The sequence below is a fragment of the Mesoplodon bidens genome (genome assembly GCF_964165515.1).
Source record: "Mesoplodon bidens genome assembly, chromosome: 7".
Lineage (NCBI taxonomy): Eukaryota > Metazoa > Chordata > Mammalia > Artiodactyla > Ziphiidae > Mesoplodon > Mesoplodon bidens.
Window position 1 is genome coordinate 101,698,600 of NC_138164.1, and position 144,179 is coordinate 101,842,778.

General features: G+C 48.1%; 1 protein-coding gene across 1 annotated transcript; it reads right to left on the minus strand.

Annotated features, from left to right (window-relative positions):
- Positions 1 to 139,391: 139,391 nt before the first annotated feature.
- On the minus strand, positions 139,392 to 143,624 carry CHST1 (carbohydrate sulfotransferase 1). Its single transcript, XM_081240430.1, has 3 exons — positions 143,419 to 143,624; positions 142,644 to 142,740; positions 139,392 to 141,465 (listed from the first exon to the last, which is right to left on the minus strand). The coding sequence occupies exon 3, from the start codon at positions 141,421 to 141,423 to the stop codon at positions 140,188 to 140,190; it is 1,236 nt and encodes a 411-aa protein (XP_081096556.1). The 5' UTR covers positions 141,424 to 141,465; positions 142,644 to 142,740; positions 143,419 to 143,624; the 3' UTR covers positions 139,392 to 140,187.
- Between the last annotated feature and the right edge of the window lie 555 nt (positions 143,625 to 144,179).

Consider the following 144,179-nt stretch of genomic DNA (forward strand, 5'->3'; position numbering starts at 1 on the left):
CTCTGGCCCTACCTTGCCCTGACCTTAGGAAGAAAAACAGGGTTGATGACACCTGTACAGTTAGGGATGCCCAGGAAGTTTCAGGGACTCTGAGAGAGAAGATGCTTGAGTGACAGGACATGGAAGAAGAACACCAGGACTGCAAGACTGGCAATGTATTCAGCAACACTCCTGGACTGTGGTTTGCTAGGACATGTCTCTAAAGGTGGGGTGGGGGAAGCCATCAATAAGAAAAGAAAAAGAGATTAAAAGAAAAAATATAAATATGGTAACAAAACCCCTTTCCATCCGGGACTTGTGGAGGTTTTTTTTTTCTCCTAAACAAGTGGCAATGAAATCTTTATTGCACCCAGTCTCCCGGACTCTCTTTTTCTATGCTACATAATGTGTTTGCAAGTTTCTGTCCAAAGCTGAGTTTCCCTGTGCTTTGTCCTATGTGAAACCACTGGTTTCCATGGCAACAGACTGCCAGCTTAGGGAGTCAGATAGGCAGAGGCTCCCTCCGCAGTGCACATCTGGGGACTAGCAGAGGCCTGGGCCACAGGAAGGAAAGGGATATGGGGGTAATGATACAACAGTCTCTCCACTAGCCGCAGATCCTCATTCAGCTTTGCACCCTGGGGAGCTGCCTTATGCATCCACAGGCTGGCGCTCCTGGGAGGACCTTGCCCACTACTGAGCCCCTTCAGTGGTTGACATTTATAAGGCAGTCTCTGGGCCAGGTGCCAGGTCCCAGACCCCAAGGAGCAAGCAGTCCTCAAGAGAGAGAAACCATGGTAAAGTGTGCCTGGGAGGAACATTTATTAAGTGCCAACTATATACCAGGCATTGTTATGGAAATTACATACCTTAAATTTTAATCCTCACAAAAACCCAGTGATTTAGTTCTGTGCAAGGCAACTAGAAAAGGTAAAGCCAAGATTCACACATGGGGGCTTCCCTGGTGGTGCAGTGGTTGGGAGTCCGCCTGCCAATGCAGGGGACACAGGTTAGAGCCCTGGTCCGGGAAGATCCCACATGCCACGGAGCAACTAGGCCCATGCGCCACAACTACTGAGCCTGTGCTCTAGAGCCCACGAGCCACAACTACTGAGCCCATGTGCCACAACTACTGAAGCCCACAAGCCTAGAGCCCGTGCTCCACAACAAGAGAAGCCACCGCAATGAGAAGCCTGCACACCGCAAGGAAGAGTAGCCCCTGCTCACCGCAACTAGAGAAAGCCCACACGTAGCAACGAAGACCCAGCGCAGCCATAAATAAATAAATAAATAAATAAATAAATAAATGAAATTATTCACACCTGGTTGTGGATCCGCCTCAGCCTCCCCTGACCTGCCCAATCTCACAGGTATCAGTCTCTCTGTCTCTCTTCTCAAGTCTCTTGTCCAGGTGCCTCAGAGTTTAGAGAACTCTCAGAAAGCCTCTCTGTCTCTGTCTCTGTGTGTGTGTCTCTCTTTCTCTCTCTCTCTCCCTCTCCCCCCACCCCTGCCGCTCTCGGGCCTTGTGGATATCTCTGCCTCAAGTCTCTTCCCTCGTTCTGGAGATGAATGTGTCATTGAACTCAAACCGCTGGAACATGAATTAAACATAGGAACAAATCCCAGTGCAGCCTCTGAGCCCTGTGCTGTGCAGCAATCGCATTAATGAAGGGTCACACCATCACATCTCCTCTTAATTCTCTGAAATCCCACCTGCTTTGTCCAGACAGCAGGAGGAAAGAGCTGACATCCGAAAACTGAAAGACCCTCAGGGAGAGAGAAGCTCTTTCAAAATAGCTACCATGGCGGGAAGTCTCCCCGAGGCTGAGCGTTCCCTGGACCGATGGGAGCCAACGCCTCCACCTGGATGGCCTCAGACGCTGAGCCCACAGGGGCTCAGCCAAGGAAAACTCAAGCTTATAAAGTCAAATCCTGCGTTGTCACCAAGGTCAGGGCGGGCTAACAAAGCCAGGCTCAGTTAGTCAGCACGCGCTGCCTCGCCTGAGACTTGCCCACCAGATGGGCTGTAGGCTCTGACTTTCCCTCCCTGTTTCCCTTCTCCTGTACTGACCATGCTTGGTACCCACACAGCATCAGATGCTGCAGGGGCCTTCCTTCATACTGTCTGACTCCTTGTTTTATAAATGAGAATCCAAGGCTGAGAGAGGGGGAGTGAAGACCAATGAATGGATCACATAGCAACTCAGAAATGGGGCCAGGACTCGAACCCAGGTCTGAGCATGGGGTCCATGGCCTATGGGGCTGTCATTATGCCAGGTCAAGACACTGGCCATCCTGTGAAAGGAAAAGACCCAGGTCCTAGGTTCCCTGGAGACTCTAGGAGAACAGCCTTTATACAACAGATCTAGGATGGAAATGCCTCCCGTAGGCCTGGGAAAAGCCGTGTGAGATCTGACAGGTGTGGCCCCATGCAGATTGAAGGCCAAGGGGTGGGAGGCCTTCTGGGCACTAGGAGACAAAGGATCATCTAGGGCCCTGGCTCTTGCCATGGGCATGATGGGCTGGCAGTATAGCTACTGAGCCTGGCCAAGTCTCTTGACCCTCACCTCCCCTGTGATATGGGGGAGAAGTGTACCCACTTCTTCGGTTGGCTGCAAGTACAGACCTTGATGAGTTATTAAAGGCGGCTTGCTGGGTCCAGGCACATGTACAACCTCTATAATAGTGTAAATACACACCCTCCCCTCACAAGGATTGCATCCCCACAGGGGCCAGCACTCATATGGAAACTCCGCGGCTCACAGAGAGTTCTGCAGCCGTTTCCTTTCCAAGTGGTTCCTAGGTCTCTCCTAACCCCAGCAGCTTTGGGTCCTGGGTTGCTGCCATCACCCATGGCACCCTGTTGCCACTGCTACAAAGCTGACCAACCTGGATGCTTTCCATTTGTACAAGACTGAGCAGGGATCTGAATCCCTTGGACAGGTCACTGGACACTGAACCTCTCTGTGCCACAGTTTCCACATCTGAAAATGATGTTGACAACAGTACCTACTATACACACACATCACACACACACAAACACACACACACATATATTAGAATCTTCATTCAACTTTATTGAGGTATGATTTGTATACAGTGGAATTCACTCATTTTTTCCTCTTCTTTTTTTCAGCTTTGTTAACGTATAATTGACAAATAACATTAAGATGTTTAAAGTGCACATCATGGTGTCTTGATATATGTATCCATTGTGAAAAGATTCTCCTCACCTAGTTAATTATCACAGACATCGCCTCATATTTTTGTCTTTTTTTCTTTTTGGTGAGAACATAGAACATTAAGTTCTACTCTCTTAACAAATTTTAATTATATAATACAGGGTTATCAACCATATTCACCATGGTATACATTAGCACCTCAGACCTTATTCATCTTATAACTAAAAGTGTGTACCCTTTTACCAACCCCTCCCTATTTCCCCCCGCCCAGCCCCTGACAACCACCATTCTGCTCTGTTTCTGTGAGTTTGACTTTGTTTTTTGGATTCCACATATAAGTGATACCATAAAGTATTTATCTTTGTCTGGCTGAATTCACTTAGCATAATGCCTTCAAAATGCATTCATATTGTTGCAAATCGCAGGGTTTCCTTCCTTCTCATGGCTGAATAATATTCCATTGTATATATATATATCACACTTTCTTTATCCATTCATCTGTCAACAGACAGTTTATTTCCAAGTCATAGCTATTGTGAATAATGCTGCAATCAACACAGGAGTACAGATATCTCTTCGATATCCTATTTTAATTTCCTTTGGATATATACCTGGAAGTGGGATTGCTGGATCGTATGGTAATTCTATTTTTAATTTTTTGATGAACCTCCATACTGTTTTCCACAATGGCTATAGCAATTTCTATTCTCACCAACAGTGCACAAAATTTCCCTTTCCTCCACATCTTCAGCAGCACTTGCTATCTCTTGTCTTTTTGGTGATAGCCATTCTAATAGGTGTGAGGTGATATTGTGGTTTTGATTTGCATTTCCTTGATAGTTAGTGGAAGCAGTCTACAGATTAAATGCAATCCTTATCAAAATTCAAATGACATTTTTCACAGAAACAGAAAAAACAATTATAAAATTTGTGTGGAATCACAAAAGACCCCAAATAACCAAAGTAAATTTGAAAAAGAAGAACAAAGCTGGATGCATCACACCTGTTGATTTCAAACTATATTATGAAGCTATAGTAATCAAAACAGTATGGTATTGGCATAAAAACAAGCACATAAATCAACGGAACAGAATAGAGAGACCAGAAATAAACCCATGCATATGTGGTCAACAATTTATGACAGAGGAGCCAAGAGTATATCATGGTGCTGGGAAAACTGGATGTCCACATGTAAAAGAATGAAACTGAAATCCTCTCTTACACCACACCAAAAATTAACTCAAAATGGATTAAAGACTTATATCTAAAAGCTGACACCATAAAACTCCCAGAAGAAAACATAGGTGATAAGTTCCTTGACATCAGTATTGGCAATAATTTTTTTGGATTTGACACCAAATGCAAAGGCAACAAAAGCAAAAATAAATGAAGTGGGACTATACCAAGCCAAAAAGCTTCTGCATAGCAACAGAAACCATCAACAAACTAAAAAGGCAATCTATGGAATGGGAGAAAATATTTGCAGATGTTGATAAGGGCTTAATATCCAATATATATAAGGAACACATACAAATCAATAGCAAAAAAATAACAATCCAATTTAAAAATGGACAGAGGAACTGATCATGTTTTTTCAAAGAAGACATACAAATAGCCAACAGGTACATGAAATGGTGTTCAACATCACCAATCAGCAGAGAAAATGCACTCATTTTTAAACAGCTTTAATGAGATATAATTTACATACACTATACAATTCACCCATTTAAAATGCACAATTCAATGTTTTTTAGTGTATTCACATAGTTGTGCAACCATCACCACAATCAACTTTAGAACATTTCATCACCTCCTTCCCCCCCAAAACCCATCTGTATTAGCAGTCACTCCCCATTTCTTCCAACCCCCTCCCCTCACACAACCACTAACTTACTTTTGCCTCCATAGGTTTGCCTATTCTGAATATTTCATAAACGTGGAATCATATAATATGTGACCTTTTGTGTCTGTCTTCTTTCACCTGGCATAATATTTTTTTAAGATCCATCTGTGTTGTGGTGTATATTGGTACTTCATTCCTTTTTACTGACAAATAGTATTCCATTGTATAGATGTACCACATTTCATTTATCCATTCATTCTTTGAGTTGTTTCCACGTTTTGGTTATTATGAATAATGCCGTTAAAAACTTCGTATAGGGCTTCCCTCGTGGCGCAGTGGTTGAGAGTCCGCCTGCCGATGCAGGGGACACGGGTTCGTGCCCCGGTCCAGGAAGATCCCACATGCCGCGGAGCGGCTGGGCCCGTGAGCCATGGCCGCTGAGCCTGCACGTCCGGAGCCTTGTGCTCCGCAACGGGAGAGGCCACAACAGTGAGAGGCCCATGTACCGCAAAAAAAAAGCTTCGTGTACATATTTTTGTATGGACATATGTTTTAATTTCTCTTGGGTGTGTACCTAGAGGTAGAACTGCTGAGTCACATGTTAACCCCGTATTGTTTAACCTTTTGAGGAACTGCCAGGCTATTTTCCAAAACAGCTGAACCACTTCACAGTCCCAACAGAAATGGATGAAGGTTCCAATTTCTCCACATCCTCACCAACATTTATTATTATAAGTCTTTTAAATTATACTCATCCTAGAGAATATGAAGTGGCATCTGATTGTGGTTTTGATTTTCATTTCCCTAATCCCATGGTTAATGATGTTAGGCATCTTTTCATGTGCTTATTGGCCATTTGTCTACCTTAGGAAAAATGTCCATTGAGATCCTTTGCCCATTTTTAATTGGATTATTTGTCTTTTCATTATTAATTTGTAGTAGTTCTTTACATAGTCGAGGTACAAGTCCCTTATCAGATATATGGTTTGCAAACACTTTCTCCCATTCTGTTGATTGTCCTTTCACCTTCTTGATAGCATTCTTCTGAGTTTTTAATTTTGAAAAAGTCCTATTTCCTATTTTTTCTTTTGTCATTTGTGCTGCAGTTTTCACACCTAATAAGGCTTTGCCCACCCCAAGGTCACAAAGATGCACTCCTCTATTTTCTTCCATGAGGTTTACAGTTTTAGCTATTATATTTAGGCTTACGATTCATTTTGAGCTAATTTTTGTGTATAACGTGAGGGAAAGATCCAGCTTTATTCTTTTGCATGTGGATATCCAGTTGTCCCAGGACCAATTACACCCATTAATGATACAATTCAATGAGTTTTAACAAATCTATATACTCACATCTCATTCCATCATCCCCCAGATTTGCCTGTGCCCATTTGCAGTCCATTTTCCCAACCCCAACCCTGGGCTATCACAGATCTACTTTCAGTCATTATAGATTAGATTTGCCTTTTCTATAATTTTATATAAAAAGAATCACAGTAGACACTCTTCTGTATCTGGCATCAGCCATTATATTTTCATCATTTAATCCTGTATTAGGGTTCTTCAGAGAAACAGAACCAATAGAATGTGTGTGGCGTGGAGGAGGGGGAGATAATCAATTTTAAGGAATTGGCTCACATGATTGTGGAGGCTGGTGAGCCCAAAATCTGAAGCATAGAATGGTGAGCTAGAGACCCAGGGATCTAGGGAAGAGTTGGTGTTGCAGCTCAAGTCCAAAAGCAGTCTGCTGACAGAATTCCCTCTTCCTTGGGGGAGGTCGGCCTTTTTCTATTAAGGCTTTCAACTGATTTGATGAGGCCCACCCACATTATGGAGGGAAACTGCTTTACTCAAAGTCCGCTGATTTAAATGCTAATCTCATCTTTAAAAAATACCTTCACAGCAATGTCTAGACTGGTGTTTGACCAAATATCGATACCACAACCTAACCAAATTGACACATAAAATCAACCATCATGCCTCCCAGCAGCCCTGTGAGGTGGACATTACCATCCCTGTTTTGCAATTGAGAAAACTGAGACCCAGAGATGCTAATTGATAAGTCCTGTGCTCATAAGAAGCAGAACTGAGACTCAAGCTAGTGCTATTTCTATATTCTCATGCTCACCTGTTCCCAGTTCTGATCCATTTGTGGATCAAGAAAGATTTGCCATGTTTATCTATGACTGTATTTGTCAGACCTGAAAACCTTTCTCTGGGGTTTGTATCTGCAGAGCTGACCTCCGATGCTCCTTCTTCTCCCTCTGTGGAGCATGAAGCAGGGGAGGAGGGTTACACGGCCCTGCATCCTCCACCCCCGCAGGCCCCACGGCAAGACCCCCTGGTTTTCGTACCCAGATACCCTCTTTCATCCTCTTGCCACCAGACCTCCTTGCTGCCTGCTCCTTGCACTGTCTGCCTCATCTCGTGGGCTGCGGTCCCCCAGCTACAAAGAGAAACCAGGGGTCTCCTGCCCACCACAGGTCACCTGTGCTCCTCCCCTGACTCTGATGTGCTCTCCCTCTTTATTTCCTTCTCAGTGGGTAGTATCTTCTCCCCTCATCCCTCTTGGCCTCCTATCTGGCTGCCATCCCACAGTCCATTTTATAATTCTGCTGAAAAGCAAAATCTCTAGATTGTTATTTCCTCAAGCTCAGAGACCTGGGAAGGAACGAGTGAAGTGAGTTGCTCACTAATTTTTTTTTTTTTTTAATTTTCAGATTAAGCCAGAAAAGGAAGTGTTGGGAAAGTTCCAAAGGATTCCAGAAGCAATTGAAAATTGACAGGCCCTCTAGAGACTCTCTTAGTGACCCCTTCCCCATTTAGGAAATAAAACCTCCTGGCAAGTTCAGCCCTCAGATCCTCTGATCTGACCCCTCTGCCTTAGTTCAAATACCAGACCGTTTGAGATTCAGATCTCACATAATCTGGATAAATGAAAAGTCTTATCCATCCATTCAAAGACCTGCTGTCCAAGTTTAGAAAAGACTTGGGTATCTTAGCCTGAGTTCCCCCAAAGCAGAGCCCAAGACAAAGGCATGTGCTGGTCACCTCCTGGGCCCTCTGCAGAGCTGGGGCTTGGGGAGAGGACAGTGAGGTCCCTGGCAGGGGCCAGGAGATAATGAAAACCTCGTTCTCCAGCCCTAAGCCCCAGGGGGTAGGCCCTGAACCTTCAAGGCCTCCTCCTGTTGAGACCCAGCAGATATTAAAAATGAAGAAGATGGCCAAGCAGAGTTACAGAACTCGTGGCTTATTTTATTTTATTATTTTATTCATTTATTTTTGCGGTACACAGGCCTCTCACTGTTGTGGCCTCTCCCGTTGCGGAGCACGGGCTCTGGACACGCAGGCTCAGCGGCCATGGCTCACGGGCCCCATCGCTCCGTGGCATGTGGGATCTTCCCAGACCGGGGCACGAACCCGTGTGCCCTGCATCGGCAGGTGGACTCTCAACCACTGCGCCACCAGGGAAGCCCTCGTGGCTTATTTTAAATGCTTGCATTTAACTAATTAATGCTCTTGCCACCTACCCACAGCCCATGACTGATGTATAACCTCATTGGGAAATAACTCTAAAAGTCTAGACATGATGCCTTTCACATGTGTGAGACCACCTCTGACGGGGGGGAGTGAAGAGGCAGGAAAGGGACCTCGGTGTTGAGACTTCTTGGAAAGTTCCCCCTGTGAGCTCCAGCCTCGTCTTGCAGGAAGCTGGCTGTGGCTTCAATCTCGTGGTTATGGGGTCAGTTCAGCCCTTGAGGTAACACTATTTCATGTTTAAAGGCTGGGACTGTTCAGTCTGGGCAGGGCACACAGCTGGGACTGAAGCGGCCCTGAAATCTCCCAACGAGTCTCTCACCAGGCCTGCAATTTCCTCCATTAGCAAGTCCATCACTCCTTTGGGACAAGGCTCTGGCTTCTGGGGGAGGGAGGTAATGGAGAGGGAGAGGGCGAGACCTGCAATGGGCCCTGAAAGTCCCTGACACTTCAGCTAGAATTAGCTCAGTGTAACAGCTTCTGGCCACCCTGGAGGGTCCAGGGCCAGGCGTGGAGGGGGCCTCACAGTGACCCAGACTCAGTCTCTGCGGGCTCATCTTGTTCTTTCATCTTCTCCCCTTCTCTGCCAACCCTACCTGCCCCCTCTCCCCAGGCTCTCACTGGTTCCTGACCTTGCTCCAAGCTGGTCCACCCCAGCCATGCACAGAAATACCCTTCTTTCATTCATTCATTCACTAATTTATTTAAATTCACTCAAAAGTTATCGAACATTTATTGAGTGCTGACTGTAACCCTGGCACTGTGCTGGGCCCTGGAGCCTCATCTATCACCTTGATCAGAGCAGACATGCCCCCCACCCTCATAGACCTTCAACCCGCATGATAGGGAAAGACCTTAAAATCACAACTACAACAACCCAATTTAAAAAATAATAACGGGTAAAACTTTTGAACAGACGCTTCACCAAAGATATATGCATGGCATACAGGCAAATGAAAAGATGCTCAACATCAGTAATCATTAGGGAAACGCAAATTAAAACCACAGTGAGATACCGCCACACACCTGTTTGAATGGCTACAACCAAAAAGAGTGCCCATCCCGACTCCTGGTGAAGAAGTGGCTGAATTAGGACTCTCATTTGCACTGGCAGGAGTGTAAAATGGTACAGCCACTTCGGCAAACTGTTTGGCAGTTAGTTAAAAAGTGAAACCTGCACCTATTATGTAAGCCAGCCATCCCACTCCTAGATATTTACTCAAGAGGAATGAAGACATATGTTCGTACAAAGACCTGTACATGAATTTTAATTGAAATTTTATTTGTAACAGCCAAAACCTGGAATCACCCAGGTAACCATCAAATGGCCACCACATACCAATGGTGATATGTCCAAAAATGAAATACTACACTGCAATAAAATGGAATCACAGATAGACACGACAGTGTGGATGCATCTCAAAATCATTACGCTGAGGGAAAGTGTATATACTATAGCATAAAATGTGTCTGTACTCTAGGATCGTCCAGTTATTCTAGAAAATTCTAGAAAATACAAACCAGAAAGCAGATCGATTGTTGATGAGATGGGGGAAGGGTTGGGAGGGAGGAATCACAGAGGGTCGTGTGCTAACATTTTAGGGAAGACAGGTAAGTTCATTATCTTAATTTCAGTGATGGTTTAACAAGCGGAAATATATGTCAAAATGTAACAAGTTTTACACTTTAAACATGTGCAGGCCAATAAGGCGGTTTTAAAAATTACAGCTGCACAATGAATCACTTAATTACAGGTGAAATAAAGAGCTACAAGAGAGGCAACCCGAATGCTCAGAATTTATGACACAAAGAGCCACCTCCGTCTGGGGGTTGAGAAGCACTCAGGGCAGAGCGAGGTTTAGGTTGAGATGGGAATGATGTGGCGGAAATAGTCCAGGGAGCGGAGGGTTGAGGTGTAGAGGTACTGGAGGAGAAAGACCAATCCTGGTGGAGGAAACCAAGTGCGTCAGGGCCCTGGGCGTATGGGAGGCAGCGTGGTGAGAGGAGCTCGGGGCCTCAAGCCTGTTTGCTCTTGTCCAGATGTCCAGTTGTTTTGGGCAGCAGACGCCTCGCATGAGGACCTTTACCCTCTTCATTGCTCTGGCTGGTCCCAGAATCATAACATGATGGGATCCCCCATTCTAGCCTGGGAAGCGATGTCTACACAGGGTCTATGCTGAGCCCTGAACCTACCCCGCGCCTGGTGAGGGCTTCCAAGGCAGAGCTGTCCTCCCTCTGGCGGGCAGGGTTGGCAGCCTGACCATCCATTCCTTCAGTGCTTGGAGCGGCCGGCCACCCTTTTTTCTGGAACCTCAGTTAGAATCCCAGCTTAGTCACTCACCAGCTCTGCAATCTCCCCGGGCCTCAGTTTCCTCATCTGTAAAACGAGGATGAAAATAACAGGGGTTCACTGGATTGTTATGAGAATTAAATGAGCTGACATTTATAAAGCACTTAGAAGAGTGTCTTATTTCTTTTGCTATATATAAAATGAAATTCTGTTCTGCCCAATAAATACCAGGAACTGCTCCGAGGAGGGTGGTGATGTGTCAGGGAGGAGGTGATGTGTCGGTAGCAGTGGGGGCAGCTCGCCTGGCCTCTCTAAGTTTGAGGGCAGGGGTGTCTCTTCCAGCTCAGATAGACCGGGACACTTCAGTTCTATGACTCCAGGCAATTTTGGCATCGGAAGTCTTCATTGTTCCTCCTATCTGGCCATGAGGTCCCCACTGAGATCTCTCTGCCTGGAGCAAACTTCTTGATCCCCCAGAATTTCCCAGCCTTTGTCGTGTGTGTGTGTGTGTGTGTGTGTGCGCGCGCGCGCGTGCACGTGCACGCGCACCTTTGCTTGTGGATGCTGGGACCACAAAAGGATGGATTCTTTCTCTGTCTCGCTTTCTGTTTTATTCTTTGTTCTTCACCAGCTCAAAAAAGGAGGAGCAAAATGCCTCTGCTTGGGGCTAGCTTTTCCATCCAAGCTGAAGCAGATTACGTTCCAGTCATTTGTAAATGGAAAACAGCCTATTCTTCCATCAGCGGGCTCACAACCATATAACGTCCCATTTGATCCTCAACCCCTTGTGCAGCTGGCAGAGCTACAGATGAGGAAACTGAGGCTCGGAGAGCTAAGGGCACTTGTGCTTGGTGAGATACCTGCTATAAAGAATCCTCGTCAACCCCATGACTTGCTACGCATGCGTGGGCTGTATAATTTACAAAAGACCTCCACATCCAGTCCCATGTAGAAGCATCACCAAACCCTCCCAGGGCAGAATAGGGCAGCTATTATTATTCCTGATTTACAGATGGGAAAACAAAGGCTTGGAAGATTAGTGCTATTTCCCACATTCCATGGCTAGTGGGTTCAGTTAAATTCAACAAACATTTATTGAGCACCTACAATGTGTCAGCCCCTGTTATAGGTCTTTGGGAATAAAAAAGAACCAAACGAGGCTCCCCACCCTTGAGGAACTAATTTTGGGTTAAGGTGGTAGGTGCCATGAGGGTGGTTGCTCTGCGGACTCTGGGGCAGCGCACGGAGGAGGGCGTTCTGGAAGAGGTGACATCTGAGCTGAGTCTTGAAGGATGAGACCAGGTCAGTAAAGGTGGGAAGAACATTTGAACATCTGGAACTGAAAGATAAGCTTGAGGTAAGCACAGGTATGTGGTGTGTGGTGTATATGTGTGTATGTGGTGTGGTGTGGTGTGTGTGTGATGTAGTGTATGTGGTATGTGGTGTGGTGTGTGTGTGAGGGTACATGTGTGGTATGGTGTGTGGGGTGTGTGTATACGTGTGGTATGTGTATGTGTATGGGGCGGTGGCTGTGTGGTGTGTGTACACATGCACACACGTGCAGACCCGCATGACGGCCGTGGCAAATGTTTAGCAGATCTCAGCGGTCGGAGTGTGGTCTATGAAATCAGACAACCTAGGTTCAAATCCTGCCTCCATTACTTACAGTTATTTGACCTTGGGGACATTACAAAATATCCCTGTGCCTCAGTTTTTCCTGGTAAGTAGGGATAATGAGAGTGCCTATTTCAAGGCATTAGTATGGTTATTAGGCAATACTTGAAAAGCTCCTCTTAATAGCAACTGGCATATAATGAGCACTCAATAAACATTAACTGTTATTTCACTAGTGCTGACAGAACTTTCCAGACCCATTCCTCAAAGGACTTCTGAAAACTCACACTGGAAAAGAATCACAAGGCCATTGGGCTCAGGTGCTGTCCATCATATTTGCCCTAGAAACAGACCAGAGCAAGGAATGACCTCAGACTGGGAAGTAACCTCAGAAGGGAGAGGACCTAGAGAGAGAAAAAGAGCAAAGGTCAGGCGGGAGGAAAGTGCATTCAGAGTGTGTTCAGGAAGCAGCAAGTCTAGAGGTCTTTATTTAGGAAAGGACTATTATATAAAAGGAGATAACCTTAACCTTATTCCATTTGACTCCTGCTCCAGAGGCCAGACAAGGGCAAAACGGACTAATGAAGAAAAGTTTCAGCATTAGTCAGAGCAGTGGAATGGGTTGCCTTAAAGGTAGTGAGCTCTCTGTTACTTGTGCTTTCTGTTTTGGGGTATTTCAAGCAGAAGCTGGAAGACCATCTGTCTTACTCTGCACTGGATAGCTGGGATCATCTCTGAAGTCCCAGTGAGCCACTGAGCTAGCTCGTGTGGTGGAACCAGAAATGCACAAGATGGGGAGAAAGAGAGTAGCCAAAAAATGAGTACCAGGAGATGAGGCTGAAAAGGAGTACTGAACTGCCTGTCATTGGCCATTAAGTCTCATCCCTTTGGATCAGGGATTGTCTGTTATAGAAATGTAAAGAATGATAGATAGTCCTATCGGTCATTTTCACTTTAGTATAAATTAGATACACTGATCATTTTCTCCATGGCAGCTGACTAATGATAGAAGAGGATAGAAGATACCAAATGAGGAGAAAGAAGGGCATGAGAATAAAATGGGCAGGGCTCTAAGACAAACGTCATTAATCTCAATTTTGCCAAAGAATAGCCTTGACAGCAGCCAAAAAGGAAAGAAAAATAAATACTCAGTGGTGAACTCTTACCATCATTTATTCATTTCAGCAACCAACTCCGGAGTACCGACTACATACTACGCTGTGTGCAGGGCAGTGGGGACACTGGATGAATCAGGCACGGCTCCAACCCCCAGGCTACTAGCAAATAGACATGGAAATCACAGTCATAAGCCAGCATGGCCAATGCGAGGGTGGAAAGGTGTGCTCAGCAGGGGATGATCTTTCCCATCAACCCCACCCCAGGCCTTCTCCTCCACCCAGAACAAAGGCTCAAGTCCTAACCATGGCCTCTGACCGACCTCTGTCACCTCCCTGGCCTCTCTCCCCCCACCCCTGTCCTGGCAAGTCTCCTGCCCCAGGGCCTTTGCTCTGGTTCTTCCCTCTGCCTGGAACACTCTGTCTCCAGGTATTAGCATGGCTCCTCCTTCAAGCATCTACTCCAGTGTCATCTTCTCTGTGAGGTCTGTCCCGACACCCTCTTCAAAACTGTCACCACCACCCCCTTCTCTGAAGCATTCTTTGCCAGCAAACACTCCAAAAGACGGTTTGCTTATTTTGTTAGTTATTACCACGTCTGTTTCTGAAAACAGTTCATCAAGGCCGGGATGTTCGTTTGTCCTGCTCTCTGCTGTGTCTTCAGCCTGGAGCATTTCCTGACACAAAGTGGGACCCTGGGAAATATGAGCTGAATGAACGAATGAACGAACGAATTACTACATGCATCTGTCCCTACACTTGAAAGCCAGGAGTCTAACACCAAGGAGACCAAGTCCCAAGGGCCAGAGGCGGGCCTGGAGGGGAGCAGGGCCAGGAGGTCAGGGCGAGGCAAGGACACACACACCACATCACAGCTCCTCTGCTGTAACCTGAACCCCACACCCAACTCCCAGCACATGGTGGACACCTGTGAAATGCTTGTTGGAAGAGTGGCAGGCAAGGAGGGGGGAAGGGCACTTACCAAACACGTACCAGGTGCTAAAAAAAATCAACCAAGATATTCATTCATCCACAGACAAGACACTGAACACAGTCCTGTGCGAGGCACTTTTCTAGGTCTGCAGGAGCCTACACTCTGGATAGGGACAGAAAATTGTGTAGTTCATGACCCCTGCCCTCTCCAACTTCACAATCTTGTGACAAGAAAGACACTAACCAGCTCTATATGTTGTATATTAACACCAGACCCATTTCACAGATGAGGGAGTGGAGGTTCAGGACATTTAGGCGTCTTGGCTGCTGGGTAGCAGCGTCAGGTCTAGAATCAGCTGGGTCTGCCTGGCTCCAAACTCCCTTCCTCCTCCCAATTGAGTGTGGCTGGTGTCCAGTGCTCAGGGGAGGGGGAGTGTGGTCATCGGGACCAGGGCAGCGGGAAGGCAGGAGGAATGGCCCAGGCAAAGGAGCAGAGAGGTAACACAGGGAGCCAGTTCCAGGCCAGGAAGAAAGTCATTTGAAGGTGCAGCAGAAGAAGTGAAATCAGAGAGTGGGAGGAAACCAAGTGCAGACTGATGGCTTCGGATGTCTGCTTCAGGCACTAGGGAGCCAGTGAAGGTCTGTGAGCCCAGGGCTCTTGAAAAGCAGCCTGGCGGCTTGCATCAGACTAATGAAAACCCTGTGGCAAGAGGGAGGCCTGGCCCGAGGCTGTCACAGTGGCAAGGAAGGAGGTAGGGAGAGACAGGGCTAAGGACATCAAAGGGGAAGGACTGAGGGGCCTGGAGGCCAACAGAGCCTGGAGGGGTGAGGCCGAGTGTCCTTAAGGTAATGGCTTGGATGGAAACCAGAAATCACAAGGTGTTTTGCCCCAGTCATTGAAAATGTCCTGAGCCAACCATAGCTTTAAAGAAAGAAAAATGCAGAATTGACATTCACGAAGCCCCTGGGATGGGCCGAGGACTGCCTGGACACCCCTTGTGCTTTATCGCATGTGAGTTTCACCCCCACTGTATGCAGAAGGTGATTTTTCACAACTTTATGGAGGAATATTTTACATATTCTAAAATCTACCCAATTCAAGTTTACAATGCTATGATTTTTAGTAAACTTACCAAAGTTTTAGAACATTTTCTTCACCCCCAAAAATCCCTCGAACCCATTTTATGTTAATCCCTGTTCTAACCCCTCCCTGCCCGAGGCCTACTTTCTGCCTCTATAGATTGGCTTTTTCTAGACATTCTTTATAAATAGAATCACACAACATGTGGTCTCTCATGTTTGGTTTCTTTCAAATAGCATAATGGTTTTGAGGTTCATCTCTGTTCTCGCACATATCAGTAGTTTGTTTCTTTCTAAAGCTGAATCATATTCCGTTGTATGGATAGGCCACATTTTGCTTATCCATCCACGAATTGATAGACATGTATTTTTGGCTGTTATGAATAATGAATAATGCTGCCATGAATGTTCATGTACAAATCTTTGTGTGACCTACGTTTTCATTTCTCTTGGATGGAATGGAATTGCTGGGTCATATGGAAAGTTTCACTTTTTAAGAAATGTGCACAGTCTTGGCCCATCATGAAATGATGCTATCAGCTAGAAATGCCTGAGGGCCCTCACCTGGGCCCGGACTACTTGTAAGGAGCCCCATAGATATTTTCCCAACTGGAGCCAGTGCTGTGGTTGGACGGGTCCTTGTGATTCTATTATGATTGTAAGATGCAGCTCAGCTCAGAAACCACCATCAGGGAACTTCGAAAAAACCCCAAGGTTTGGGCTTCCCTGGTGGCGCAGTGGTTGAGAGTCCACCTGCTGATGCAGGGGACACGTGTTCGTGTCCCGATCCGGGAAGATCCCACATGCCGCGGAGCGGCTGGGCCCGTGAGCCATGGCCGCTGAGCCTGCACGTCCGGAGCCTGTGCTCCGCAACGGGAGAGGCCACAACAGTGACAGGCCCGCGTACGGCAAAAAAACAAAACAAACAAACAAAAAAACCCACACGGTTTATTACTCACAAGCCCTTCAGGATACATGGCACACCCAGGGCCACTCAGCGAGGTCACAGGAAGAATGAGAGAGACAGGGAGGGAGAGAAAGAGAAAGAGGAGTTGGGGTTGAGGATGGGTTTTGCAGGTTCACTCTTTATTGGTGGCTTGAAAACATAAGAACAGGAATTAATGTGGGAAGGGAAAAAGCAGGGTCACTTCAGCAATCAATCATCTGGGTCACCCAGATATTTTCCAAAGGAGAACTTCATCGGTGGGCAGCCTGGCTCTGTATCTAGTTGTGTAGCTGCCAACGTGCTTATTTGAGTCGAGGTCTTTGAAATGGATGTCTCTGCCACTGAAAGCTTAATGTCAAGCACTTACATTACAATCCAAAAAAAACCTAATTGTCAGGCACTTACACTATAACAGTGTTACCATCATTTTTCCTAGAAGGATACTGAAGTTCAGAGAGGTCAAGTGAATTGCCCTGTGACACCAGGTCATAGCCCAGTGAGGGAAGTAGATTGACGAAAATCACAGGCTCTATATGTCACTTGGTAGAATTAGCTTTCGAAAAGGATCTCCCCCATGGACCTATCCACTGTCCTGTGCCAGCAAGTCCACCGTTAGCACATCTTCCATTGTGTTAAGCATTGCATCTCTTCATTCTCAATTGCAAGGTGAATTCCCTGGCCATGGGGATGTGTTAATTCCCAAAGACCTTTCTGTAAATGATCTCTAGCCATCGAGCTGGAGCCTGCAAAAGGAGGAGAAAAAGACCAGCAAGGTGTAAAGAGGGCCTGGGAAAGAGGCAAAGACGTTTGCCTGGGCTGGTCCTTCAGTTTCCTTCAATTCACACTCACTGGGTGTCTACCCTGGGCCAGGCCCTGTGCTGGGCACTTAGAGGGAGACAGGGCAAATCAGACCTGACCCTGCTCTTAGGGAGCTCACAGCCCACTGGGGCAAGTGGATTCACCATCACACACCAGAGAGGTGCGATCTTGGGGTAGACACCAGGGCTCCGAGAGCCAGAGCAGAAAGAGACAAATACCCACTGGGGAGATGGGAAATTCTTCCTGGATGAAGTAGCATTTGAATGGAGGCTGAGGAAGGGCTTTTGAGGCAGAGGGCTCAGCGTGAGTGGCAGGGAAATTCAGGGTGGACCCTCAGGCATCTCCGATGCCATCAAGCTTGGAGATTGAAAACCCAGGTTAGAAGATTGAACACTCAAATGCCCGAGGGGCTGAATGACCACGGGGACCAGTGAATCCAGCCAGACAGGCAATGTCATGAGCTGGGGTAGCAGCACCCTGTCTAGATGGTGGCTGCTCTTCAGCTTGGGTCAGTTGTCACTACGTGGGAATACAGGCTCAGTATTGCCATCTTCGATGTTTCCAAAGAAACCCCCCAAAAAACAAACAAACAAAAAACATTTATGTGAAATATCCGGATTTGCCAGTGCCAGAAATACTTTTGAAATTCTTTAAACTCACGTGTGGTACAGACTTTGCCCGAGGGCCTCCAGTCTGCAACCTCTGGCCAATTTGCAGTGTCCTGGTAATCCCTGCTCTCCCAGCCCTCTCTTGGTCTTTGAGGAAAGACCTACCAGAGAGCTGGCCCTCCTGCCCAGAGCCTTCCTCCTGCTGAAAAGCAATTGGCTGTGACAAGAGCCAATCAGAACACAGAAACGGGGGTGGGGGGGTGGGGGGGACGAGGGGAGGGAGCTCCTGGCAAAGGAGAAAGTAGATGAGCAGCCATCAAACCCCACCAGCAGCAAGTGTATGGAATTGAGGGATTTTAATTACATCACATTCTAATCCTTAACATTTATTTAAAAAGTGACGGGGGCGGGCATGAGGGCCGTCACAAGTGTGCTCAGCCCCAGGATTGCCGTGTGTCTAATTAGAAGTTTTCTCCCTCTAGATCACCTAAAGTCAAATTCATTTACTCTGCTCGAATTGAGGGTTTAATTGGTTTTTGTTTTTCCTCCTCCTGTCTTCTCCCCCATCGCCTTTGCCTTCCAAAGGGCCTCTCTGCGTGCAGGAAGCAGGCTACAGCATCTCATTATGATGGGGCATCTGTCTAAGGAAACTCGTTTATGACTGTTCTTGCCAGCCTGCGGCAGCAGCAACATTAGCTCAAGAGCGCAAGTATTATTGAGGCCATCATGATTTAGGGCCTTGTGATGTCTGATAGGAACCCAGGGTGGCTTGCGACAAAGGTGGGCTTCTTGATCCAGGCAGGTCCGGCTCTCTATCTCTCCCTGCTAGTCCAGAAGGCCCCCTGTCCTTTCAATCTGCTGTGTGGCTGAGTGGGCTTCATATCCCGATTCTGGAAGAAAAGTGGTGGAAAGCAACAATTAGAAGCCGAGCCAGCTACAACTGAGGACGTCGTGGAGGCACTAAAGCCACTCATTCTTTTGCCAGGTTTCTTCCCGTTTTTGTTGCCTCTCTGTCCCCTTGTCGATTAATGCCAATCATGGCAACTTCTCTCTGGGGGGTAGAGAAGGTGGCAGGCAGCTACAGCCCCATGGGAAGAGTTCTGTCTTCCGGTCAGACCCTCTATGGGTGCTGGAGAGGGGAGGAGGCGGAGGCAGACATAGGTACAAAGGTCAGCATGATGCAGAGCGGAGCTAGACCGGAACCCAGCTCAGTCACAGACAAGCCCTACGACCCGGAGCATGTGACCCAGCCACTCGGAACCTCCGTTTCCTCTTTGTAACACAGGGTTGACATGAAGTTGCTGTGAAGAGTCAATGTACCTGGCACGTGGCATGAACTCATCCCACAACACAGGGGTCCCCAACCCCCAGGCCGCGGACCGGCACCGCCGGCACCTGTCCGCGGCCTGTTAGGAACCCGGCTGCACAGCAGGAGGTGAGCGGCGGGCCAGCGAGCGAAGCTGCATCTGCTGCTCCCCATCGCTCCCCATCGCTCGCATTACCGCCTGAACCATCCCCGCCCCAACGCCAATCCCACCCCGCCCGTCAGTGAAAAAATTGCCTTCCATGAGACCCATCCCTGGTGCCAAAAGGGTCGGGGCCCGCTGCCACAACAGATGGCAGAACAGTGTGTTATGTTGTTTTGAACACTTAGCAAGGCATCTGGCACACAGTAAATGCTCAATAAATAACCACTATTATTACCATTTGACCTTGAGCAAGTTAGCTAACCTGTCTGGGCCTTGGGCTGGGGGATAATCACTGCCCCCCTCCCTGGCTCTTAGAGTTGTTTTGAGAAGGAAATGTGTTTATTCACTTGTAGAGAGCAGTGTCTGGCACAGAGTTAGGGTTCTCTGTACGTTGGTGATGATTATTCTAGTAGCTCTCTGAGCTTGGGCAAGTCACTTAACTACTCTGGACCTTAGTTCTCTCATCTGCAAAAAAATAAATAAAAGATAAAAATATAGCACCATCTGTCCTGTCTACCTCACAGGGTTGTTGTGATAATGAAATGAGATAGTGTGATAAAAACATTTGGTGATCTGTAAGCGTTCTACAAGTGTTAGCTGTTAGCATCACTCCATTAAAAGGTAATTAGTTGGTAAATAAAGGGAAAGGATCAAGCATTTGCCTTGCCTTTGCCATGCATACTGTGCCACTGGGTACCCAAATTATAGATGAGGGACATTTCTCTTTTTAGAAGGATTCCAGCTGGTAAATGAAGAAGGGTTGATAAAATAAGAATCTCACCATTTTGCAACCCCTAATGGATCTAGATCCTGAACATCCACAGTTGCTAACATCCCCAAACTGGAGACGGCGGGCATTGTGTGTCTCCTGATGGAAACACGAAGCACCGTGAGATCATCTTGCTAAAAAAGCCAAACTTGGGCTTCCCTGGTGGCACAGTGGTTGAGAGTCCACCTGCTGATGCAGGGGACACGGGTTTGTGCCCTGGTCTGGGAACATCCCACATGCTGCAGAGCAGCTGGGCCCGTGAGCCATGGCCACTGAACCTGTGCGTCCGGAGCCTGTGCTCTGCAACGGGAGAGGCCACAACAGTGAGAGGCCCGCATACCGCAATAAAAAAAAAAAAAAAAAAAAAAAAAAAAAAAAGGGCTAAAAAAGCCAAACTTGAATCTGCTCAAGCTTCAAAAACTAATCGTCAATTTACCGGAAATACAGAAGACAGAGGAATGAGTTAGAAGACATCATGGGGATGAAACCAGTGAAGTCCACACTGGGAAAACACAGGACAAGCCTCTGGTTCCTTTAAAAAATAATAATTTTAAAAGAGAGAGGTACAGTCACTTTGGAAGACACTTTGGCGGTTTCTTACAGAACTAAACATACTCTTACCATATGATCCAGCAATTGCTCTCTTTGGTATTTACCCAGCGGTAGTTGAAAACTTATTTCCACACCAAAACCTATACACGGATGTTTATAGCAGCTTTATTCATAATTGCCAAAACTTGGAAGCAACCAAGATGTCCTTCAGAACGTGAATGGAGAAACTGTGGTGCATTTAGACAATGGAGTATACAGCGCTAAAAAGAAATGAGCTATGAAGCCATGAAAAGACTTGGAGGAAACTTCAATGCATATTGGTAAGTGAGAGAAGCCAATCTGAAAATGATACATACTGTTTGCTTCCAACTATATGACATTCTGGAAAAGGCAAAACTATGGAGACAGCAAAAAGATCAGTGGTTGCCAGGGCTTATGGGAGGCATGAATAGACAAAACACAGAGAATTGTGGGGCAGTGAAACTACTCTGTATGATACCATAATGATGGATACATGTCATTATACATTCATGCAAACCCATAGAATATACAACAACAAGAATAAACCCTAATGTAAGCTATGGACTCTGGGTGATTATGATGTGTCAGTGCAGGTACATTGATTGTTACAAATGTATCACTCTGGTGGGGATGTTGATAACGGGCCGACTGTGCAGCTCTGAAAGCAGGGGATGTATGGGAACTCTCTGTACTTTCCTCTCAATTTTGAACCTAAAACTGCTCTAAAAAAACAAAGTCTATTTTAAAATATGAGAGAGAAGGATGGAGAGGGATTATAGATTAAAAGAGACTTAGATACATCAACCAACCTCCTTAGGATCCTGATTCAAGCTATAAAATAAATAGAACTAAGATGTGAAAGGCAACGGGAAATGTGAGTAGTCACTGGATATTTGATGATATTAAGGATTTATTCTTAATTTTTGGTGGAATAATTATATTACGGTTATGTAAAAAAACATAGAAAAGCATACTGAGATAAATATGGATAGAATATATGGTGTCTGGGGTTTGCTTCAAAATGATATGGGTAGATGTAGACATGAAGCATGATTGATCACTGTGGAAGCCAGGTGACAGATGTAAGGGCTATCATTATAATAGTCTCCACTTCTGTATATGTTTGAATTTTTCCACAATAGAAGGTCAAAGGGAAAAATTAAATTAGCCGAGGACAAGCCTGTATCGGGAATCCTGAGACTGCATGTAATGCAAATGCTATAGGGGTCCTTTTGAGAAAGCCAGAGGGCTCAGTGGTCAATCTTCCTGAGGCCATTGGACCTTCCTTTGAGTCCTTAATAAATTTGTTCCTTTGGGTGCCCATAATTATACTCCCCAGGATAATATAGAGGGGGTGATTTTATAGTCATTTTTAATGAATATGTAGGGGTTCCCACCTTCTGTCTGTTTCTAATACCACCCCCAGAGACTTCAGAGGCAAGGCTGGGGAAATCAGGGAAGGCTACCTGGAGGAGGTGGCCTAAGAGGAGGAAAGAGGGATATTCTAGCCAAAGCAAAGGCTCAGAGACAGAGGTATTTGGAGCTGTCCTAGGACTGTAAGGACAGGGCCCTGGCTAAAGCAGGGGAGGGGAGCTGCGGGTGCCAAATTGAAAGCCAGACTGGAATCTTGAAAGCCAGGTGGAGAAGTCTGATTTCCTTGTACCTGCATAGCTCAATAGCTCCATAATACCCACAGAAGAGAGTCAAGTGCTCTTCTTTGATTTAATGGGATGGTAGCATTATGCAAGCTGGATTAGCAGAGGAAAAAGATGAGGGGAACGGAGGAGGGGGCAGGAAGGGAGGGAAGCAGAAGCCTCATCTCTTAGATGGCCATTGACATAGGCCAACATTTCTCAAAGAGTGTTCATAGGAACCCTAATCCCTCAAGATCCTCCATGGAAAAAAGGGGTACCATGGACAGGAGTTTGAGAAATGCTGCATTGGTTCCTCAGTGTCACAATTCTCATTAACATATAAAGGTCCTGAGAACTCCCACAAGTAAGTCATTTTAATTTTGTTTAAGCATTTTATCACAAAATGCCTCTCTCTCTCCATGTTTAGGAAGCTGCGTCTAGACCACCAGGCAGTTGTGACAAAGTTTCCAGACCTTTCTGTTCCAGACCCGCCTGCTGATCCCTTGTCCCAACTCCCCACACCCCTCCTACATTTTTGGCCCTGAAGCCGGGCTGACCCATTTTTCCAGCATCTCTGCAGCACGCTGAGGAAGCTTGGGGAAACCTCAGGGTCTCAGTGGGCCTGTCAGCCCGAGCCTCCCCGTCATAAGTTTTCAATATGGATGAAGCACTTACATCAAGTGGGGGGAAATATGGGGGAATGGGTGCCAGGAGACCTTCCCCTCTCACTCCTCTGGAGCAGCGTGAGTGCTGTTGGCCTTGAAAATCGCAGGCCTGTGATGCTGGCTTGCACCTGGTGCTGAATTAAAAGGTTTTGTCCTTGATCCTGGGGGGAGGCGGGGGCAGAGACCTCTGTCCTTCCTGCCCAGGCGCTGCAAGAGGACTCCTGGGGGGCTCCATGGCCGGCTTGTGCAGCACAACTGAGGCTGCACCATCCCACCCGCCTGCCACCAGCCAGCCTGGGTGGGGAGTGAAGAGGAGCCCCCTTGTCCCTTTGCTGGACTGGAGCTGCTGGTCTAAGGGTAGGAGGGCTCTGTGAGGGGGATACTCCTTCCCACCCGCCCCTCCCTATCCCACTCATTCATGTTCTAGGCTCATCAACCAAACTCATAAAGAGCCCTGCCCTCATGGGGCTTGCTTTCCAGTAGGAGGCCAGAGGGGGGATGCAGAAAGTTTACATTAAGCTTAATAAGGATATAATTCATATAGAATATTAGAAGAACATCTGTGCTGTCAAAGACAAAGAAAGTTGAGCAGGTAAAGGAGATGGGAGTTTGGGGGAGGGGTATCTCCAATCCCACCCCCCTGCCTTATTTTTCTCCATAGCATTCACCATCTTCTGCTTAATTATATCATCACTCACTTCTCTGTTTAGTGTCTCTCTCCCTCCACAAAAATGGATGCCCCGTGCGGTCAGGAGCTTTGTCTGTTTTGTTCACAGCTGTTACCGTGTAGTAAATGCTCAATAAGTATTTGTCAAATAAATGAAGCAGTCTGTGTGCCTGGCATCCCTCCCTCACATCCCCTGCCCTCCCTCTGGGGAGAGACTTTCTTTTGGCAGCTGATGCAGCCCTGCCCTGCCCACGCCAGGCACCAGCCAGGAGCAAAACTGGTTCCCCCTCAGCCCCTTCCACCCCCAGAGAGGGTGAGCACAGGCCCATCCCTGTTGGGGGAGGAAGAGCTGGGAGACGACTTGAGGGGTGGGACCCAGGAGGCAGGCCAGTGTGGAGGGAGGGTCCCGAGCGCTCTACTCTAACTCAGAATACATCCGGGGCTTCCCTGGTGGCGCAGTGGTTGAGAGTCCGCCTGCCGATGCAGGGCACACGGGTTCGTGCCCAGGTCTGGGAGGATCCCATATGCCGCGGAGCGGCTGGGTCCGTGAGCCATGGCCGCTGAGCCTGCGCGTCCGGAGCCTGTGCTCCGCAACGGGAGAGGCCACAACAGTGAGAGGCCCGCGTACCCCCCCCCAAAAAAAAACCAGACTACATCCAGAATCTGACCTTTTCTTACCATTCCCACCTCCATCCCCACCCTTGGGGCCCAGCTGCCATCATGTCTCCCCTGGATTAATGCAGCAGCCACCTCCCTGCTCTGCCCAGCCAGGTCCATCCTGTTAACATCAGTCAGGTCTTGTCAGTCCTCTGTTGAAAGGCTACTGGAGGCTTGCGTCTCACTCAGAACAAAAGCCAGTGTTTTAGCCCACAAGACTGATGTGATCTTGCCCCTCACACCCCCTACCATCTATTTCTAGCCTTACTATACCTCCTTCCTCATCCTGAAGTATTGCTAACATTCCTGCCCCAGGACCTTTGCTCAGGGAGGAGGTATGTTCCCTCTGCCTAGGAGTCTCTGCTCCTGGTATCCCTGTGGCTGGTAATTTCTTAGTATTTAGCTGGCTGCTCAATACCACCTCCTCCTCTCTACCACATTCCTTGACCAGCCCACTCCAAAGAGCACCCCCAATCTCTCTATCTTTTCTACATTTACTTTTTACCTCATGGCTCTTTTCACCAGTTGACATTATACTACATGTTTATTCAATTGCCCATTGTTTATTCAATTGCCCATTGTTTATGCAATAAAAAGAAGCTTCATGAGGGCAACAATGATGCTATTTTGTTGAACAGTGTATTCCTAGCACCTAGAATGGTGCCAAGGACATAGTAGGTGCTCAGTAAATTTTTGTTGAATGAATGAATGAAAAAGCCAGACTTATCAATTTTGGTGGGCAATGCAAGAAGACAAGTTCCCCAGGGAACATGGATAGTAGTCTGCTTCCTGCCCTACCCTGGTACATAGCAGAGGGGCCATGCCAGGGCTGGGGCTCAGTCCCCAATCTGGGAAAACTTTCCCAAGACTGGCTAATGGTTCAGAGGCCACTGGAAGGGCAGTGGACACCATCTTGCCTCCATCTGCTGCTTGAGTAGCCTCCCTGCTCCCCTGGCAGGTGGCCAGCCAGGTTTTCTGAGCTCTGCAGGGACAGAGACCCTCTCCCTATGGAGATGCCCCCTCTCTGATTTACAGAAATAGAAATAATGGCAGAATGTGTGGGAGATCTGATTATAAGTAGCATAGATGTTCTTAGAAAAATTGGGAACTGCAAGAAAGCACAAAGAAAGAGGAAATAAATCATAATCTCCTATGTACATACTACTCTGGGTTTTGTTTTGTTTTGTTTACAAAATTGAGATCAGATGGCACATCCTATGTTGTAACTGACTTTATTCTTAACATTATACATTATATTGGGAACATATTCCCATGCCGTTATACATTTTTTTCTATAATGCCATTTTTAATAGTTCTGATTGTCTTGTATTATGGAATCAAGCCAAACCACAGTAGCGTATTTCACTGTTAGGTTTTTTTCCTCCCTGACACTAACCAAACACATGGTGTCTTTTCTTTTTTTTTTTTTTTTTTTGCGGTACGCAGGCCTCTCACTGCTGTGGCCTCTCCCATGGCGGAGCACAGGCTCCGGACGCACAGGCTCAGCAGCCATGGCTCACGAGCCCAGCCGCTCTGCGGCATGTGGGATCTTCCCAGACTGGGACACAAACCTGTGTCCCCTGCATCGGCAGGCGGACTCTCAACCACTGTGCCACCAGGGAAGCCCTCTTTTTTTTTTTTTTTTTTTAGAAGATGTTGGGGGTAGGAGTTTATTAATTAATTTATTTATTTTTGCTCTGTTGGGTCTTCGTTTCTGTGCGAGGGCTTTCTCTAGTTGTGGCAAGCGGGGACCACTCTTCATCGCAGTGCGCGGGCCTCTCACTATCGCAGCCTCTCTTGTTGAGGAGCACAGGCTCCAGACGCGCAGGCTCAGTAGTTGTGGCTCACGGGCCTAGTTGCTCCGCGGCATGTGGGATCCTCCCAGACCAGGGCTCGAACCCATGTCCCCTGCATTAGCAGGCAGACTCTCAACCACTGTGCCACCAGGGAAGCCCCCACATGGTGTCTTTTCCAACGTTACCTCTCTAAGTCTCTGACACCAACTGGGTGTTCAAGGATTAAACTGGATTCTGACTCCATCTATCTGGATTCAGCGTCAGATCTCACAGGTTAAAGTGCTTAGTTCTACAAGACTGCCCCCGCTTCAGATACCAATTGCAAGCCCTGGGACACCCATACTTCTGACCGACTGGTTATAAATCGGAGGTTCCCAGGACCCCCTCCTCAGGTTTGGTAATTTGCTAGAAAGACTTTTACAAAATTCAGGAGAACACTTACATGTACTGGTTTATTATAAAGCCTACAACTCAGGAATAGCTGTATGGAAGAGATACATAGGGCAAGGTTTGGGCAGGAGGTACAGAGCTTCCATACCCTTCCAAGGACTGCCATCCTCCCAGCCCCTGAATGTGCTCACCAACCTGGAAACTCTCCAAACTTCATCATTTAGAGGTTTTCATTTTTGTTTCGTTTTTTTTGCAAGGGTCTTTGCCGATGTAATTATTTACTTATTTATTTATTTGATGTGGACCATTTTTAAAGTCTTCATGGAATTTGTTACAGTATCACTTCTGTTTTTTGTTTGTTTTGTTTTGTTTATGTTTTGGTTTTTTGGCAGCAAGGCACGTGGGATCTTAGGTCTGTCACCAGGGACTGAACCTGCACCCCTCTGCACTGGAAGGCAAAGTCTTAACCACTGGACCACCAGGGAAGTCCCCATTTAGAGGTTTTTATGGAGGTTTCATTCACATGCATGATGGATTAATCATCAGCCCTTAGTGATGAACTCAATCTCCAGCCCCTCTGCCCTCCCTGGAGGTTGGGGCCGGGGCTGAAAGTTCCAGTCTTCTCATCAAGGTTTGGTCTTTCTGGTGACCAGCGTCCATCCTGAAGTTATCTAGGGACCTGCCAAGAGTTGCCTCATTAGAGCTAAAGATGCCCATATAACAGTATCACTGAGGAAATTACAAGGGACTTCAGAGCTCTGTGTCAGGAAGCAAGGACCATCATTTCTATGATGCCACTTAACCAGCGCCTTACTGTTGGACTCTTAGGTTGCTTCAGGTTGTTTATTCTTGGAAACCGTGCCGCAGTGAGCACCCTGAGTCATACATCCCAGCGTTCTCTCTGATTGTGTCCTCGGGACCGTGTCCCTCTCCGGACAAAGCTGGATACAAGTCCAGGCGGGTGAAGGAAGTGGTGGCCCATTTTGTTCCTTTTGCTCCAGGCAGATTTGAGGGGGTCCTCAAAGGCACTAGAATGTTGCCCCCTCCTCTCCACAGGCCTCCCCAGAACCTGCACTTTTCAGACTTAGGGTATCCCATTGGGGGAAGTTTTGACATCCTCAGAAAGCCCTTTTTGCGGATTCAAATACATTTGCCCAAAAGCGACATGTAGGGTCTGACGTTTTACACATAGTGTGGTGTCTAGGCTGCTGTGAGAGCTTAAGCAAGTCCGTTCTTCTCTCTGAGCGTCCATCTCCTTCTCTGTACAATGAGTGAACAAGATGATCTCAAGGCCCTTTGCGCTGATGCCTCTGAGCAAAGCTCTGTCAGCGGCCTGTAGTATAGAAGAGGGTCTGAAAGCCTGGACTGGAATCCCAGCTTTGCCAAACTGTAACTTTGTGACCTTTGACAGCTTCCTTGTCTCTCTGTGCCTCAGTTTCCTCACCCATACAATGGGGATAATAGTAATGGCTACCTCATGGAGATGCGAGAGGAATCAATCAGATAATCCAGGCTGGCTGTTAACATGGTGCCTGCCTTATAGCACAGGAGGTGCTCAGTGATCTGTTCTTGTAATTGTGATGATGAGACTTGGTCTTTCACAGACTTTATCTCATCAACCACACCCATCTTGGTCTTGTCCCTGTCTTACCAATGAGGAAACAGGCTCAGAGAGAGAACAGGACTTGCGTTGTGTCACGTGGCCAGCTCGGGGGCATGGCCAGGCTTATCCCCGCCTCCCACTCCCACTCCACGGCGGTCTGCCTCTGGAAGGCCGGCCACGGTGGGTAAACCAGCCCACCGTAGCTCCGGGGACAGTAGAGACCCTGTGGCTGAGAGCTGAGCCAGTGGTTCCTCTACCCTCTCCCCATACTTGACTCACCTTTCAGAGCGTGGGCATCGGCAGGTAAGAGGAGGAGGGCAGCAGCCCACGGTATGTCAGGCTGTCAGAAAACAATGCCAGGTGCTGCCAGGCTCAAGGAGCCCGAGTGACTAACATGCTGTGTCAAAAAAAAAAGTGAAACTCAGAGGAAAAATTTCCTCCCCAAAACAAAAGGTGCACAGCCCACCTGGTAGTCCAGGTGTGGGCCCAGCAGCAGGGGGCAGTAGGAGGACCGGTTACCCCTGAGAGCCTTAGCTAGCTGGGGGAGTAGTTGGCCCAGCCCCGGGAGACTCAGGCTGCCTTAAGACTTTAGGCTCTGAGGCACCCAGCAGTCAGTGCTACACTGGCTTGGGCAATAGGCTGGGGTCTTTCCGCCTCTCCAAATTTTACCCTGGGGATGGGGATGCAAGTCCTCTCTGTTCGCAGGTCCTCCAAACCTATTTCAGTAGGAAACAGGGAGGTCAGGGCAAGCGTGTGGCCCATCTCCGACACACACCCATATGCTCCCCACATCACACCACCTTCCCCCAGCCCAGGGAGCATCGTCTGGTCTGGGGACTTGAAGCATCCTGCATCTTCCAAATCTTTGGTTCTTTCCAAATCCCCACACACCCAGGCTTCAGTTTTTGACACTCAGAAGACAAGAACTGACTTCTAACTTCCACTGGATCGTTCATCCCCTGCGGCAGTGAATGTTTTGAGTCCAAATGCCCTATAAAGGAAGAGGAAATGCCAGGGAAGGAAGGAAGATTAATATTTCAAAAAGAAAACCATCTGACCATATAATCTTGCATTTATTCTTGTGATCAATGACTCCGTCTCCCTTAAACCGTAAATTCTGTGAGGGCAGGACCCGCATCTGATGTGGCTCACTGTCCTAGCTCCAGTGTCTGGGATGGGGCCTGATACCTGAGGGGGAATGAAGACTCAATGAACAAAGGATGGCCATCCACCTTCCTGGAGCTGCCTGGGTGAGCTCAGAAAGGACTCCTAGAACCAAAGAAACGAGGAGGCTGAGCCAGATCTGTGGTTGCCAAGCTGGGGTCCGTGAAGGCAGTTATGTGAATTTTGTTTTCGAGCTTTTCAAAAGTCTAATAAAGTCAGTCCCCCTCCTCTTCCTGCAGGCGGCTTGCAGTAGCTCACCAAGATGTCAGCCTCTTGGATTTTGCCCAGGGTCTCAGGCTGGCTTTTAGTGACATCACAGACACCAACCCCAATTCCAGATCACATGCCCCCTACTGACAGTCACTACATTGCACTCAGTGGATGTGTGAAGGTCATGCACCACCCTGCAGACGTGGGCTGTGGCAGACGCGGTATTGCAGAGAGCACGACACGTAGGGTTACCTGATGATCCACATGAGCTTTGATGGGGAGAAGTTTAGGATCCCAACTTAAGGGCCCCTTAAAGTCCCTCCCAGAACCAAGCACTGCAGGTGAGCACATGCCCTGACAGCTTTCTTCCAGAGCCAGAAGTGCCTGAGCCCAGGACGAGGGAGAGAAGGGAAGTAGGGGGAGCAAAACCATCCCTTGGATCCTGGGGAGGAGCCCCAGGACCAAATCCCCAGCAGGAGCTGCAATGGGCACCCCTTTCCCTGCAGCCAGGGAATTAAGGGAAGAGCCTCCCCACCACCCCATAACCGCCCCACCCCTGCCACAGGGCAACTTTCCCTGGCACCATCCATTTCCTCTGAGAGGAAAAGCAGGCCCACAGCTGTCCTCCAGGCGCCTGTGCCCTGGCTGCTACCCCAGAGCCTCCCACATGGGAGGTTTACTGTCTCTCAAGGCCCCTGCTAATAAAAATACCAGCAGTTCACCTTGTGGATTGCTCGCTCGCTCTCAGTGCTGAAGAAATGTGTGCATTTTACATACATTTGCTCATTTCATTTCCGGCCTCCCAAGGATCCCTTAAGGAAAGTACAAGATTATACTCATTTTACAGAGGAAACTGAGGCCCAGAGAGGCAGTGATAGATTGCTGCAGTGATGGTCCCCAATCTGCTCATGCGATGCCTTTGGGTGTGCCCTCCCACCCTGGTGCAGGGCTTTGCCATGTGACTTGCATTGGCCAATGAGACAGAAGCAAGCATGTTGCCAGCAGAGACCTGAGGTGTGCTTGCACGTTGAGGCTTGCTCTCTGGCTGCCTTCAAAGCCTTATAACACAAGGTTCGGGGCTGTGAATACCCCCAAACTAGCACGATGGAGGCTGAGAGACCACATGGAGATAAGCCCAGGAGTTCCATTCATCCCAAATGAAGCCAATTGACCAGCCAGTCCCAGGGGACCCCCCACCAACTGACAGCAGACACATGAGTGAGCCCAGCCAAGATCAGCTGAGCCCTGCCCAGACCAGGAGGACTGCTTAGCTCGTCCCAGACAAAACTGCTGACCCCCAAAACCATGAGCTAAATAAGTGGCTGTTGCATTGAGCCACTGAGTTGTGGGGTGTTTGTTGCACTGCAAAAGCACTTGACACAGAGATGAAGTCATTTGGCCAAGGTCACATAGCAGGAGGGATTCAAAGCCAACCTTTCTGGTCATAGAGCACATGCTCTTAGCCACTAAAGTTTTAGTGCTTGCAAAGTACATTTAGTTTCATTGCAGGCCCCTAGTGAGTCCACGAACCAATCATAACAGAAGCTCAGAGATGTCAAGAAACTTACCCAAAGTCACACAGCTAGTTAGTCCTTGAGGAGGGCATCCAACCCAGTTCTGATTCCACACTCATGCTGCTCCCATCTCTCCATGAAGGCTGGATCAGCCAGAGCCTGGGGCACTGGTTTATAAATCAGCTTCTTTTCCAGTGCCTGTAAAGTCCCTCACACGCCTCCTTGAATTTCATGAAAGGCCCAGTCTTTTCCCTCCCACCATGAGATCCTCAGACAGAACAGGTGGCTCCCTCAGCCGGGGAGCTGTGACTGTTGAACTGACCCTGCCTGCCACCCCTCCTCTTCTCACTGCCCTGTAGGAGCTGTCGGTTGTCTTGGATACAGCAGGTGATGAGAAAGGATGGCAGCTGAGGTCACAGCAGGAACTGGGAAGGCTGTGGACAGGGAGAAATGGCTTCCCAGACAGACTCATGCCCTTTCACCCAGTGTGGAGTGAGAGAGGAGGGCATGGCTGGCCCGACTATGCCCTAGCCAGTGTAGAAGATCTGAGGTCTCTGTAAGATCCCCAGGAGGAAGAAGGATGGACCTGGAGTAGGGGGAAAGCAAGTCAACTGCCCAAGGCCTCCAGATCTAATTATAAGGCTGAGGGGAGGGAGTGTCATAGAACCATCTGGAGGACAAGGGGTTGGAAATGGCCACTGGAGGGTTCCACTGAGGCCCTGCCCTGAATGAGCATCTACAGAGCAAGGATGTAGAGATAGGTCTGCTTCCCAGAGGTGGGGCAGATGAGGCCCCTCTTTACTCCACCATAAAATAAAATCAACAGTCAAGGAGGGGCTTCCCTGGTGGCGCAATGGTTAAGAATCTGCCTGCCAGTGCAGGAGACATGCGTTCGAGCCCTGGTCCGGGAAGATCCCACATGCTGCAGAGCAACTAAGCCCATGCGCCACAACTACTGAACCTGCGCTCTAGAGCCTGCGAGCCACAACTACTGAAGACCGCACACCCTAGAGCCCGTGCTCTGCAACAAGAGAAAGCACCGCGATGAGAAGCCCACACACTGCAACAAGGAGAAGCCCCCGCGTGCCGCAACTAAAGAAAGCCCGCACACAGCAACGAAGACCCAGCACAGCCAAAAATAAATAAATAAATTTATGAACACAAAACAAAAAAAAGCAAGGAGGAGGCAGCTGCGGTATGAGGGAAGAAGATGCCTTGAGTCATTCGAACTAGGTCTGAATCCCACATCCCCTACCTTCTAGGTGTGTGAATTTGGGCAGCTTTCTTTATCTCTCTGAGCCTCAGTTTCTCATCCGGAAAATGGGGGTAATCTTCACGTATCTCATGGGTTGCCCTAAGTGAGAAAATGTTGTGAGAGCTTCTCATAAACCACAAATGCCATGTAGGGAAGATGGTGGGGGGATACCATGGCCTGCCTGTCCTTCTGGTTCCCCCAGCCTCACTTCTCCTCCTCCAAGTCCTGGTGGAAACCCCATAAGCGCCACTCCCCAGAGCTCAGAGGGCCCACAGAAACCATCTGGCCCAAATGGCCTGATTTTACAGTTGGGAAATTGAGGGCCCAGAGAGAAGGGCTTTGCCTGGAACTGCATCTCCTAACTCGGGTTCTTTCTACTCCTTCATGTCTGTGGTCAAAGCTCACCCCTCCTGCCCCCCATCCTCTCTGGCCTGAGCCTGGGTGGAGGTGAGTCAGGTGAACTGCTCCCTGCTCCTTATTGGCGAACCCGTTCCCCCTTCTAAGTGCAATAATACTTCTGCATCACGTTAGGAGGCCAGGCCTCCCAAGAAGGCTCCTGGATAGTATCTGTGTGAAGAGGAATCTAAAGTCCTGGGGATGGCCCCTATGGGAGACCTCTGAGATTCAAAAACCCTTGGGTCTTTCCAATCACATCAGTAGCTGCCACAGCCTGAAGGGAACTCCCTCATGCCCACCCCGCCATCAGAGGAATAGTACCTTCTGTCACGTTCCAGACAGAATCTAAAGTCCATCATCTTGTTGCCTTGTGACTCTCACAGTGCTCAGAAGTGCACTTCCCTCCTGTGGGCTGTCCCACGCCTTCTCAGCACCTCCAGTCTTAGCACCCGTCCTCCCAGAGCCTACTCGGCCATCTGCTCCCAGTGGGAAAGAGCTGAGGGGTCAGTCTGGCTCAGAGCCCCTCTTGGAGCTGTCCTTGGATATTCCCATCCCTGGAGACATCTGCCACCCTCTCCCCAAAGGAAGAACCAAGTTCCTCCCTCACCTCATCTTTCCCAGGGTCCCACAGCCCAGGTGCAACCCCTAAATGCTCAGCGGAACACCCAAACTCCAAGCTGCCGATGGGACGGGGCAGCCAGCCAGACCCAGAATTCCATCCTAGCTTCATCCTCAGGGCCGGCCTGTGAGGGCAGTCAGGTAAGGATGCAGCACTCCATACCTGATTCTGAGCCTCACCTTGAGCCTCAGTTGGTCTTCTATAAAGTGCGGATGATTATATCTTCCTCTCAGAGCTGCTCCAGGATGTAATGATGTAGTGGATGGAATAGATGCCTTGCTGAAAATGGCTCCCAGAAGGGTTATGGTCCTCACCTTACCAGAGGTGGGCTTGATGAGGTCCCGCCCTACATCCCTTGGTTCTGATGATCACCTGACCTCTCCCTGCATCTCTGACCCTGTCAGTGCCTGCTTAGCTTAGTTTTTTAAATTGTTATTTGATGTATTCTTTTAAATAGGAAGCACATATACTTGGTACAAAATTCAAAAGGCATAACAGGGTAAATATAGGCGAAAGTAAATCCCTCCCTTTCCTTTCTCCCAGTCATCTGGTTTTCCTCCTCAGAGGGCAGCCACTGCTCCCAAACTCAAGTGACTGAGTGATCCAGGGATAGACTACACCTTTATAAGCAAAAGTTCACATGTATTTATAGTCTTTTCTATATTACATAAATTGTAGCATTCTGTACACATTGTTCTGGACCTTGCTTTTTTATTCACCCGACAGCCTGTCTTGGTGATCTTCCCTCATCAGGACATGGAGAGCTGCTTCCTTCTTTTTCATGACTGCATAGTATTCCATTACCTGGATATAACATCATTTATTTGCCAGTCTCCTATTCGTGTGCTCTTCTGCTGTTTCCCATAAAGCTGTCATAGTGCTGCAATAAACAATCCTGTTATCTGTAGGATAAATTCCAAGAAGCTGAATCTCTAGGTCAAGGAATATGTATGTTTATAATTTTGATAGATAACAAATTGCCCTTCATAGAGGTAGTACCAGCATTGTTTGAGTGTACCTGTTGCTCCACACCAATTTCTACTCAGTATATTACTATATTTTTTAACCTTGCTCAATCTTATGGATGAAAGTGGTATCTCTACCTATTTTTAATTTGCATTTTTCTTATTATGGGAGAGAATGAGCAACTTTGCATATGCTTAAGAGCCATTTGTAGTTTCTTTCCTACAAAGTGTCCATGCCTGAAATTTTTCCACATTTCTTAGGTTTTTCTTTTTCTTATTGATTTGTGGGAGCTCTTTATATATTAAAGAATTTAGCCTCTGTCTGTGATAACAGCTTCAAGCACTTTCCCAGTTTTTCCTCTGTCTGTCTTTTGACTATTCTTACAGTGTTTATTTCCATGATGATTTTTTTAATGTCATCAAATTTACTGATCTGGATGTTGTGGAATTTCTAAGGTTTGTATCATGCTTAGAAACACTCTGATTTTAAACCTTGACCCACACTGACTCTCCATGTTGGTGTCTGGCCTGAACTTTCCTTCCTGGTTTGACCAACTGTCAGTGCTAGCACCTAATACCTGTATCCAGCCTCTGCTGGGCAGCCCCACCTGGCTTTGACTAGACATCCTCCTCCCCTCCTCCCTGCCCTCTGCCTCTGTAGTTTGGCCCTTGGCTTCCTGCCACTTCTCCAGCCCCCAGCTTCTGTGCCTGTCCAGCTTCTTCCCAGCCTGCTGCAATCCCTCTGGTCCCTACTCAACACCCCACCCCCTCCAGGGGAAGCAACGCCTTACTGGCTCCTTCCTCATTCCCTACCTCTCCCCCGTGGACCACATTTATCCAGCCACCCCAGTCTCCTTGCTCCTTCTAGAATACAATCACACACAGGGCCCTGACTTTGGATCTCTGGCTCCCTGGCTGAAACTGGAGTGGTAGGGGCTCCATGGACGATACGGTGGGTAAGTTGGGGGATGCAGGGGTAGCAGAGCAGGAGTCAAGAAGGAGTCTCCCCAAACCTCTCTGTTAGCAAATCCCAGTATGGCTTCCTCCTTCCCAGCAACTTAGCTGAATTTCTATCTTTATTAATCAAATAACAAATTTAATTAATTACCTTAAATTGCTCTAATTGAATCTAGAATGAGAGCATGGACTAAATCCTGGGAAGTAATGAACCCAGGCATTTCCAGCATCTGGAGTAGAAATGATCTTGAATTTCAATTTGGGAGCAAAAATAAGGTGACTGCAGTCAAACCCTCCCTTCCAGCCTGCTCCCTGACAGCCTCATTACCACCCACAGCACCAAAAGGGCCTCCGAATTCTGTTCTCTCTTTCTAGCAGTGATGTTCTTTCTGTTTCAACTTATCCCAACCAAGAAGTGGGTGCAAACCCCACCTGCAAGTGCTCTCTAAGTACTGGAGTCCACCAGCTGCCTGGAGAATGTACAGTAACAGACCCGATAGAGGCACAAAATATGAAACAGTGGCCAAGTCAGGAGCTAGACCCATCCTTGTCTCTATGCCTTTCCTCCTGCTGTGCCATCTGCCAGGAATGCTTTTTCCCTGACATTTTCCAGCTGTTGCGTCCCTGCTTTCAAGGCCAGTTCAAACGTCTCCTTCAAAGGAAAGCTATCCCACCCTCTACAGAAAGGGGCCAGAGGGACTGAGATGTTTTCTGTGCAGTTGCCCTCCAAGGGGTAGCCCTGGGCCAGGGGGAGGACAATGTATTCTCTGGATATTAAAGATGAGGAAATAGGCTCAGAGAAGTCAAGTACTTTTTCCATGATCACACAGCTAGATAGAGCTAAGCCACACACTTAACCCTAGGCTGACACATCTGCCTTTCTGGCTTTGCCTGGGTGTTAGTAGAAAAAGCCCCCAAGATCTCCCTTAAAGCCCATCTTTCCGTCTTCTCTCTGCCCTGAACCACCAGATCCCATCAGTCCCCTGTCTCCCTGCTCCCCTTACATTTTATCCCTTCCCTGACTTTCTCCATCCTGGGCATGGCTTTGTTCCAGAATGAATTGCAGGTGTCCTGTCTGATTAAGAAAGAAAGGTGCCAAGGCAGCCAAGATACTCCTGAACCTTTCATTCTTATTATAATGGGGTGGGTTTTTTGGTATTGTTATTTAATTATTAGTCTTACCCCCAGCTGCCAAGTATCTGTCAGCATTGTTTTCATTGTGCCATGCTCCTGCTCAAACACCTACAGTGGCTCCCTATTACCCCTGGCCTCAAGTCAGAGCTCAGTCATTCATTGAACAATGAAAAATATCATAATAGGTAATATGTAGTTTTATTACAACCATGAGAGGTAGCCATCACTTTCATCTCTACTTGATCAATGAGAAAATTGGGGTGCAGAGAAGAAGACGGAGCTGGGAATCAAATCCAGGTTTCTTCTGCTCCAAAAGGCTCCAAAGCCAGCTCCATATTCACAGTGTGGCAATTCCCGCTGTAAGCACCTGCTCCAGCAGGACCCTGAGGGCCATACTTCAGGGGTGGCACTGAAGAACCATTCGTGGTCCTTGCCCTCAAGACACTTCCAGTCTCAGAGGGGAAATAAGCCCAGGTGGCCAGGACCCAGCTCTGTAAGAGGCAAGCAGATGCTACTGCATGCTCAGAGAGAGCAGCCAGGTTCAGCCCTCTGAGGGGAGCTGCCCTCTCCCCTCCAGAAGCTGGGTGTGGAAGGGGCCAGGACAAGGGAGCTGCCACCGTGCGCAGAGCATCATCCCCCGCCTGCAGCCACAGCCCTGAGCTGGTCCACAGGGGGCAGGGGCCGGGCCGAGAGGTGGGGCTGGTGGGGCTCACTGAGCGCTGATGGGGCCTTTGGGCTTCCTCCAGCCAGGGCGATGAGACCGGAAGCTGTATGGTAAGTGCTGGCCACCCCGGCAGAGGGAGCAGATGTCTCAGCCTCTCCCTGTTCCCTGGCAGGCCTCATCTTTTATAAATAGTTGTACTTGTTGGAGCCAGAGTGAGTTGAGGCTTTCGCATCTTTGACTGACAGCCCAGCAGAGCCAGGGCCATCTGCCTGGGACTATGCGTGCTCACATAACACCCCCTCCCCAGGAGCAGCCTGCCTGCCACGAGGGTGTCATTGCACCCAGGACACGTGGCATCCTGGCATGTGCTGGCTCCACGTGGCTGGTGGCATGTGTATTGTGTGGGCTCTTGGGCAAAGTAGCCAAGTAAAATCAGAAAGGACTTTGGAACAGCCTGATTCTGGAGGTAGTGAGCGCCTCATCTCTGGAGGGGTTCTGGGGGGAGCTAGGTGACCATGTGACGAACATGCAACAGCCAAGCTTTGAGCTCTGAAGCACGGTGAAGGCAGAGGGAGAAGGCTGGGCCGGGTGACTGCAAAGTTCTTTGGGTCCCAGTCCGCCTCGGGGGTGACAGAGACTGGGAGCTCTCAGGACCCTGGTGGCTTAGCAAGACCATGGCCTCCCTTCCCAGTTCTCACTTGCCAAGAAAGCTCACCTGTATGGGCTCCAGGAGCCCTCCCACTCCTGTCTGAGCCCACCGACTTCTCTGGATGCAAGAGGCAGCCAGGAGAGGCTCTGCCCAGAGCCTGGAATGCATTACTCAGTAGCTGTTTGCTCCTACAAGATGCTGCAATGAGGCTGCAGCTCCTCAGGCTTTCCATGAGGCCCAGATTCAGCGACAGCGCCCCCTTCCCCAGCTCCGCTGATCCTTGGGGAAGCCCTACTAGAATGTGAACCCTGTGGATCTCCTCAATCTTAGAAACTCCCCACTTCCTAAAGCCAGGAGATTATGGAATTCTTGACCTTTGGGATCAGAGGTGGGTATTTCAAACCATAAGTTCCATGGAGGCAGAGACCAGGTCTGTCTTGTTCACTGCTCCTCTTGTGCACAGTGGCATTTAAATAATTACGGATCAAATGAATAGATGACTAAGTGAATAAATGATGTCAAGGCCACCTTACCTACCTCCTTGAAGGGAGCTGGAGTCACTTGTGGAGAATTCCCTCTGTCCTCTCTCTGTGGAAGTAGGAGATGAGCATGACACGCTGGAAAGCACACCACCTCTCTGGGGTCAGACTACCTGAGTCCTGGCTCTTCCTCTTATCAGATGTGTGACCTGAAGTGGGTTCCACAACCACTCTGCTTCATTAGCTGGAAAATTGATAATAACCCCTCCTTCAGAAAGGTGCCAGAATACTCTGAGATGACATTCTTAAATTGCATATAGTAGGAGCTCAATAAATGATTGCTGTGGTAGTCATTAGTGCTGCTCTCCAAATGCCCATGGCTCTCTTTCCAAGCCCGTGGTAGGCTCCTACTCCTCCTTCCTTGAAATTGGGTGTGGCCACACGAGTTATTTTGTGACACCAGAAGCAGTGCATCACTCCTGAATGGAGGCTTTTAGAGCCCACGTGCACTTTATCACACTCCCTTTTTGCTACTTCAGTAATCATGACAGCAATAACATAGAGCTACGACCAGCTTGGGCCCTGGAATGAGGAAGACATGGGCCAGATTTCCCATGCCCCCCCCCCACCAGTGACCTACGATGGAAGAATATGTGGTAAATTGTAAACATGGCTGCAATACTCTTCCCATCCCTGTATGTATGCTCCTTGGCAACGTTACTTTGCTACTTCCTACACCCCTTGAACCTGCTCGGCCATGTGACTTGCCTTGGCCAATGGGATATTAGAAAATGCTATGCAAGCAAAGACTTGTAAAGCCCTTGCACATTGGAGTTTGCCCTCTTTTGGGCTGTAAACTCTTCTGCCACCATGTGAATGAGCCTGGGCTCGACTCCTGGAAGAAGAGAGACCACGTAGAGAAGGGTCCCATCTGTCCCAGATGAAGCTCCGAACACATGATTAAAGCCACCCTAAACCATCTAGCCCCATTGGCACAGTCCAGAACCACCCAGCCAACCCACAGAACTGGAGGAAATATTAAATGTGTGGTTAAATGTGTGGTTTGCTACTCAACAAAGGCTAACTGATATAATGAGAAATAAATGCATAAGAAATAAGCCTCAGAGTGTTAAGCCAATAATCTTTGGGGACATTTGTTACTGCAGCACAACCTAGCCCATTCTGACTGATATATTTCCTTCCCCTTTCCCTCTGGGAAAGGAAGTACATCCCAATTAAGCTGTGAGGGGCTTTATCTGTCACAGTTTCCCTCCTGTTCAATCATTCCCTTCTACTCAGCCCACTCCCCTGCCTCTTGGTTCAGGTAGGATCTTCCACCATTGTCCATGCTCCTGTTCCCTGGGCTCATCATAGAGCCTTTTCCTCGCCCCCCACTCTGGATCAAACTTTCCAGGGTCAACAATGCCTTAGAGACAAGATGTGAGAAGTGCCTATGTGGCCCTGGTCTTCACAATGGATCCTTGAGGTGAGGCACCCTAGCCTCAGCCCATGCTTGGCATCCCCCCCACCCCCTTCACTCTCCTGTATATTATCTGGCTGCGAAGTGTAGTAAAAAGACACTGGTTTCAGCCTCATACATACCTGGATTCAAATCCCAGCTCCGTCTCTTACCTTTTCATCCTGGTTCTGTCACTCCTTAGCCATGTGACCTTGGGAAAATTCTTTAACCTCATTGAGCCTCAGTTTCCTCCTCTGTGAAATGGAGGTAAAAATCCCTTGTTCACATGGCTGTAAGAGTTATAAATACATTAAGTGTCTAGTGCAGTGCCTGACATGAATAGACACTGAATAAACAGGAACATCATTATCATTTGGAGACAGACTGAGCAGTTCTCAAATTCCAGCTCTGTCATTGACTGGCAGTGTGTCCTCGGAAAAGTCCCTGGCTTCCCGGAGACTTGGTTTTCTCCTCTGTAAAATGGGGGTTAAATGCCTTTTTTGTCAGGATAAAAAAAAAAGAATATATAATAAAGTGTATAGCATGTAGTAATTTTTGGAAAAGTGTCATTTCTTTCTCCCTGTCTAGTTTACAAATTCCTTTGAGGGCAGAGGTCTTATTTTATCTCTATACCTCTCCCTGACACTCACACATACACAGAGCCTCCAGGCCAGGGATAGCTCTGTGCCCACTTACCTCCGAGGGAGACTTCTCAGCCCAGATAGCCTGGTTCTATCATGCATCAACTACACCGAAAGAACTAACAGAGCCGAGGTGGTAGGGAGACCCCTGTGAGCATCTCACACCCACATGTTCCTCATCCTCTCCTCCCCTTCCCTCCCCTCGCCTTGCCCTCTCCCACAAGCATGCTCCATGACTGCACAAGAGCAGTTTCCATGGTGATAGCATTTTAAAGTTTTCTAGGAGCAGAACAGGAATAATTTTCTACCTTCTCCTCCTCCGTGGCAATCTGGGAAAAGGGAGCTTATTACGGATAAAGCATGGAGTGAGGGGTAAGGAGGGGAGAAGCAGCTTCCTTTCATCACCTGATTGGATGAGGCGGTCATGCTGAAATTCCTCATTCCCAACTTCCCCCCAGCCCCCACCGTCATCCCCTGGGGTCCAAGGTCACTTAGTCCTCACCCACTTCTGCTTGGATGGAAAGATGGGATGGGTGAGGGTAAGATAAGAAACAGAAAAGAAAGGAAGAGATCAAGGAAAGAGAGAAAGGGTGGGCTGATATATGGCCAATCGTAGGCACACACACACTCATAAACAGAGTGGTTACAGGAAATTTTCACTAATCTCACTTTGGGAAGTGATATTAATGGAGAAAAGCAGATTTAGAAGCAAAGATATCTGCAGAACCTCGTTGGGACCCATGACTGAGAGTCAATCTATAAGTTACAACCACCTTGCAGATATCTTTATAATCTACCAGTCTGAAAGAGGGTCCACACACACTGAGAAAGAGTGTTGTGGACATGACGCCGTCTGATGACAGTGAACATCCTTCTGATTCCTATTTGCCTCCACAGCCTTCTTTCTCTCAGCCCCCAGCTAAGTTCCTTCATGCTCATTCTCCAGTCCTGAAGGGAAATTTGGTCCAGACTGTGGGCCCCCATACAGTTTGCATATGAATTCCTGGCCAATGTCCCTGAGGCTGACACCATCCAGGATAAGGGGGGTGGGGTGGGGAATGGGCAGGGTATGGTCTACCTCCTTTTTCTCCTCCTGGCATGGATTTGACGAGGGCATCTGCCCAAGGCCAAGTGAGCCAGGACCCCCAACAAGTGCTAAGAAGCAGACTGAGACGTGAGGTGGGGCACAGGCTCAGATGGAGACATGTCCACTCAGGAAGAGGTCTGAACCCAGCATGACTTCTTCCAGGGCCAAGCTTGGCCCAAAGAATTTCATGGGGATCATGCAAGGTATATCAGGGTAAAGAGACCAAAGAACCAGATTCACATCCTGATTTTACCACCCAGTGACTGGGTGATCCAAAGAAAGTCACTCAACCTCTCTGAATCTCTTCTATTTCATCTCTACTTTCTATTCTTTCCATCGTGTTCAAAAGGTTACTTTAAAAAGTAAAAGTAAAATCACCTTGAAGATTAACAAGTACCACATGCTTGTAATAAGATATTTCTTTATATTACTCTGACAGAGTCAATGTCCAAGACAAGCTTAAAGCCTGGTCTCAAACAGCATTTACAGTGAACCAAAGAGACAAGAAAAGTTCAAATGTCAATCTAGAAATGCAAAGTCCCCAGGCAATAGAGGGTGTGGTAACTCCAGTGGCACAGAGATCTGCTATGTGGCCTTGACCTCTCAGGGCTTTGTCTCTCTCTCTACCGAAAGAGGCTCTTAAGGGTCCTTTGAGGCAGGAATCCAAGCCAGATAAGAAGCCAGGTCAAGGTAGAGAGTGTGGGTCTGGGGTTGGTACCATGGACAGCTCCCTTGAGCCTGGGAAACCACCAGAACTCTGAGTTACTGCAGACCTGGGTTCAAGTCCTAACTCTGCCTCAAACATAGTGCTACCTTGAGGTGGTATCTGGGTTTCTCTGAGCCTCAGTGTCCCCTTCTGTGCAGTAAGCTCCACGGGCTCACTGAAATGAGCACTGCCCCATGTCACAAGTGAAATCCAGAGCACCGGTGAGATGGGAGTGGCTGATTCCCTAAGGTCCTCATGTCTCTCCTCCTCGAAGGCTCAGGACTTGGGGTATGTCATCCAAGTTCTTGCCCCACTAGGGGGAATTCTCCTACATTCATGGTTCCCCTAAAAGAGCAACTTGATGTGATAAATGTTTGGATCCTGGAGTCAAACAGCTTTGAGTGTGAATCCTGGCTCTGGTTCCTTCTAGTTCTGTGTCCTAGAGCAAATAAATTCCTCTTAGCCTCAATTTTCTCCTCTGTAATATGAGAGTTAAATAATACCTGCCCCACATGAGATTTAAATGACAAAATGTATGTAAAGCCTTCAATACACGGCTGTCCCATCAGAAGTACCCAAGGAAAGCCAGTTCCTCAGTCACTCCCTTTCTGAATTATGGTCTCTATTGCTTTAAGAAGCACCTCCAGCTGGAATATCTCTGGCTTGGTCTCTTAGCACAAGAAAGACAGTGGGCAGGAGGCCAGGCGCCATTTAGCTGTACACTGTTTTTAAAGGGAACTGCCTTGTATGTGCCCATAAATCTGGTTGCTGATGAAAGCCTCTCTGAAACGGTCTTAGGCTGAGCTCCCAAGCCTGGAACTCTGGCTGCTCAGGCAGGGCAAGGCTAAATAATAGAGGTCATGGGAGGGAAGCTAGAACCCAGAGATAAAGACAATCCCCTTTCCTCCAGCTCCAGGCCTCTATCCTCCTCACCTCTCGCTGTTGATCTGGGAGGTTGGGAAGGAGGTGGGGGGACAGTGTGCTGCCCGCAGGGTTTATAAAGATTTAGTGTTGTTGCTGTCGTCGCTGTTTTTGGCCACGCTGCGTGGCATGTGGGATCTTAGTTCCCAAACCAGGGATCAGGGATCAAACCCGTGCCCCCTACAGTGGAAGCACGGAGTCTTAACCACTGGACCGCCAGGGAATTCCCTATAAAGATCTAGTTTAGTCCCGACTTTGCAGCCAACTTGCTGTGTAACTTTGGCCAACTCCCTTGCCCTCTCTGGACTGCAGTTTCTACCTCTGAAAAATGAGGGACTTGGAGTCAATGCCCTCTAGGGTTGCTAGGAGCCTACATGCCTCCCCCTTAGGCTTGTACTGTGGCTGCAATGGAGACTCAGGACACCACTCACTCCTTTCTGCCCCCAGCCCAACCTGCAGCCTGTAAGGCCCTTACCTGGACTCATCCTGAATTCCGTCTGAGCTGTCACCACTACCCCCCACCCCACGTACCCAGGCTGCCCCCAGAGCCCTCCCACAGGACATTGGGAAGATGATCCAGGAGCCTCTGGGGCTGTGTAGCCCAAATACCAGGGTCTTGGAGACTTCCTAGAAGAAGGGGTACAGCATTTCTCCATTGGCTCCACCTAGACCATGGAGGGCCACCATTTTGATTTCCAGCCGGATTCCCCCAGGGCCCAGGAGAGCAAAGCTGTTTCACAGGTAGTTAGACAAAAAAGGCAGTACATGAAGAGGGAGAAATCCACCAGCCCAGAACCCAGAGCACAGCTCCTCCACCCAGACAGCTCCCCAGGACTGGGGAGGGATGGGGGACAACACTGTCAGTGACTCACAAGCCCTGACATCTTCTTTGTGAGTAGGACATCCTTATAGAACTGAGTCTTTATTATAATAATGGCTCATGATCATTCTAGAGAGACAGTGTAGCTAGGTAGTCAAGAGCACAGAGATTAGAACCAGGCTGCCTGCGCTACCCCATCACAGACAAGCCATTCAACCTTTTCGTGTCTCTGTTTTCTCATCTATAATATGGAAATAATATTTTTGGCCTCATAACAAGCACTGTTCAAACCCCAATTCTTATGTTACTCCTGTCCGGTGATGTAGAGTATTATATTGTTCAGAAGGGAGGCTCTTCAACCATCTTTACAATGCTGGGAGAAAGGCATGGAAGGCACCATCACCCTCATCACACTAATGAGGAAACTGAGGCCCAGAGAACAAAAATGACTGACCCAAGATCACGCCATGGGTCAGGGACAGAGCCAGGCCCAGAACCCGGGCCTCCTGAATCCAAGTTCTCCGTCCTTCCAGAGAATACTCTCAAAAATGATATCCACTAAAGAAGATGTGGCGTGTATATATATAATATGTGTATATGTACACACATACACACACATACAATGGAATGAAATAATGCTATTTACAGCAACATGGATGGACCTAGAGATTTTCATACTAAGTGAAGTCAGAGGAAGACAAATATCATATGGTATCCCATATATGTGGACTCTAAAAAACAATGATACTAATGAACTTATTTACAGAACAAAAATAGACTCACAGACAGAGAAAACAAACTTATGGTTACCAAAGGGGAAAGGAGGGGGAGGGATAAATTACGAGTTTGGGATTAACAGATACACACTATTATATATAAAATAGATAAACAAGGACCTACTGCATAGCACAGGGAATATATTCAATATCTTGTAATAACCTATAATTGAAAAGAATCTGAAAAAGAGTGTACATATATATATTCATAATATATAGATAAATATTATGAATCACTTTGCTGTACACCTAAAACTAATACAACACTGTAAATCAACTACATTTCAATTTTTAAAAATCGCATCCACATCTTCAATGAGCCATGCACTTTCCCATAAACCATCTCATTCCCTTACAAATGCCTAGTTTAGGCATTATTGTCCCTACTTTTCAAAATAGAAAATTGGGTCTAAGAGAGGAGCACCACTGTGCCCACTCCACAATGCCCGGCTCATGAATAAGATGTTCCAGCCCTGCCCTCCCAGAAGGCAGCAAGACCTTAGGCTCCCTTTCCCCCTCTGGGTTGAACTGGAGCACCAAGCTCCAAGCATTTTTACTTACATCTCTTAGAGGAGTGTGGAACCTTGACACTAGAGAGCCAGACTTGGAGCCAGGAACCCCTCAGAGCTCAGGCCCACCCCAGGCCCAGTTCTCTAAGTCCATCAGGCAGATTTCCCTGCTTGGAGCTTGTTCCCGTCCAGGGCTCTCTGAGGGAGACTCTGCTGCTTTGGCAAGAATTTTTCTTTTTTTAAATGAAAAAATTATTTTGACAAAGCATGCTTATAAGTCATGGATGTCACTCTGACTCTGTAGAAAAGTGTCAGCATGGAATGGATGTAAGACTTGGTGTTTTAATTATAGCAACACCCTCTAGCTCTGTCCCCAGTGCCAACCTCACCCACCCTGCTCTCATGGTAGGGGGTGGGGAGGCGTATGTGTGGCCTGCAGCTGTCCCCCCAGGGATCTGGGCCAGCCTTTCACCATCAGGATGAGTTGGGTCCCAGCTGGCCCCAAATTGAATTTCCAAGGTCAAGGTCCCACAATCTCAATGGAGTATAACATTCGTGATGGGAAGCAACTCAGATATCACCATATCCAACCCACTCACTTATAGGTGGGAAAACCCAGGAACTCTCAAATTATGCTGCGTGTATCAGGCCTCTTTTGTCTTACTATATTCTTTGCCCTACAGAGAAGGGACAAGAAAAGGTGTGAGAGTCACCCTGCCTGGGCAAGATGAGTGTGGGAAGACCCAGAGACACAGATTAAGGGAAGGGAGAACAGGGAAAACGGAGCTGGTGTGTACTTAACACCTATGATGTGCCAGGCACTGGGCTCATCACTTTTACAGATGATGTCACTTGGGTATCCCCATTTTACAGCTGCAAAAACTGAGGATCCAGAGGGATTAAGTGACTTACCCAGGGTCACACAGCCAGGATATGGACCCACATTTTCTAGACCCTAAATCTTGGATTCTTTCCATTGAAGGGGGCTTTAGTGGGCTCCTCTACAGCGAAAGTCTGAAGTCAAATCCACTTTGTTCCCTACTCTTCCTGACTTATTCCCTGGGATCCTGTACTCAGTTGCCCTGCATTGTCTAATTGAATAAAAGAAGCCTCCTGGGCCTAATCTGCTCTCTGTTGGCTTAGAGGTTCCATCTTTCCCATAGGTGACAGATATGTTTTCTGCCATTTTGAGTTTCTGATAATCTACTGGTATAAAATGACCCAATCAATATCGTTATTTTCAAGATATCAAGTCAACCCCAGATACACCCAAAAATGTTTCAGGACACATGGGCCAGTCACCAGAGGGAGATGAAATTCTTAGGTGAGACCCAAAGGGCAAGCATCTTCACGTTAGGGATGTGAGTGGCACTGGAGACCTTGATCCTCCTCCTGTTTATAAAGCACTCTCCACTTGTCCTGGCCATTGTGGAGATGGAGGGTTGAGAAACACTGCAGTGGGAGAGGGGTTTTTTTGTTTTGTTTTGTTTTGTTTTGCGGTATGCGGGCCTCTCACTGTTGTGGCCTCTCCCGTTGCGGAGCACAGGCTCCAGACGTGCAGGCTCAGCGGCCATGGCTCACGGGCTCAGCCGCTCCGTGGCATGTGGGATCTTCCCGGACCGGGGCACGAACCCGTGTCCCCTGCATCGGCAGGCGGACTCTCAACCACTGCGCCACCAGGGAAGCCCTGGAGAGGGTTTTTTTGACTCACAAAAGCTTAAATCTAAACTTTAGATTCTTAAGAAATTCCTCTGCCTTAGATGTGAAACACCCCTGGTCTGATCCCAAGGTGCCGGCAGCATCCTTGGTGTCAATCGAGTTTCTACAGATGCCATGAGCTCAGTCAGTCTCTAACTACACTTCATTGCTTCTGGATCCCAAATAATCAGTTACCAAAGTGGAGGAGCAGCGGGAGGTCATTGCACCTTCCATTATGCTTCATGTTGTGTGGGCACCACCTCCCATTGAGCTAAAACATGCCCCACCAGGCCACACAGGGTGCTTGAAATTCCACATGGGTAAATGGCTACAGTTAGGGCTGAATTATGTCCCCTAAATTCATATGTTGAAGTCCTAATCCCCAGGACCTCAAATGTGATTGTGTTTGGAGATAGGGTCTTTAAAGTAGTGACTAAGTTAAAATAAGGTCATTAGAGTAGGCCCTAATCTCATATGACTGGTGTCCTTATAAGAGTGTGTGTCTGGACACAGACACACACAGAGGGAAGGCCATGTGAGGACATAGCAAGAAGGCGGCCATCTGCAAGCCAAGGAGAGAGGCCTCAGAAGGAGCCCACCTTGACCTTAGACTTTTAGCCTCCAGAAAATAAATTTCTGTTGTATAAGCCACCCAGTCTGTAGTATTTGTTAAGGCAGCCCCAGCAAATGGATACAATGGCCATCTCATTTTCTTCTCTCTAACGTACCTGGCTGTCTCCTTCCTCCTTTCCCACCCCTCCTCCCCATGGGTTATTTACTAGCATTCAAAAGTACATTATGGGGTGAAGAGTTTGGGGGGGGCATCAATATTTTTAGAGCTGAAGTCAGGAAGACTGAGGGCAGAAAGGGCCTTTTTTTTTTCTTTCTCAAATCTGGGCTAATGCCAAAGGCATTTTGAGGTTACCAGAAGCCAAATTGATAAGTCATATCCACCTCCATCTGTGAGTAAGCCAGGTTGCTGGGACCCAGCATGCACTTTCCATAGAAACAAAATTTGTAAAGGCAGACTGGTCCCCAGGCTAGCCCACAAAAGCCTGTTCAGTGAGTCACAGAACTCTGATTCTCTCCTTCTGCCCCAGAGAAAATAGGGTGAAATACTGCCTCAAAACTAATCCCAACAGGAAAACAGCAGGAAGTGAGCGGGTGCAGACTTGCACGCTGGAAAGCAGATTGTGTTAGTGGAAGCCAAGGAGGTAAATGGAGCCCGTGCCGGCGATTCTGAAGGGGGTTTCTGGGATTTCTCAAGGGCTTTTGAGGCTGAGCACTCTTGTTCTTTATTATGTGTAATTCCACTTGAGAACGCAGGTCCCCTTTGTATCCTTGCGAGACGGCTGAGCTGATCAGCTGTGATTAGGGCCATTCGTGGGGGAAGAGAGAGCAGGAGAGGAGGGGTATGACTGTGCACGAGATAGCAGTGGAAAGGGCTACAGGGGGTTAATTATTGGGAGAAAAGTACTGGTTGATGGATCAGAACTTGGCCTGTAAGTTCAGATTTTCTGCTACATCCTAGCCAGGGCCCAAGGCACAGGGAAGGGGTCCAGAGTTATATGTCCTGGCTTGAATCCTGGTTCTAGCTCTCACTAGCTGTGTGACTTTGAGTGAGTGACATAACCTCTCTGTGCCTTGGTCGCCTCCTCTGTAAAATGGAATTATAATAGTAGCCAGCTTACCAGGTTCTTGTGAAGAGTCAATATTCATGCAAAGTTCTTAGAAAATGCCTGGTCTCAGGCACTCAATAAGGGTTAGTTGCGATGGTGGTTGTTAGGACTCATGTCCCAATTTTACCATCAGCTTTGGAAGAAGAAGGGGGGTCGAGAGGGAGAAGCAGAGGGGAGGGGAGTGGAAAAGATAGGCTGGGCCAGGAGAGGTGCCCCTGTCTCTGTTGGGAAGGGCCACCGAGTACCCATACCGCTTGCCCCTGCAGAGGGGTTCAGGCCAACTGCACCCCTACCTCCACCATCGCTGGCCTCCTCTCCTGACCTTGACCCGCCTCTGGCCACCCCACAAGAAGCCCTCAATGCCATGGCCTCTCCCAAAGGTGGACAGGGCCAGGGATGTCCTTCTGCAGCTGAAATGCTGAAATCATTCATGGGGAGCCTGAAGAGATGGGGGGCCTAGGGGAAGAGAATTGTGAATTCTCCAAGAGAAGCAGTTCGGAGCCAGAGCTGGTGTTTTCATTCCAATTAATTATCCTTTTAGAGCAGTTCAGGCTGCTGGAGAGCAAGAAGGAGAGATTCATTTTATATTAAAATCAACCCCAGCCCTTCTCACCAAGATTCTAGCCCGCATGTGGATGCAGTGGGTGTGAACTGGAAAAGACACATGGGGACAGGGGAGCCTGCTGCCCAGCCTTCCCAAAGAGGCAGATCCCTGAGACTGCTGAGAGGCCTGTCCGCTTCTCTCTGAGAAGGCCCCTGCCCTGCAGATGCTGATAAATTAAGTGCTGCTGATGGAGACCTGGGCCCCGGATTAACGTGCTTGGCCAAAATGGTTCCTTCATGGAGAAGCTACTCAGAGAACCTGGTGGCTTGTGTCCACTCACTGCCTCACAGAGCCCAGGTCCAACCGGAGCCAGCCTCCTGCCCCCCACCCCCAAACCCCCCGATCTCCCCCACACTTCATTTCACATGCACTTTCTGAGTATCACTCTGCCCAGCCCAGTGCTTGATGATCGGGTTAGACTTCCAGGAGGAGGTGAGAAGCCAAATCTTAGGGTTAGAGAGGACCCGTGAGGAGGTCTCTGCAATAATCCAGGCGGCTTCCCATCAATGGAGGTGGGGAGAAGTGGTCAGAGGAGGGATCTGTGTAAAACCACAAAGATTTCCTGATGGATTGGATGTGGAGTGTGCAAGGAAGAGCAGAGCCCAGGGGAGACCCAGGTTTTTGACTTGAATAATCGAAAGAGTAGACTTGCCATCTCAGGACATGCGGACCGCTACAGGCAAAGCAGGTCTGGAGTGCGGGAATAATCAGGAGTTTGTTTCTGGACACGGCAGGTTAGAGATGCCTGTTAGGAGTCCCTAGAGCCCTCGCCTCCGAGCTCAGGAGCCAGGTCAGCCACTTCTATCTCTGCTCACTTCCCAAAGCCTTCAAGGTGTTGGGTGTCAAGAGAGCCAGGGATCACACGGAAGAATCAGATTCTCTGACTCCTGGTTTAATGCTCCCCCTCTTCCTCCCCACCTGGCTTCTCCAAAGAGCCAGGTGCGAGGTGGGGGTCAATGGTCTTCAGTGCCCTTTCCTTCCATGCTCTCATTCTCTCTCTCCATCATCCCTTCCCAAACCTGCGCTCATGACTAATCTATTGGAAATTTTTTTGTCCCATAATTCATACTAAAGTGAAAATGGCTGATAAGAAGGGAACAGCCTTAAGAGATCAATAAGTAAGAGGGGACAATCAATAATAATGATAATGGGGCTTCCCTGGTGGTGCAGTGGTTGAGAGTCCACCTGCCGATGCAGGGGACGCGGGTTCGTGCCCCAGTTCGGGAAGATCCCACATGCCGTGGAGTGGCTGGGCCCACGAGCCATGACCGCTGAGCCTGTGCTCCACAACGGGAGAGGCCACAGAAGTGAGAGGCCCATGTACCACACACAAAAAATTAATTAATTAATAATAATAATAATGATAATAATACCTATAATAATAAAACAATAATAACAGTACCTAGGGACTTCCCTCTTGGCACAGTGGTTAAGAATCTGCCTGCCAATACAGGGGACACGGGTTCAAGCCCTGGGCCAGGAAAATCCCACGTGCCACGGAGCAAAGAGGCCCATGCACCACAACTACTGAAGCCCATGTGCCTAGAGCCTGTGCCCCACAACAAAAGAAACCACTGCAATGAGAAGCCCATGCACCGCAACAAAGAGTAGCCCCCGCTCACCACAACTAGAGAAAGCCCGTGTGCAGCAATGAAGACCCAAAAAAGCAGCCGAAAAATAAATCTAAAAACAAAAAAGCAAAACTCATTTACCTTGGCTTATATATGACTCTAACTCATCTCTCCTGCTTCTCTTACTTCTCTGACCACGCCTCCTCTGTCTGTTCTTCCACATGACATTCTTTCTCTACATGAATGTAGTCTGTAAGGATCTGGCTCCTCCACATCTGTCTCTGGGGCCATCTCCTTCCTTCCTTCCTTCCTTCCTTCCTTCCTTCCTTCCTTAAAAAAAATAATAATAATAACAGTACCTAATCCTTAAAACATATCACTTACTTTGTGCCAGGAACTATAATAAGCACTTATGTATATATTATGTGACTTAATCCTGCTCATAACTCTTTGAGGAAGTTATGTGGGTTTTTTTTGTTTGTTTTTGTTTTTTTACAGATGAGGAAACCAAGGCATACATCCAGGGTTACAGAGCTTGGACGTGGCAGAGTCAGTATTGAAACACAGGCAGTCTGGCTCTAGAGCTCACAGTCTGAGCCACCACCGTCTAGCACCTGTCTACACAATCTTGTCAGTCCCCACGACAGCTCCGCGAGGGCAGCAGCTGATCCCCGCTGTACTGGAGAGAACACAGATGAGAGAGGAAAGGCATTCTGTCCAAGGTCACATATCCGGTGCTAGTGGGGCCTCGATAAGGCTGCCAGATAAAATACAGGATGCCCAGGTGAATTTTAATTTCAGATAAACAAAGAGTTTTTATAGGATGTCTCATTCAATATTTGGGATCTATTTATATTTTTAAAGTATTTGTTCTTTATCTCAAATGCAAATTGAACTGGGCATTCTATATTTTTATTTGATGAATCTGGCCACCCAAGCACAGGGGAGGATCTGCCCCAGCCAGGATCAGCTTTTCCAGTCTCCAGGAGGAGCCCAGCTTCCCAAACCTCTGAGTCCCAGAAGGATGAAGGAGCTGAGGTGTCCCCAGCTGCTCTCAGCCGTGACATCCCATCTCCCAAGGCCTCCCGGTGCTCAGCCATCACTAGGAATTCTCTGGGATTACGCTCCAACCATCTCTCCCTGAGCCTCCCTTGGGTGAGGCGCGGTGCCCCGCTGGGCCGGCAGCACTGAAACCCTAAACATCAGGCTTAAGAGCTTCCAGCCCGCAGCCCCCGAGTGAGCGCACCCATTTATCACAGGCAGATAGAAATCGAAACTCGTTTCTCAAGGTGATGCACTGCCTGGATGGGTAGCCTGATTTGGGCAAAGTTGCTTTGTGCATTGGGCGTTTGTCAGCCGTGCGCCCTCGCTCAGACACTGCACATGCACTGAAACAGAACCATTCCCAAATCCCCACTTCAGGGTAAAAGAGAGCCAAGTTTTCAGCCATTTCCCTCAAGGCTATAAAATCCCAGCCCCTTGGGCAATAACCAGCTGTGATTTAGAGCACCTACTATTTGCAAGGCCTGTGTCAGGCTGTAGGCCATACAGACAAATCTAATAATTGCTACTTTAACCAAAAGAATCATTGCTACCATCTTTAGAGTGGGCACTTACTACCTCCCTGGCAAAGGTAAGAACTTTCCATGCATTAGCTCATTTCACCTACAAACCAAGCTGTGAAGTAAAGAATCTTATCCCAGTTGTCCAGATGAGAAAACTGAGGCACAGGAAGATTAAATGGCATACTTAAAGTCACACAGCTAGAAGCTGCTGTCCAGAGGCTGAAACCAAGGCCCCTGACACCAGGTTCAGGATCTCTCCCTCCCCACGTTGGCCTAAATTACAAAACTCTTGGTCTGAGATATAGGCTCCGCATCCCTAGCGGTGCTGTCCGATGAGCTGGTGGGGTATCAGGGGGTCATTAGGTCCAGCCCCCTGCTTCCGCGTGAAGTGCTACAGGTAAAGGCACTGGAGCAGACAGAGTGCAGTTAGAAGCCATCACCTCGTGGGGAGGTCTGGGGGAGGCGGGAAGCTTGATTTCTGTTTTGGGAGGGAAGGAGGGTCTGCTGAGTGACCCCACTGCCTCTACCTGAGGCATCCCAGTGCTGTATATAGTAAGTGCTCTAGAGACCTGGGTTCTCATCTCAGATTCACTGGTGCCTCCCTCTGTAACCCTGGGAAAGATCTTTGCCTTCTCTGAGCCTCAGTTTCCCCTGTGTAACAGATCTTGGACTGGCTCAGTCAGTCTTGGCATTCGTGGGTGGCTTCTTCACAAGTATAGTCAGCCCTCCATCCTGACCGCAGGGTTCCACCATTCCAGGCTTCTCCAAGCCAGATGGGGAGGCTGGTGTGGCTGAAGGGACACGAAGAAGGCCCAGAGCTGCCTGAAACAAGCTCTGTCCTTGAGGGTCACTTCTAAGACTCAGCCACGTTGCAAACCTCTTCCATCCCCCAGGATGCAGCCCACATCAATAACCCGCGTCCGAAATGGAGCAGCTGGGTGATATGGTAGACTCCTCAGAAGAGCTCCCACTCTCTTATAGGGTCTCCCAGTACACATCCTCCCCTGACTCAAGGGGAGTCAGAGGCGTCTGCAAGCCTTATCAGAACCTGTGGGGTCCATGTGCATGACCAGCTGTGTGAGCACCTGCGGGGGTGTTCCATGTGTCTGCGGGCACGGGCGTCTGTGTGCACCTGGGTGCATGTGTCCACGGTGTGCACGCGGGCAGAGGAGTATATGCCACAGATGGATTTTAAAATAGCCCGTCCATCTTGTCCCTGCTCCTGGGCCTCCACTCCAGTCAGTCAGTGCCCCTGGACTCCCCTAGAGATATATCTGGGAACTGCCTCTCCATTCCAATGACTCTAGGATTTCTCGAACTCATGCACACACACATACAAGCACATCCATCCATAAGCATGGTTTCCTTCACTCCCTGGTGCTGTTTGTTTAAATAGTGCCTCTCATCATCCATGGATTATGAGCATCTTGAGGGCAGAGCCCAAGCTGGTCCACCTCCAAACTCTCCATCCCTGAGTCCCGCCAGCACTTAGCGCAGGAATCTGAACAGGAAGCATGCTGAATCTTGTTAAATACTCTTAAATTTTACAAATGTGTGTGTGCGCACATCCACACGCATATGCACCAGAGGTGTGGCTATACATATGTGAGTCTCCCTGTGTGTGCTGGTATAAGCCCACGTATCCATGGGTTCAAATGCACATGCACACACAGATGTGCACATCAACTCGGGCAACTGGCACATACCTGTGTCCCCCTGTCTTTGTGCACCCGTTTATGTGCCGGTGTCCATGGGTATATATATGTAGGAGCCTAATGTATGCTTTGGGATGGATGCTGGTGCTTCCTCACACACCTGCATGTACATATCACCGGTGCCCACAAGTAAATCCATTCATTTAATCATCCACTTAGTCATCATCGGGCAGATGTTTAGCCAGCACCTCCTAGTCACCAGGCACTGTTCTAGCAGTGGGAACAAAGCGGTGAACAAAGCACAGTCCTCACCTCCCTCCATGCAGGGCATGGTCTGTGCACATAAGTGGGTGTGTACATGTGCTGTCCTAACACACATGCACATGGCAGCATGTGTATATGCCTTACCCAGAGGGGGTTGGCATCCTCCCCTGATCTGGTCAGAAAGAAGGAGAACCTTCTCTCCTAGCCCCACTCCATGCCTGGACCAGCTCACCGGTGGGGGAGGGGACACTAGGTACCAGGTGACCTCATAGTCCCCACTCCAGCCTGGACATTGTCCCATCCTGGAGCCACCAACCCGGGTCAGCCAAGGTGACTCCTCCATGTTTCTTGGGCTGAGGGGCAGGCCTGAGAGATCAACAGTCACCATGTTGCCCTCCCGGGCTCTTGAAGAAAATGAGGGCAAGAGCAGAGCCATTGTCCTCTCTTGTGTACTCTGACATCACCGTGGCACCTAGGAGGTATCAGGAGGGGCCGTTGGTAAAGATGCCGCTCCTCTAGCAAGCTTGATCATGGAGGGGAAGGAAAGGGAGGGGTCAGGGGACAGGCCAGAATCCCCCCAGCCATCTGGACCTAGCCTGTCTCCAGACCCTGGCTTAGGACAGACCTGGGTGGCAGCAGAAAGAGAACACAGGGTATAAGAAGCCTGGCCTCTAAACTTGGCCATGGCCATGGCCTTGCCTTGCTGTGCAGCCTCAGTAGAGCCCCTGCCCACTCTGAGCTGAGCAAGGCAGGAGGCCGGGGTGACTTGGAAGGCTGACTTTTAGATGTCCCCCTGGATGACTCACACTGCCTCAGGATTTGGGCCACAAGGGGTGGGGTGAGGCTGAGTCCAGGCCCTGATGGACACAAACACCCAGAAGGAACAAGAAACTAGGTCAGAGAGTTCCTGTGGGGGAATCAGGCACCTGTCCCAGGGCCTGGCCCAAAGGCAAAGGGTTGCCATGCCTTTGCTCCTGCTGGCCCCTCTGCCTGTGTCCCCTCTCCACCCACGGCTGCATTTTACAATTTTCTCGATTAAAAACAGTCACACTTAATAGTTAGTGGAGAACGCAGAATAGAAAATCTTTTAATGAGTAAAGTCCTGATTTTGTGTGTCTACATCTAACCCCACCCTCTCCCTGTCCTTCCCCTCACAGCACCTCAACCATAAAGGCTGCCCCAGGTCAGCTTTGCCGCTAAGTGTCAGATCCAAGAGGGCAGGGACTGTCTTGTTCTCACACTGATCCCAGAGCCCAGAAGAAGGGTCTGGCTGATGGGAGGCACTCAATAAACACTGTTGAACAAATAAATTAAATACACTGAACTGCTAACAGTGGATATTCAGGGTAGGGAAATTTCAGATCATTTTTATTTACTTCTTTATACTTTTAAGTCATTTCCATGTTTTCTAAAATGGGCAAGTGTTGATTTCAAAACCAGAAGATTCCTCCCCCACCCCCTAAAATCTCCTAGAAACAGAACAACACAGAACTTCTCTCATCTCAAGGCCCTGCTCCCCAGACCCCTTCAGTGAGAGGCTGTCCTCCCCTGGGCTTCCTCAACACCTGGCCATGTGAGTAGTCCAGTCACCCAAAAAGTTAGGGACCCAGTGCCCACTCTCCTGACCCCAGCCCAGCATGCTTTTCATGGTTCCGTAATCACACCTGTTCTCTGCTGCCCCCATTTTGTTTTGCTTTAGATGTTTCAGTCCCCGCTCTGCCATTCACTAGCTCTGTGCTCTTGAGTGAATAACGCAACATCTCAGTGCCTCAATTTTCTCATCTTTAAAATGGGAATAGTGTTAGTACCTACCCCAGAGAGTGGGCGTGAGAATTAAGTGCACATAAGCACTTAGCACCATACCTAGCCCAGGGTAAACACTTAGTAAATTGTTTGTTTGTTTTAAATTTTTTTATTAAGCCTTTCTCACAAGCCAGGCTAACCACTCTAAGTGGACTATCACACTTAGTCCTCACAACAACGCTCTCCACTCAGACTTGAGATTGTACCCATTTTACAGATGAGGAACTGGAGGCTCAGAGAGCCAAGTCACTTTACCCAAAGTCATATAGCAAGGAAGCCACAGAGGTGGGATTTGATCTGAGTCTGTCTGGCTCTTAACCTGTTGCTCCTGAAGTTTTAAGTTCTCATGAACCATCTATGAGAAGAGGTTTGAGCATGCTTGGGACAAGACTCTGTGCCCAGGAAGGGGGCTGGCAAGAGCGAAGGTCAAGTCTGAGTTCCTTCCCCACCCATGGATTTACCAGTAACGGTAGCTGCAGGATTCCCTGGACTTGGCCTCCTCCTTCCCTCAGCAAGACCAGAGTTCAAATCCCTGCATGGATCTAACAATCCTTCTCCCCATCCATCCCTTCATTCACCCACTTATCCAACCATTATATGTTGAGCACCTACTATATGCCGGATAACATTCCAGGCACTAGAGATACGGCAACGAACAAAACAGATCACAAGCCCAGCTCTCCTGGAGTTTACGTTCCAATCACGGGAGACACAATAACCACGTTAACGAGTCAGTATACAGGTCAGATGGTGATGAGAGTCCTTTATTCATGGACTAGGTCAAGGGGAGAGGTAGCACAGGGTGGGCGTTCTGTTTCCTATCAGTGGTCAGGAAGGACCTGCTGGGCAGGTGACATCTGGGCAGAGATCTGTAGGAAGTGGAGAACAAGTCATGTGCCTGTCTGGGGAAGAGGGTTCCAGGCAGAGGGGGCAGCCCCCACTGTCTCTGCTGTGTGTCCATCCTTCACCCCTTTTCCGCCCTCCCATTCTCTTGAGAACAAGCCCTAAGCCCCAGCTCTGGGAAAGGCCCAGAATGGAGACCTGGGCTCTGAGGCCAGACAGCCCCAACTTCCCAACCAGCTGCAGGACCAAGGGCTTAATCCCCTGTGCCCACATTCTCAGTTCTGTAAAACAAGGGAGTTTGGGAAGTGAAGGAAAGAAGGGATGAGGGGGTGGGTGCACAGCGAAAAGGAGATTCTGCTGTGAGCAGACACTTCTTAGGCTTTGCAAAGCACCTCCAGTGCTAGGTTCCTTGTTCTCACCTGAGAGGTGTATGGGACAGGAATTCTTACCCCATTTGACAGGAGGGAAAACTGAGGCTCAGCCCATGCATACATTCATGTGAAGGGGGAGACTTCCTCCCAGAGAAAGAGGAAAGTTTGCTTCCAAGTCACTGGCTGAGATTCTGGCTTTCCCGGGCAAGGCCCAGGAGAGCTCAAGGACCCATCCCAGACTTGGGGTTGCAAGGCGAAGAGGTTTGGAGCCTTGCCTGGTCTGGCCATTACGGGAAGGTCCATGGTGCCCAGGGATGGCGGGAACACAGCCCTTAGTCTACAGGCACAAGAGGGAGTCTTGGATCCAGCCCGCATCCCCCACACTCATCACAGCAAGTCTACCACATGAATGGTGTATGTCACCTCCTCAGGGAGGCCTGCCGTGATCTTCCTGCCTAACTGCACCCCTGTTGTGAGTTTCTCTGGCTCGCTGTGCATCTTCATGCACTTTTCACAGTTTGTAACAATATATTTATTTGTATGGTGAGTGGGTGAACAACTGTCTCTCCCACTAGATGGCAAACTCCAAGACCAGAGTCTCGACGTTTGCTCTATCAGACCTCCATCACCAGGTACATGTGTTCACTGAATGCATCATGGCTGGTTGCATGGACAGATGGCATCCACCGGGACCCTTGGCAAACACCTGCAGGGAGCAGCAAGGAAAGAGAAGCAAGTGGCTGCCTGCTGTGAGAGAAAGTGATCCTGAAGGGACCCAAGCAGAAAAGAGGTGACCGGTCAGCAGGAGATCATGATATCACTGCACATTTGAGAAGTGCTTTACAGTTTACAAAGTGCTTTCATTGGCATTATCTCATTACTAACCCAACAGCAGCCTTATAATGTCAACATTATTATCACCAATTTACAGATAAAGACACTAAAGGATCAGAGACATAAAGTGACTAGCCTAAGGACACATAGCTCATAAATCTTGGACCTGGAATTTAATCCCAGTTCTATCTGGCCTCATATAGCAATAGCTATTACTTACTGAGCATAGACTAGTTGAGTATCTACTGCTACCTACATATATTATGTCTACTTCTCACAACGTTCCTCTGACGTATCTGTAATTTCCCTTTCAAATCTGAGAAACAGAGGTTCAGAGAGGCCATGTGACTTTCCCAAGGCCACCAGGAGATGAGCAGCCGAGCCCTCTACCCGGGGCTCCTCACCCGCCCCACTGCCTCATCCGCCTCTAAGGCCCCATCCAGCCCAGAAGGTCTGTGGTTACAGGACCTGCACTGAGGGGACAGAGCCAGGACTAGGAGGCAGTAAAGCTGCCATTAAAAGGGTGGATTCTGGGCTTCCCTGGTGGCACAGTGGTTGAGAGTCCGCCTGCCGATGCAGGGGACGCGGGTTCGTGCCCCGGTCCAGGAAGATCCCACATGCCGCGGAGCGGCTGGGCCCATGAGCCATGGCCGCTGAGCCTGCGCATCCGGAGCCTGTGCTCCACAACGGGAGAGGCCACAGCAGTGAGAGGCCCGTGTACCACAAAAAAAAAAAAAAAAAAAGGGTAGATTCTGCAGTCAGACTGCCTGAGTTCATATCCCAGCTCCACCAAGTTCTAGCTGAGCGGTCTACCTTCATGTCTCCACTCACTGCTCTGATAAAGGAGGGTGATAATAGCACTGCTTCTGCAGTTGCTGTAAGAATCACTAACCTACGTAAAGATTTTAGGACAGGGCTGGTAAATGTGATGTAAGTCTTAGCAGGAGTGAGTTCAGGTTGGGCCTGGGGGAGCGCTGACCTCAGCCGCCCAGGGACTTGGGGGCTGGACAGCGACACAGTTCTGCGTCAGCCCAGGACTGTGGCCCACACTGGGGCCTCTGTCTCAAGGGAACTCTGATACTTGCCTGTCCTTGGCTGCCCGGAGGGGAGGCGCTTGGGCATGGAGTTAGGAGAGGGTTCCTGACAGCTGAAGCCCAGCGTGGGAATGGGAGGGGCAGCGTGGACTTTCCTTGCTAACAGAGCTCAGTGTTGTTTAAAGGCCAGAAAAGACTGGGCCTGTCCCAGTCCCAGGGAGAGAATCACAATTGGTCTAAGCCAGTCCCAGTAACCCCAGGGACCGTGCTTTGTTGGGGAACAAGAGGGCATGTGGTGCAATTCTGGCCAGCAAAACAAGAAAGGAATTCTGGGAAAGGTTCCTTTACTCTTAAAAACTAATGAGCATCAGGAAGCAGGTCATTTTCTGCCTCTGGTTGTAACTGTGTGAGGCTTTGATGCTTGGAGCAGTCGCAACCACCTATGACCATGAGGGAATGGCCCATTCTGAGGATGGTGGAGCAAGGAAAGGAAAAGAATCATGGCCATAGGCGGGTGATATTGAGTCACAGAATTAAGCAACCCGCCTCTGGACACATCTTACCTCTTGAGATAACACATTTTGTTTATTGTTTATGCCTGTAGTAGTTGGGTCTTCCACTGCCTGCTGACTAAAGCATCTTAACTGAAAGCCTCTTGACCTGACCTCCTCTCCTGTCTGGGTCAGAGTGGGTCAGTAATGGGACTGGACCAGACCAGTGCCCTCTCCTCCACATCTAAGGGCTTCAGACAGATGGGAAGACCCCCCCTTCACACCACCACAACTCTCCAGGGCCCTGGACCCAGGAATGAGAGTCCAGGAAAGACACTCCCATGTGTAGGAGAGGAGCTATAGCTGCCTCTTCTGTCCAGTGGCTTAGAAGGTTCTGATTCTCACCCTTGAATTTTGGGGGACTTGAGGCTCCAACCTTCCTGGTCATGCTGGGCTTGAACTGACCCTTCCCTGGTGCATGGGGACCAAACAGGCCGGGAATGAGTTTTGCAGGCTGAGCTTGGCATCTTCAGCTACTGTGGAGGAAGACAAAGCAATGAGCTGGCCTTGGCCTAGGTCAGAGGGGTGGGTCCCGAGGGCCTCATGAGCCACTTTTGCTGAGCTCTGAGAGTAAATAGCATAACCTGTAAAGTGCTCACAAGTCAAGCATTCATGGTAATGTGACCCTAGTACCTGATATCTGGGGGGTGCTTAATTGACAGTTGTTGGTTCAGTGAGTGAATGAATGAATGAGTGGATAGATGGATGGATGGATGGATGGATGGATGTGTAAGGACTAAGGTCATGAATGGATGAATGAATGAGTGAGCCCTGTTGTTATTACTATTATGGGATGTATTAGTAATTACCCTAAAAGTTAGCAGCTAAAAACAGCACAGCTCACAGTTTTTATGGTCCAGGAGCCCATGCATGGCTTTACCTGAGTCTCCGGCTCAGGGTCTCTGTCTCTCATGGCTATAATTGAGGCACATCAGCTGGCTGCAGTCTTCTCAAGGGAGACCCTGGCCCTGCTCGCTCAGAGGCAGGCCTGGGGCAGACCAAAGGATGGAATCTCTCCAGGAGAGTGTGGGGACGATGGGCTTGTGCTCACCCCTGCACCATCACCTCCTTCCTCAGCCCTCCTCAGCTCTGCACCCCCAGGTTACCCATTGTTCCCACCGTCCACCAGCCCTACCCAGAATCTACTGCTGAAGGTCTGGCTTCCATGGGAAGCCAGCCCAGAGCCCAGGCATCAGGTGGGAGCAGGGGCCTCCTGCCATTCCTCACTTCCTCTAACCCGAGCCAGCTTCATGCTCAGGAGACCCGTGTAGTTAGCAGGACCCAGGCTTGGTTTAATGCTCTGCTGTTGCTGTCTTGAAATTCTTTAATAATTTCTTACCAAGAGGCTTACATTTTCATTTTGCACTGGGTCCTGCAAAATACATCACTGGTCCTCCTTCTAGCCATCACTTCCTGGGGTCCTCACAGCCATTCTTTGAGATCATAAGAGCAGAGCCTATAAGGCCCATTTGCAGATGAGAAAACTGAGGCCCAAGAGTTGAAGGTAGCCAAGAGCCAGGATCGTACCCCAGTCTCCCCTTCAGCCCTTGACCATACTGTAGGCCACCTCCTCAGACCCAAGGGCTGAGCCGGGGGGCCATGGAGGGGCTGATCTCAGGAGTCCTTCTGTATTTCTGCAGGGGTGAAGGAGAGACACCCCTGGGTTCTCTTGACCCCCAGCTTTCCCCTCAGGGCCACCTCTTTCATCTCTTCACTTCTGTTCTGAGAATGAATAGAGACTAATGGGGTGAGATCTCTAATTCTGAGGCCCCCCAGGGGGTGGCCCTTGGGGATAATGACTCTCAGAGTTGTTCCCCACTTACCCCTCCCCATCCTCCCCCTACAAACCCTCACACTGGGCCTATCGTATCTCTGCCCTGGTGTCTTTTCCCAGTAGAATGAAGTCCCAAACCTGTTCCCTTCTAACCTCTGGGTCTAGGGATGGAAGGGAGTCTGCGGGCAGAGAGCGAGGGCTGGGAAGAGCCCTTTGGCAGGTGTTGGTATCTTCCCCGGGACTGGGTGTAAGAAAAAAATTAGAATCTAGAGTCAGGCAATACTGGATGGGGTTGAATTCTGGCTCTGCCACTAGTCAACTGTGTGACCCTGAGCATGTTTTATAACCCCTCGGAGCCTCAATCTCCACATCTGTAAAATGGGGGCAGCAGCCCTTCTCCCCTGATTCCTGGCTCTGGGAAGAGCGCTCAGAACTCCCTGGCTTCCCCAGAAGTCTGTCTGTGTCAGCTGAAGCCCCCACTCCCTCAAGGGTGGCACTCCCGCTGCTGCCGCTCTCCCCTCCACCCCCAACCTCTCCTCCCCACTTTTCCTCCCTGTCCACCCTCATTCCCGTCCCCTTTCCCTCCCTCTTTCATCTCATTCAGGCCCTCAGAATCTGCTCAGCCCACTCTCACTTTGCAGATGGGAAAACTGAGGCACGGGGAGACGATTCATCATGGCACCTGCCTCAACAGATTGACGTGTGGGTCCGTGGGATGATGGACAGAAGGAGCCCTGGTCTGCCACCTGGGGGTCAGGGGGGCCTCAGCTCCTGTCCCTGTCCTTCCTTCCTCTCTGCAGTCTGTCCCTCTCCTTCCCTGTCTCTCCACCCTGTGGAGCTCCTGGAAGCCCTTCTCCAGGATCCCCACCCCACCTCCTGCCTCACAGCAACAGAGGCCCCCATACCCATCCCAGGGAACTGACACTCCCCCATGCCACAGCTCAGGCCTGGAGGTGGGCAGGGGGCAGCGGGCCGTGGATGATGTCAGTGATGGGCAGGGAACGTGGACAGCGAGCAGAGAAGCACACAGAGGGGAGCTGGCTGCCAGCCCCTCCCAGCCTCCAACCTCTGCTCTCCGGGGCCCGGGACACTGTCAGCCACCAGACTGTCACTGGACCACAGCACCTCCCATATGAATAACGGCCCTTTAATTAGGATATTATAGGAAGCGGGGCCCGTGGCGGCTTCATACTAGAAATGCCAGCAGCAATTCCGGAGCCGCGTGGAGATGGATAAATCATGAATAACACCCCACACCGCCGTTTCCCCGCACAGAGTGCACCTCCAAATGAGATTTCCTTCTCCCTGAAGAAAATAATTCGGTCTCACTCTCTTTTCTTTTCTTTTTTTTTCCTCCCCTTATTGTCAGGACTAGAAACACTTACTGGGGCTGGTTCATCGCTTTCAGATTCAACTGGGCCAAAGTAGAAGGGGTGGGGCGGAGGGGGCGCCTCCAGTGTCTTGGCTGGGCCGCCCTGGCTGGCAGGACTCTGCACGGGGATCTCTCTCTGTCATGACAGTGGTGTTGACAGTAGCTAACATTTCTCAAACACTTACATGTATTCACTCATTTGATCCTCACACAATCCTACAAGTAGATAGATTAGTACCCCATGATGCAGATAAGGAAACTGAGGCCCAGAGAGCTTGGTAACATTCCATAGGTCACAGAGCTGATGACTAGGGAAGCCAGGATGAAACCCAGGGAGTCTGGGCTTATTCGTCTATTACTCAACACTGTTTGGATTCCCAGAAATTGGTCAGTGCATTCTGAGCAAAGATGAGGCCCTGGACCTCAGTTTTCTCTTCTTTAAAATGGGAATAATAACATCTGTCTATTGTGAGCATTCCCAGGAGAGAAAAAAAAGGAAAATAATCCCACAGGGAATGCAAACTTGATGTCAGGCATGTGGTCAGCAGCAAAGGAGAGAGAAATACAACCTGGCACTAGAAGGAAGAGGCCAGAGGGGGCCCCACGTCTCACCCCCACCCCCAAATACTAGGCACGTACCTTGCGTGAGGAACGCACCCATGGGGCAGGAGAGGGAGGGGAGATGCTGGGCAGAGCTGGGGCTGTGGCCTCACTCACCCACCGCCCGACCCCACAGGAACTTTTTCCTGCCAGCCAGGAGCAGATCAGCGTGGAGCGACATCTCCCATTTCTCACCCACCTCTAACACATACGGACTGTGCCCCCGCCAGGCCCCCGCCCTGTGGTCTCTCTCACCCCCACTTCCTGAGCCCTGCACTCCACCCAGCTGAACCTCTGCCTGCTTCCTGCACACACCTGCCCATTCACACCTCCGCGGCTAATTCAAGCTGTCCCTGCACCTGGTGTTCCCTCCCCACCAGCTCCTTCAAAGCCTCCTGATGCAAGGATACCTCCTTCCTAACAGGAAGAGATGATTTGGAGTGAGTGAGGAGAGGGAGCCCTGACCAGGAGCTGGAAATCCTGGCTTCTCACCACTGACTCACTAGAAGGCCTTGGGCTAGCGCTGCTTCCCTCTGGGCCTCAGTTTCCTCAACGGTAAATTGGAGTCTGCGGGGCTCATGCTATCTAAGCCCCGTCCCGGGATTCAGATTCTCACTGCATCCTCCATGCCTGGCCTGGGCTCAGACACTGTAGACAGACCCTTGGAGGGCTGGAAATGGAGATTTTGTTTCCCTCTGTGGAGTGAGGTTATCACAGAGACAGAGCGCGGTCATAGTGGGAGGAGCCTGGGTTCCAGTACTGGTTCTGCCTTTGACTTGCTGTGTGACCTCAGGCAAGTCTCTCACCCTCTCTGGGCCTCAGGGCTCCAGTTGTATCATGAGGAATCTCTATGGTCTTCTCCTGTTCTAGAATTCTAAGATCCTGGGCTTCAGGCTCCAACCTCTTCCTAGCTAGAGTGGGAAGCGGGGGGGAGACACAGAAATCTGAGAGGAGGGGTCCAGAATCTCCTCCCTAAACCCCTCCAGACCCTGACCCACTTCAACCAGAGTGCAACATCGGCTAGTCCCAAACCAGGGCTGCTGGTTTTCGGTAACAGCAGCCTCATCACAGATCTCAACGCTGTGGCTGATCCCTGGGAGCCAGACAGCACCCAGACTCATTATCCTTGTGGCTATGAAGCAATGGTGACATGGGCTTTGAAATCGAAATGAAAGAAACACAGCAGAGACACCCTGCCCCCCGCCCCATGCCTCACCTTGGCACCAGGATCTATCACTTTCATTTTAATAGGTTAATTACTTAGACAGGTAGGTGTTCGAGAGGCTTCCTTCTCAGCACAGGGCGACTACGGGGTGACCAGGCTTCCCCAGGCAACCTCCCAGAGAGTGCAGGAGGCTTGGAGGGCGCCAAGCTGGCTTTAATTACCCAAGGTGTGCACTAATATCTCAGTGATGCTCTTGTCAAAGGAGAGGGCTTTGCTGGGGCTGTGAAAACACAGATGTTGTTGCTGGGCAGCCAGGAGGGATTTATAGCAAACAAGCTACACCCACCTCTCCTGCTCCATTTGCATTTTCCACCTTATTTACTGATGGGGAGTATATCCTCCTATGGATAGGGACCTCCTGGAAGGTACGGCCGTCCTTATGCCAGAGCCCATCCCATTCATTCATTCAACCAGCACTTACTGAGCACCTATTTACCATATGGCAGGCACTGTGCTGGGCGCTGAGGATAGAGCAGCAAACAAAACAGATCAAAATTCCTGACCTTCTGGAGCTTCCATTCCATCAAGGGAGACAGATAATAAACAAAAGAAATATGTAGCTTGTTGTATTTTCTTTTTCTTTTTTTTTTTAGTATTTTCGAGGAAGCATGCAATTTTATTTTTTTTATTTTTTGAGTTTCACCTCCAAACTATAAATCTCTTTATTTTTTAATTAATTTTTATTGGAGAATAGTTGCTTTACAATGCTGTGTTTGTTTCTACTGTACAGCAGAGTCAGCTATACGTATACATATATCCCCTCTTTTTTGGATTTCCTTCCCATTTAGGTCACCACAGAACATCGAGTAGAGTTCCCTGTGCTATATAATAGGATCTCATTGTATTAGTTTTCTATTGATGTATAACAAATGACCACACACTTGGTGGCTTCAAACAATGTGCACAAATGACCTCACAGTTTCCGTGGGCTGGGAGTCCAGGTACAGGTCAGCTGGGTCCTCTGCCCAGAGTGTTGCGTGGCTGAAATCAAGGTGCTAGCCGGGCTGCTTTCCCCGCAGGAGCTGGAGCTCAGGGTACTCTTTCAAGGTCGTGTGGGTGTTGGAGGCGTTGAGCTCTTCACGGGCTGCCGGTAGGGGTTACTCTTAGCTCTTAGAGGTCACTCTCGGGTCCTAGCCGTGTGGCTCCTCCATCTTCAAAGCCAGCAATGGAGAACTCACACATGTAAAATAACCCCCCCTCAAGCTTTGAATCTCTCTCTCCAGGGGAACCCAGTCCCTTTGAAGGGTTCACCTAATCAGCTTAGGCCCCTGGAGGATAATCTCCCTTTGTTAAAGTCAGCTAATGATTTGAGACCTTAATTCCATCTGCAAAATCCCTTCACAGCTACATTTAGATCCACATTTGATTGAATAACTGGGAAAAGGTGTGTGTACGCCAGGGGGCCAGAGTCTGTGGGCATTCTGGAACTCTGCCCACTACAGTGTGTTAGAAGGTGCAAGGGCGGTACGAAGAGAAATTGAGCAGGAAAGGGGGACACAGAGTGATGGGGGTGTAATTTTCAGTAGGTGGTAGAGAAAGCATCACTGAGAAGTGACATTGGAGCAAAGACTTAAAAGTGCAGGAGTTAGCCATATGGCCCTCTGGGGAGTGGGCACCAGGTTGAGGAATAGTAAGTGCAAAGGCCCTGAGGCAGCTTGTTGGAGCAGCAACAGTCACAGGGGATGAGGTCAGGCAGTGCCTTTTTGGCCCTGGTGAGGACCTAGGCTTTCCGCAGAGTGAAATGGGGGGTCATCCCAGGATTTTGAGCAGAGTAATGACGTGATTTGACTTACATGTTTTAAAAAATCTCTTGGGCTATGGGGTTGAGAATAGACTGCAGGGGGAGAAGGGCAGAGCAGGGAGATCAATTAGGAGGACTTTGCAATTATCCAGGGGAAGAGCCGCCATGCCTCAGCCCTGGATCTGTTCTGAAGGTGGAGAAGAGCCATGGTCCCACCCCAAGGCTCTGAGCCCAGCGTCAGTCCCCAGGCACCCTCAAGAGACATCTCTGGACAGCTGTACAAAGAGCAATAGGTACCTTCTAGATTGTCTTTTCACAGGAGAAGACCGGAGGCCTCCATGGGGGGAAATTGATTCAACCTTTCAACAATACCCCAGTGTCCTAATTAAATTCTCCTATTTGCACCCACCAAGAGTCAGCACCTCACTTCACAGCCCTGTCAGCGGGAGCTCCAGATTCCTGGCTTCTAACCCCTTCTAGGCACCCCCAACCCACTCATACTGCTGCAGGAATGCCTGCCCCAAAACACAGGTTACAATTTGTCCCTCACTTCTTCAAAAGTGGCTTCTATAGATCATTACTTCTGCAAGTCATGGCCCATATGGCCTCTATTCTAGGATATTGTCAATTGTAAGAAGCCCTATTAATAAAACTCTATTAAATAACCCACTTTCCTGGACTTTAAAGGAACCCTATGTTACATGTGCACATCAATTGTAAGACAATCCCCTATCTCAGAATTCTGGACATTTCATCTTACACTTACAACTGCTGTGGGAGGAAAAGAAAGATTTTTGAGGTCGACACTTAGTTAACCTGTGATTCTGCCACCGCAGGACTTGTCAGAGCCTTGTGCCTCTCCCAGAGGGTCCTAGAGCATCCATCTGCTTTCAGGCTTCTGTAACTTCTGCTCCACTTGGTCTTTTCCTTTGCAGAGCATTTTGCAGGACTTTGGAAATTACTGGCTTACAGACTAAATAGCAAATATCTCAGGTACTTAAGGGCCTCATGGTCTGGCCCTAGACTACTTTTTCTAATCTGGCCCCTGCTCCAGGGTTCTCACATTTCAACTACACACTGCCTGTTCAGGCCCTGAAGTGCTGCTCCTGTTATAATTTCAGGCAGGATCACCCAATCCAACCCAATCCTCACCTATTCTTCACTCATCAGTCAAACAATATTTGTTGAGCCTCTAGAATGTACCAGGAACTTTTCCAGGCCTAAGAGATTGCATGATGAACAAGACAGGCATGGCTTCAGGCCTCATGGAGTGTACAAACATTCATCTACACACACACATGTGTACATACCTAACTGCAAATTGGGTTAGCGCTATGGAGAATGAAAGCAGATGCTATGAGAAAATGTAACGGGGACTAATGGCATTTAGAGCAGGCCTCTTTGAGCTGAGATCTGGAGGATGAGTCAAAACCCATCAGGGAGAGAGCTAAGACAGTGTTCCAGGCAGAGGTTATAGTGTATGGGAAGGCTCTGAACTGGAAAAAAAAAAAAAAAGCTGGCATATTTGAAAAACTGAAGACTTTAGCATGGCTGGATGATAACTAATGAGACTGAGAAAGAGGCTGGATCCACATCATGCTGGGCCTCATGGGTCACATTAAGGATTTGGCGATTTTATCCTTAGGCCATTGGACAGTCACTAAAGGGTTTTACAGTCTACAGTGTGAAAAACATTGGTGGGTGGAGAAGGAGGAGAGAGTGTGGGGAGATTCTAAGAAACTACATCATTCCTTTGCAAATGTCAGAAAACCCAACCCAAAGTGGCTCATGGAAAAACAGAATTTGATAATAAGTGTAGCTGAAAGCCCAGATATAGAGAAGGGATTCAGGTAAGGCTTGATCAAAGTTCAAACAATGTTGCCATGACCCAGTTTCTTTCTTTCCATCTCTTGTCTCATCTACCCCTAGGTGGCTCCATTTTCCCCCAGGACCATGCTGGATGGGGGCAAGATGGCTGGCATAGCTCCAGTCCCACACCTGCTCTTATCCAGGCACAACCAGGAAAGAGTTGAGTCTGCTTCACTAAGAAGACAATCAAGTTCTGGAATTGAGTCTCATTGGCTCTGAATGGTCCGACCTCAGTCTTGTGCTCATCCCTGAACCAATCGCCGGCCAGAGAAATGGAAGGAGCCATTGGTCTGGCCTTGGTCACATGCTCTACCCCTAGAGCTAGGGATGGGGCCGGCTTCCTTGGAATTACATGCCTAGAAGGTGAAGAGGTACATCCCCCAGATGAGAACCAGGATCTGTTATGGAAAATACAATGAAAAGAGAGACTGGGTAGCCCTACACGACCCATATCTACTGAGAAGATACTGCAGCGTCCAGGCAAGAGAGCAGTGGCAGCGGCAGTGGAGAGAAAGGGACAGATTTGACATATATTTTGATAGTAGGATCAATAGGACTTGGTGACAGGTGGGATGTGGGTGATGAGCCTCTAGGGTTTCTGGCCTAAACACCCCAGGCGGCAGAGACACTGAATTAAGATGAGGAAGATGGGGGGTTCCCTGGTGGTGCAGTGGTTGAGAGTCCGCCTGCCGATGCAGGGGATGCGGGTTCATGCCCCGGTCCGGGAGGATCCCACATGTCGCGGAGCGGCTGGGCCTGTCAGCCATGGCCACTGAGCCTGCGCGTCTGGAGCCTGTGCTCCGCAACGGGAGAGGCCACAGCAGTGAGAGGCCCACATACCGCAAAAAAAAAAAAAAAAAAAAAGATGAGGAAGATGGAAGGTGACGCAAGTTTGCAGCCCCAGGGGGATATCAGTTAAAACCTTTTCATACCTCAAGGCCTTGCTCATACGTCACGTTCTCTGTGGTACCCTCCCAGATGCTCTCCTGGCAGAGTCCATTCCTCTTTCATCTACACTGCCATCACCCCTTGTGACTTTCTTTGTCCTCTGTCTTGTCTGGCATTATCATTCATTGCTCCACAGCTCGCCTCCGCCCTCCAGACTGTGAGCCATGCGGGGACAAAGATGGTGCCCTATTCATCTCAATGGCCCCTGCAGGTCTGGCACATAGGAAATGTCCATTCTGTCCGGGCTAGCAGATTTGGATAACCCAACAGACAACTGCTGAAGTAAACCAAAATAAACCCTCAAAAGGGAGGGGACTCTCCCAGACACCCCCTGACGTCCCAGATCTGGAAGAATTTCTCGGAAACACACTCTCAGTTACCTGTGTGGTCCAACAGGTTAACCAAGCATCTGGTTTTTCCCCATCAAAAAGGGAGGCCACACCTTCCTCGAGAGCCCCATGTCGATATATAAAGACGTAGCTGGTGCCTCTGCAGTTCTGTTTTACTAGCGTCACTGCTTTATCAGGCTGTGCCGTTGTTTAAAGGAAGACACCAATGCCCACGATAAAATATATATTGTATTTCCAAACTATAAAGCATTGACAGAATTTGTTGGGAATCCTAATGTCTCCAGCAGTGGAAATCACTCTAACCTTCCAATAAAATGCCAACCTTCCAATAAAATGTCAACGCCCTAATTAAACTCTCCAAGGCTGAGGTCTCCTGGCCAAGCCTCCCATCTCGTAGCAGCCTCTTCCCCTGGCTGGGGCTGGGAAGCATGAGATGCCTCCGCATTAAGCCTCGCACTCTGAGGGCCCTGGAGAGGAGAAGCTTCCAGGAGGACCCATCCATCCTGGGTCCGGTTTGATCTCCACGTGGACCCTGCAGGATCACTTTCCCGTGTTCTGGCCTCACTCTTCCAGATGGGTCTAATCTAAGGCTAATTCTGGGTTTTTATTTATGGTTTTCCACAATTGCCCCTGTCCTAGAGTTTATAGAGAAGGGGCTGGTGTGGGAAAAAATGGGGAATTTCATCAGGAATCCAGCCCAAGGTGGAAGGGACTCGGCCCTTCCCCTTCAAAAGATGGCAAACAGCAGAATGAGCATCAAGTGATATTTTTCATAAACTGAAAATGTCAGAGTGAAAATAGCAGTGTCCCCAGTCTCACCTCCTGCCTCTGCTTTGTGGTGCCTGTGCTCAGACCCAGGTGGATGACGGTGGGAAGAAGAGGAGGTTGAGTCCTCGAAGTAGTGGGACTTCCTTCAGGGTGGCCCAGTGAGGAAGGATGGATGGGGAGGGGCTGGGCGAGAGGGAGAGCGATGTGGTGGCAAAAGCTCCTGGTGGGATGACTGTCAGCTTGACTCAAGAGAGGTCCCACGTGGTGAGCCACAGGGCTATGCTGCCCATCCTGTCCGGGCTAGCAGGTTTGACAACAGCAACAGGGTATGATTGACAGAAGGAGAGCTGGAGTGGGCAAAAATGTGGCTCAGGGTCAAGGAACATCCTAGGGGTTCTAGTGTACATCAAGTATGAATTGAGTCAACGGGATTGTGCAGGTACCAAAAAGCCTATGTGTCCTTAGGTTGCATCAACAGAGGTATGAGTTTTGAAAGAGGGAAGGCGATTGCCTCTTCCTGTTCCCATCAGAATAAACCTAGCAGAGAGTGTCCAGGTCTGACGCCTGCCACTTTCCCTATCAAAAAATTCTATCCAGGGCTTCCCTGGTGGCGCAGTGGTTGAGAGTCCGCCTGCCGATGCAAGGGACACGGGTTCATGCTCCGGTCCGGTAAGACCCCACATGCTGCGGAGCGGCTGGGCCTGTGAGCCATGGCCGCTGAGCCTGCGCGTCCGGAGCCTGTGCTCCACAGTGGGAGAGGCCACAACAGTGAGAGGCCCGCGTACCGCAAAAAAAAAAAAAGAAAAAAAAATTCTAACCATAACCTGTCAGTCAATCAAATACAGGCACATGAAGATGTGCATACACACTGGTACAGGTCCTGATGAATGTGCGGCATAAACCCTGTCAAGTGGAGACAGAAGGGCCTGAGACTGCTCTGTCCAGAGACCAACTGAGGATGCAAGAGTGAGGGGTGTGATAACTTCCTGTGGGCAGCTGCCGGTCTCTTGGGATAATCTGTGTGGACTCAGGAGGTGATACCAATTCCACGGTGGGAGAGACGGAAGGACGACTGTGGGTCAGCAGAAGGAAAAGTTTTCTTTGTTTTTTTTTGCGGGATGCGGGCCTCTCACTGTTGTGGCCTCTCCCGTTGCGGAGCACAGGCTCCGGACGCACAGGCTCAGCGGCCACGGCTCACGGGATCTTCCCGGACCGGGGCACGAACTCGTGTCCCCTGCATCAGCAGGCGGACTCTGAACCACTGCGCCACCAGGGAAGCCCAGCAAGAGTTTTGTAAGAGTCCAAGCTACTCCAAAAAGAGGCTGCCCAGGAAGTCATCCCCTTCACAGGAGGCATTCAAGACACAGAATGGATGACCTTGGCGGGTTCAAAAGTGGGGAGCGAGGGCTAGAGTTGACTTTGTCTTATTCCAGACAGATACTAGGACCTGTTCATTAAGCCATTAGGTCACAGTGACCTTGGGCAAGTGCCCTGCCCGTCTAGGCCTGTTTCCCAAGCAACACTATAAAGAGGTCACCGCCACCCCTGAGAGTGTGTGTCATTCTAGCCCAGAGGCTGCCCAGAGGGCCTCTCCAGAGGATTCTCCAGGCATCTGCTCTCCAGGCTCAGCACTGAGCCCAGTGACGGAGCAGGCAGTATGTGCACACGAGGATGAGAGGGCAGACCCAGGCTGCCTTTGCCTGGCCCAGCTGTGTGACCTGGGGCAGGTCACTTCACTTCTCTGGGCCTCAGCTTTCACCACCTACAAAACAGAACTACCAATGATGGCGACCTCACAGAGGTGCTTGAAGCCTAATGAGGGAATTCATGGAAAGTGCTGAGGACGGTGCGAGCGCTCAGTACGAGCTCCGTAGGTGTGAGCTATTATCATTACACGAGCATCCCTTCCGCTCCCCCTCACTGGTAGAACTCTATACTTCATGCTCCCTGGAGTCCGAGAGAACCCTGGGAGGCAGGCTGGGGTTCCTGCTTGCCCCAGCTGAGGAGGAAACCGAGGCTTGGGGATATGGGGTGACTCAGCTGCAAAAAGGTCCACTCAGATGGTCACCCTGCCATTCCCAGAGCCTCAGACCAGCACAGGGATCCCCGGGGACCTGAAGCAAATTAGGTTCCCTCCATCCTGAGCTGGGCATCGCAGGTGGGTGGGCCACCTCCAGGGAGTCTGCCCGGCTCTGTGGGGTTACCGAAAGGAGGAACAACCCACAGTATTATGGGGGGCAGAGCATGGCCAGGGTTCTCCCTAAGCCTCTGGGACCTCCACTGCCACCCCACCCAGAGGCTCTGTTGACTTGGCCAAGGCCAAGGCCTCGGGGACAACATCTGTCTCAGTGTCCATCCCACACACCCCCAGCCTCTGGTCACACTGGACTGCCCAGTATATGTTCTCCATGCTCCAGTTTCCTTTCCCCAGGACTTTGCTGAAGCTGTTCCCTCACCTGGAATGCCTTTCCCCATCCAAGCATTTCCAAATCTTCCAAATCTTCCTGGCTGGCACGGCCTCACTGAACTGTGTGTTTTCTCTGGGTCTCTATCATCTCCTGACCTGTAAAAAGGGAGAGTTGGACTTGCTAATCTCTAAGGTCTCTTCCGAGGCCTGATCTCAATGCCACCTCCTCCAGAAAGCCCAGACTCACCCAATAGCTGGAAGCAGTCACCCTGTCTTCTGAAACCCCAAGTGAATCTTCTCATGGCACAGATCACTGACTACCCCGACCTACAGTCACGCGGATTGACATCTGCTCTCCCCTTCTAGTTGCTGAGTTTCTTGAGGGCAGGTGGGTTCCGTGTTGTATTCATTTCTGTTTCCCTTCAGTGGGTGGTGGATGGACAGGTAGGTGGGCTGATGGACAAGCGGAAATGAGCAGCCTCCCAGGGGCATCTGTGTCTTCAAACAGATCCCTGGAGCCCAGAAGAAGACTCGCCCCCAAGGAACGAAATGCTGATGGTTGGACTGCAGCATCCTTGGGCTGAGGGTGAGATATAGGGGCAGAGGAGAAAGAGAGGGTCCAAAGTCAAACCACCGAGATAGGGTCCTCCTCAGCCTCCACCCATTTCCCAGGGACCTGGGACCACCCTCCCCCAGATTCCTCCTCTTGTATCCCCACCCCAGCTCAGCACCTTCTCAGGTCCCACTGCCTCTTCACCTCCTGCAAGGCCCCTCTGCTCTGATACCATTTACAAGATCCCTGCAGTCACAGAGCTTGACACCACTGGTGAGCCCACCAGACTCGGGACTTCCGGGGCCCATCTCAGTTTTCTCCACCGCCCGTCACCATCCCTCCAGGTCCTCAAGGCCATCCCAATTCTTACATTGCCAACAATTTGTTGATTCAGAGGTGGGAATGTTCAGCCAGACATAGTGAGCTAAACTGTGCCTTCACCCCTGACCTTCACCAAAATCCCCTCCCAGCCGGCTCTGGCTTTTCTATCTGGAGCCCCAAGGGAGACACCTGCTGTGACTTTGCTGTTTCAGTTCTCCCATCCTTCATCCAGTCCCCAGCATGCCTTTCCAAGCAAAGGCACTAAATCACTTTTATAAGATTCGAGGTTGTTTCTACCCAGCGAGTTTCCTGCCAATACAAAATGTCTTCCAGGATCTGGGGAAGACAGGTTGGCTTGCGTAGCTGTTCATTAGAGGAAGAATAATGAGGCCACTGATCCCATTAATGTGTTATTGACCTTTCCCTTAATGTAACTGGCCAAGCAGCTCAACCTCCAGCTCAATGCAGAGTTTACTCAGAACCCATGTCCCATTCGCGGGGAGCTCCACTGGCTCAGCCCCTCCTGCACTGCCTGGAGGGTACCCGATGAGCCCATCTCCCATCAATGAGGGTGGGAACCCTCACCTTTAATCCCATAGGCCAACAATATAACAGCTAACACTGACTGAGTGTTTCCTACATGCCAGGAGCTCAGCCAAACATTTTACAGGCAGGATTTCATTTAATCCCATCTGTCCCATTTCACAGAGAGGAAAACTGAGGTTTAAAGAAGTTAAATAACCTTCACAAGATCATACAGGAAGCTGTAAACCCAGTACTCGAACCCAACAACTAATAATAATAATAGCAGAAGTAGACCTCCTGCCTACCAAATGCCTAGCGTTGTTCTAGATCAGCGCCGACCAAGAGAAATCTGACACAAGCCACCTATGTAACTTCCATTTGCCAGTAGCCACTTTCACTTTAAAGAAAGTAAAAAGAAAGAGGTGCAATTAATTTTCATAATACGTTTAATATAACCCAGTATATCCAAAATATTACCATTTCAACACGTAATCAAGGTAAAAAATTCTTAGAGAGACGTTTTACTATTTTTTGGCACTAAGTCTTCTAAATCTAGTGGTTATTTTCCTCGTACGGCACATCTCAATTTAGATTAGCCACCTTTCAAGTGCTCAGTAGCCACAGGTACCAAGTGGTTGTTGCCCTTTTAGTGCAGGTCTAGGTGCTTTACGTACATTCATTTATTTCATCTTTGTTAACAGCCTATGTGGTGGCTGTAATTATTATTATCATCATCCCCATTTTAAAGGTGAAACAGGTGAGACTCAGAGAGGCGAGGTGACTGGCCTGAGGTCACACAGCAGGTCAGTGGCAGGACTGGGATTTGAACCTAGCAGGCTGGCTGCAGAGCCTGTGCACGTCCCCCCCATGCGGCACTATCGTATCCCATCAGCCAGGCAGGGCAGCCCTCCTCACACTGGGACATGTAAGGCCTCCCTGCTCCAGGGTGCGAGGCCCTGAGGGGCCTTGAAGACACAGGGCTGTAGCTGCTGTCCCCGCAGAGCCCCAGAAAGAGCCTCCATGATAAGGCTGTGCCTCCCTCAACAGAATTACACAGACAGGACCTGCCACCACTTACTGGGGGCTCACAAAGGTTAAGGCCAGTGCCAGACAGTTCACACTGGTTATTTCATTGACTCCTTATGGCAACCCTGTGAAGGGGGTTGGGTATCCCCATGACACCCCAGAGACATTGAGGTTTGAGACGTTAAGTAACTTATCCAAAGTCACACAGTCAGTGGCAGAGCTGGGAGCAGAACCCATGGCTGTGAGACTCTAAACCCCAGGCTCTGCCCCTTTCATAGCTAAGCAGCCCCTGACGAGTCAGACAGCATTGGCTCCCAGAACCCAACCCTGCTCTCGGGCTTTGATCCCAGGTTTTGGCCGGGACGGTGGTACTTTGTGCACCTTCCAGAACCTTCTCATCCCCGTCATCTTCTGTCAGTCTCCTCGTGTCACTGTTCTGCCTGCATGGCCTTGCTTCCCCTCTCTCCAATCCCTCTGCTCCCCTACGCCTGAAATTCTTCACTCCATCCATTGCCTAAAGTCCCACTATTAGCGCTTGGGTTAAGAAATCCCCTTTCTTTTTTTTTTTTTTTTTTTTGCGGTACGCGGGCCTCTCACTGTTGTGGCCTCTCCCGTTGCGGAGCACAGGCTCTGGACGCGCAGGCTCAGCGGCCATGGCTCACGGGCCCAGCCGCTCCGCGGCATGTGGGATCTTCCCAGACCAGGGGCACGAATCCGTGTCCCCTGCATCGGCAGGCGGACTCCCAGCCACTGCGCCACCAGGGAAGCCCTCCCCTTTCTTAAATAAAACAAAACAAACGCCGCTGAAAGAAGCTATCGGTCAAACACTTCATGAGAATTCCTTTGTCCTATCTCTATCCCTCCCAGAGGCCTACTTGCAGGAACTGGAAGTTTAGTATGGAAGGAAATAAAGGATTCACTTCAGTCAGAGTTGGATGAGCCCATAGAGATCAGCCAGTCCAGCCCCTTCATTTCACGTTCAGGGAAATTGAGACCGAGAGCAGCGGGTGGCCCACGATCACACATGGGTTAGAGAATACGCACTAGGCTCTGTGACTCCGACCACAGCTGTACTCCCCAGCCCTTGCCACGCTCCCTCTTAGGACTGGCCACGTGGTCACCTGGGAGGAGGGATCTGTTTGCCCTACGCTCAGACCCTCCCTCTTGCTAGAGGACCCAGGGCTCAAAGGTCTCAGCAAAGAATGTGCTCTCAAGCTTGGAGCCCCCCATGGGCAGATGAGATAAACCCAGGAAGCCGCTGGCCCTGCCCGCCTTCCCCTTCAGGTCTGAAGGACTCCCCGCTAACCACCCTCATCCCCTCTCCGGAGTTGCAGCAGAGGGTCCAGGCATGGTGCCCACAGAAAAGCAGAAGTCTTCACCTCCCAACACCACCAGGAGGCAGGGGTGATGACCATCCTCATTTTAGAGACGAGGCAACCGAGGCTCACAAAGATGAATGGCCACACAGCTGGGCTGTCCCTAACCCCAAAGCCTGGGCTCCTGCTCTGCACCAGATGAATGACTAAGGACTCCCAGCCCAGGGCTCCCACTACAACCCCCTGCAGCTTTGATAAGCCTGACTTCCCACCACCCCTGATGTAAACGTTTTTATTGACACCAGCTCCTGCCTCAGCCCCTGCTGAGCTGAGCCGGGCAGCACAGCCAGCCCACTCCATATAATTTGGTGCCAATTAGGAATGAGTGGGAACCATCAGTGCATTTAATTCCCAACCTAGAAACAGGCTCTGGGAAGCCCAGCTTCAACTAGCTGAGGTGCCTCCACCCAAGCTGCCCCAATCACCCTTTTTCTCACCACTGAGCCCCCTGCCACTGACAGGAAACATCCACCACCCACTTCCATAACCTCTCCTAGGAACCCAGGGGTTCTGGATGGGAATTCGACATGGACCCGGCCCTTGAGTGGCTCCCAGAAAACAGCCTGGAAACGGAGGACTGAGGTAGCTACCAAAGCCCTTGTTGCCAAAGACTCAGTTTCCCCTTCTGTAGAATGGGGATAAGAGCGTTCAACACCTAATAGGGTTGTTATAAGGGGTCATTTCTTAATTTATCCCACAAACTCTTTTGCTCTCCTACTCAGTGCCAGCCATAGCTCTAGGTACCAAGGACACAGGAAAATCAAGCCCTTTCCTCATGGAGCCTTCACTCTGATGCGAAAGACAGACAACAGACAGTAAAGCCATAAATTAAAAAACACTGTTTTGGATACTATGAAAATGAAGCTGTGTAATGAGATACAGAGGGACTGGAAGGGGTGGTCAGTAAATTGCAGTCCTTATTTTCTTTTTCTTTTCTTTTCTTTTTTGTTTTTTGCTATACAGTAGATCTCTAAGATTGATTTATCTTATATAACTTAACATTTGTACACTTTATCCTCAACATTTCTCCCTTCCCCCCAGTCTCTGGCAAATGTAATTCTACTCTCTAATTCTGTGAGCTTGACTACTTTGGATTCCTCACATAAGTGGTACCATGAAGTTTTTGTCCTTTTGTGATTGGCTTATTTCACTTAGTATAGAATCATCCATGTCGTCGCTGATAGAAGGATTTCTTTCTTTTTATGGCTAAACCATATTCCATTGTATGTATATACCACATTTTCTTTTTTCATTCATCCACTGATGGACATTTACATTCCTTCCATGTTTTGGCTGTTATGAGCAATGCTGCAATGAACACAGGAGTGCAGATATCTCCCTTAGACCTGGATTTCAATTTTTTTGAATATATACACAGAAGGGGATTGATGGATAATATGGTAGTTCTAATTTTAATTTTTTAAGAACCTCCATACTGTTTTCCATAGTGGCTGCACCAATTAACATACCATCTAACAGTGTATAAGGCTTCCAATTTCTCCACATATTCTCCAACTTTTAACACCATTTCTTTTTTTAATAATATCCATCCTAAGAATATGAAGTGATCATTGTGGGGTTTTTTAAATTTTTATTGGAGTATAGTTGATCTGCAATGTTGTGTTAGTTTCAAGTGTAGAGCAAAGTGAATCAGTTATACATATACATATATCCACTCTTTTCTTAAGATTCTTTTCTCATATAGGCCATTACAGAGTATTGAGTAGAGTTCCCTGTGCTACACAGTAGGTCCTTATTAGTTATCTATTTTATAGATAGTAGTGTGTATACGTCATTCCCAATCTCCCAATTTATCCCTTCCCCTCCCCTTACCCCCTGGTAACCATAAGTTTGTTTTCTACATCTGTGACTCTACTGTTTTATAACTAAGTTCATTTGTACCCTTTTTTTAGACTCCACATATAAGCAATATCATATGATATTTGTCTTTCTCTGTCTGACTTACTTTATTCAGTATGATAATCTCTAGGTCCATCCATGTTGCTGCAAATGGCATTGTTTCGTTCTTTTTTATGGCTGAGTAATATTCCATTGTCTATATGTACCACATCTTCTTTATCCATTCCTCTCTTGATGGACATTTAGGTTGCTTCCACGTACTGGCTATTGTAAATAGTGCTGCCATGAACACTGGGGTGCATGTATCTTTTCAAATGATGGTTTTCTCCGGGTGTATGCCTAGGAGTGGGATTGCTGGGTCATATGGTAGCTCTATTTTTAGTTTTTTAAGGAACCTCCATACTGTTCTCCATAGTGGCTGTACCAATTTACATTCCCACCAACAGTGTAGCAGTATTTCAGATACTTTGAAAATGAAGCAGTGTAATGAGATACGGAGGGACCTGAGGGGATGGTCAGTAAGTGGTAGTCCTTATTGCTTTCATTACCATTGTATTATTTGTTCATCTGGGTCTTGAAAGACGAATGGGAGTTCAATAGGCAGATAAGCACAGGGAAAAGAATTCCAGGTGGAGGACACAGCATGTGTAAAGGCAGGAAGGGGCTTGATGAGTTCCTGCCCCCAGATGGTTCAAGGGCCTAGAACAGACATATGATCCACAAGGGCCCCAGTGAGGCTGGTGAGGGGGGGATTCTGGCCTCAAAGGGCTTCGGATGCAACGCTCAGGAAGAGAACCTTATCCCGCTGGCAGCGGGGGGCCATCAAAGGGACCTCGGAAGGGAGTCAAATGCCAAGACTGATGCTTCCCAAGCCAGTTCCGGCTGCAGTCCGGTGGGCTGGGTGGGAGGGAGACTGCCCACGGAGGCTGTCAGCACTCAGAGGCTGTGGGCAATCCCACAGAGAGGCTGGGGCCCCAGGACTTGGGGTGAAGGTGGGCAGGGAGAGAGAGGGACAGCGAGGGGAGGTGTTCAGGAGGCAGATGAGAAAAGGGCTCGGTGACTGATGGGACGTGGGAGGCGAGCGATGGCTTGAGACTATGAATAACAGCATCTGCTCGCAGACTGTGGGGTTGCAGCCCTGTCGGCAGCCCAGTCCCCTGATAGAAAGGGGCTTTAGAAGCCGGTGGGAAGATGCCGGCTCCTCTGCGGTACGCAGCGTTTCCCACATCTCCAACAAGCCGTGGCTTCTGGGACACCCAGGCCTTTGTGTGCACTCCCTCTGCGTGGAGTGTCCCTTTTGGATGTGCTCCAGTTCAGTAACAACTCCTCTGAGAAGCCCTCCCTGACTGCCCTGCAGAGTTAGTCACTTTCCTCTCTGGATTTCATCAGCACACCATTCACAAAAGTGTTAGTCCTTCACCCATGCAGGGTCTTGGTTTGTCTCCCCGAATAGTCTACAAACTGCCTGAGGGCAGGAGTGTCCCTCCTTTGTTGTCGTCTGGTGCCTGGTACAGTGCCTGGCACTCAGAGGGCACTCCACACACATTTGCTGAACGAATGGGTGAAAGAGATTGGGGCCACCCACCGAGACGTGGAATCCAGAAGGTGGTGAGTCAGTCTGGGCTCCGCTGGGTTTGGATGCACAAGGCAGCTGACGTAAGAATCTGAAGCCCAGGGGGGTGATCTGCCAGGTCATATGCCACGCCCCACCCCCATGCCTGTGCCTGGCCTCACCCACATCCCATCCTGAGAGGCTGGAGGCCTCTTCTGTAGCAGTAGCCCACAAGCCACTCCGGACAGAGGGAGTAGGAGAGTGCTGGAATCTGTCACTGTCCATCTCTCCCCTTGGAGAAGCTCGTCTGGGGGCCGTTTGGGATTCAGTTTCCATAAATAAATGAGGTTTGGGGTTAACTGCACCTTCATTTGTATATGGAGGGATGTGGAGCGAATCCGTTCTTCCTCCCTGTTCATCTGCGCCAGGAAAACAAGAGCAGACCCAGTACCAACAACCCACCCTCCACCACTCTTGGGGGAAGAAGGAATGACATTTTCCTTTTACATCGGAAATACTTAAAAGTCCCAATAATAGATTTATAGGAATATTTTAACCTTTTCTTTGATCCTTGAAATGTCATTGTTCTGTGGGCTGAATCTCCAAATGTGACCTTTTCCAGTAGCCACGGGTGGGGCAACCCCCGCTGGCTCTTTAAAAGGAGCTTCAGATGCTCTCCCTGCAGCTTCCCCAGTGCCCCACCCCGACCCTGGAGCTCTGAGCTAGAGGAAGGACTGATGAGTGGGAGAGGCAAGCAGGGGCTAGCCGGGGAGGGCCAGGCAGCTGTCTCCTCACCTTATCAAATAAAGATGAGCTAAGTGTGGATCCATCACTAGTTAACTCACTCTGTGGCTTTGAGTTAGGCATTTTTTTCTCTTTAGGCCTCTGTTTCCTGTAAAATGGGGAAAATTGTGGTACCTACTTTAAAGAGTTGTTGCAAAGACTGAATAAGACAATGCATGTTGTATTAGGCAGTTCTTTCAGAACAGTGCTGAAAAGCAAACAACCCCAAAATTCAGTGGCTGACAATAGCAAGCATTTGTTCTTGGAACCACAGGTCTGCAAGGTGACTAAGACTGGGTGAACTAGACTGGGTTTGGCTGGGTTGGGTCCACTCTGTGCATACTCTACTCATGCTGGGGCCCAATTTGAAGTGGCCTGCTCTTCTCCTGGTGGCTCCACTGTACTGCAAGGGGAGGAGTGGAAATACACAATGCCTCTGACGGCTTGGCTTGGAACTAGACCACTGTTACTTCCACCCACCACCCACTGGCCAAACCAAATCACATGACCAAACCCCCCATCAGGGGGTGGGGGAGAGGCACTCCCTCAAGGGAGAGGAGAATGAATATTTACTGAGTAATAATCCAACCTATCACAGTATGTAAAGCCCCTGGCACTATGCCTGGCATGTGATAGAAACTCAGAATATTAATTCTCTTTCATACCACATTACATCATTACTATATTTTACAGCTCAGATTAATTCATTATAACAGCATGAGTCTTTTTGGCTAAAAGTACATACCTTATTGTCCAACATGAGTGGGCAGTGAAGTATTACATACTAGTGAATCCTCCAGAAAACAACTTCCAAGCTTTTAATTTTAATTATTTTGATTGAAATGTTTCTAGAGGATATTTCATACCTTCCCACCTTCTTAAATGGAGACTATCAAACACCATTTAAACCATAAGATTGGTGCATTGGGACCACTGTGATGAGCACTAGCAGAGCTTGGTGCTGACCTCCAGGGCCACTGAGACATTTGGTCTGTTTGTCCCTATGCTGAATGGCCCACAGGGAGCGTTCTTCTCATCCTGACATCTTCAACAGTGGCTCCCAGACATCAGTCCTCCATGGGTCAGCTTCTCATCATCAGAAATGAAGGATCACAGATTCAAGCTAAATCTATCACACACCCTAATTCTTTGGGGCCCCCACTGAAATCTCTGCCGTTGGAAGCACCAGGGAAAAATATCATTGTAATAGACTGTTAGAATGGTTCTAATCAGAGTAGAGTTTCTGAAGCTTTAAGTATAATGAGAAGTTGAAGAACTTTGCAAAGTGGTTGATCTACTCATTATGTTTAAGAGGTAATCCTACCAAGCAGCCTGGGGTCAATGCAAAAGTCAGGAAGTGGATAAGAAATGTAATGATACTCTGGAAACTATGAAACCTCCCTCCATCCCTTTGTTCCACGTTCTCATCTCACTTTCTCTGTACCTTTCAACTTCCTCTCCCTCTGTGTGCTTCTCTCTCTTCTTTTCTGTAGATCTGTTTATTTTTTTCCCCCTTTGATTCTCATCCTGCCTCCTTCCATCCTCCTTTTCTCATTTCCCTACTGGCTATAATGTGGAGGGGAGTGGGGGGTGAGTGATCACTGCTCAGGCATATTCCAAAAATCATTTCATCTCTTCAGATGTTATTATGCTTCTCCTTTACCTTAAAACTTTTCAGTTTCTAAAAACCCAAATGGCCGCAAAATTCTACAAAATCAAATCACATCATGCTTCTGTGAACACTTGGATTCTTTTTTCAGAAAATCAGTGGCTCTCCATTTAAAAACCACTGCCCACCCCCTGGAGACCAGGCTTCTGATTATAAAGTTCTGTAGATTCCAAGCTCCTACGGATGAATAGTTGCCCTCCGTGGAACTGTCCCAAGTGCTGAAATGGTGTCTGATTCAGCCCATGTCTGGGTTCCCTGTTCCTTCCCTTGAGAGCTCTGCCCCAGCACCAGCACATTTGTTTTTCTCTGCAAGGGTGTTCTGAGCCATTTCTAAGTGGGATGCCTGACTGATGAGTGAGTCCCACAGCCTCCTTGTTATAGCCAATGACAGATGCCCGTCTGCTCAGCTGGCCGGGATTTTTTGGAAAAGTGTTTAGGCCAAGAACATATCACAACTGTTGCCTGTGAAAATTACCTCCAGGCTATGACAATGAATCTTTTTGTGCTCAGTCCCAGATTGGCCACAACAGAGGGCTAATTGCTAACTGTGAACCCACCCCCTCCAGGACGTGGCTTCAAGCCAAGATATCTGCTAGTTATGCTCACCACTTGCTAGTTATGGGGAATTGGGCAGCTACCTCCCCGCCCCTTTCTGGGCCTCAGTTTTCCCATCTGTGTAATACAATCTCTAAGATTCCAGCTAACTCTGACATTCTGGGACTTCATGATTACGTGGCCAAGGGGGGTTTAAAATGGAGTGGAGGAGAAAGAGCCCTCAGCAAGGAGTCAGGAGTCCTGGTTCCCAGCTGTGTCACCATAAGCTGTGACACCCTAGGCCAGACCCTTGACCCCTCTGAGCCTCATCTATAAAAGTAGAATGATACCACTGTCCTTCCCATCTCCTGGTGTCCTGAGGAGGCTCAGGTGAGATGGGGAGGCCCTTGGTAAGGTAGGGGAACTACGTGGTTCTGGGGCTGGTGTATGACGGGAGAACATCAAGCAGCCATACCCTGTAGAAGGAACTTGGGTTTCAGCACCCCTGGGGCAAAGGACACAGTCCCTTTCCCTTTCCCATCCACAGTTTCCCAGCCTGAAGGAATCGGTTAGCCAGAGTGATGTCAGTCTCCACTGCTGACCAAACACCCCAAATGCCACATCTATTCATTCAGTAGATGATTTCTGAGACCCTTCTATGGGCTGAGCAGGGAATCCGAGGCAGACACAGTCCGCCCCCCGACCGAGGGGAGGGGGTGGTTAGCATGCGAGGCACTTAGCGCCGTGCTGGGCACATGGTAAGCGTTCGTTAATACAGTGTGATAGGAGGTGCTGGAGGATGCCCTGGTTACTGAGGGAGTGCACAGCAGGGGGACATGGGCACCAGAGGGTGATATGAGAGAGAGAGTTAGGAGTGAGCCAGAAGAAGACTGGAGGGAGCGTGTTCCAGGCAAACAGGGCAGCATGAGCCGCTGGCCGAGGCAGATGGCAAGGATGAAGGAGGACACCCCACCCCACGTAATTCCTGCCTCTCTGCCATCCTAACACCTGCAAACCAGAATCTGGGGTCCAGTCTCGTGTCTGAGCAGGAATCTTAGCTGGGGGGCAGAGGAAGGTAGAATAGTTTCCTGCTGTACCTCTCTCCTGTTGTCCAGGGCTTCTGGGCACCAAGGTGGTCCAGGGGGCAGGAGAGAGGTTAACCCACGTCTTACAAAAGGAGGGGCTTAAGCCCACATTGTTAAAATCTATCTTTGGCTTCATCATCACCGGCACCACCATTATTATTTATTGAGCACTTACATAGGCCAGGAGCCTTGTATTCTACCTCTACAGTCTTTACATCTATGAGGTAGGTATGCTTAGACCCATTTTACAGATGAGTAAACTGAGGCTCAGAGGGCTTACATGATTTGCTCAAGGACACACAGCAGCCAGTGGGAGGCCTAGAGTCAGATTGTTGTTATGCTGTCATGATAGCTGACCTTCACTGAGCATTAACCATGTGCCAGGCACCCTGCAAAGCACTTCAGATACATTTGCCCACTTAATCATCCCACAGCCCTATGAGGTAAGCACTATTATTAACCCCACTTTGTGGATGAAGAAGATGAGTCCAAAGAAGGTAAGTAACTTGGCTGAGGTCACACAGCTAGCAGTCCCCGTTTCAGGATTCTCACCCAGGTCTGCCCAGCCCCTCCCCATCTGGTAACTATCACACTATCAGCCGCTTTTCCTTTCACAAAGCTCAGGAGGTGGAGGTAGGTAGATGCTTCTCCCCCTCCCTCTCAGTTCTAGCCTCTGCTCATTCCAGCTCCACAGTGGCAGGCAGCCCCAGGGTACCAGGATGGCACAGAGGCACGCCTGGGGCAGCGTGAGGAGCCACGGCCAAGATGACCTTGGGACTCCAGTGCTCCACCAGACAGTAAATATCCCCATGCTAAGTGTTTAAGCTCTCCTAGGAAAAGCCACATGGAGGCGCTTCCATGTCTCAGGCTGGAAAGTGTCACTGGGCAGATTTATTCCTCCAGGAGGTCAGCCAGCCACTGTATTTCACCATGGGCCAACAGGGGCCCTCATTCTCTGGAATTATATTTCTATCAAATATTCAGTTGTCTGGTTTATGGGCTACTGAAGACCTGGGCCCACTGGATCCTGCCGGCCACACGCCTGTCTGGCTGTGGCAGTGCCAATCTTCCACTCTTTGCCCACAGCCCACTGCGTGGCTGGATGCCACCCTGATTCAGGGAAAGGCCCTTAGCCCTTCCTTGGGACTGTTCCTTCACCAGGTCAAACCAGTGCATGAGATTGGAAGCCACGGCAGTGGGAGAAAATTGTTACTATTTTCCCAAAGCAGAGGGGCCTGAAGCCGATGACACTGATGTCCCACCCAGAGGTGTGGGTGGTCACTCCTGCAGCCCTCTCTGAAGGACTGTCCTGGGCTCACGGGAGCCGCCTTACTCAGAGATGGCTGGGAGCTCACGGGCCCCCAGCCCAGGGGCAGCCCATAACCACTGACCAACTGTGTCCACAATGCACCTTCCCTCTGAGTCTTCTGTCCGGCCACTGTTGCCATCACCATCCCGATCTCAAAGGATATTCATGTTGCTTAACACTTTGGCCCAATCAGAGACAAATACCCCTCCCAATGCCCCTGGCATCTAAGAGCTGGTACTTTTAGACCTGAGGTGAGGAATGGCACCTGGGATCTAGACACAAAGAGAAGGTTAACCCAGATCATTTTTCCAGTCTTCCGTCATTGGGCCCCACCATCCTCAGAATTGTGTTGTGTCTGCATACACCACATAATTGTTTACTTACTATGTTTCTTTACATTGACTCTCTTTCTTTAATGCTGGCCTAAAAGGAAGCTTTTCCCTCTCCTGCATGGGAAAACCAGCATCAATGTCCACAAATGCAACATAACCATAAAAATAAATACAGTAACAGCAAAGCAGTGGCATTAAAGCCACCATGGCCTGGGACATCTATGAGCCTAAGCTCTGCTCTCTTTGTTAAACTGGGAAAGCAACAAGGGCTAGAGTGGTATTAACCATTCACCAGCCCCCACCAGAGACTTTCTCCAGCCTGGATCAGGATTGAAAATGATTACAAGAGAGTAAGTAACGTTCTCACTCAAACAATTCAGTGAGACTTGATGCCAGGTCTGTGAGCACGTGAAATAATCTGGGGGAACCCATGCCTTGAGAAATGCTCGTTCCAAAGATCTGGTTTGCAGGGTCTGGGTCTCACTTACTCATCTTCAGCCTGCAGCCGCTGAGGAGGTCAATTTTCCCTGTTGGGGGACCACCATGTGCCTCACTCATCCCTGATCTCATGCCTGGCATACAGTAGGTGCTCAGGAATGCTTGCATGCAGTAGGCACTCAGGAATGCTTGTAGAATGAGAGTGAGGCTGACAGGGAGGTGGAGGAAGGGAGGGGAGGCAGTTATTGAACAGTCTGGCAACTGACTTGAATCTGTGAATTTCTAGTAGACAAAGACTGACTTTTTCCTTCTTTCTTTCTTTTACAAAGTAAAGTGGGCTCTCTTTGTGTTTGAATAGAAAGCGAATACTCTCAGCACCCTATTGTGGAAAAAATCAGGCTTTACTGTAAAAACAATTGTGCCAAATTTAAAGCCGGGATTAAAATGGAAGCATGTTAAGTGTGGTCATTAATACAACAGCTTTTTCTTCCCGTCGGGAAGGAAGTTATTCTGGTGTGCCTTCCCTGGGCTGGGGCGGTGGGGTGGGGGGAGTACTCAGCGAGGCGGTGGGGGGGGCAGTGGGGGAGAATCTCTGAATGTCAGGACCCAGAGCATCCTGGGCATGACAACATGAAAAACACGGGAACCCGCTTGCAAAAAAAAAAGAAGACATATGAGCTGATGGAGGCTCTCTTTTATTCTTATCTGTAAATATATTTATAGGTAAAGGCTCACAGTTTTATTTGTTTTAAATCACTTATAGTTACAGATGGAGCAAACCCCGTCTATTTAAAATGAATACATAAAATTGGGGCTTTCCTGGAAGCAGGACTGACCAACATAGATCCCAGCCTCCCCCCACCCCCGCCTTTGTCTGGTATTTCATCTCCAACAAATTATGGAGGCTGTGGCAGTCACAGCCGTATTTCTCAAGCATCTGTTATCCCTTGTAATCCTCACACTGGCCCTCTGAGATTGAGTTCATCTTCCTCATTTTACAGGGGCGCAGAGAGGGTGGGTCAGCTGCCCCAGGTCACAGAGAGAGGAAGAACTGGAGACAGGATTTGAACAGAGATGCGATTCCAAAGCCCTCATTCCTAAGGTGACAGTGCCCTGACCCCAAGGAAGTTGCTCTGGCAGACAAGGCCAGACCTTCAGTGACCCAGGAATGGGGAAGGGAAGAGGACTGAGGGAAAAAGGGAACCGAGAAAATTCATATTTTTGAGTACAGGCAGACCTCGTTTTATTGTACTTTGCTTTATTGCACTTTGCAGATATTGAGTATTTTACAAATTGAAGGTCTGTGCCAACCCTGCACTGACCAAGCCTCTCGGCGCCATTTTTCCAGCAGCATTTTGCTCACTTCGTGTCTCTGTGCCGCATTTTGCTCACTTCGTGTCTCTATGCCACATTTTGGTAATTCGCATAATATTTCAAGCTTTTTCATTACTATTATCTTTGTTTTGGTGATCCGTGGTCGGTGATCTTCGATGTTACTACCATTCAAGGAAGGCTCAGATGATGGTTAGCATTTTTTAGCAATAAAGTATTTTTTAACTTTAAGGTATGTGCATTTTTTTAGACATAATGCTATTGCACACTTAATAGACTACAGTATAGTGCAAACATAACTTTTATATGCACTGGGAAACCAAAAAATTCATGAGTCACTATACTGCAATATTCACTGTATTGCGATGGTCTGGACCTGAACGTGAAACATCTCCGAGATGTGCCTGTATGTCTTATGTCCTTGGCCAGAACTAGGTGCTGGCAATTTTGAAGTAAAATGTAATCCTTCTCCACCAGAAACTTTCAGGCTATATTCAGAATGGCTGGGACTGATTTCTAAGACTGTATGAGGCCACATGTTATATTCAGAGTGGGACACAAACCCTTAGAAGGAAAGAAAGAAAGAAAAGAAAAAGGAAGGATAGAACATTTCAGAAAGGCACAGGAGTCCACCTGAAAATCTCCCCATGACCAAAGCTGGAACAAGTGGAGCAAAAAAGATAAATCACAATAGTATTGAATTCTAACCCAAAGAATAAAATACATATCCACGAGTCCATACCAATGTAAATAAATAGGGGGAAAGATACAACTCTTCCTTACAGAAGAATTCCCAGTAATAAATGTAGAAAGAACGAGTGAACACTGCAGCAATAATTGTCACAGACAAGATCCATCCATGGATGCTAAAATTCGTGGGCGGAAGTTTAAGCAGAAATAGGACATGTGCATCATCTCAGAGTATCTCTTCCCAAATAATAAGTAATTATAATGGGAAAAATAGTAAATTTATAGGGGAAAATCCTAGTAGACACCACCTGCACCAAAGGCTAAGGTTCACATCTCTAGTCACGTGTTGCTAACATGTCAACATCACATACCCCCATATGATGCCCTGATGAAGCACCTCCTTTTGTGGAATACATCCCGATAACCCATAACCTTAACATAATCGTGAGAAAACACCAGACAAACCCAAACTGAAGAATATCCCACAAAAAAACTGACCAGCACCCTTCAAAAGTGTCAAAGTCATAAAAGACGATGAGAGACTGAGGCAATGTCACAGATTGGTCGAGACTAAGGAGTCATAATTGCTAAATGCAACGTGGTATCATAGACCAGATCCTCACCCAGGAAAAAGGACATTAGTGGAAAAACTGGTCAAATCCAAGTAAGTTCTGAAATTTAGCTAATAGTATTGTAACAAGAAGAATCTCTTCATTTCGATAAACGTTCTGTGATTACGTAAGATAATCATAAGGGAGAACCGGGTAAAGGGTGTATGGGAACTCTTTACACTAGTTTTACAACTCTTCCATATGACTAAAATTATCTCAAAACAATTTTTTTTAATGATGTGGCAGGTTGAATCATGTTCCCCCCTACAATATCCGTGTCCTAATCCCTAGAACCTGTGAATATCGCCTTATATGCCAAAAAACAAAAAAGGACTTTGTAGGTAGGATTAATTATCTTGCCTTGGGGATATTATCCTAGATTATACCATGTGGGCTTTCAATGCAATCACAGGTATCCTTATAAGGTGGAGACAGAGAGATATTTCACACAGACAGGAGAGAAGGAGCCCATGTGACCACAGAGGCAGAGACTGGAGTGATACAGCCACGAGCCGAGGAGAGCGGCAGCCCCCAGAAGCTGGGAGAGGCCAGGACCAGATTCTCCCCTTAGAGTCCCCAGAGGAAACACTGCCCTGATAACACCTTGATTTCTGCCAACCATACTGATTTTGGATCTCTGGTCTTCAAAACTCTGAGAAAATAAATTTGTATTGGTCTAAAACATCAAGTTTGTGGTAATTTGTTACAGCAGCAATAATAAAAAAAAAAAAAACTAATAAAAATGGTATTAAGGGCTTCCCTGGTGGCGCAGTGGTTTAGAGTCAGCCTGCCGATGCAGGGGACACGGGTTTGTGCCTCGGTCCGGGAAGATCCCACATGCCGCGGAGCGGCTGGGCCTGTGAGCCATGGCCGCTGAGCCTGCGCGTCCAGAGCCTGTGCTCCGCAATGGGAGAGGCCACAACAGTGAGAGACCCGCGTACCGCAAAAAAAAAAAAAAAAAAAAAAAAAAATTGGTATTAAAATTTTTGATGAGGTTGGCCTGGACAGCCCCAAGGCTCCTGCCAGCTGTGACATTTTGATGCTTCCGTTCTGCATGGTAGGACTGCATGATCCTTGACCACTGCGAGAGTCCCTGTGTACCTGCCCCAGAGCCTGCTGGGAGCTGCCGGTCTCATGCCCCTCTCCGTGCAGTCTATGTTTCTCTTTCTCAGCTGCCAGGCTCAATAATGCTTCAAAATCTCCTCCCTAACACCCCTGGGATCTATCCAGCCTGAGGTCAAAGGGCAGAGCAGCCGTGCTCCAACTACTCTCCCAAAGATGGAACAGCTCAGCTGTCCACCAGCTGAGGACCCCACGAGGCTAGCCCTAAAATAACAGTAACAGTAATTAGAGCTCTCCTTTATTGAAGGCCTATTATATGGCAGGCTCATTGCTGAGCATTTTACATGCGTCAGCTCACTTAGTCCCCGTAACCAGCTTGTGGGTGGCTCAGAGAGATTATGCGGCTTGCTCGAGGTCACACAGCTATCCAGCAGCTGACTCAGAGTTCCAGCCCAGGTGTCTGTGACTCAGAAATACCATGTCCCCAACAATCAAGTCACACTGCTCATCCACCATCTGTTACCCCCGCCTCCTCAGCTGTGAGCTCTCCTAGCTACAGGGGGACATCCAAAGTTGCCCTCCCTAGGCCCCATGACTGCAAAGCATCCAGGCTTCAGCTGCCTTCGAGAATACAGAGAGATTTGTAGGTGAGAAAAATCCTCACCCTTGAAACCAGCTGAAGGAGTTGTGAGAACTTTTCACTTCTCACAGGTATATTATTAGCTTCATTCTTTATCCCCAGGCATTTGGAGATGGCTCACAGCTTCCACTGTCACTGCTACAGACTGTGGAGAAGTGGGGGAGGGGGTCAGGGGCAGATCTGGGACTCTGAAATGAGCAGAGAATGGCTCCAGATCATTCTGGACTGCAGAGACTGGCACATGACTTTGGCCACCCGTCAGCCAGCGATCCCCTTTCTGTAAGGAAGGGAGTCCAGCCCATTTTGCGAAAGTAGGTCTGGGATATGAGACACAGCTCCCTTATCGGGGGGTCACCAAGGCACCCCACCACTCTTTGACCAACGCAGGAGCCTTAGGCCCAGGGACAATACAACTTCCCAGGGCCCAGACCCTCTGGGCAATTTCTAAAGCCTTTAGGGCAAATGGTCCAGCCTTCACCTGAGCTTAGATCCCCACCAAAAAGTTGATGCTCTGTCTGGCTGGAATCACAAACTCAGACGTCTGCGAGAATACTAGGCAGGAAACTTAAAGTGTGACCTGGGCCTGTTATGGAGTGATAGGTAATGCTGAGGACTGTGACAAGGGAAAAATACATGCTCGCTTTAATATTTTTTAATTTAAACCCTGAGCCAACAAAACCAAACGTGGCTGGCTAGCTCACGGCCTCCTGAGGACTGCGGGTCCCTCCCAGCCCCACTCCTTCGATTCACTCAGTCTCTAGCCTCCAGCCTCTTTCCACCTGTGCCCACCGTCTGCATCACTTTCCATTTCCCTCTCCACACACTACCCCTTCTCAGAAGCGCAGCTCAAGTCAAGTCCTACCCCCTCTAGGGAGCCCTCCCTGACTGCCTCCCATATCTCCTGCCACCCCTTGCCTATGGAACCCACATTTGTTCATCATTACAGGGTGTGTTCGGGTGCATTTGACCTAAGGAAGACTTGTCTTCACAGCTGTACCTCAAGCACCTGGAGGGCAGGATCTGGGCCTCAGGTCATGGGATTTCAGACCCAGAAATACACGCTTCAGGTCGTCTACCACAGCTCCATGATTTCACAGATTTTGATCACCTTTCATCCAGGACCTGGATTTATCTCATCCGGTGGCTAATGAGTTTAGGACTGGAGCCATACAGGACCCCTCTCTGAGTGCCCACCAAATGTCCTGACCTCACAACAAGCAGCCACAGAGCTGACAAGGGCCTGTGTGCACCCAAATGGCCAGGCACCTTCACACACCTCGACTAATTCCCCACAATACAGAAACTGAGGCTCAGGTGAAGCGAGTTAAAACTGGGAGCAACCCTGGAGCTCCCCAGATAATAATAATAGTTATACTTACCTATGGCTTTCAATGTATGAAGCCCTGTTCGATCCTCATATCAACTCTCGGAGGAAGGGACTACTATTATTCCTATTTTACAGATGGGCTGCCACGCAGAGAAGTCAAGAGACTTGGCCAAGGTCATGCAGCTAGCAAGTGCTAGAAAGTAATTCCTTCGAGTTCAGAGCAGAGCTGGGAATGGCCCCCAGCCTCTATGTTCCCCGTCCACATGTTTCCTAAATTCTGCTCACCTGTTCCCAGATGTTGTTCAGCCCTGTCTGATTTAGCCACCCCTTTCTGGGGACCAAAGCACCTTGGGCTTCTCTCTCCACAGCACCTGCGACAGGCAACTGTCCATAAGTGCAGCTACGCCTCCAACCCAGAAAGCCTCGGAGGGAGGAAGCAGGTCATGGTCACACCCATGTCCCAGCCCCCATCCAGTGCCAAGCACATGGGAAGCACTGGGTGATCCTGTTGTCGAATAAATGAAATGAAAGCTCAAGTGATTGAAAGATGGAATTGATGAAGTGCCCCTTTGTGGGAGGAGATGAAGCCCACCCACACTGGCCTCTCTGCTCTGGCCGCCCCGACGACTCCATTTCCACCCCTTAACAGGATGCCCGGCTCAGCCTGATCTGCTCCCAGTACAGGCTCCTCCTCGGGATTGTCTCTGCAGTGGGGATTGCAGAGCCATATTGGATTAAGACCTGCTCTGGCTGTCACCCGTGGTGGAAACTCGCCTATCAGGCAGCCCAGAAGGGCCTCGGTATCTAATGGAGATTTGCTAATAAGATCTGAGTTGGTGAGCTTTGCATCCTATTAACACGGGGGAGTGCAGACCTGTCTGTCTGCTGGAAAATTGCAAACACAATAGAAAAGTCACTTATGAATATTAATGGGACTGGAAACAAAAGCCGAGAGAAACGTTGATGTGATTGGGAAGCTGGGAGGGGGCAGTGGGGTGGGGGCAGCCTCTCTTCTCTCCCTCCTGTGCCTGTCCCTCCAGAGCTGCCTGGAAGCGATAGGTCTGCGTGGCTGTCACAGCTAGACGGAGAGTGACCAGCATGATGACCCCAGAAAGGAGCCTTGAGCCTGATTTCAGGGTCCAGACTTCCCTCCCCAGATCCATGCAGGCCAGTCCAATGTCAGTTTTGGGGGGCACATGAGGAAGTGTTTGAGAAGGAACGTGGGCTCCCCCATTTCTACTCCTGGACTTCTCAGGTGGAGACAAGCATCCTTCTGAGACTCTTTCCTGAAACCAAGACTTGTCTAGAGCAGCTTCCAACACAGAAGGTTCTGGAATTCACAGGCAGACCAGCATGCACAATCATTGCACAGTTAACACCAGGAGAACTCTCAGCATAGCCCAGAGAATCATAAAGTCCAAAGGACGCTTGGTGAGCACTCCTACCCCCAACCCGTGGTTCTAAAACCTTGTTCTGGGGAACCCTAGGGGTCAAGAGAGGTGCCTCAGGTGCCCCGTGGGAGAGCAGGGAGGTTAAGAAGGCTGAGTTGCAGACTCAGGCCTAGAATTCAGATCTCCTGACCCCTTTCGCTCCTCCAATCCGAAGCTGAGATAGAACCTGAGGACCCAAAGGTGAGTGAGACATAATCCCTGACCTGCTAGGAACTCACGGTCAGATGGGGAAGGCAGATGTTCAGTCACTTGCTCTTCTCCTGACAGACCCCCTACCGCTGACTATGGCCACGTATTTTTTTACCTTACTAGTCAATAAAGAAAGGGCACAGACCCCAGTAGGAAAATGGATAACGGCGATGAGCAGACCGTCTGCAGGATCAGAGCAAGCACAGAGGGACGCAAAACAGTGCACAGAGACCCTTCTGTTCAACGCCAGCTACAAAGCATGGCCTCTTCTCCACGAGCTGGGCAATCTCACATGAGTGACAAACTCCTCAGATCTCGTTTCCCCATATGTAACCTGGCTGTGGAACACCTACATGGTGGGGTTAAGATAATGTATGTGCAGTGTGCAGACCACTCTGGCATACACGAGGCATTCAATACATCTCTAGTTCCTTCTTTTCTTTTCTTCTTCTGTGGGGTGAAGTCCTCCAAGCATCCATCCACCCCTCTTCTCTGAATGGGTCCTCCCCAGCTTTCAGTCCGTCTGATCTGGGTGGGGCTGACCCTGCCCCCTGGGGTTGGGCCTGTGAGCCAGGCCTGGCCAATCAGAGTGTGATATCACCTGGCCACACTGATTGGTTCAGAGATGGGTGTGTGCCCTGACTGGGTCAATCAGAGGCAAAGAGACTCAACTTCAGGGCTTTGGTTGGTACTTTGGGGAGGGTCTTGCTCCTTCTGCTAAGGCTGCTGAGAGGGGCAGGTATATGCCTGTTGCTGCTGGCAGCCAGCTTGTGCCCAGGAGGCGGGTGTCATCTGGGAAAGAAACCCTCACTGAGGAAAGCTGAGCCAGGAGATGGGCAAAAATAAGATTTCTGGACTTTTTGTTTTGTTATACAAGCCAAAATATTCCTTTTCTCTTTAAGCCAATTGGGTTTCTGTCCCTTGCCACTGAATGAGTTTTAACTAATCCATTCAGCCACGTGAGGCTGGGGCCTCTGCCCAACTTGAACTTGAAGTTAGCAGATATCCCATTCCCTCCTTCCTCACTTCTACCACCTACCCAACTCAAGGATCCAATTGCCTTGAAAGACTCGGGATTTGGGAAGCCTCAGGCTCTGTTTCTGAGATCATTCATCATCTATCTCCCGTTCCAGCCTGGTGTCGGCTCCATCGGCGTCTCAGCCCACAGCTGGAATGCAGAGGTGCAGACCGTCCCAAGGCTCTGGGGAGGGAGGTCCCAGCACATCCCTCTGTACATATGCAGCTTGGGAGAGTGTGGAACCCACCCAGTCCTCTGCTGGCCACCAAAGCTTAGCACTGTGGCGGGGAGGGCCATGGGGGGGGGTGCTATTCGGGGGGAGAGGTGAATTCATTCATTAAACCAGGTTCTCAAACCTATGGCCCACAGCCAAACGCAACCTGCAACATATTTAATTTGCCCAGTCTGTGCTTAACTTTTTTTTTATTCAAATGTTTTTAGGTGAGAAGTGCATCTTCCAGTTTACCAAAGGCCTCCAGCTCTGTTTTTTCCATACCTGTGAGGCTCCATACATTTATATTACATGTCTGGCCTCCAAAGTCACTTGAGGCTACAACCCCTGGTTGAGACCCTCCAGCTGCCTTTCCTGCAGGGCCATGCAGAGGGACTGGGTGATGTGGTCGGTAGTTTCTGGTTTGCAGGTTACGTGGCACAAGCTGGGGAAAGGCCAGTAATTATCATTAATATCAGTAAGCCCCCAGTGGGATATATTACCTCTGTTGCCCCTTCCTGCTCTATCACTCCGCAGACCCAAGCTGTAGGCCTGCCCAGACCCTCTGTCGGTCCGCCTGGTGCTGGTCTTTATATGAATTCCAGGGTTCCTCCATCCTTAACACTCACCTATTCTCCCACAGATGCTGGGCCATCCTACCCTGCCGGAGCCCAAGGAGGAACCGCTCCAGGCAGCAGGGGGCGCCCCTGCAGGCCTCTCTGCTAGTTTGCATTGTATTTGTAGGATAATTATTAATGGCACAGATCATTTTTATTAGCTGAGCTGTCTGCATTAAAATGATAGATTTTTTTTATTAAAAACATCCGAGGGAGCTACCATCGCAGTGGGAAAAGGATAATTTTCCATTTAGTTTAAGAGCAGATAGTTACCAAAAATGCTCAATGTAAATAAACTGAGACTCAGCCTAAGTGTAGGGTAAGCATATCTGAAATTTCCCGGCCGGCTTCAAGCCTCCTGCCCTCTGCGGCTCTCCCAGTCCCTACTTCGGGCCTGAACCTAGCCCCACCCTACAGTGAAGGGAATTTTCCCCCAAACCACCTGGGAAAATCCAGGCCTCCAGGTGTGGTGAGTTGATAGATGAGCAATGATTTGCCAGGATCCACCCTAGAACTTGGGGTGCTGCTAGTGTTGCTACACAGGCTGCAACTTGGGACATCAAGAAGCAGGGTGGAGAGAGGTGAGGAGTAAAACCCCATCACAGGGAAAAGGACTGGGTGGAAATCAACAAACCTGGGTGCCCGTGCTGGGAAAGTACCCTCCCCTCTCACGACCTCCACCTTCCACAGAACCGTGAGGGCCTTGGATCAGCCACAGCTCCTGAAAGGGTTGGGGGCAGTGGGATGTTTCAATTTAAAAAGAAACAAGTTTTAGCAATGAAAGTGATTGGGAAATATTGAGTTAAACAGATTTCTTTCTTGCAAGATTTCTCAGAACATTGTGTTAATACGGATTGTGTTTTTCCACAGTAGGACCCAAACCTAATGTCCATGGGGTCCTTTTACCCAAGGGCACGGGACAGTTTGGGAAATGCTGGATGTGAGGTTTCTCCAAGGGCTCACTCAGCTCCAGCGTTTTCTGCTCTGTGAAGCGACTATCATCTGAAGACAGTCCCCTGCCCGTGGAGTCATTCCATAAACCTTCACGGACCGCTGACCGTGTCTATCTAAGACAGCGGGGCTACGGGCTGAGTATAGAGGTGCCTGGAGTGCAGATGCTGTGAGTCCCCCACCTGCACTCCCTCAGCCCACCCTAGAGTCTGCCTCTAGCCATTCTCACTCATATCTACTATTCCCGCATCACTTTGCCGGAATGCATTTTCCAACTGGGGGAACAGATTCCCCCCAGCCATGGGCAGGCCAACCTTAACACCGCAAGAGTAACCCTTAACCAACAAAGCATGAGAGTTGATGAATCAACATCCCAGCTTCCTTGGTCATTTGTGAGACAATTCTAAGATGGGTTCTACAAACTCTCAGAGGCTCCCCAGCAAGACTGAGTTCGAGCTCCCACAGCAGTAAGCCCCGATTAGCGGATCCTATGCTAACTTCCCTCTTTCCCCATTTAACCTTCCTCCATCCCTCACAGTGCATTCTGGGATCACCTCCCAAATAAAATATTTGCACTGAAGTCCTTGCCTCAGGCTCTGTTTTGGGGGAATCCCAAACTAAGACAGCCTGCACACTCATTGATCTTACAATCTGGTGGCAGAGGCAACAAGAAATGAACCCTCAAATAAACAAATACATGATCATAACTTATGAGAGATAGGAAGTGAAAAAACAATGATGCAGCACAGTGTGAAGTCGGATTAGCTAGCTCAGGGAGGTTTTACTGATGCCCACTCTGGCCCAGCCACTGGGGATTCAAGACTCAGCATCGCAGTCTCATGAAGTTGGCAGACGCTCGAATCCGAATGCACTGTGAAAGAAGCAGTAATAGAAGAGAGCGGTACAGAGGGACAAAGTGGGGACCACCCTCTGGAATATAGCATAGTCTGCTGTATAAGACCTCATCCTACCACATGAAGATCTGTTCTAAGGACCTCATTCACACTAAACTGTAAAAGACTAATACCCTCTGGGATATGTAACTTCCTACAAGGATGAGTGGCTGTCTCTACATTAGCCTTTGGGGAGGGCTGGATTTTTCCTCCCGTGGGATCTTTCAAGTGCCTTTGAAGGTATTTTATGTTGGCAATTGCCTACTTCACCGTGTGAATGTCCTGTTCTAGTCCCACCAACTCCTCCTTCTGGGATGGATTAGGGTGTTAGAGGGAGCTGCCCCCTTAGCCTGAGATTTCAGTCCCATGACTCTGAGGAAAGAGGAAGGTACAAGCTCTACCTGCCCATGCTCTGAAACACTGGCAATGGCTGTGATGAGAACTGAAGAGGAAATAAAGAGTGTTTTCCCATCTGTAAACTGGGTCTCTCTCTTGAAAATTGAAAGGGGAACAGGACCAAAGACAGGACAAGGGTCCAAATTAAAAGATGGGCTCATGGGCAGAAATACTGAGAGAGGGGAAGAGAGAGAAAAGAAGGGCTCTTGCTGACATGGCCAACATTGCTGGACTCCAATGGGATTACCTCTGAATTTACTTATTTCTTAGTGATTTTCTTAGTGTTTTCCAAGTTGTCTTCATTGAACATGTTTCAGTGTTCTTTCTAAACAAATGTACTACTTCAGATAGACCAATCTGAGCTAGCACAGTAGGTACTCAAAAAATATTTGTTGATTTTTTTTTGAAACTAGAAGGCCATGATGACCCCAGACTCTCAGCTCCTATGCAGACCCATGGGTTTTTGGAGTATTGGAAGTGGGGGCGGGTGGCTGGAGCTTGTGAGGTCACTTGTCCCCAGAGCTACCATGCTTTTTCTGGTGCAAAGCCCTTCCTTCAAACCAAACCTTCCTCAGAAACCTGGAGAAGGGGAGAGTAGAAAGTCAGGGGTGGGGGAGGTAGGGGTTCTCCAAGCCCTGAGACACCACCTTGAGGTCGGAGTCCACAGACCTCAGTGTGAAAACTATCATCTTGCCCCCCCTCACCCTATCCCCCAAACACACAACTTTTTAAAAATTTGTACATAAAGGGCTTGTATTGAAACAGTGGGCCCAAGATCACATGGTAAGTTGGTAGCCAACCCAGATTAGAGGCAGAAGTTTCCCCAGGAGGGCATCTCCTTGACCTGGACAGATCTGACTGTCCGTCACACAAAATCACTGTGGCCATGGGGAGGGGATACACTGATTGTCTGAAGTCCATCGGGGCCCACCCTTAAGGCTGGGGGGTCAGTGAGTCTCTTCAAATCTCATGTACCAGAATATCAGGGTACTGTTGGTTATAAAGTGGTAAGAGGGCACCAGAGGGAACGGCAATAGAGCCAGGACAGAAATTTCCTGTTAGTTCTATTGGGCCAATGTCCCTGCGTCTCCACGGCTATATTTGTCATACGGAGATGATATATTTCTCTTCCTGGAAGCAGACCACGTCTCACAGCCTCTCCCACCCTGGGGTCAGCAGGGGGCAGTGGAAAGCCAGGAGACCAGGCTCTCCCACTTATTAGCTGTGTGCCTTTAGCAAGTCACTTCACACCCTGGGCCTCATTTTGCATGATCTGAGAGAGTAAGATTAGATCAGGGATGGCAAAGAGGTTTACTCACCAGTTAACCATGGTCCATTGGTAGAGACCAACTGGAGAGATCGCTGAAAAGGATACTGAAACACACTTGAGCTCAGTGAGAAGGTGATGTGGATGTGCCTTTCCCCATATCAAGGAGTCCAATCTGGTAGCACGACTCTACACAGCACTTCTTATACTATAGGAATCAGCAGAGCCTGATCTGGGGATTCTTGTGAACTCTCTGGAATTCTAGGACATCCCTCTTCCCTACAGCTTTGTCTCCCTACACTGCCTGAGCCAGGGCTTAGGGGTCATCCAATCAGAGTCTGAGGTTAATGAGCCCTTGAATAGAGGGGCCTCAGACAATCCCCTGGACAATCTCCCCAAGCTGTCCTTCCCCCTGCACTGAGATACAGGGGAGAATCTGAAAGGGAGGATGTTACTCACAGGTTGACCTTACTCTGTACAGTAAGTGTGTATTCCTGAGAAAATTGCACTCAAATTGAATTTTTATAAATGGAATCCTATTTCAGCAATGATTTACAACACTTTCTGAGATACTTTATCTTCATTTTGAAGTAATGGTCCTAACATCTTAGCTTTAGAACTCCCGTTCCTTTTTTAAGCACTAAGAATGTTCCAGGTAGATGATGTCACAGAAACCACTAAGTCTTACCCTTTCAATTTCTGGGAAATTGAGGCCCAGAGAAGGAAGAAGACTAGCATTTGTCAAGCACCTGCAAGGTCTCAGGTACCATTTTAATTCTTTACGTGTATCATGTTGCCCAATTTTCCAACAATTCCATAAGATGGGATGAGTGTCATCTCCCCATTACCAATGAATAAAATGAGGTTCAGACAGATTAAATAACTGGCACAAGGACACCCAGCTCATAAGTGGCTGCTTCAATTCCCCCAAGGACTTCCAATGCCCACTTCATTATGACCTGTGAGGGTCGGCATGACCGGGCCCCTCACTCACGTCCCTCCAACCTCACTGGCCTCCTTTCCAGTCCTCAAACCAGACACCCCAGGGCCTTTGCACTTGCTGTTCCTTCTGCCTGAATGCTCTTCTCACTCACCTTATCTGGCTTGTATTCAGGTATCATAACCCTCCTAACCACCCACATGCTTTCTATTATATTACTTTATTTTGTTCTCTTCATAACACTTGTCACTATATGAAATTATTTATTTATTTTGTTCATTTATTTGTTTATTGTCCCCCCCCTACTAGAATATAAGTTTCATGAAGACAGGGACATGTCTGTTGTTTCCCACTTGTATCTCCAATCTCTACAGGACCTGGGATGCTCAGTAAATTATTTATTTACTTACTTATTTATTTATTTATTTTTGGCTGCGTTGGGTCTTCTTTGCTGCGCGCGGGCTTTCTCTAGTTATGGTGAGCAGGGGCTGCTCTTCGTTGCTGTGCGCGGGCTTCTCGTTGCAGTGGCTTCTCTTGTTGCAGAGCACAGGCTCTAGGAGCGCAGGTTTAGTAGTTGTGGCACACAGGCTTAGTTGCTCCGTGGCATGTGGGATCATCCCGGACCAAGGCTCAAACCTGTGTCTTCTGCATTGACAGGTGGATTCTTTTTTTTTTTTTTTTTTTTTTTTGCGGTACGCGGGCCTCTCACTGGTTGTAGCCTCTCACATTGCGGAACACAGGCTCCGGACGCGCAGGCCCAGCAGCCATGGCTCATGGGCCCAGCCGCTCCACGGCATGTGGGATCTTCCCGGACTGGGGCACGAACCCGCATCCCCTGCATCGGCAGGCGGACTCTCAACCACTGCTCCACCAGGGAAGTCCCGCTCAGTAAATTCTTACAGAACAAATGAAGACAGTAGCAGAACTGGGATTTAAATCCAGGTCTACACAACTCTGAAGCCCAGAGATCTTTCCATTGTACACCAATGTGCTTCCTCCCATATTTAAAAATTATTCTTATAGACAAATAATTCCTCAATGGAAAAGTCCTCTGAACTTGTCTTTGAAATGTAATATTTTGGAGTTTGCTTCTTAAAGCATATCTGGGCTATATGAGAAACTCTTATTTGAATAAAATAAAATTAAAAATCCAGATCCAGAGATAACCATGGCTGTTGAAGATCAAGAAGATTCCATATCCCTTGGAAAGACCTCAGAGGGAGCAAACGACTTATCCCCCAAATTTTCCTGTGACCAGCTCCTCACAAGCCCAGTCCACACTGCCAGGAATTGGCTTGATCATAACTCACAAGCCTGGGTTCCCAATAGCTATGGAAGAGCATCTTTACAGAGTCAATAATAAAGTCAACAGCCCTTTGTTTATGTAACCAGAGGGTAATTGCTGGCATAAATAATTGTCAAGCAGCCCAGGGTGAGAGGCCTCGTAAAGAAGCAGGCACTGTGCCCTGGGGAGAAGGAACGCCACATCTGGAGCTCACTCATTACAGCAAGAGCCATGGCAACCACACAGTTCCATGCACTGGGCTGGATGCTTTACACTTGATGTTGAGACTCATTTTACAGAAGAGGAAACTGAGGCTCAGAGAGGCTAAATGACTGGCTCTGCATCATCCAGTAGCAGAGCTGAAAATCAAATCTTTATCATTATAAAATGTCCCTCTTTTATCCTTGGTAATATTCTTTGATCTGATTTTAAACAAACATCTACTTTGATATTAACATAGCCACTGCAACATTCTTATAATTAGTGTGTGCGTAGTATATCTTTTTCTAACCTTTTACTTTTTTTAATATTTATTTATTTATTTGGTTGCACCAGGTTTTAGTTATAGGAGGGGGGCTCCGTACTTGCGGCATGCAGGCTTCTTTGTTGTGGCATGTGAACTCTTAGTTGCGGCATGCATGTGGGATCTAGTTCCCTGACCAGAGATCGAACCTGGGCCCCCTGCACTGGGAGCGCAGAGTCTTATCCACTGAGCCACCAGGGAAGTCCCTCCATCTTTTTACTTTTAACCTATCTGTGTCTTTATATTTAAAATGAGGCTTCTGTAGACAGTGTATAGTTTGGTCTTGCTTTTTTATCCAGTCTGACAACCTTTACCTTTTAACTGAAATGTTTAGACCATTTACATTTAATTGTAATCATTGATGTGTTTGGTTTAAATTTACCACCTTGATATTTGTTTTCCATTTGTCTCATCTGTCCTTGGTTCCTTTTTCTTTTCTAACTGGCTTCTTTTGGATTGGTTGAGTATTGTTTTAGTATTCCATTTTATCTCCATTCTCTAATTAGCTGTACCTCTTTTTTTATTTTTAGTGGTTGTTCTGAGGTTTAAAATATGCAGCTTTAATTTGTTTAAGAAAGCTTAAATCACTATGCTTCCATTTCTTCCTGCTGTCCTTTATAGGACTGTTGCAAACATCTTACTTCTATTCATATTATAAATATCACAATACAAATTATCCTTTAAATAACATTTTTAAATGAGAAAAAAAAACCTTATACTTACCCACATTTTTACGTCTTCTGACACTCTTTGTTCCCCTTTCTTCCTCCCTTGTAAAAAAAAAAAAAAGACACCATTTACGGTGCACTAAAACCATGCTAGGCACAGAAAACTAGTTAACACATATAACTCTCACAAGAACGCTGACACACGTTATTAACTACATGAGGAAACTGGGGCTCAGAAAGGTTAAGTAACTCTCCTAAGGTCACAGAGCAGGTAAACAATGAAACCTGGACTCAAACCCAGAAGTGTCTGACTCCAAAGCTCGTGGTCTCTATTACCTGGATCTTGGGAGGAGGGCTGGGTGAAGGCTCTGCTCTCAGACTTGCCATCTATGCTGGTCCCTTGCCTGACCTACAGGGTGATAATAAGGGGGTGGGGGGCAAAGCAGAAGTGGCCCAAAGCAGAAGTGGCCCAAGGTGGAGGGGGGAAGACTATTTTGTTAGTTTTTGTTCTGATCCTAAAAGTAAACAGATTTATTTTAGATGACTGGGAAAGCACAGAACAACACAAAAAAGGAAGTTAAAGTCACTCCAAACCTCCCTCTGTGGGACGATATTAGGAGTGCAGATCTGGCCCTGTGCCCCCAAACACCTCCCCACCAGCCTGCCGCAAGACAGCACCTTCCCCTGAGTGGTCATTCCTCCACCATGAAGCCTTTTTTGGTCTCTCTTAAAACACAGGTTGCCTCACAGCCTAGTCCAAGAACAGCTCACTGGGACCTGTGAGGAGGACCTTGACCTCTGAGGACAAACCCCTGCTTCAGACAAGGATCCAAAGGGAAATGGGAAAGGTCACGAGGGAGAGAGAAGGGGCTCAGGGAGGGAGAAGAGGTGTGTGAAGCAAGGACCTTCTTAGGATGGGGTGAAATTGACCTTCCCAGCTCCTTGGGGAAGGGAGGACGTCTAGTCTAGTAACGGTATCAGGACAAGTGGGGCTGGCAGCAGGAATGCAAGGGGGAAATACAGCTCTTGAAAGAAAATGAACCTCAGGATGGCCCTCTAACGGTAGAGGGCAGGGGCATTTGGGGAAGACAGAGGCGGGTAGTCAGAGTGCAGACAGGCCTGGGGAAGGAAGGAGAGAAGCCAGGGCAGAGCCAGCCCACTCCGAGGAGGGCGCAAGAGGCCACCTGGCACTGCCTCCTCAGGACCAGGGCAGCTGGTGCAGCAGGGACAGGTGGCAGCGCCAGCCTGGATTCAGGGAAGAAGAACCTGGTCCATGTGGCCGTGTGGCTCCCCCAGCCCCTGTCCGGGATTTCCCAGGCCTGTCTTCAATGCCTTCGCCAAGTGACCAGCAGGAAATGTGGGGTGTTCTTGCCAGCAGGACCCTAAGGCAATCATAGGGGAGAGGCAGAAGAGATGGGAAACCAAGGCATTCCCTCTCTCGAGGACTCTCAGGAGCAAATCCCTTTCCTCCAAGAGCTGGCAAGCTAGCTCTTCCCTCACTCTGTGTCTCTTGCCGCAGCTATGATCCCTGTCCCGGTCAGCCTCTGACTTGGGTGGAATGTTCACATTCTATTTATTTCCTCTCCCACGTCTTACCCACCCAGGCACACACTGTCATATACATGTAATCCTGGAGCACACAGAATTTTGCATTCTGCTTTTTCAGATATAACCCATTACCCCAAACATTTTGCCATGTTTCAGCATAGTCTTTGCTAGGCTCTTCTGGGATCCTTTTTCTCTCTTACAAGTCCTTTTAATCATTGCATGATTCTCCATGGAGAAGACAAACGCAATTGGCTGACTCAGTTCCTAAAGGCCTGCTGTTTAAAAGGTTTCCAGTTCTTCACTGATGCAGGTGACCCCGCTGCCTAGGGTTGTGTTTTGTGTTCTTCTCTGAAGCTTGGGGCACTAACACCCTTAAAGCAGGAACTTCCCAGCCTCCCCTACAACCCCTGGGGGTGCCAGGCTCTGCCACGTCACCGCCTCCCCCAGGAGAGCTGGCCCGGGTCAGGCGGGGGCCTCCTTCATTCACTCATTCATTCCACAACTATTATCAAGCACCTCCTGCACACACATACCCAAGCCACGCACTGGGGGTGCAGCACCCCAGAGGAAGAAGGCAGCAAGTAAATGGGCAGTTCTAACCCAGGAGGATTTGTGCTCTGATAAGAGGACAGTGTTCTGGGAGCAGAGGGTCCTAATCCTGCAGAGAGCTTCCCAGGGGACATGCCATCGAGGCTGAGAAAAAGAGAATGTATGAAGGGGCAGACAGAGGGGTCCAGGAAGAGGAAAACAGCACAGGCCAAGGCCCAGGGGTGAGAGAGAGTGCACCCTTCCAGAAGCATTAAAGACTCCCCATGTGGCCAGAGCTCAGGGGATGAGATGGGAAATGGCAAGAAACGAGACCAGGAGACAGAAGGGAGCAGGTGCCAGAAGCCTGTAAGCTGTGATAAAGGGTTGGCCATTATCCTGAGAGCACTAGGGAGCCATTGAAGGTTTCTAAATAGAGGAGAGACCTGATCAAATTTGAATTTTAGTAAACTCATTCTGCCTTCTCATGTTGTTTCCTTGGCAGCCTCTTGGGCACAAGGGCAGTTCAGGACAGCCTTGGGTGCATCCTGAGTCAGAGATGCTCTAGGGGACACAGGGAAATCATCGTGGAGTCTTAGAGGAGAGCAGGGATCCGTAGTAAAAGACAGGTGACAGCCAAGCTCCTGGTGAGATACACTGTAAAGAGCAAGAGCCAGGCAGCTGGAGGACCCTGAGCCAGGATGCATCCCCAGCAGCTGTGAGGGCAGAGACCCCAGGTCTTAGGAAGGCTGGGCTAACCAAAGCATCTGGTCCCCCAGCCCCACCCCCACTGGGGATCCTAACTGCGCAGCAAACTGGAGGGCAGCGCTGCCTTGGAAACTCAGGCTTCCCATCTCCAAGTCAGGCCCGCCCTGCTTCTCCCAGCTCCCGGTTGCCTTGGTAACCATTAGAGGCACCGGGATCTCACTGAGGCTGCAGAATGGCTTTAATCCTGCCTGAGTGGAGGGTGAGAGGATGGGAGGGTATTCTGGTACTCCCCATGGATGGAGAGTCTCTGGCCTCTTTCAATTTTCAGGGCATAAGGAGCCACAAAGTTATTAGAAGTGTGACGGGCTGCTGTGTTCACAGCCTTGCCCCTTCTCTAGGCCACAGGCTGACCCCCTAACCACGGCCATTTGCTAAGAGGGGCAGGACTCACTGGAACCCTTCTCAAATGCCTGAAACACAAAAATCTCAACAGCCCTCCTTCTATGGATAGTCTTAGAGCAATAATACAAATGCTTCACGCACACAGTCTTATCAAGCTCTTGCTGCAGGGCCAGGAAGTACATACTTCCTTATCATAGTTGTAACAGAAGTAGAAATCAAGGCTCTGAGAAGGCAAGTCATTACCCCAGGTCATGCAGTCAGCGAACGGAGCATCCAAGGAAGGCCCACTCAGGGTAAGCATCTTCTTTAAGAGTCACTGATGATTATTCAACAGCTGCCTACCAGACACTTCTTCAGACAGGGAGCTCACTACCTAAAAGAATAGCCCTTTGCATTGCAGGAGAGTGGAAAGACAGAAGGTCCTTCGTGACCATGAGCAGAAGCCAGCTTCCCTGAACTTGCCTCCCCTGGACCCAGATGTGCCACCTGGGACTTTGCAGAGCCTGGCGGCTGTGCCTGCCAAGCAGCAGCCCTCGAGGCGATGCCCCCATTCCCCGCTGTCCTGGAACAGCACTCAGCAGCTCTAGAAGTTCTTCCATATAGAGCTGTCAGATGGTTGATTAATTGATTGACTGGTGTTTGGGGCTCATTCTGCAGCCAGACACAGGGCTCAGTTTGTGATCAGGGTCAAGGCTGAGTCAATGGCAGGGGCCAGGGACTATGTACCAGGCCAAGGTCAAATTTATCATCTGTGCCTGGGTCAGAGAGCTGTGAACAGACTTTCTTCTGCATGTACAGCTTCCAGGCCCTTCCAGGGGTCATGCTGCAACCTTGGCCTCATTAGCACACGACTCCCACCAGCCAGCTGGGCCCAACTGGTTTCTTATTAATCCAGAAGTGAGATGGAAGAAACAGCCTTCTAGGGAGCAAGGAGCCTTGGATAAAACAATCTGCCAAGCGTGCTGATGCCTCCTTTTCCCTGCAGTCAGGAAAGAATCCTGCCCTCCTTTTGACTGTGACCTCCAGACCCTTCCCCCATGGCCAGACCACAGAGCTTTGGCTGGTGACCAAGCCATGTTTCCTGTAGGGACAGAGGGGAGGCAGGTGGGAGGAAGAGCTGGGAGCATAGGAAGGGCTCCTCTGTGGGGGAGGGGCATGGTGGCGAGCAGAGGAAGTGGGTGTCATGAGGTCATCCAAGGTCCAGCTGCACCCGGCTGTCACACCTGCCTCTTCCCTTTGGGTAGATAATTCTCATTTCACAGTCTACATGCCTCTGCACAGGCTATTCTTATCACATAAATAGCCACTTTTGTCTCAGTTCCACATAACCAAATTCAATTTCCCATCCCCCCTCCTTCATGGCCTATCTCAGGTGATACCTCCCCCATGAAGCTGGCCCTGATCCCCTCAGCCTGAGTAGAGCACTCCCCATTCTGACTTCCTTGGTGGGCCTATTTGTGATCAGGTCTAACCATTCCTATTATACTATGAGCTTCTTGAGGGCAAGGCCCATGTTTGATTCATGTATATTCATCTTTTATAATGCCCAACTCTTGTACAGAAAGCAAGTTTAAGGTAACTATCCATTGAATGAAAGGATACATGGATGGAGGAATATGTTTATGATGAAAGGATGGGGTCAGAGTCATAGATTAAATTCCCTGGGAAGCAGGGAATCAGAGTCTAGTGCACAGGATGTTTATAAAGAGTGTCCTTGGGATCAAAACCTGTGGAAGGAAGGGGAAGGAGTCAGGATTGGCAGAGGGGAAGTCAAGCTGCAATGCAGGTCCAACAACAGCAGCCTCTGCCAACACTGCACAGAGCTCTGGAGCAAAAACAGAACTTCAGAGTCGTCCTCATGGACCAAGATGGTCAGACCTTTATACACATACATCCATCAGTCATTGGATGTGGGTTGCCCTGGAAAGAGGCATGGTCTTGGGCAAGACAGCTATCTGTAACTGAGATAATCTTTGAAGGAACTGACCTCTAAAGGCTCTTTGACACCAGTCCTCCCAGCAGTTGGGGCCAGAAATCCTTCATTGCAAGGGGGGTCTGGACAGCACATCACAGTACCTCAGAGATGGATATGATGAAGGATGGATAAATGCATAGTTGGATAGATGGACAGTTAGATGGATAGAGAATGGATTCATAGATGATATGTGAATGCATGATTGGATGAATGGATACCTGGATAATAGACGGATGGATGGATGGATGGATCAAAGGATGGATGGGTGGATAAATGGATGGATGAGTGGATGGTTGGGCAAATGGGTATCTGGATAATAGATAGATGCATAGATAGATGTGTGGATTCATAGATTCATGGATGATGGATGGATGGATTCATAGATAGATAAATTTGTGGTTGATGAATTGCTGGGTGGATGATTGGTAATGGATGCATGAATAGATGATGTCTTCTCAACATTTCATGTCATTTAAGTAATTGGACCCTCCCAGTTACTCACCTGCTTCTTCTTTTTCCCTCGGGCAGATTCAAGGAGAGACTTCAAATAGTAACAGGTGAAATGATCTAAAGAGTGAAGGGGAACTCTTCAGCATCACCACATAACATATAGGGGGCTCTTGGGGACTGTTACCTGGATGTACAGGCAATGCCTATAACTAATTAAGACAGATGTGACCACTGCCCCATGACAAGTGCACGGGTGGTGAGATCAGCAAGTGACCAGTCAACAGCAACCTAGACACCATGCATGGGTGCTGTGAATGGCTAGAGTCCCTGCACTGCCAAGAGAAAGGGCAAGTCTGACTAGCTCAAGGAGCGGGGGGTCTCCCTCCTTCCACTAAAGGCCAAGCCCAAGTACCCCCTTAGGCCTTATCACCCTTCCACCTGGAGGGACAGGACTGGCTTCTGTCAACGGCAGCACAAAGCCCTTCTTTATAGGATGGGTTTTGGCAACTAAACCCCACCCACTGCCCTTGTCTTGTGGCCCAGCCAGTGGGGGACATTCATGGGGTAGGCTCAGGCCTCAGAACAGCATTTGGAGGCCACAAAGATCAGGGGCATCCATCAAGCGTTGGTGACATTGACCAAGGAAGTTTGTTGCTCCTTGTCTGTGGTGGGCGGGGTGGGGGGCGGAGTGAGAGGAGCGTTCACTCACAGCAGGACAGAGCCCACAGCATAATTTGGACCAGGGGAGAGGCCCATGTATGGATAGGAGGAGCACCAAGGATGATTGTCTCTCCCTCTCTCCCTGGGCCATGCTCCTCCTAGCTTGAGATTCTTTTCCCTCCCTGTAGGATATCTTTCCAAAGCTAGAGGTTCTCCCTTACAAGATTGTGAAGTTGGGTCTTCTCTGGTCTCAGGAAGAGCCTTAAGATGACGGAATATGAGGGTCAGAGGGAAGAAGAGTCCTAATTCCCCACACATTACGTGAATCCACTGCACTACCGCCCAGCCTCAGCTCACACACACTCCCGGTGACTAGACACCCATGACTTACCTGGGCAAGATTTTCCGTCCTAGAGTTGCTTTAATTATTTAACAATTCTTCCTTTTACCCCACCTTCCTGTCTCCCATCTCTGGGGCTTATGTGTAGAAAGAACAAGCTGAAGGCCTCTTAAAAGAGAAGCAGTTTTAGTATCACCAATAACCTCTTCTCCAAACCACATACATACCTCACACAACTTCTCTCATTCCTTAAGACAATGTTTTCCATCAAGACAATGTTCCTGGCTACCCTAGGCCTGCTTCCTTGAATATGTTCCACTTTATCTTTTCTTTTGGCACCCAGTAGAAGCCAGTATTCCCAGAGTGGCAGACCAGACAGGAGACAAACATAACTCTCTCCTCCCTACTCTTCTATTAATCCAGGCCCAGAACATGGCAGCAGTTTTGCCAGCCACATCGCACTACTGATGCCTTATGACCCTATGACAGCTAAAACCCTAGGTTATTTTATACTGTTACTGATGACCTATCTCTCCTCCTATTTAGTACTGATGTGGACATTTCCTTGCGGGTTCAGTTACAGGACCCCTCATTATTCCTGTTACATTTCATCTTAGGTTATGTTTCGTCCATCACTCAACCCCATAAAGGTCTTTTTAGATTCTGGTTCTGTCATAAAAGGAATTTATTATCCCTCCCAGCACTCTGTCTTCTGCCAATTTGATTGGCCATATCCTTTTAGGGCTCTAGAGGATGGGAATTATCTCCCCATTGGCCTCCTGATCACTGATGTAGCCAATCTCCAAAATAGCCCCCAATGATCCCTGTCTCTTAGTATCCACGCCCTTGTAGAGTTCCCTCCCACATTGTACCAGGACTGGTCTGGGTGACCAATAGAATACAGCAGAAATGACAATATTGCACTTCCAAGGTCCTGTCTGAGGCTCTCTCTCTCTCTCTCTCTCTCTCTCTCTCTCTCTCTCTCTCATTACTCTGGGGAAAGAAGCAATGTCGTGAGCAGCTGCCTGGAATGGCTCACATGGCAAAAAACCAAAGCCCTTTGCAAACAGTCAAGTGGATGACCATGGAAGTGGATTTTCCAGCCCGAGTTAAGCCTCAGTTGACAGCAGCATCACCTGACATCTTCACTGTAGTCTCATGAGATACCAAAACTACCCAGCCAAGCCTCCTCTAGATTCCTGACCCTCAGAAACCATAAGAAAATAAATGTTTTTTTGTTTTAAGCTGCTAAGTTTGGGATAATTTGTTACACAGCAATGGATAACTAACACACACCCTCACATATATCCAGGGAAGAGGAGTTGTTAATCAGGTTGCAGGTCCCAAGACAACAATGGGCTACATGTACTGTGGGCACGAGCACAGGGCATTATAAAATGTTACCCACATGGGATTAACTCTTTTCTCTTCCTTTTCAATCCATATCATCTGATCAACTAGTCAGCCTAAGGTCTTCCCTTGCTGCTTGCCCCACCCTAACCCCACTATGGGAGTAGACCAGACCCTCTAGCTCTGTCTTTAGGGCTCTTCTCTCCTCTTACTTGTACTACAGAAACAAGAAGTTGTAACACTCTCTTGCATGGGAGGGGGCTTAGTCTCCAAATACATCTTAGAACTCAAGCACAGTTTGACTCTAGTTTCAGGCAACTGCCTAGTTTGGGGCTTAGAAGGAGGGAAAGCTCCTTCCCCATTTCACTTAAGCCTTAAGCTTACTCCATGTGGTTCAGCCCAGGTTATCAGGGAGCTCTTCACTTGGTATTCAGACATCAATACAGCAAATAATAAAGTGGTAATTTGACTTCCCACTTGCTCTCCTCCCTTGGGATCCTCATGGGGAGGGCTGGCTGTGATGCAAGGCAGAATTCTGGCCATACCCACCTCTTTAGACTAGAGCTTCCAAGCTAGTGAGCTGTGAATAAGTTTTGGATGTGCCCCAGATATTGATCCCCTCAGGCCTTGAGGTATTGATCCCCTCACAGTCTTTGGAGCAGCCAAGTAGAGCCTGAGACAGCCAGATTCCAGGCCAGTCACCTTAGGCTATGAGCAGACTCTTAGGACTTCCCCAGTAGACTGTACAAATATTAACACTTTCCATGAGTGCCGTGATGTGAAAAAAGAGTCAGCAACACTGTCCTCAACAAATAATCTTTGAATGATGCCTACATATCCTTTGTCTTTATTCAAGTCATTGATAAAAATTCTAAACATTTTAGGACAAAAACCCAACCACCAGAAACCTCCCTCTAGGTAGACATTGAGCCATTCATCAACATTGCTGTATGTTTATCTAAATACTACTCCACCCAGACAGCTTTCCTTGTATTCCTTATCTCTCCATCTTGTCAAGTGGATATCATGACATATCTTGTCAAATATTTGCTGATTTTATAATCCCAAATGAATTAATGGATTAAGGTAATCATCCACTAATGGCTGATAATAACATAAAAAAGATAATTATCCAAGCGTTCTATACCTCTTGATGAACCTGTAACACTATGTGTGCAGAGGTGCACCAGTTATTCAGCTATTGTCTCTCAGCTCCAAGCCCCTCCCCTCTCTGCTCTGAGATGCTAGGACTGGCTCTCTGAGAAACACCCTCCTCCTTTGCAGGTTGACTTCACGTTCAGCTTGTCCCATAAAGACACTAAGGGGAGACTAGAAGGTAGGAGAAGAGAGAAGGGACTCACTACTTCCTGCTGGCTCACTGGATTCTGACACCATTCCTCTAGCAGGGACCTTTCATCCTGTCCCCCTCAGAGAACTTGACAACAGCAGCTGGGTGGTGGCTACTGAAGTCTGAGTCCCAACTCTGCAATTCTAGATTCTGTCACCCCAATCTCTTCTCCTTGTTCCCCATCCCTAGGGATGATGACTGCACCCTATAGTTACTAACCCTGCTGAAAGGGCCAGTGTGGTTTCTGTTTTCCCTACTGGACCCCTCAATGCTACAGGACTTTGCCCAAATTAAAAGGGGAAAAAAAAAGAAGTTGAATCTGAATCTGAATCTGATCGTCTCTAGATCTAATCATCAATTTAAGCCACTAAGTTTTATAGTAATTTGTTATGCAGCAAGAGAAAACTAATACAGGTGTAATAATGGCATTGTGGTTACAGTTTTCTGAGGCACAGTGAAATGTTTATATAGTGTCCAGGATCTGTGTCAAAATGATGGGGGGCGGGGGTGGGAATAGAAGGAGAGGCTGTGGTTGGGAGTGAAACAAAATGGGCCAAGGGTTGAAAACTGTTGAAGCTGGGGGTTGGGTAGCTTGGTTTCACCATGCTACTCTTTCTATTTTATATAGGGTTTTTTTAATTTTTAAATTAAAGTTTAAAAAAAAAACTTGCTCAAGTCCTGTAGAGCAGTCAAAGGGAGAAATTGTGTTATTTGATACGATTTGTTCTTAGTGAACCCATGTTGGGTCCCAGTGATGCTCACTTCCATAAAAACCCCATATGTAATAATTCATGTATTGAGATAAGTGTGCTGATCTGTAGTTTCAGAATCCACATTCTTCCCCCTTTTGAGAAGTGGAAGGGCATGCACCCCTCATCTATCCTTACTAATACTTCCTATTCTGTGATTTCTCGAGGACAGAGACAGTGGCTCAGTGATCTCATCTGCAAGAGTTCTAAGACCATGAGTTCTCCGTTCAGTCTGGAGCACAGAACTTATTTAAAGCAGCCAAGTGAGTGCAGGTAACTTTTTCACCCATCTCATGCTTCCATTCCATGTTTGTATTGCCAAAGAGAAGGGACAGGAGCAAAGTAGGAGATGAAGAATTCTGTTCCATCCACCCCTAAAAGACATTACACCATCTTCCCCAAGCTCTGTTGGACCTACAGCATAAATATATCAGGAAAATGGGAACCAGAAGAAAGAGAAAGGCACTACAGAAAATGGACAGTGTAAAATTCAAGGCAAAATGCATTAAATAGAGCAAAGAGAGTCATTTGATATTGATCAAAGTTATGGTCAATAATGAAGTCATAGTTCAGTCCATGAACTTTAATGGACCAAAGAACATAGCATTGAAATATATTAAGCATAAACTCTTAGAAATGTGAGTATAAATTGACAGAAACTCAATTATAGTAGAAGACTTTAGCATACTCATCTCAATCCATGTTAGATCAAGAAGGCAAGCTTAATAAAGCAATAAGAGATTCAAACTGTATCATTAACAGCTGAATTAATAGATATTGAACTTATATCCTGCCAACAGAAACTGTATCTTTTTGTCAACTGTCTGTGTAACATTTGCAAAACTGGTCATATACCAAGTCACAAATCAAACTCCTGTAAATTCCAAGTAGCAGGAAGTGTACAAGTTACTTTCTCTGACCAAGCATTATAAAACTAGAAACAAATAATGAAAATTTTAAAAACAAATAAATTGTAAAAGTCACCTTTTGGAAATTTGTTTAAAACACCATTTTAACCCAAGTAGTGGATCTTTTATTCATGATTTTCTTTTTGCTGTAAATTTCACAAAAAGCCCTTTCTGTCATCCTTGATGTGTTAGTAAGACTTAGCTCACTGGCCTTCTGTTTCCTGCAATTGTCTACTTGCACCTACCAGAGTGGGCATTTGATTTTTGGACCACCCAGTATCCATTTTATCTTCCTTTAGTAATGGTACTTGATTTCCTTCTGGCAAGCCTCCCTTTCCCGCTCTCAGAAGGCTGGTGTTGACTTCCCCCTGTCTCCACCCCCACTGATGGGCATAGGATACCAACCTGGTCAATGAAAGCATTGTGCTTCCTGACTACAACGATTAGTTCAGAACTAGCCAATGAGACACTTGCTAGGACTGCTGGCTTCCATCTCCTGCTGGACTTGAACCTGGGAGCACGTTAAGTCTGGAATTGCTGCTGCCACCTGGTTATCATGGGAGGAGTTCCTATGTGAGAAGAGAGTCAGCATGGGCTCCTGTGCTGTGTCCCATAACATCTTTTGAGCTCCTGAATCAAACCATACCTGAAACCTGACCTACCCCTACACTTTTCAATAAAATCCCTTTTAGTTTAATCCATCTTGAAGGGAGTTTTCCATTACCCGTGTATTTTCTTCCCACTTTGAATCTGCCCTTTTAAGCCTGATGTCTTTAGACACAATTCTTTCAATCCTCATAGAATTATTCAGACGTGAATGGTCTAAATTGCATTTTTTTAGAACTTTCCAACCCTTTTATGAGCAGTCTTCCCCTCTAGAGCCTAGTGCCATGAATAATTTGCATCATTCATCACACTTGCCTATCACTCCCATCTCTTTTTAGAACTTTAAAATCTTTCCCTTTCTAAGTCAGTGCTTTTCACCTGTGGATTGACTCAGGTAGACTCTTTTGCAGCTGCCCTGTTTCTCTGAGAAAGACGGACAGACAGAGAATAGGTTAGAATACAAATGGCCATCCAGCCTACTCTGAGGCAGGAAATTCTACCAGGTACATATGTTATCATATTTTATCTTACAATAACCCCATGGGAAAATATTTGTGTCCATTTTACAGGTTAGGATAGTAAGTCACTTGCCTAAGATCACTCCAGAGGTAGAAGGAGCCAGAAATCAAAAGCAAGTTTGCCTGACTCCAAAGCCTTCCCATTCTTTCCACTACACCAAACTGCCCTGCTCTGGGCTATTGTTTCCTCAGGAAGGGACTCTGGGGCACCTCTCTGAGTCAAGTTCTGAGAAGCAGCCCATGTGGGCAGGAGGGAGCTTAAGGAAAGGGTGGGAGAGATTGACTCAGTTTCCCCAGGAAGAAGCAAGCAGTTTGGGATCCAGATGCCCCAGTTGTACACCTCTGGGAATGTGCCCAAGTCATCCTGCCCTGCCACCTTGGAGTCTACCAGACAGCTGTCACCATCATATAAACTGAGAGGGCACCAAGCCTTATGGCTGGTACCTTACAGGGCACAGGGGAGACTAGAGAGGAGGGGTCGAGTGTGGCCTCTGCCTGCCCTAACCCTGCCCCCTGACTGTCCCCACAACCCGGACCTGACCATGTGAGAAACTGCCCACCCCGGATGGATGTCACTCCCTCACCTCCTGTTCCCACCCTGGCAGCTGAACCCTGGCAAGGCATCCCCAGCTGCAGGACAGAGCTCGCCTTCCAGCCGGTGGCCCAGAACCCAGAGTCCTGCCCTTCACTGTTCTCTGTTCAAACAGGGACTCTGGGAAAAACACCAGGATGCCCCGTTGAGGGAAGGGGGGTGTTCTCTTATTGGGGGGAAGCAGGCTGTCTTGATATTTTTTATTCGATGACAATCAAAGCTGAAGTTTGACAAAGGAAAGTTTATTCTGTTAGTCCCAAGGGTGCCTTAATCAGCAAAGGGGAACACTTCCCAGAATCCCCAAGGCAGACGGGTCCTGGACCCTCCTGTCTTTCCCAACCTCTCCTCTACCTCTTGAAAGCATTTTGCATGCAGACCCCCACCAAAGGAACCCTCCCTCATCATGCTCATGCAAATAAATATAAGCTAACCACCTTCTATTGGACATCGACTATACCGGGCAGTTTACATACATTATCTTTCATGTGAACACTAGTCCTTATATGATAGGTGGAACTGTGCCCATGTTGCATAAGAAGAAACTGAGATTCGGAGAAATTAAGAAATCCAAACTCATATGTGTGGTCAGTGGGAGAGCTGGGACTTGACCCCAGGTTGGCTGACCCTCCCCTTTCCACTGTTCAGCAGTGGAAAGGTCACAAATTCACTCACTCTCATACCAACAAAGCCACTGGAGTCAGGTATAAACGTGCAGTGGATGGATGGGTAGTCCATGTCCCTATAAGTCCCTCTGTTCACCTGCAGTGTTACTTGTGGGGACATTTGTCTACCCCAATAGACAGTGAGCACCTCTAAGAGCTGGGTCCAGCCCCTGTCCTATGCTCCCCACATTCCCTGCTTGGAGTAGGAGCATAGTAACATTGGCCATACTTGTGGCTGCACATCATCCGTCCTTGGAAAAGCTTTTCACTTGGGGAAATTGCCCCGAGCTCTGCCTTCCTAAGTGTATATCAGAACACAATTCCCAGGCTCCCTTGCAGTGAGGACGGAGGCGTGTGACCTGGGGTCTGCCCTGAAAGTCCCTGATTCAGAACTGAACCCCAGGCAGAAACAGGCACAGACTTCTGTTTTGTGGTCTAGCTTTCAGGGTGGCCTCAGTTACAAGGTCAACTTCCGGTGGCAGAAGAGACCATGGCTGCAGTGAAGTCAGTTCCTGGCATCCAGCTCAGTGGCAGCTGCTGCAGCAGCAAAAATTTCACCCAGGAAGCCAGTTCTGCGGTGCGGTTCTGAGTTTCTCCTGGAAGCCTTACCTAGAGTCTGTTCCTTGCCCTTCCGATGACTCTGTGCATTAGCTCATATTGTTTAATAAATCCCTTTTCTGCTTAAATTAGCCACAGGGTTCTAATATTTGCAACTCTGTAAATATTTGGCAAATAAACATTTAAAACTCTCCTCTCACACTGGAGGCCGGAGAGGAAGCCTCATCGCACGGCATGTCCGTGCCCTTCCTCCTCTCTCTGTCTCCTTGCTGGATGCCAGGTCCCTCAGCAACTCCAGGCAAGCAGGATGCAGCTCAAGGCACTGCGGTGCCTGGCACATGGTAGGCTTCGGGAAATATTTATTGATTGTTCTATTTCTCCTGACTCGCTTGCGTCCCAGGATCCTCTGAGCTGCTTTTTGAAATTCCCATCCTTTGAATTCTTTTCACGTGTCCGAGCCTTACAACCATCAACTCATCTAATATCCACAGCGCCTTGAGAGGTGGGTAATTGCATCAAATCTTGCAGATGAGGAAACTGAGGCTTGGAGACATGAAGCGGTTTGTCCAAGGTCACAGCCTGGTAGCAGCAGGGTCAGGCTTGTACCCAGGACTTGAACCCAAACATCCCAGCCCCTTCACTCTGCTATACAAAGGGTGGCCTGGGAGATGGGCATCTGCCCTTAGGAAATCCAGACGCCAGCAGGGGAATACAACCAACTCCAGTAAGCCCTACTGAGATTTGGGAATTAACGACTGAATGGGCGGGAGTCACAGAAGCTCCCTTTTAAAACAAGACATAAAGCTGTTATACTTTTCTCTTTTGAAAGCAAATGTTAGAATTTCTGAACACCTGTGGCTATTGTCTAAGGCCACACAATGGTTTGGACATTCCCCGCTGTCTAGGGCTCCCTCAAACTCGTGAGAATCAGAGCAACAACAACCTTTGTTTTTGCTGGAGAAGCTGGAGCAAGCACCTTGGGTTCCTGTTATGGACTGAATGTGTCCCCCCAAAAGTGCATAGGTTGAAAACTAATCCCCAGTGTGATGGTACTTGGGGGAGGGGCTTTGGGATTAGTGCTTTTATAAGAGGTCACAGGGCTCCCTCACCCTCTCTTTCCTCCATGTGAGGACACAACAAAGTGGGCAGTCCGCAACCCAGGAGAGGGGTCTCCCCAGAACCCGACCATGCTGGCACCCTGATCTCGAACTTCCAGCCCCGCGAACTGTGAGAAACAAGTGTATAAGCCACCTAGTTTATGGCATTTTTTTATAGCAGCCCGAGCTAAGATAGTACCCCCTCTCCATGCCTTCTCCTACCCCTCTTCAGCTTCCAGGGACAGGCTGCCAGCAGGAAGTACCTCCCACCAGATAAATCTCATCTCCTCTGACAGGTGACGGTCCCGAAAGACTGGGGTTGAGAGAGAGATAAGGTCAGCGAGGCTGCTAAGGTTCTTCCTCACGACACACAGAACTCACTCATGACCTGTGTCCGGGGCTCCAACACAGGGGCTATTGGAGGAGGGGCCAAAGCTTCACTCAAGGCTTATTAGTGTGGACACAGACCCTGCCCTGAAGAGACACACATGAGATGTCAGGAATGCATGACCTCTGTGTGCAAAGGCCAGTGTGAAGGCTAGTTCAGGTCTGGACCTCCAACTTGTAAGCTGGAGACCAGCAGGCTGAATCCATCTCTTGTGTTTTATTTGGCTGGCAAAGTGCTTCCAAAAATTTCTTTTAATTATTTTCTAGAATCTTCTATTTGGGAAAGTTCACAATCTAGTGAGCCCCCAGGCTTGATGCATGTAGGATCCTTTAAAAATGGAAACTGAAAGTGTATTTAATCAAATTAAGTATGCATGTACACCTTTACTAGAAATTCCCTCCTGGATACAGATCCAAAAGAAATTGTCAGGCAGATCTGGAAGGAGAGGGAGAGACTCTCCACTGTAGGGTTGTTTGAAGGCGAAAAGGAAGTTTAAAAGCAATCTAGCCCTCCACTGCTGAGGGATGGGTAAATGTGGTAGATACAGCAATTAGCGGCAACAGCCTAGAGGTCCATACAGTAACCTGGACAGATCTTTAAAAACATAATGCTGGGAGAGGAAAAAAAAATAGAATTGGGTTTTAGCACAATACTATTTACATAAGTTAACTACATGCACATAAGATAATATAGTTTTCATAAAATCATTTTTTAAAAAAGCAAGTATGTCAAGCACATCAGGTACAGAGCAAGGAGCCCAAAAGTGATCCAGGGAAGTAATAGAGAAATCCATCCAGATATCCTTGCATGGACCAGTGATGTAGGAACTGAGAAGTGGGCTTAAAGCAATTCTGAGTTTCCTGAGCCTGAACCTGAAAAAGCCTGGAGGTCTGTCCCTTAGGGGTCAGGGACGTTTCTCTCCATGAGTTGCTGACGGTGGGTCCCAGCCAGATGCCCTGGACCAAGCTGCCGAGGACCTTAACTAAGTATATTCATTCATGCCTTCCTAAGGATAGTCCCCATCTCGCAGCTGCCTTGTTCATCATCCCTGCCCTCAAAAAGCTCACAGCCTGGTGGGGAGCCAGGAAAGTGACCAGACTTCAGAGGTCTGGGTGTGGGGCATACATACAGGAGCATCTAATGCAGCCTTGGGTGTCGGCAAGGCTTGCTGGAAGAAGCAACATCTGAGTTGAGACCTTTTGAAAAGGGGCACTGGCTGGCTGAGCGACTCTGTCTGTAGCTTGCTGGGGGACTTTTGGCAAGTCCCTTCCCAATTTGAGCTTCAGTTTGCTCATCGATGAAAGAAGAAGGCTAATTTGGGGGTTTGCTAAATTATGGGGTGCCATGGATGTGCCTGAGGAGCCACTATAACTTCCAGAGTGACCAAGCTCCAGGCCCCCAGCCTCAGTTTACCTTTTATGATGAACACAGAGATGTGCAGCCCAGATCCCCCTTCAAGGAACGGCTCAGTGCCCCTGCTGCCAGGAGTGCCTCTTCCACATCCACCAGCTGCGGAGAGCCACCATCGGAGGTCACGCCCTTCCCAGAGGTCATGCCTTTCTCGTAGCCAATGACTGATCAAGGAGGCTGATGGGAAAAAGACCTGGCCAATGGCCCATTCAGACAACTGTGATGGACCCAAGTTAGCTGCAGAGCCCCCCTTGGGGTCAGCCTGGACCATCCTTGGGCCTGACTGCTCCCTCTGCCTAATCCTGCTTCCTCTCCCTCCCTCCTCCAGATGCTCATCCCACACACCCTCCCCAGTAAACACCCTGTGCTTGAAACTTGTCTCAGAGCCTGCTTCCTGGAGAGGCCAGCCTGAAACACTATTTGCTACATTAAAATTTGTTTAGAGATTTCCTTGGTGGTCCAGTGGTTAAGACTCCGCACTCCCAATGCAGGGGGCCGGGTTCAATCCCTGGTCAGACAACTAGATCCTGCATGCATGCCGCAACGAACTAGATCCTGCGTGCATGCCGCAATGAAGATCTGTGTGCCGCAGCTAAGACCCGGGGCAGCCAAAAATAAATAAATAAATAAATAAATATTCTTTTAAAATTTGCTTAGAAAGCAGCTAAAACAATAATACCAATGCTATTTGTTATCAGTCAATTATTAATTTTTAGTCTGTTGCAAAAAAATAAGAAACTTCAAAGCAGAAAGACTAAATTCCCCTCCAGCCATATCATACAATGAGAGTAGCTGGAGAGTCGATCACCAAACACCACTGGCCAGTGGAGCACAGCTTCAAAACCTCAAGGTGAGTACAACTCTGGGTATGCAATTCTGAGCATTAGATAACAGTTTTACTGTTCTTTTCTATCTTAAGCTCTCGGGTATTTCCTAGTGGTTTCATTTATTAATTACCCTCACTTTGTGCAGAGTTATTGATTTATGTGCACAAAGTTTGGGTAATTTTTTTTTTTTTTTTTTGCCTGGGGAGACTGTTTTCTTTGAGAGTCAGGCTTAAACGAACAGCTAAAGAGGTCACAGCCACCTGAACCCCAGGTGCCTAGCAGGATTTGTTGGAAAAAAGAAAAAGGAAGAAAAGGAAAGAAAAGAAAGGAACAACTCAGGGAGGTGAGGGAAAAATAATAATAACCTCAATCCTCATTAACTGAGCACCTACTGCATGCCAGGAGCTGGGCTGAGAGCTTAACAAAGTATGAGCTCACATATGGCAACCTTATGAGATGGACCATTAGTAATCCCATCCTTTGTATGCAAGACTGAGGCTCGGTGTGGTTCTGTGATTTGCCCAAGATCCCAGAGCTAGTAAATGACAGAGCCAAGACTCGAATCCACATCTTTCTGACTCCAAAGCCCAGGCACACAGCCCACAATACCTGTACCAGCTGAGTCTACCGCAAAACTCTGGAAGACAAAGTGTAAGGGATGAGGCAAGAAGTATCCCCTGGGACCCTAGAAGGAAGGCCAGCTGAAACCAACTGTGTTCAGAGTGTGGCCTTATAATGAATTAACCTTTAGAGAGACCCAGAGGTCTTCTGAGAAGTGTGGAAGCCAGGTTCTGGGGGACCCCAGGAGAGAGTATGTTCCCTGCAGCTCTGAGTGTTGAGGTCCTGTGCCTCTGGGAGGTTGGGTCAGCCCCCGAGTGCCCTGACCCCACCTACCCACCATCGTAATTGTGCCCCAAAAAGGAGAGGCAGCTGAACCATGGAAGCCCATCCCCAAGTCAGGCCAGACCTTCTCCTCCACAGCTTGAGGGTTACCATAGCAACTATTTGAGACATCTGGGATTTTCACTAAGGAAAGGGTCCCTCACAGAGAAAAAGCAAGGAGGAGAGATGGGAGAGAGATTCTTGGAGGGTGTACTGACTCACCGTGTCCTCTCCCCAAGTATTTAGGGGGCCCGAGTCATTTCAGAGAAGTGGGGAGTACAGAGGGTTACAGTCAGATTTTCCAGGGACTTCACACCTCAGCACACAGAGAAAACGATCAAATTTGCACAGCACATTGGAGGTAAACTGGAGGTAACTAGGAAGCACCTATATGGAACTGGGTGAACAAACTCTAATATATTTTCTTTAATTGTATAATTTTGGTAAGAAAAATAAGTACAAAGTAATAGGGAGACTATTAAATATTGACTATGTAAAAACAAAAACCTCCCAATAAACTGTTTTCAAACAATTTAATGAGAAACTTGAGCTTTCTTCCATGAACATACTTTTTTTAATATCAGGCTTTCCGTGTGAAATGGCCGTACAAAATTCTTGATGGGGGCTTTTTAATGATGAGCTCCTGAAATTCTTGAAAGTCACTGTTGGCAGGAAACGTTTGTTCACTGAGTACATGATAAAAAATGTAAGACCATTTTATAACCATTCAAAAATGTATAACACTTGAAATTATATTAAAAGAAGCTAACAGCTCTTCCTCTTCTTTCTTTGACAAATGTAACATTGAAATTTCTTGTGATAATGTGAATGGGTTGTGAATACAATCAAATATTTCATATCAAGTATTTCAAAATAATGATGAAGTTCTAATTTGCAGAGTGTGTGTGTATTTTTAGAGCTTTCTTCCTGAAGCTAACATGGTTGCTACTAAAAGAACACATCACCTGAAAAGATTAAGGCTTAAGTTGCTACCCAATGTAAAGACAGGGATTTGACACCTTCTGCCAGAGCTGATACACCCTGGACATCACACCCAGCTTCCTTATCACCACCTTCATGACTTGACCCATGTTGGACTGGGCACCACGTTTCTAGGACCCCAAGAATGTGAATTCCTCTTGCAAGTCCAGGGCCCCCTTGTTCACAACAGGGAACAGCAGCTGGCTGCTGACACAGGTGTCCAGGTGGCAAATCACCTCCTTAAGCGATGCCCAGCCCAACATGGTACCAGATGTGGCTCCCCCTCATGAAATCTGCTGGAACCATAGGGATACCTGGGCCCTGTCTGGTAAGGGAACCAATCATCCCAGTTTACCTGGGACTAAGAGGTTTCCAGGGATGTGGTTCTTTCAATGCTAAAATTGGGAAAGTCCCAGCCAAACGGAAATGAGTCGGTCACACTACGTGGCCACCTGAAGTCTGTAAGAACCAGTTCCTCACTGCACACCTGTAACTCATTCGCTGCACACACACACGGTGGAATGCTCTGGGTTAGAGCAGTGTTTCTCAAGCATTCATGTGCATATGAATAAACTGGGGATCTTAATAAAGTGAAGATTCTGAATCGGTAGTCTTGCAGGGGGCAAGATGCTATATTTCTAACAGGCACCCAGGTGATGTAGATACTGCTGGTGCGTGGGCCACCCTTTGGGCTGCATGGGCTTGGATGACAGCACTGAAACCAAAGACAAGACTCCAGCACGGTGAGAGGAGATTTGCAGCCAAAAGCCCAAAGGAGCCAGGAGAAGAGCAGAGAAGAGTCGCTGAAATCCATCCCCACCATATGAAAACCAATCATCCCCAAAGGCCCACAGATTTGGAAAGTTGCTCTCTGCACAGGGCAAGCATCACTATTGAGGACAGATTTCCCATGGGCTCTAGGCCACTCTGAGTCAAGATCAGTTAACACCAGCTGAACCCTAGCATGGATCATTATAGACAGTTTGGGGCAGCGGTGAGCTCATCAGGCCAGGTCCCTGACCTCATAGTGTTTCTAGGCTGGCTAACAGTTCATGCAGCCAAACCGTGTGTATACGTCTTCATTCATTCCCTTGTTCATTCATTTATTTGCCAAATACTAGTGTAGAACCTACGATGTTGTAGGTACTGAAGAGGAATACTGAGTGTGACCCCAGTACTGTAGTTTGGTAATAAAAAGTGCCAGATACCCGGGTTGACCCTCCTATTGAAAACAACTAAAATATCTGGACAAAATAAGAAAAAGTCTTCTTAGATGTAATATAAGCTGGCAAGAAAGTAAATAATGTCCAGGGCAAAAAATGCATTGAATGGAGTCAGGAACCAAAAAGTATGGAGAGTAGCAACTGTGTTTACCCCAAGGACATTTACTGAACTCTGTGAAACAGAGCTTTGGTTTTCTTTGTGTCCTAGGGGTAAGGGAACAGCTGACAAAGCCCAGGGTCTGCCCACGGTGGGGAGTCTGATAGGAGTTACTCCCCTCAGACAGCTGAGACTTCAAGGGGATACACTTTTGGGTTAAGGACAAGGGAGAAATATCTATAACCCCCTCCTTCATGGGGACTGCAAGAAAAATGGCATGTCTTAAAACTAGGCATTAAATGGAAAATGGAAAAAGTAACTACTGAGAATTTGGAATCATCAGTCATCCCTTACACAAGTTTGTAACCAACAAAGTTGAATTCACACCACCTGGGTTGTCCCAAAACTCCACAAACCAAGAATTTAATTTACAATGGTTGCTGCCAGGAAGTGCCCCCAGTGGCCTGGCAGAGGCAAAAAATAAAAAATATTCTTTGGAAGAACCCTCTGCAATCCCAGGTCTCACAAATTTCCATGAATAAAAATCCAAGGAAAACAAGCAAACCACAGTACAAAACTAAACAAATACGCAAGGAAACTATGCATTATGACTGAGAACCAACAGAAATAACTAGTAGCAGGACAGACTTGCAAAGGTTTCAGGTACTGAACTTACAATACAACTTCTAAAATAATTATGTGTGCTATATTTAAAGAAATAAAAAATACATTTGAAAATATGTGCAGAGAACAAGAAACAGTAAAGAATAACTAAGCATGTTTGAAAAAGAAAGATAACATCTAGAAATGAAAAAATATTGTAACTGAAGTTAATTACTGGATGAGCATAATTAAATGCAGATTAGACATAGCTAAAGAGGTAATTGGTGAACTGAAAAATACTTGCAAAGAAACTATCCAGAATTAAGCACAAAACACAAAATGGGGGCTTCCCTGGTGGCACAGCGGTTAAGAATCTGCCTGTCAATGCACGGGACCCGTGTTCGAGCCCTGGTCCAGGAAGATCCCACGTGCTGTGAAGCAACTAAATCCGTGTGCCACAGCTACTGAAGCCCACGCACCCCAACTACTGAAGCCCTCATGCCTAGAGCCCATGCTCTGCAACAAGAGAAGCCACTGCAATGAGAAGCCCACGCTCCACAACAAAAAGTAGCCTCTGCTCTCCACAACTAGAGAAAGCCTACGCAGAGCAACGAAGACCCAACGCAGCCAAAAATAAATAAACAAACAAACAAACACAAAATGATAGAAAAATAAAGGGAAAAAAGAATGAAGGATAGAGTAAGTAGGTCTAATATATGGCTAATTCAAATTTCAGAAGGAAAATGCAAGAAAATGAAACAGAGGGAATATTTTAAAAACTAATAGCTGAGAACTTTTCAGAACATATGAAAACCCACAGGTTCAAGATCAATGGATCCAAGCAGAGTAAATAAAAAGAAGCCCATACCCAGATACATCGCAGTAAAATTTCAAACTCCAAAGTCAATGAGAAGATCTTTAAAGCAGCCAAAGAGAAAATACTGATTATCCTTAAGAGGAGGACCACTGGATGAAGGCTGATTCTCATTAGTAGCCATGGAAGAAAATGGAATGTTATTTTTAACATGCTGTGAAAATAAATAAATAACTTGGAACCCAAAATTCCATACCCATAAAAGATATCTTGAAACATCAAGGATTAAAGACATTTTCAGATATACAAAAATTGAGAGTTTGCCACCAGCAGACCCTCACTTAAATTTATACAACAGGGAAATAAAAAGGAATTCTAGAAAGAAGGTCTGAGGTGGAAAAAGAAATGAAGCAGTAACTGTATGGGGAAATCTAATCATGTATTGACATGCATCAAATTACATAAAAAATAATACAGCAAGAGGATTTTTTTTTTTTTAATTTTTTAATTAGTTTCTGCTTTATAACAAAGTGAATCAGTCATACATATACATCTGTTCCCACATCCCTTCCCTCATGCATCTCCCTCCCTCCCACCCTCCCCATCCCACCCCTCCAGGCGGTCACAAAGCACCGAGCTGATCTCCCTGTGCTCTGTGGCTGCTTCTCACTATCTATCTACCTTACGTTTGGTAGTGTATATATGTCCATGCCTCTCTTTCGCTTTGTCACAGCTTACCCTTCCCCCTCCCCATATCCTCAAGTCCATTCTCAAGTAGGTCTGTGTCTTTATTCCCGTTTTGCCCCTAGGTCCTTCATGACTTTTTTTTTTTTTTTTAAATTCCGTATATATGTGTTAGCATACGGTATTTGTCTTTCTCTTTCTGACTTACTTCACTCTGTATGACAGACTCTAGGTCCATCCACCTCATTACAAATAGCTCAGTTTCGTTTCTTTTTATGGCTGAGTAATATTCCATTGTATATATGTGCCACATCTTCTTTATCCATTCATCCGATGATGGACACTTAGGTTGTTTCCAGCTCCGGGCTATTGTGAATAGAGCTGCAATGAACATTTTGGTACATGTCTCTTTTTGAATTATGGTTTTCTCAGGGTATATGCCTAGTAGTGGGATTGCTGGGTCATATGGTAGTTCTATTTGTAGTTTTTTAAGGAACCTCCATACTGTTCTCCATAGTGGCTGTACCAATTCACATTCCCACCAGCAGTGCAAGAGTGTTCCCTTTTTTCCACACCCTCTCCAGCATTTATTGTTTCTAGATTTCTTGATGATGGCCATTCTGACTGGTGTGAGATGATATCTCATTGTAGTTTTGATTTGCATTTCTCTAATGATTAATGATGTTGAGCATTCTTTCATGTGTTTGTTGGCAGTCTGTATATCTTCTTTGGAGAAATGCCTATTTAAGTCTTCTGCCCATTTTTGGATTGGGTTGTTTGTTTTTTTGCTATTGAGCTGCATGAGCTGTTTATAAATTTTGGAGATTAATCCTTTGTCAGTTGCTTCATTTGCAAATATTTTCTCCCATTCTGAGGGTTGTCTTTTGGTCTTGTTTATGGTTTCCTTTGCTGTGCAAAAGCTTTGAAGTTTCATTAGGTCCCATTTGTTTATCTTTGTTTTTATTTCCATTTCTCTAGGAGGTGGGTCCAAAAGGATCTTGCTGTGATTTATGTCATAGAGTGTTCTACCTATGTTTTCCTCTAAGAGTTTGATAGTTTCTGGCCTTACATTTAAGTCTTTAATCCATTTTGAGCTTATTTTTGTGTATGGTGTTAGGGAATGATCTAAGCTCACACTTTTACATGTCGCTGTCCAGTTTTCCCAGCACCACTTATTGAAGAGGCTGTCCTTTCTCCACTGTACATTCCTGCCTCCTTTATCAAAGATAAGTTGGCCATATGTGCGTGGGTTTATCTCTGGGCTTTCTATCCTGATCCACTGATCTATCTTTCTGTTTTTATGCCAGTACCACACTGTCTTGATTACTGTAGCTTTGTAGTATAGTCTGAAGTCAGGGAGCCTGATTCCTCCAGCTCCGTTTTTCGTTCTCAAGATTGCTTTGGCTATTCGGGGTCTTTTGTTTTTCCAAACAAATTTTGAAATTTTTTGTTCTAGTTCTGTGAAAAATGCCAGTGGTAGTTTGATAGGGATTGCATTGAATCTGTAGATTGCTTTGGGTAGTAGAGTCATTTTCACAATATTGATTCTTCCAATCCAGGAGCATGGTATATCTCTCCATCTATTTGTATCATCTTTAATTTCTTTCATCAGTGTCTTATAATTTTCTGCATACAGGTCTTTTGTCTCCTTAGGTAGGTTTATTCCTAGATATTTTATTCTTTTTGTTGCAATGGTAAATGGGAGTGTTTTCTTGATTTCATTTTCAGATTTTTCATCATTAGTGTACAGGAATGCCAGAGATTTCTGTACATTAATTTTGTATCCTGCTACTTTACCAAATTCATTGATTAGTTCTAGTAGTTTTTCGGTAGCATCTTTAGGATTCTCTATGTATAGTATCATGTCATCTGCAAACAGTGACAGCTTTACTTCTTCTTTTCCAATTTGGATTCCTTTTATTTCCTTTTCTTCTCTGATTGCTGTGGCTAAAACTTCCAAAACTAGGTTGAATAAGAGTGGTGAGAGTGGGCAGCCTTGTCTTGTTCCTGATCTTAGTGGAAATGGTTTCAGTTTTTCACCATTGAGGAAAATGTTGGCTGTGGGTTTGTCATATATGGCCTTTATGATGTTGAGGAAAGTTCCCTCTATGCCTACTTTCTGCAGGGTTTTTATCATAAATGGGTGTTGAATTTTGTCGAAAGCTTTCTCTGCATCTATTGAGATGATCATATGGTTTTTCTCCTTCAACTTGTTAATATGGTGTATCACATTGATTGATTTGCGTATATTGAAGAATCCTTGCATTCCTGGAATAAACCCCACTTGATCATGGTGTATGATCCTTTTAATGTGCTGTTGGATTCTGTTTGCTAGTATTTTGTTGAGGATTTTTGCATCTATGTTCATCAGTGATATTGGCCTGTAGTTTTCTTTCTTTGTGACATCCTTGCCTGGTTTTGGTATCAAGGTGATGGTGGCCTCGTAGAATGAGTTTGGGAGTGTTCCTTCCTCTGATATTGTTTGGAAGAGTTTGAGAAGTATGGGTGTTAGCTCTTCTCTAAATGTTTGATAGAATTCGCCTGTGAAGCCATCTGGTCCTGGGCTTTTGTTTGATGGAAGATTTTTAATCACAGTTTCAATTTCAGTGCTTGTGATTGGTCTATTCATATTTTCTATTTCTTCCTGAGTCAGTCTTGGCAGGTTGTGCATTTCTAAGAATTTGTCCATCTCTTCCAGGTTGTCCATTTTATGGGCATAGAGTTGCTTGTAGTAATCTCTCATGATCTTTTGTATTTCTGCAGTGTCAGTTGTTACTTCTCCTTTTTCATTTCTAATTCTATTGATTTGAGTCTTCTCCCTTCTTTTCTGGATGAGTCTGGCTAATGGTTTGTCAATTTTGTTTATCTTCTCAAAGAACCAGCTTTTAGTTTTATTGATCTTTGCTATCGTTTCCTTCATTTCTTTTTCATTTATTTCTGATCTGATTTTTATGATTTCTTTCCTTCTGCTAACTTTGGGGTGTTTTTGTTCTTCTTTCTCTAATTGCTTTAGGTGCAAGGTTAGGTTGTTTATTCGAGATGTTTCCTGTTTCTTAAGGTGGGATTGTATTGCTATAAACTTCCCTCTTAGAACTGCTTTTGCTGCATCCCATAGGTTTTGGGTCGTCGTGTCTCCATTGTCATTTGTTTTTAGGTATTTTTTAATTTCCTCTTTGATTTCTTCAGTGATCACTTCGTTATTAAGTAGTGTATTGTTTAGCCTCCATGTGTTTGTATTTTTTACAGCTCTTTTCCTGTAATTGATATCTAGTCTCATAGCATTGTGGTCAGAAAAGACACTTGATACAATTTCAATTTTCTTAAATTTACCAAGGCTTGATTTGTGACCCAAGATATGATCTATTCTGGAGAATGTTCCATGAGCACTTGAGAAAAATGTGTATTCTGTTGTGTTTGGATGGAATGTCCTATAAATATCAATTAAGTCCATCTTGTTTAATGTATCATTTAAAGCTTGTGTTTCCTTATTTATTTTCATTTTGGAAGATCTGTCCATTGGTGAAAGTGGGGTGTTAAAGTCCCCTACTATGATTGTGTTACTGTCGATTTCTCCTTTTATGGCTGTTAGTATTTGCCTTATGTATTGAGGTGCTCCTATGTTTGGTGCATAAATATTTACAATTGTTATATCTTCTTCTTGGATCGATCCCTTGATCATTAGGTAGTGTCCTTCTTTGTCTCTTCTAGTAGTCTTTATTTTAAAGTCTATTTTGTCTGATATGAGAATTGCTACTCCAGCTTTCTTTTGGTTTCCATTTGCATGGAATATCTTTTTCCATCCCCTTACTTTCAGTCTGTATGTGTCTCTAGGTCTGAAGTGGGTCTCTTGTAGACAGCATATATATGGGTCTTGTTTTTGTATCCATTCAGCCAATCTGTGTCTTTTGGTGGGAGCATTTAGTCCATTTACATTTAAGGTAATTATCGATATGTATGTTCCTATTCCCATTTTCTTAATTGTTTTGGGTTCGTTATTGTAGGTCTTTTCCTTCTGTTGTGTTTCTTGCCTAGAGAAGTTCCTTTAGCATTTGTTGTAAAGCTGGTTTGGTGGTGCTGAACTCTCTCAGCTTTTGCTTGTCTGTAAACGTTTTAATTTCTCCATCAAATCTGAATGAGATCCTTGCTGGGTAGAGTAATCTTGGTTGCAGGTTTTTCTCCTTCATCACTTTAATTATGTCCTGCCACTCCCTTCTGGCTTGTAGAGTTTCTGCTGAGAGATCAGCTGTTATCCTGATGGGGATTCCCTTGTGTGTTTTTTTAAAGATAGAATTAAAATGCATGACAAGGGACTTCCACATCTGCTTATGAAGAATTAAACTGCTACAGGATTTACCCTAGTATCATAAACAAGTGGGAAAATGTATCCCAGAAAAACCTGTTTTCAGACATTGTACAAACAGCACAGGACTGTTCCCTGAAAGAAGAGAAACAAATGGGATGAGGCCCGTGATTGTCCCAGCTAACTACCTGGAGACAGTTTCCAGACTGCAGTGCAGAGAGGGAAGATGCAAAGAGAGCCCAAAGTGAGACCCAGGGATCTCACTGAATTAAATAGACAGACATCAGAGTTTAGGGAGATTAATGTGGCTAAAATTTGTGGGGCAGGTTACCAGAGAAAAGGGACGTGCAAAGGGAGAGAGAGAGAGATCCAGAGAGCTGCAGAGGGTCCCTTTGAGTTTTTGTCCGAGTTCTGGTCTACACATGCATGAGGTGAAACTCTACAAGGGCAAGAAAGAATCAGTGGAAAGTAGTAGACTAAACAAGCCCAAGAGTCCACACAGAGAGGGAAATAGCTCATGTTCCCACCATACAGTGTGGTGACATCTCACAATACATGGGACATTGGATAGAGTCCTTAGAAGGTCACAATTTAGTAGTGGCTTAAAATTAAGCCTTGAAAGGATCAGAAGGATCCCAAGTTACTTAACTGTGTCCCGGACAAACTCCAATACTCTATAAAGGAATCCAACAAAATTCAGCTTTCAACAAGAGAAAATGTATAATGTCCATATGCCAGTTATTGCCTCTTGGCTCTAAATGCACCCTTCTATGTTCTGCTTTGTGATACTGGAGCTGGGCCCTCAATACCCATCTCCTTTGCCAATTGGTGCTATGTTAGATTTTCGTCTTTAAAGGGTGCTGGGGCAGGTGAGGAGGTATCACTAAAAGACCATTGCTGAGGAAGGAGTTTCTCTTCCTGGTACTGCTGTGTTTTATCTCCACAGGTATCAGTGGTGTTTAGGAAGCCTAGTGGTACTCATTCTCCAACAAGTTCTCCAGAAACCCAGTAGACCATTTACTGCAGACTTATGCTGACCCACCAGTACTCTAGCTTACTGGTCACTTGACAGGCAGATCCTTTAGATGCCCCCCCTCCCCATCGCACCCTCTAGTGAGTTTTTCAGCCATGTGGCGGACTGCCATTATGGAACTCTCTGGTCCACACTCTCTGGAAAGTTTCTTCTCCTCTAGCAGGCTGAGTGTTCCTGTGGCAGCCACATCTTCTCCAACAAGGTCTGCATCTAAGCAAGAGGTGTGGGGGATGCCTCTTCCAAATTCTTAATTCCTTCCTTCTTTACTCTCCTTCAGCCCCAGAGGAAGTGGGACTTCCTGAATTTTTTATTCTTATATTCCTTAGAGTCCTCCTTTACAACCCTTTTAGTAATTAATCATATTTTACTTGCTAATAATTAATTATATTAAATTGTCCCTGTTGAAATTACTGCTGTGGTTTCTGTCTTTGCCTGGCCCTTGACCAATACATTCAGCATCCAATTAAAATGACTAGGCATGCAAAAAAAGCAGATAAATATGACTCATAACCAGGAGGAAAAGAAATTAATCAATAAAAACAGACCCAGCAATAATAGAATTAGTCATCAAGAACTTTGAAACATAAGTCTTATAAAAATGTTCAAAGATGTAAAGGAGAACATGAATACAATGAGGAAAAATAGAACATATAAAATAAAAGATATGGCCAAGGGCCATACAGAGAGGAAAAATACAAATATGAAATAAAAAAATATGCTGGATGGGATTAATAGCAGATTAGACACTGCAAAAGAAACAATCAGACAACTTGAGAACATAGGATTAGAAATTATTCAAATTAGGCACAGAGAGAAAAAAGCGTGGAAAAAAATAAACAAACATTAGTCACCTGTGGGACAATGTCAAGGTGCCTTGCATATGTGTCATCAGAATCTCAGAAAAGGTGGGGGGTGGGGGGACAGAACAAAAATATTTGAAGAAGAAAATGGCTGAAACTTTTCCAGATTTGATGAAAACTATAAATCCACAAATATAAGAAGTTTAATGAACCCCAAAAAGAATAATGATAAAAACATACCAAAGCACATTATAATCAAAGTTGAAAGATGAAAACCAGGGATAAAGAGAAAATTTTAAAAGCAGCTAGAGAAAAGAGATATTATATATAAAGAAAAAATAAGAATTATGGCAGATTTCTCATCACAAACAATACAAGGCAGAAGACAGTGAATCAAAATCTTTAAATTGCTGGAAAAAACTACTAAGTTGGAATTCTAAAGCCAACAAAAATACCTTTCAAAAATGAAGTCAAAATAGACTTTTAGAGAAAATCTGGAAGAATTTATCATCAGCTGACCTGTACTCCAAGAAGTATTAAATAAGAAGTTCTTCAGGTAGAAGGAAAAGGATATCAGGTGGAAATTTGGGTCTATATAAAGGAATGGTGAGCACTCAACAATAAAATGAAAGAGACCACTAATACATTCAACATGAATGACTATCAATAGTCAACTAAGTAAAAGAATCCAGACACAAAAAGCTACATATTTATGACTCCTTTTATACAAAATCCTAGAAAAGTCAGAACTATAGAGACAGAAAGCAGTTCAATGGTTGCCAAATTCTGGGGGTTGGGGAAGAAGATAGACTGCAAGAGGGCACAAGGGAATTTGGGGGTTGAACTTTTCTATGTCTTGATTGTGGTGGTGTATTACTATGCATTTGTCAAAACTGATCAAACAGTATACGTGACTATACTACAAAGCTACAGTAATCAAGACAGTGTGGTACTGGCATAAAAACAGAAAGATAGATCAGTGGATCAGGATAGAAAGCCCAGAGATAAACCCACGCACATATGGCCAACTTATCTTTGATAAAGGAGGCAGGAATGTACAGTGGAGAAAGGACAGCCTCTTCAATAAGTGGTGCTGGGAAAACTGGACAGGGACATGTAAAAGTTTGAGATTAGATCATTCCCTAACACCATACACAAAAATAAGCTCAAAATGGATTAAAGACTTAAATGTAAGGCCAGAAACTATCAAACTCTTAGAGGAAAACATAGGTAGAACACTCTATGACATAAATCACAGCAAGATCCTTTTGGACCCACCTCCTAGAGAAATGGAAATAAAAACAAAGATAAACAAATGGGACCTAATGAAACTTCAAAGCTTTTGCACAGCAAAGGAAACCATAAACAAGACCAAAAGACAACCCTCAGAATGGGAGAAAATATTTGCAAATGAAGCAACTGACAAAGGATTAATCTCTAAAATTTATAAACAGCTCATGCAGCTCAATAGCAAAAAAACAAACAACCCAATCCAAAAATGGGCAGAAGACTTAAATAGGCATTTCTCCAAAGAAGATATACAGACTGCCAACAAACACATGAAAGAATGCTCAACATCATTAATCATTAGAGAAATGCAAATCAAAACTACAATGAGATATCATCTCACACCAGTCAGAATGGCCATCATCAAGAAATCTAGAAACAATAAATGCTGGAGAGGGTGTGGAGAAAAGGGAACACTCTTGCACTGCTGGTGGGAATGTGAATTGGTACAGCCACTATGGAGAACAGTATGGAGGTTCCTTAAAAAACTACAAATAGAACTACCATATGACCCAGCAATCCCACTACTAGGCATATACCCTGAGAAAACCATAATTCAAAAAGAGACATGTACCAAAATGTTCATTGCAGCTCTATTCACAATAGCCCGAAGCTGGAAACAACCTAAGTGTCCATCATCGGATGAATGGATAAAGAAGATGTGGCACATATATACAATGGAATATTACTCAGCCATAAAAAGAAACGAAACTGAGCTATTTGTAATGAGGTGGATAGACCTAGAGTCTGTCATACAGAGTGAAGTAAGTCAGAAAGAGAAAGACAAATACCGTATGCTAACACATATATACGGAATTTAAAAAAAAAAAAATGTCATGAAGAACCTAGGGGTAAAACGGGAATAAAGACACAGATCTACTTGAGAATGGACTTGTGGATATGGGGAGGGGGAAGGGTAAGCTGTGGCAAAGCGAAAGAGAGGCATGGACATATATACACTACCAAACGTAAGGTAGATAGATAGTGGGAAGCAGCCGCATAGCACAGGGAGATAAGCTCAGTGCTTTGTGACCGCCTGGAGGGGTGGGATGGGGAGGGTGGGAGGGAGGGAGATGCATGAGGGAAGGGATTTGGGAACAGATGTATATGTATGACTGATTCACTTTGTTATAAAGCAGAAACCAATAAAAAAATAAAATTAAAAAAAAAAACAGTATACGTAAAATGAGTGAAGTTTATTGTGTGTAAATGACACCCTAATAAAGTTGATCATTTAGAAAAAGTCAATGAAGGACCACATATAATGCTTTAAAAATGCATCACAGGGCTTCCCTTGTGGCGCAGTGGTTGGGAGTCTGCCTGCCGATGCACGGGATGCGGGTTCGTGCCCCCGTCCGGGAAGATCCCACACGCCGCGGAGCGGCAAGGCCCGTGAGCCATGGCTGCTGAGCCTGCGTGTCCAGAGCCTGTGCTCCGCAACGGGAGAGGCCACAACAGTGAGAGGCCCACGTACCACAAAAAAAAAAAAAAAGCGCATCACAACAATCACAGAGAAGTTTAAAAGAAGGCAAATGGAATTAAAGTGTATTAAGGTATTAAGTGTGCTTTTCAAGAGAAAGGTAAAGATATTGACTAATTTTAGACTTGGATTAACTGAGAAAGGAATTTGTCATTTCTAATTACCACTAAAGGAATAGAAACAGGTATGTAAATTTCTAATCAATGGTGGGAAAAAGATGTAATATACAAAAAAAAATACTGAATCAAAAATAAGATTAGGGCTTCCCTGGTGGCGCAGTGGTTGAGAGTCCGCCTGCCGATGCAGGGGACACGGGTTCGTGCCCCGGTCTGGGAAGATCCCACATGCCGCGGAGCGGCTGGGCCCGTGAGCCATGGCCGCTGAGCCTGCGCGTCCGGAGCCTGTGCTCTGCAACGGGAGAGGCCACAACAGTGAGAGGCCCGCGTACCGCAAAAAAAAAAATAAATTAAATAAGATTAAAAAAGCACATAATGGGTGAGACAAATAGGAAGCACAAAATAAGATGGTAGCTGTAAATTCAAATATATCAGTAATTATAAGGCACGTATATGAACTAAAAGATAGAATACTAAATTACACAAATTCTACCCAAAGAAGGCTAGTGTTGCTATATTGACATTAGACAAAATGGACTTAAAGGCAGAAGCATTACTATGGCAAATAGGAACACTTCATAATGAGAAAAGGTTCAAATCACCAGAAATATATGACAATTTTAGATTTGTAGGCACCTAAAAGCACAATCTCAAAATCATAAAGCCAAAAATGACAGAACTACATGGGGAAATAGATAAATCAATCTATCCACAATCACAGTGTGGAAGCTTTAACACACCTTTCTCACTAATCATCAGAATAAACAGATTTTTTTTTTAAGTCTGGAGACATATTTGGCCAATATGTTTACCTTGACTATATGGTCATATGTAGTCCACTATAACCAACTGTTGCAGAAGACACATTCTTTTACAACATTGTCCCCAGGCTATAGCTGAGACACTGAGGCTCAGGGTAGATTTCTGGCTTGTCCAGCAAGACGCAGTAGAACAAGTTATCAAGATGAGTCTCCTGTCACCTAAATTGCTAATTTTCTACTCTTGCTGGATGGTTCTAAATCCTCCTGTTCCTCTCTGTGCAAAGGTCCTTGTCCCAAAGCCATGTCCAGCTTCCAAAACACAGCCCAAGGCCAGAGTGACATTGCTGAAGGCTGAGGTGTTACCAAGGAAGGAAGAAAGCAGGAAGCAATGCTGGAAGAAGGCATTGTTGTCAAAGGCTGTGGAATTTGATGCTGGAATTTGCCAGAGGAGGAAACCTCTGACAGTTGGGTGTGGTTGTCTGGCTGTTCCCAGACCTACTCCAGGAAGCTCGAAGATTTGGGCTTAAGAAAACTCTACATCCTTCATTGCTGGAGACAGTGGGCTCTCCTGGACCTTCAAGAGGAAGAAGACATCTGGGCCCCCATGCTAAAAATGGTCCTTTATGAATGGAAAAGGACCACGAATGCAGGTACCTTAAAGGGGGCAGAGAGGCCAAGTCCATCTGACCTAGACATAGCAGCTGAGCAGCTGACTTGGGGCCATCCCCAGGCAAGCAATTTTCCCAGGAAGTTAGACAATTTGGGGCATGTGGCCAGAAGATGGCGGGTCAACTCAGCCAACTTCTACTCTTGAGGGTTAGTCCTCTAAGGATGCTGGAAGCCTACAGGTACTGTCCTGTCGGTAGGCCAGCTTGTTCTTATGCTTAGCAGCCATTCTGTGGGCATTTCTGGCTGTCCCCTACTTGTCTCCCCATAGTTAGCCTTCGGTTCTAGGCCTTGGCTGATAAGGGTACTTCATTGACAGCTGTGCCATTTTGTTCAGGTGTAACTTTGTGCATCAGCAGCAATTCACAAAAAAGAGCTCACAAAAAATGTGTTCATTCAATAAATATTCACTGAGCATATTCCAGGCATCCTGCTAGGAACCATGGGTAAAATGATGATGGTGATGATGAAGATGATGGTGATCATGATGATGATGATGACAATGGCTAGCATTTACCGAGCACTCCCTATACACCAAGCACCGTGCTCTGCACTTAAATGCATTACCTTATGCAATCTTCAGAGTAGCCCTCTGAGGCCGGTATTATAATAATTACCTCTGTACAGATAAGAACATGGAGGCTCAGAAAAATTAAGTGATGTGCCCTAGGTCACACATCAAGTAGTGACAAAGATGGGACTGGAACCTAGAACTATGCATTTTATCACAATGGTTCCCAACATGAATAACACTTACTGTAATTAAGTCAAGTCATCTGCAGGTGACAACTCCCAGAAGCAAAAAGTGCAACTCGAGAGAGCCAGGGTAGGCAGATTGGAGGTTTTGGTGAAGGTTTAGGGACTCTGTGAAGCCTGGGTAATTGTCCCATGTGTGCCCTGGGCAGGCAGGCTGCAGGCCCCCAGGCCAGCCAGATCCTCAGTTTGGGCATTAGTCTCTCAGCTGCGTGTGTGTGCACACACACACACGCACACACAGAGAAACACACACACACAGCGCCCACCCCAATAACCACTCAGCCCATAGCTGCAGCTACACCCACTGGTGCATCCAAACCTTGGCTATTTGCCCATGAGGACTTGATTCCAACCTGTTTTTCAGCCCTCAGGAAACAGAAGCCTATGTGTTTTCTCAGTGGGTCTGTGAAGGGGCTTCATTACATCTTTTCCTTTCCAGTGAGGAAAGGCATTCCAGCCAGGAGAAATTCTTCCCCAGGGAGGGGATGAGTAGGGAATGGCAGGTTTGTTCTGGACAATACCCTTTGGAGTGATGGGAAGTGGCACCCAGCGAGCTCCGCAGGGTCCCAGGGAAGTGGGGTCAGGAGGCCAGAGTGTCTGCTGTGGCAAGGAAAGAAACTAGGGTGAGCAGGTGGGAACACACAAACAGAGGAAGGCCGTGATGAAAAGAATTGACAGGACATGGCCCTTAGAGCCATGGGGTGAGAGGAGCCCTGAGTGTGGGGACAAGACCAGGAAGTTACTCCTTAGGATCTAAGGCATCAAGGCGCTACACACAGATGAGGTGGGGGCGGGGCCAGCCCTGCCTACGTGGTGCTCTGACCATCATTTCCTGGCCAGAAAAAGGTGCCTCTGTGTCAGCAGGAAACAGCCTCTGGAGAGGTCTGACTGATAGGAGGGGTAAGAGTGCTTTGTAAACTGTAAAATTCTGTACATGTGTTTGTTCACTGTTATTCTCCTTCTGAGCATTAACCTTGGAAATTGTAACAAGTGGCAAAGTGGGTGATGGCACCGATGCGAAGAAATGGGAAAGCCAGTGTTGGTGTGTGGAGTTAGAAAGAATTATAGACTATAGAGGGGAGTGAAGTGGATTCTTGGAACAAAACCCAGCTCAACGCCCCATCACTTGTGAGAAACAGGCTGGGAGGGCATTACCTGCCTCAGGTCTCATTCAGACCCCTAAGAGACCACCCCCTAGTGAAGGCCCAGGACAAGGAGGGATAAAACAGGTGCTTCAGGTGGGAAGCACCTGTTTTATCCCTCCTTTTATTCATGAAACCAATGTTTGTTGGATACTATTGTGTGCCAAGTCCTGCAATTAAAAGTGTGATTACAACTGTGGTAAACACTATCAAAGAGATGTTGGGGCTTCCCTGGTGGTGCAGTGGTTAAGAGTCCACCCGCCGATGCAGGGGACACGGGTTCGTGCCCCGGTCTGGGAAGACCCCACATGCCGCTGAGCGGCTGGGCCCGTGAGCCATGGCCACTGAGCCTGCGCGTCCAGAGCCAGTGCTCCACAACGGGAGAAGCCACAGCAGTGAGAGGCACGCGTACTGCCAAAAAAAAACAAAAAACAAAAGAGATGTACATGGTGCCATAAAGGCCTATAATCAGGGTATATAGGGGCCTATGATCAGGATAACTGAACTAATCTGATAAAACCAAGGAAGTGTTGATAATGAAGCTAAGATCCAAAGGAAGAGCAGACATTAATTAGATTAAGAGGGGAATAGGAGAAACCCAGGCATGAGGAATGATCTAGGCAAAGACCCTGAAATGAGCCAGAGTGCCATGTGCATTGGCTAGCTTCTGCTGCATAACAAGTCACTCCAAAATTTAGTTGCTTAAAACAACAACCACTTTTTTTAACCCACAGTTTTGTAGGTCAGAAATTTGGCTGGGTTCAGCAAAACAGTTCCAACAGTCTAGGCTAGACTGTGGCACTGACCTTGGCTGGGGCTTACTCATGCATCTGTGTTAGTTGCCAAGTCAGTGAGGAACTGGCTGACCATTGGCTGGGGCTCTTTGGTTCTTCACCTCATGGTCTGTCATTCTCCAGCAAGCTACCCTGTGTTTCCTCCATAAGGCAGTTAAAGGCTTCCAAAAGGCAGCAGAAAGGGACAAGCTCCAAAGCTCAGGTACTTTTCATGCTGCTGTACCCATCACTCTGACTATTGTCTCATTGGCTAAAGCAAAGCACATGGCTGAACCCAAATCGGTGTGGGAGGGAGGGCACTAGCCAAGGGTGTGGTTATGGGGAGAGGTGAACAAACTGGGGACTGTAACGTCAGTGGGTTCAAGGAATTAGAAGAAAGCAGGAAGACCAGAGAGTGAATGTGAGGGGGAGCATGGTAAGGGTGAAACTAGAGTTGGGCAGGAGTCAGGACACGCAGGGCCTCCAAGAGCACTCAGAGAGTTGGGTCTTTACCCTAAAAGCAGGCCAGCACTCTGGTTTCTGATTCTCTGTCGTGAGGGCTTGGTTATCATAAATAAATCCTTTGAAGGCCGAACTGCCCTGGGTGACCTGGTAAAACGGCTCTTCCAAGCTTGAGAAGCCCAAGACCACTGGGGCTACCTAATCCCAGACACACTCTCTCTATCCCAGGACAACAAAGCTGTGAACTCCACCCTAGGGATCAGCTGTTTTCTTGGAAAAAGAGCTGGGGAAGATGTTAGATCGCCAAGGATGGGAAAGGAAGTAAGCCAGCTGATGTTCCACCAGTGTAGACACCAGTACACCTGCACTACTTGTTAAAATCCTGGAATACTTCCAGACCACTGATAAGCAGCCACTGGCCTGAGCCAACACACCCCTTGAATATCCCTCCCCCACCTGGCTATCCTTTCCACAGACCCAGCAATTAATAGAGGTAACATCTGGCACAGGAAAGGGTCACCAAGACCTCATCTGGATCTCCAGACATTGATTCGGCAAGCCATGCCACTTGTTCAATATTTTGAACATCACCCCTGGCTATAAGGTGCCTGGTCTCAACTGACCGGAGGGAAATGAAAGCGTGAACTCAGTGTTGAGGGTGATGAGGGTGACATGAATTCTGAAAGCCAGCAACTGGTCATTGAATCCCCACCTCCATCTCCTTCTCTCTCCTCCCCAAAGCCAGAAACACCTAGACCCCACCGATTTCTGCCTTTGCCCGTTCAGAATGTCCCATAATCACACTCAGACATTATTGCACTCTTTTATTTACAGAAAACACAGATAAAGCATTTCAATGTTCATTTAGCAAACCGAACCACTCTTTTTTTTTTTCTTTTTGGCACAAAGAAATATCACAGATGGACCCCAAGATCAATCAGAAAACCATAACATTTATCAGCCATCACTGGTCCAGGGGCAGCCACAAGACTCAGACAGACGAACAGCATTGCCACAGACTGGAAAAAATAAACAAGGTCCACATTCACCTCACAGTAAAAACCTGCTCACCTGACAGGCAAGGGCGGGCAGGAGGGGGCAGTTTCTCTGCTCCAAGGGAGGGAGGGGCAGTGGGCATTGGGGAGCAGAAGCAGGATGGGGAGGGATAAACGCCATTCATAAATTAGAGAGAGGTGGCCTTTTTGTTTTTAACTTCTTACCTCGTAGAAGTAAGACAGTGCAAAAACTACCATACCCTCGCCACTCGTCCATTGGAGAAGCTTCAGAAGTTGTGTGGTTTGGGGTGTCTCTCCTCTCAGGTGCCCGTGTGTGTGCGCGCATGTGTGAATGTGTAAGTGCGGTGCTTGTAAACATTGTCACCATCTACCAGGGACACACATCCTTGTGTCTGAACGGGGTGGGGCTGGGGCTGGACCCCACTTCAGGCCCCCTCTGCCCCAGAGATTCCTGTCCAAGACTTAGTGCAAATTTCAGAGACAAAGAGAGGCAGAGGAAGCGGGGTCTGGACAGGGGGCAGGGAGGACACAAAGACGGGGTGGGAGAGGGAGGGGGAAATAAGGCAACAGTTCAAAACGGTCCATTTTATCAAAGCCGACACCGTGTCCCCCTCGCCCCCACCCACAGAGCCCTGGTCACGAGAAAGGGCGGAAGTCCCGCCCCTCCACCAGGCTGATGGAGGGGTTCTTGAGCTCCTCCTCCGACTTGGCCATCTTGTAGCCCAGCTGCGCCAGCACCCGCTGACACGCATTCTGGGCAAAGGCCACGATGTCGTAGGAGAGGCGGAAGCGCCACTTCTCGGCCGTGGCCGCCGAGTTTCGCACGGTGCCGTATTTGTGCTTGCCCAGGGTGGGGTCTCCCCGCGTGTTGTTCTGGATCCAGCGCGCCACGTGGCTGTCCAAGGGGATGCCCAGGAAGCCGTAGATCTCCTCGGTCTTCTTCATGGGGTTCCTGGCCAGGTCCTCGTAGCGCACCAGCATGTACTTGCCCTTGAGCCACGGGGGCCGCGTGAGGCCGGTGGACACGGAGTTGGAGAAGTCCTCACACACCGTGGTCAGCTGCGTCACGTCCAGGTTGTAGGGTTTCCTCCCGGTGCCATACCAGAGCCGCCAGAGCCGGTACGTGTCGCGGAAGGTCTCGCTGCGGGAAGCCAGAATGCCACGTGGGTCTCGGACCAGCTGGATGACCTTGAGGTTTAACCGGGGGTCTTCAACCAGCGCCCGCAAGTCGTTAACCTCGGGCACCCGCACCGTCTTAATGGCCACGTGGCTGCGCTCCCGACAGGCCTCGGCGGCCACCGTCAAGTTCAGCAGGCCGCACTTGCGCACGCAGTCCCCCTCCTCCAGCACCAGGTCCGCGGAGCCCGGAGGGTCGCACACGGGGCGAGAACACAGTACCCTGCTGGCCCCGCGACGGAAGATCCTGTCGGTGGTGTGGTTGACGGGCGGCGGCTTGATGTAGTTCTCCAGGAAGTAGAGGTCACAGTCGTAGAGGCTCCTCAGGAGGTCACGGCTGGCTCCCAGCATGACACGCCGATCCGCGGGGCTCTTGCCCTGGGTGAAGCGGGGGATGAGCGTGTTCTGGACGTGGTAGAGGGGCTCAAACAGGTAGAAGACGTCCAGGTGCTGGTTGAAAAGCTGGCCCACGAAGGAGGAGCCGCTGCGCGTGGTGGCCAGGATGAGGATGTGAGTCTTGCGGGAGAGGTTATAGGCGAAGGTGGGGCTCTCTTCGCACAGCCGCTCGGCCAGCCCCGCCTCCGCCAGACCTGGGCAGGTGTGGAAGGACTTGGCGGTGAAGGTGCGAATGGCCGTGTACTGGATGGCGATGGAGGCCAGGGCAAGGAGGAGGACGGCCTTCCAGGAACATTGCATGGCTGGGCACCTTCATGGGGCTGCTTCTCCACCATGTGAGGTCTGTGGGCAAAGGCGGGCAGCCATCAGGGAGCAGCCAGGCTTGGGTGCCTCCCAAGGCCAGCGGCACTGGCTTGCTCCCTTGGAGAAGCTGGTCTCCAGCCCGCCTGGGGAAGGGCTCCAGCTCCCTGCGTCAGTGCTCACACATGCATCTGAGGCCTAAATGGCTCCTGCACTAGACTTTACCATTCTCTGGGAACTCCTGGGAACTATTAGGGACTGATTCCCATACCCTGGGGGTTTCCCTACAGAAGGCTGCGGGGCCTCCCATCATGAGCTGAGTTCCTTAGTGGGGCCTGACTGGGCAAGACCCTAACACTCCCAACTCCCACACTTGGAAATGACCAGTTCCCACCTCAAGCCATTCCCCTGTCACTGCCTGTCACCCCTGCTGGCATCTCCTGAGCCCACCTGCATCTTCTTCACCCCCACGAGCTGGCACCCAGTTCCCCAGGTGGCCGTCTTTCCTCTCTCCCCTGCCCACCCCCAAGAGGAAGAAGAGTCCATGTCGGATGCCTCCCCCTGACCCACATCCTCATGCAGAAAGAACCCCTGCACACCATGAGTTGGTGGGCTGCTAGTGTCCCATGCTTACTGGGCCGGGAAAGGTGGACAACTGTGCCATGCCCTCCCCCCGCCCGCCCCCCAAATTTACAGATGCGGGTGACCAGCTTACTCCAGAAGAGGACTCCTGGGGCTCACGGAGTCCCTAAGAGTCAGCTGGCCCAGAGCAGAGACAGGGTCCAGGGGCTGCTGAGAAGCATCCCTTCCTGGGCCCCAGCGTCCTCCAGGATTTGCTCCTGGCCACTGAGGGAGGGGTCCAGGCCATGGGGCAGATGACCCTACTGTCAGCAGAGTGAACTGGTTCCTCCAGCCCCCCTCACCCAGCCAGTCCTCAAGGGCCTCCATCTTCAGGCCCTCACCCCCTTCTGCCCACAGGGTGAGCGCAGGGACCCCACTGTGAACCAGCAGTGGCCCCGGAGAACCCTGGCAGGGCAGTGAGAAGAGGAAGGGGTGGTACAGAAGGGGCATCTCAAGGAACTGAGAAAGCATGGGGGATGGGGAGGGCAGGGAGAGTGGGGAAGAGGTGCTAAGCTGGGCGTCTGAAAGCCGCCCCCGAGATGGGCTAGCTCGGTGAGCAGCCCTGGGGAAGGCGAGGCAGAGAGGACTCCACGACTTACCAAAGAGGGGCTGTTCTGAGCTGGGCAGTCCGCAGCCGCCAGGTCTCCAGGCCCAGCCGGCAGTCACCGCCTGTGCAGCAGCCCTGTGGCCAGAAGACTGCAAGGAGAGAGGGAAGGCAGGGGTCCTGAAGGGGGGCTCCAAGCTCCTCCCTCCCCACCTCTTCTCTCCTGTGTCCTGCACCCCACAGACAGCTCTCCAGGGCTGGGCAGCAAAGGCCCTGCTTGCTCTCCCAGATTTATCACTGACTCAGAGCTCCAAGTAACCCATTGCCATCTCTGATCCCCTGGATCTAGCCCTCTGAGGCCTGGGCTGCATCCCACCCCCTTCACCCACCTCTTCCACCCCCTACCCATATCCTCCTAGCAAGTCTCAGTCCCTGTGCTCACACCACGCCCCAGTGGGCAGGGAGCTGGCAAGCCGGCCCGCCCAGCTGGCTGAGCGTCGGTGCCCCACTTGGGCAAGCCCCCCGTGGAGGCACCCCTCCCAGCTACCACCAGAGGGAGCTGCGAAGAAATCCACTGGCCGCAAACACCCCCAGGCCTGGCGAGCTCAGTTCAGCTCTGGTGACCAGACTGACCCAACCAGACACAGCGGCTAGTGCCCAAGAACGGAACAGTCAGAGTCAAAGTTGTCCCAGCAAATGGGGCCGGGGCACAGTCCAGACTGGTTTTGCAGTTAAAATCAGCAGAGCATCCTGACCCTTTGCAATTCAACTTGTTCAGTGATCCTCCAAGAGGGGGGTTAGCGGAAGTCAGCAAGGACAGGGGTGCTCACCCCAGATCTCCAGGCGGAAGCGGTGGCTCAGTCGAGACCACCCACGCACTGAGGCCCACGAGGAGGGGACAGCCAAGAAGTGAGGTTCCTCTTCTAACCACACGGAGATAGGAGAACGGCTACCTGAAACTCAAAGCAAAAGTGGACCAGGGAGCATCCGGGATCTGGATGCTCTTCACAGATCCTAAGTTAAAACACCAAGATGGCGGGCTTCCCTGTTGGCGCAATGGTTGAGAGTCCACCTGCCGATGCAGGGGACACGGGTTCGTGCCCTGGTCCGGGAAGATCCCACGTGCCGCAGAGCGGCTGGGCCCATGAGCCATGGCCGCTGAGCCTGCGCGTCCAGAGCCTGTGCTCCGCAACGGGAGAGGCCACAACAGTGAGAGGCCCGCGTACCGCAAAAAAAACACCAAGACGGCAACATTATTTTTGTTAGTGTCTACTGAGTACTTCCTAAGTGCTAAGCGGTTTCCCCGCCCTAGCTCATCAATTCCCTGCAAGAACTTTACATGGAAAGTATTGGCTCCATTTCACAGAAGAGAAAGCTGAGGCACAGAGAGGTGGAGAAACCTGCCTGAACTCACATGCTTGGCTTACCCCCATCTAGCAGGTTCCCCAGAGCCCACTCTCCTTCCTTCTAAGGAGATCTGACTTACTGTTCCTCCAGGTTACCTGTACTTGGCCTTCAAACATGCATTCAATTAATGCCCCCCATTTGTTTGTGAATCAGCGTGAGAGGGACCGGACATTAGAAGGGGACT

Coding starts and splice junctions, on each gene's coding strand:
- CHST1 (XM_081240430.1), bottom strand. CDS start 141,423: ATGCAATGTTCCTGGAAGGCCGTCCTCCTCCTTGCCCTGGCCTCCATC.